Source organism: Aquarana catesbeiana, linkage group LG06, assembly GCF_042186555.1.
Source record: "Aquarana catesbeiana isolate 2022-GZ linkage group LG06, ASM4218655v1, whole genome shotgun sequence".
Classification (NCBI taxonomy): domain Eukaryota; kingdom Metazoa; phylum Chordata; class Amphibia; order Anura; family Ranidae; genus Aquarana; species Aquarana catesbeiana.
In genome coordinates, this window is record NC_133329.1 from 52,747,771 (window position 1) to 52,873,233 (window position 125,463).

The following is a 125,463-nucleotide window of genomic DNA, read 5'->3' on the forward strand; positions in this document are numbered from 1 at the left end:
AATAGATAGCAAAATACATATGTGAAAAGATAAAAAAAAGGAAAAAAAAAAGGAAATTTTATTGTTACGAACATACAGTATCAGATTCTAGAAGGAACATTGTTAAAAGCAATACATTATTCATTGCAAGCATGCATGTTCTCATAGAATAGTATTAGTGAGTGAGTAGTGTAAAAAAACCTGGAAGTTTGGCTGGTGGCTCGGGTCGCGGCCCTCGTGGGCGGGGGGAGGCTCAGGAGGAGAGAAGTTGGGCTGCTGGCCTGGCAATGAGCTGCAGGCAGTGGGAGTAGTCAGCCCCGGGACTGGCACTGGGCACAGGCTGCCGTGGTGGATCCTGGCTTACCAGCAGTGCCAGTGGGATGGACAGAGGGGCAGTGGGATGGACAGGGGGACTGTGGGATGGACAGGGGGACTGTGGGATGGACAGGGGAACTGTGGGATGGACAGGGGAACTGTGGGATGGACAGGGGAACTGTGGGATGGACAGGGGAACTGTGGGATGGACAGGGGAACTGTGGGATGGACAGGGGGACAGTGGAATGGACAGGGGGACTGTAGGATGGACAGGGGGACTGTGGGATGGACAGGGGGACTGTGGGATGGACAGGGGGACTGTGGGATGGACAGGGGGACTGTGGGATGGACAGGGGGACTGTGGGATGGACAGGGAGACAGTGGGATGGACAGGGAGACAGTGGGATGGACAGGGGGACAGAGGGGATGGACAGGGGGACAGAGGGGATGGACAGGGGGACAGAGGGATGGACAGGGGGACAGTGGGATGGACAGGGGGACTGTGGGATGGACAGGGGGACTGTGGGATGGACAGGGGGACAGAGGGATGGACAGGGGGACTGTGGGATGGACAGGGGGACAGTGGAATGGACAGGGGGACAGTGGAATGGACAGGGGGACAGAGGGATGGACAGGGGTACAGAGGGATGGACAGGGGGACAGTGGGATGGACAGGGGGACTGTGGGATGGACAGGGGGACTGTGGGATGGACAGGGGGACTGTGGGATGGACAGGGGGACTGTGGGATGGACAGAGGGACTGTGGGATGGACAGAGGGACAGTGGTATGGACAGAGGGACAGTGGGAAAGACAGAGGGACTGTGGGAAAGACAGGGGGACTGTGGGATGGACAGGGGGACTGTGGGATGGACAGGGGGACTGTGGGATGGACAGAGGGACCTTGGGATGGACAGAGGGACAGTGAGATGGACAGAGGGACCTTGGGATGGACAGGGGGACAGTGAGATGGACAGAGGGACCTTGGGATGGACAGGGGGACAGTGAGATGGACAGAGGGACCTTGGGATGGACAGGGGGACAGTGAGATGGACAGAGGGACCTTGGGATGGACAGGGGGACAGTGAGATGGACAGAGGGACCTTGGGATGGACAGGGGGACAGTGAGATGGACAGAGGGACCTTGGGATGGACAGGGGGACAGTGAGATGGACAGAGGGACCTTGGGATGGACAGGGGGACAGTGAGATGGACAGAGGGACCTTGGGATGGACAGGGGGACAGTGAGATGGACAGGGGGACAGTGAGATGGACAGGGGGACAGTGAGATGGACAGGGGGACAGTGAGATGGACAGGGGGACAGTGAGATGGACAGGGGGACCTTGGGATGGACAGAGGGACAGTGAGATGGACAGGGGGACAGTGGGACGGACAGGGGGACAGTGGGACGGACAGGGGGACAGTGGGACGGACAGGGGAACAGTGGGACGGACAGGGGAACAGTGGGACGGACAGGGGGACAGAGGGACGGACAGGGGGACAGAGGGATGGACAGAGGGACAGTGGGATGGACAGGGGGACTGTGGGATGGACAGGGGGCAGTGGGATGGACAGGGGGCAGTGGGATGGACAGGGGGACTGTGGGATGGACAGGGGGACTGTGGGATGGACAGGGGGACAGAGGGATGGACAGAGGGACAGTGGGATGGACAGGGGGACTGTGGGATGGACAGGGGGCAGTGGGATGGACAGGGGGACTGTGGGATGGACAGGGGGACAGTGGGACGGACAGGGGAACAGTGGGACGGACAGGGGGACTGTGGGATGGACAGGGGGACAGAGGGATGGACAGAGGGACAGTGGGATGGACAGGGGGACAGTGGGATGGACAGGGGACTGTGGGATGGACAGGGGACTGTGGGATGGACAGGGGGCAGTGGGATGGACAGGGGGACTGTGGGATGGACAGGGGGCAGTGGGATAGACAGAGGGACAGTGGGATGGACAGGGAGACAGTAATGGACATACCTGTCTCCTGCTGTCCCGTTCTGTAAGCTGTGGGTTGCACGTGCTCCCTGCACACTGGCTCCTTCTTCTTCTGGGCTCCTGCACGAGTTCTGCATTGACAGGGGCGATGGGGTCAGGGCGGCCGCTGCTTTGCTCTGCATGCAGGGAGAGGGAATGAGGGAGCCGGAATTCCTCAGACCTCAGTATCCCCCGCAGGCCAGGAACTCTGCCAGCAGCCGCCATACGCTCGTCTGCATCGAGCATCGCCCCTCCCCCTCACACACACGGGCTGCCTGTGGGCGGCACGTACCTGGGGAATCATGGGGGACAGGGCAGGCTGGACCACTGGAGTCCCTGCACGGGGGGGAGACCTGGGTGCTGAGGAGTGTCTGCCTCGTTGCTGGTGTATGGTGATTATAGGGGCTGGAGCCTGGAAGAAGTCACTTGGGCTGCCCACCCCCACGCTACACCACTGGGCTGGCCCGGCCGGATGACATCATTGACATTCGGCAGTCAATTGATAATTGCGAACGGCTGCATCATATTCATTCCGGGACACTGTATGGTCCCGGAATGGAGGTGCCCGGGACCCGGGACAGACCTGCTGATTGCGGGAATGTCCCGGGCAATCCGGGACACGTGGGCACCCTACTCCAGACCTAAACTCTATTGAGCATCTGTGGGGCATCCTCAAACAGAAGGTGGAGGAGCGCAAGGTCTCTAACATTCACCAGCTCTGTGATGTCATCATGGAGGAGTGGAAGAGGACTCCAGTGGCAACCTGTGAAACTCTGGTGAACTCCATGCCCAAGAGGGTTAAGACAGTGCTGGAAAATAATGGTGGCCACACAAAATATTGACATTTTGGGCCCAATTTGGACATTTTCACTTAGGGGTGTACTCATTTTTTTTTTGCTAGTGGTTTAGACATTAATGGCTGCGTGTTGAGTTATTTTGAGGGTACAGCAAATTTACACTGTTATACAAGCTGTACACTCACTACTTTACATTGTAGCAAAGTGTCATTTCTTCCTTAAACATGCCTCTAATGCCGCGTACACATGACCGGCCTTTCCGGCAGAAAAGGTCCGACGGAATCATTCCGTCGGACATTCCGATCATGTTTGGGCTTCATCTGACTTTTTCTTTCTAAAATTCTGACGGACCTAGAAATAGAACATGTTTCAAATCTTTCCAACTGAATCAGTTCCTATCGGGAAAACCGCTCGTCTGTATGCTAGTCCGATGGACCACAAACAACGCAAAGGCAGCTATTGGCTACTGGCTATTGAACCTTTTTCTAATCCCGTCGTACGTCATCACGTTCTAAACAATCGGACTTTGGTGTGATCGTATGTAGGCAAGTCCGTTTCAGCGGAACTCCGTCGGAAAGATCGTTGGAGTCTATTCTGACGGAAAGTCCGGTCGTGTGTACGCGGCATAAGAGATATTTTGAGGATAATGTATGGTAAGCTTCAGACATGGTTCAGGGCTGTGGATTCTCCAGATTGTCAACCAAAACACGATTATGTTTTTTCAAAGCCTCATAGAAAACATTATTCTGAGTATCATTCCAAACTCTGGCATAGTGATAGAGCCTCCTCATCTGGTCAAAAGATGTCCGCTCATTCATTATTGTTTCACATTCTTCATAGGTCAACAGACCAGCAGACATAAGACTATCCAGGATGGGAGCCACCAGAGTCACTCCATTTATCAGAGCCTCCCGAAGTTCATCCACAAAGTGCTTCTTGGGAATTGAGCTAGAAGCATTGAGATCTGCAATAGAAAAGAAAATCTTTTTTAGAAAAAGTTTTACATTAACAGTTTGTTCATTTATTAATACAATTCTATTCAATGAGTTCAGCCCTGCCAAAACACTTCCCCATTTCTCTAACATAGACTGTTAGGCCAGCAGATGAGAAATTGGGCACCACTTTAGATTTGTTAAGATGCCTCTGCTGCAATGAAGGAAAATTACAAGCTCATTGAATTTCTAGCAGGACCAAGAAGTATTAGTCTGTACTGTAGTGTTTTAAAGGAATAAACATGGAGAAATGTGCATGTTTTGGAGAGCTGTACCGAATACGTTGTTTTTTTGCCCTGAAATACATTTTAATGACCATTTATCCTTTCTAAAGTGATTTTTTTTTCCAGTAAACTCTATCATAAATGAAAAAGCAAGGAGAGATGACCCCAGGGCAGAATGAATGGACTATCTCGGTACCCATTAATAACACATTTGAAATTACATAAAAATTAATACGTTTATTAATACAAAAATGAAAGTTTTTTTTTAAATACATAATTAAAATTACACAATTTGACAAAAAATTATGTTTAAATACACACGTCACAGATAATGTAACACCCCTAGGGTGGTGGAAACCATTAGGGTGATGCTTGCTCTAACATAATATTTTGTCAATTTTTAATTGATTTTAATTGTGTATTCATGTACATGAAAAACACGCTGTTTTTGTATCAATAACCATATTAATTTTTTTTTTATGTTCAGAGATTTTTATTAGTATCTCTTTAACCACTTCAGCCCCAGAAGGTTTTACCCACATCCTGACCAGGCCATTTTTTGCGATATGGCACTGCGTCACTTTAACTGACAATTGCGCAGTCGGGTGCTGCTGTACCCAAATAAATTGATTTCCTTTCTTCCCACAAAGAGTTTTTTTTGGGTGGTATTTGATCACCTCTGCAGTTTTTATTCTTTGCGCTATAAACAAATAAAGACCAACAATTTTGAAAAAAAAACAATATTATTTACTTTCTGCTATAAAACATATCCAACAAAAAAAAATGTAAAAAAACGAAATTCCTTAATCAATTTAGACCAATATATATTCTGCTACATATTCTTGGTAAAAAAATCCCAATAAGCGTATATTGATTGGTTTGCGCAAAAGTTATAGCGTCTAAAAACTACAAGGTAGATTTAGGGACTTTTATTTATTTAGTTTTTTTTACTAGTAATGGCGGCAATCTGCGTTTTTTTTTTTTTGCAGGACTGCGACATTGTGGCGGACAAATCGTACACTATGGGGTTGATTTACTAAAAACAAATAGACTGTGCACTTTGCAAAGTGCATTTGCACTCTGCTAGAGCAGTTGCTCCAAAGCTTAGTAAATGAGGTAAAGATTTACTTTGCAAAGAATACCCAATCACATGCAAGGAAAATAGTAAAATACAGCATTTTTGCTGGCACATGATTGGATGATGTTAGTCAGCAGAGCTTCTGCTCATTTACTAAGCTTTGGAGCAATTGCTCTTGCAAAGTGCATAGTCTATTTGCCTTTAGTAAATCAACCCCTAAGTGACACTTTTTGGGGACCAGTGACACCAATACAGTGATCAGTGCTAAAAAAATGCACTGTCCACTGTATAAATGACACTGGCAGCGAAGGAGTTAACACTAGGGGGTGATCAAGGGGTTAAATGTGTTCCCTGGGAGGTGTTTCTAACTGTGTGGCAGGTGAGTGGATTCACTGGAGGAAAAGAGAGATCGTGATTCAGCTTAGCTGAAACACGATCGCTCACTTTTCCTCCCTGACAGATCTATGTTAAATGTTCTAACATTTAATGTTAAAACCAGTGTAAAAACAGGGGTGCCTGTAGCAATATTTTACACAATATGCTGAAGTAGATCAATTCAAATGAGAATCGTTGCAATGTGTGTAGCTATAAAAAAGAGAGGAAAGCCAGTAATTAACTTCTTAACTTTCTGATTGCTAGGTCTCTGTCTGCCCCCTACAGCCATAGATGCGGTGCAGCCTTGGTGGCCTCTTTTAGGGTGCCTTCTCCTGCTCGGCTCGCATTGGGATTGGGGAGGTACGTACATGGGTTGCGGGGTTGGGTCTCTCACATGGGTGGGTCTGTTACCATGCCATACATCCAATAGTAAATGGTCATCCTATTGTATCCAATGTAAAAAAGTTGCATTGTCATCTTATGTTTTTTCATTTTGTCTTTTACCTAGAACCTTCTAAATTTGGCACAGGCCTATATCATTTCCCTGAGGAAGCCAATGCCTTGGCGAAACATGTAGGAATTGATTACCTGTATCACTGGCCTATAACACCTAGGCTTGTCCTGTTCTATTTTTATATCATATGTACCGCATTAATTATATTTTTTGTATGTATGTATACTCTATGTGTATGTCTTTTTTCTATATATGTAAAAAAAATAAATTTTCATTTTTTAGTACTTATTGTTGACCTTTATCTATTGGCACTGCTACAGTCCCCTTCTACCTATATCTAACAAACTTTACACACTGTGTTTTACTCAGGGACTGTCAACAAGTTCCTGAGTAAACATTAGTAAATTATTATGCCCATGTGCAACTGGCCTTAACATGGTGTTTACATGCTTCACTATGTGTAGTACCTGCTGAAATGTCTACCAAGAGATCCCAGCAGTGGCTCTTCAACTGAGAGAACTCAGTGATTAGAGAAGAGGGGGAGTGGTGTTGTCCCCAAATTGCTTTGGCTGTGTATATATGAGTTTTACTACCCATGATTAAAACTTATCTTGGACTCTTTCATCCATTTTTGGTCTGATTCTCCACTCTATATTTCTTTGGTCACATGACTTGGACATCGACTTGGACTATGTTTCTATGTTTCTAAGTATGAGAATTATTTCTTTTTTTAAATCATATTTACCTAGGGGTATGCAGCATGGCTCTGATGCTGCATCTATCCCCCGCCGGCTCAAACAATGAGAACCAAGCGATCAAACACTGCTGATCGCTCGGTTCTCAGAGCTTCCTGAGCAGAGAGCTGGTGACTGTCAGACTTTTCCGAGTCACCCCTTTTCTCCGCCCCTACCCACCCCTGAGCACACACCCACGTCCCTTGGTTCCATCCCCTACCCACCTCCAAGTACCACCCCTTTTAGACAATACAGAACCAAGTATCATTTTGTGGTGCAGAGTAACTTGTATGGAATTTGGTAATGATATCAAGAAAAGCAGTAAACAAAGTACCACCCACAAAAAAATCCCCCCCCCCCCCAGCTACAATAGACTCCCAGCAGCATCAACAGATCTCCGCACAGCCAGCATTAATAGACTCTCTGGCAGCCATCAACAATAGACTCCTCCCCAGCAGTAGATCTCCTTCAGCAACAACTGACCCCCCAGCAACATAAGACCCATCCCTAGCAACAATAGGCCCCCCACCAGCAACAATAGACCTCCTCAGCAACAATAGACCCCCCTGCAAAAATAGATCCTCTCCAGCTAGAATAGATCCCCCAGCAGTGAGCATCAGTACCCTGTAGCACACCCCAGCACCCCTTGCCATTACATTCAGTCAGTCCTGGAGGTGCCGGAACTGCGTCCCCCGTGTTCCCGCTGAAAAAAAGCCCTGTGCATATATATACTGTACATTCAGTTATCTCCTGTTTGATATCTAGGATCAATGCGTTTCATGAATAAGTCGCTTCTTCAGGATCCACACCATTTACATATACAATGTATATGTATATGTTCCGTTTTCAATATCCAAAAACTGTATTCATGACAAAAACATTATCAGCAGGGCAAAATCAGGACTTCTCCAGAAGAAAAAGGGGGTGTCAGGGTATCTAATTGACCAGACCGTGTGGACTGCACAGAGGAGACCAGAAACACATGTAAGTGAAATAATGGTGTTTATTAAATAAGTGACAAGTAAAAGGAATATAAACAGTGCAAAACCAACACAACAAACCCACTACAAACAACAATATATACAAGTAAATGGAGATACCGGAATCGTAAACAAGCCAGGCCAAGGTCATACACAGGGAGGTCAGCAGATGGGCAAGGACGGGAAACCGAACAGGACAGGGAGAGGATGGATGGATGGGATACAGGGCAGGGATCCAAGGTAACCAGGAACAGAAGGGACTCAGGATAGGGATTGGATCAGATCGGGTCAGGACAAGGCAGATGCAGGCTCAAGGTCAAAATAACAGGCAGCAAGGTCAGAATGCAGGGAGAGAGATACCAAGGCAAGCCTATGAGGGCTTGCTGGGTATTTATAAGGCTGTGGTAATTGAACTCATGTCACAGCTGAGCGCAGTGTGTGCTGTTTGCTCCACACTGCCGGAGTGCACCCGCTGGTGGACACCGGTACTACGGCCCAGGGATGCAACAGTGCCACCAGCAGGAGAGACTTCTTACTGCAGGACCCAGGTGTTGGAAGATACCCGCTGGTGGACACTGGTACTGCGATCCAAGAGACCGATAGCGCCACCAACGGGTAAACCCTCTCATGACAGTACCCCCCCCTAAAGGAGCGGCCTCCGGACGCTCCAACAAGGTGCGATTGTCCAAAGTTCATGGCCTCCAACCGAACAGATGAGGGCACATCAGGCCGGGCATCGGGTACATCAAACTGGACAGTGGGTATGTCTAAGAAGACAGCAGGCACGTCTGAGAAGACAGCAGGCACATCCGAAAAGACAGCGGGCACATCCGAGAAGACAGCGGGCACATCCGAGAAGACAGCGGGCACATCCGAGAAGACAGCGGGCAGGAATACACCAAGCTGGGCAGCGGGCACTTCGAGCTGGGCATCAGGCTGGGCAGCAGGCACGAGCACTTTGAGCTTGGCAGCAGGCACGTTGAGCTGGGCAGCAGGCACATCAGGCTGGGCAGCGGGCATGGGCACTTCAAGCTGGGCAGCAGGCGCATCAGGCTGGGCAGCAGGCACGAGCACTTTGAGCTTGGCAGCAGGCATGTCGAGCTGGGCAGCAGGCACATCAGGCTGGGCAGCGGGCATGGGCACTTCAAGCTGGGCAGCAGGCACATCCGGCTGGGCAGCGGGCATGGGCACTTCGAGCTGGGCAGCAGGCACATCAGGCTGGGCAGCGGGCATGGGCACTTCGAGCTGGGCAGCAGGCACATCAGGCTGGGCAGCGGGCATGGGCACTTCGAGCTGGGCAGCAGGCACATCAGGCTGGGCAGCGGGCATGGGCACTTCGAGCTGGGCAGCAGGCACATCAGGCTGGGCAGCGGGCATGGGCACTTCGAGCTGGGCAGCAGGCACATCAGGCTGGGCAGCAGGCATGGGCACTTTGAGCTGGGCAGCAGGCACATCAGTCTGGGAAGCTGGCACGTCAGTCTGGGAAGCTGGCACGTCAGTCTGGGAAGCTGGCACGTCAGTCTGGGAAGCTGGCACTAAGACATCAGGCTGGAAGGCAGGCACTGGGACAATAGACTGGGAAGCTGGCACATCAGACTGGGAAGCTGGCACATCAAACTGGGAAGCTGGCACATCAAACTGGGAAGCTGGCACATCAAACTGGGAAGCTGGCACATCCGACTAAGAAGCTGGCACATCCGACTGAGAAGCTGGCACATCCGACTGAGAAGCTGGCACATCCGACTGGGAAGCTGGCACATCCGACTGGGAAGCTGGCACATCCGACTGGGAAGCTGGCACATCCGACTGGGAGGCAATCTTCGAGACATCAGGCTGGAAGGCAAGCTGCAAGACATCAGGCTGGGAAGCTGGTACAGCAAACTGGGAAGCTGGCACATCAAACTGGAAAGCTGGCACATCAATCTGGGATGCTGGCACATCAGAATGGGAAGATGGCACATCAGAATGGGAAGATGGCACATCAGACTGGGAAGCTGGCACATCCGACTGGGAAGCTGGCACATCCGACTGGGAAGCTGGCACATCCGACTGGGAAGCTGGCACATCCGACTGGGAAGCTGGCACATCCGACTGGGAGGCAATCTTCGAGACATCAGGCTGGAAGGCAAGCTGCAAGACATCAGGCTGGGAAGCTGGTACAGCAAACTGGGAAGCTGGCACATCAAACTGGGAAGCTGGCACATCAATCTGGGAAGCTGGCACATCAATCTGGGAAGCTGGCACATCAATCTGGGAAGCTGGCACATCAGACTGGGAAGCTGGCACATCAGACTGGTAGGTAGGCATCAAGACATCAGGCTGGAAGGCAAGCTGCAAGACATCAGGCTGGGAAGCTGGTACAGCAAACTGGGAAGCTGGCACATCAAACTGGGAAGCTGGCACATCAATCTGGGAAGCTGGCACATCAGACTGGGAAGCTGGCACATCAGACTGGTAGGTAGGCATCAAGACATCAGGCTGGAAGGCAAGCTTCAAGACATCAGGCTGGGAGGCTGGCACGTCAAACTGGGAAGCTGGCACGTCAAACTGGGAAGCTGGCACGTCAAACTGGGAAGCTGGCACGTCAGGCATCGAGACATCAGGCTGGGTAGCTGGCACATCAGACTGGGAAGCTGGAACATCAGACTGGGAAGCAGGAACATCAGACTGGGAAGCAGGAACATCAGACTGGGAAGCTGGAACATCAGACTGGGAAGCTGGAACATCAGACTGGGAAGCTGGAACATCAGACTGGGTAGCTGGAACATCAGACTGGGAAGCTGGAACATCAGACTGATAGGCAGGCATCAAGACGTCAGACTGGGAAGCCGGAACATCAGACTGGGAAGCCGGCACATCAGGCTGGGAAGCCGGCACGTCAGGCTGGGAAGCTGGCACGTCAGGCTGGGAAGCTGGCACATCAGGCTGGGAAGTGGGAGCAGGTTGGGTTACTGGCAGGATTGTATGAGTGGGGAAGAACTTCCGTTTCTTCTTTGGCTTAACTGCTGGAGATCTGTAGGTGGCTGTAGGACTGTAGACAGAGGGGTGAGGCATACTGAAAGGAAGGGCTGGGATATGGCAAGGAAGGGGGAACAGCAGCCAGAGGGAGTTCTTGTGGGGAAGTTGCAGGTATTAGAGAAGAGGAAGGTGGGTTAAAGGCAGGATAGGTACAGGAAGTAGAAACAGGGCATTGATACTTGGTGGGGAGCAGGGTATATTGGGCTGTAGCTGAGGTTGCCATGAGCGATGGGGGAATAGATTCTTGGGAAGGCAGGTGATTAATGGCAGGGCTGGGTTGTTGTGGCTTGGCTAAATTAAGGAGATCTGACCATGCCTGTAGCACAGGATGAACAAACATTGATTCACACACAGCTTGACTAACCAGCGATTGCACTGAATGGATGCAATCAGACAACACCTGCTGTGAACATGAGGCATAACGTTCCATGAAAAAGGCTGGATCATCCTCTAATAACCACACCAGAGACTCAAACTGATCAAAACTGAAGGGGGGAGAAAAATCATCCCTGCCCTCTGGGGTACTGGACAAGGCAAGCTCTGCACACAGCTGGATCAGAGGCTGAACATTTCCAAATAGCATACCGCCCTCATCCACCAGAGAATGGGCCAGACGGATACACTCTAATAGTTGATCCCTGGTCCACTCCTTCAATACCAGACGGCAATAACAATTATCCTCAGTTACCAATGAGGTAAGATAAACTACTATTTCTGCCTGCATTTTCAAAAAGGCTCCTCAGTGCAGTCACGTCTGGTAGGGATGGCCTTGGTATACTGTCAGGGTATCTAATTGACCAGACCATGTGGACTGCACAGAGGAGACCAGAAACACATGTAAGTGAAATAATGGTGTTTATTAAATAAGTGACAAGTAAAAGGAATATAAACAGTGCAAAACCAACACAACAAACCCACTACAAACAACAATATATACAAGTAAATGGAGATACCGGAATCGTAAACAAGCCAGGCCAAGGTCATACACAGGGAGGTCAGCAGATGGGCAAGGACGGGAAACCGAACAGGACAGGGAGAGGATGGATGGATGGGATACAGGGCAGGGATCCAAGGTAACCAGGAACAGAAGGGACTCAGGATAGGGATTGGATCAGATCGGGTCAGGACAAGGCAGATGCAGGCTCAAGGTCAAAATAACAGGCAGCAAGGTCAGAATGCAGGGAGAGAGATACCAAGGCAAGCCTATGAGGGCTTGCTGGGTATTTATAAGGCTGTGGTAATTGAACTCATGTCACAGCTGAGCGCAGTGTGTGCTGTTTGCTCCACACTGCCGGAGTGCACCCGCTGGTGGACACCGGTACTACGGCCCAGGGATGCAACAGTGCCACCAGCAGGAGAGACTTCTTACTGCAGGACCCAGGTGTTGGAAGATACCCGCTGGTGGACACTGGTACTGCGATCCAAGAGACCGATAGCGCCACCAACGGGTAAACCCTCTCATGACAGGGGGAAGGAGCCTCCCGCCAAATACAGATGTTTATCATCTGATCCCAACACCTTTATTTGTTTCTTTTTTTCAATTGTTTTTTTATTAAATTTTATAATACATACAAAATCTTCCATGTCATTCCAAGTACTAAACATTCAGAAAAAAATACATACACATATACAAGTACAAAACAAAAACAAAGAAAAATGGATCTATCCTTTAACATCACCTCTTAAATGGCCATACTTCTAAAAATTCATAATCCAATTTTTAAGCGAAGAAATAGAGATACTGCAACCTTAGCTCCTGATCCCTCCTCCAAACCCCCCAAAAAATTAAAATAAAAACCATATCTCCCCTCCCCCCTCCCCTCTCTCCCCTCCTTCCCTTCCCTCTCTATCCTCGCCCACCCCCCTTCACCTCTCCTTTAAATGTATAGTATGTATACACTCCACTTCTCCTCCCACCCAAACCCCTTATTCCTTACCGTGAAGTGCCTATCCCCCATTCCTCACTCTATTCTACTCTAATCAAATTATTAATTCAGTAAATACACTCCCCAACTCCTTCCACATTTATTAAATGCTCTTGGCAAATATCTCCTTTATATACATAAGTGAATCTGTGATCCTCCCATACCCTTTTCTTTTATTATTTATGAGGTGGAGAGAGTTTTATCTCTCAACAACCACTATATACCCCTAATACCATGTACACTTCGTGATAGGTAGAGAGAGAAGGGAAGAGAGAGAGAAGAAGGGGGCGTGGCCTGGCGCTCAGCAGGAATGGACGCTGACTAGAAGAGCTCCTCACACCCGCCGCTCTTAATCCCCATCCAGCCCGCTCATTTTGGATATGGGCAAGAAGGACAAGTACACTACAGGTCCCAGCCAGCAACGCTCGCTTTCAGTGCCCGAAAATCGCAGTATACCGGAGTGCTTCAGCTCACAAACCCCACGAACGAGAGGCTGAATCAAAAGATGGCAACGTTGCAACGCGAGGCAGACCCCAGTGAAGACTCCCTGTCAGCTGCGGAGGATCTGGTAAGGGACACAGATTACACAGATCACCCAGTACAGCTATCGGAGATGACACAGATAGCAGCTGACATAAAAAATACCTTCTCTTCAGCTATAACTGAACTGAAAGCTGACCTGCTCTCCCTTAATGAGCGGATGGACACACACAGAGAAAGCTGAAGCTAAAAGGGACAGGTCTATAGAGCATCTGGGATCTGTAGTACATGCCCATGCTAATCACTTTATTCAAGTAAACAGACATATAGAGGACCTTGACAATCGGGGGAGAAGACAAAATATTAGAGTCAGAGGGATCCCTGAAACCATAGATCTGCCCAGATAAAACTAGCACTACAAGTTGTTTATAATGAACTCATGGAAAGCCCCAAAGATACGGATATAGAATTTATCAGGGCTCACAGGGCACTGAATCCACGCCTTGGAAGATACAGCCCCTTCGAGAGACATTGTGTGCTGCTCACAAAGCTTCTCACTTAAGGAGGAAATTCTAAACAAATCCAGAAAGAATGATCACATCATCTTTAATGATCAGCCTATATCCTTATTCCAAGACCTTTCTCACATTACCCTCAAAAACAGGCGAGCACTGCGTCCTCTGCTGGAGGTATTAAGAGAGAAGTGTATTCCATATAGATGAATTCCTTTCGCCCTCAATGCCACATATCAAGGCAGACAATATTATCTGCGCTTAACCAGAAGGCATCAAGACATTCTGCGAGCAATTGCACTTACCATTGATTGACCTCCCTGAGTGGTATCAGGAATTCAGGATCCCATCGCATGGCTCAACACCGCCTCACTCCACACAGGCTTCACCGACAAAGCCACCATCTTCCAAAAAATCTAAATTTAACAAAGGCACGGGCCCAAATCACAGCAAGTTTTCGTATTCGGCCAAAGGATTCAGGTTCCAGGAAGAGACCTGAACAGAGTAAATATGCTTGAAAGTCCACTCCTGCAACGCTGCGGAGGCTATCTATGGATGCAGATATGCTCCTCTTGATTCACCCGTTCACTGATAAAATTACTTGTTGTTTTTGGATTCAGTTCTTTTTACGGTTAGATACTATTGATCTTATGACCATCAGATGAACATATCTCATATTTCCTCTTTATTTTGCTTTGCACTTATATTTGGAAACTGACATTATATAATGGATTCTGTTTATGCATTATAAATACTGGCAGTTATTCCTATTGGGATGTTCTATCCACGGTTGACACCTAGTAACACTTCTGGGTAATGCACTGGAAGCTCTTTAAGTACAGGAGTTTTTTCCTTTATTACAGCAAATGACTTTACTGCTTGACTGTTTGGAGAATAGCGCCACAGGAGATTGTCAGATGTTTAGCCAGGAAGAGATGCTTACTCATAAGCATGACAGGACGAACAATATAATATCATATAGAGGCATTTCAAGAATTCTCGTACTTTGCAGTTTTTCATTCAGAATCCTTGGGAAAGGATCAGAGGGGGGTTGCACGTTTGGAATCCAGATGTTCTGGGGGTAAAGGAAAATGCCCTCACTAACCCATTTTGTCGATATTATCTTGTTTCTTTTCACAGGGTGGTGCTTAAGGACTGAAATGCTTAGGTAAATCAACAATACTGTACTCAAGGAAAGAAGGTATGGGTTAGCTGTGAACATTACAGATAAGGTGTAATATTATATAACGTTACCCAGGGCCCAGGTACGAGATTATATGGACTCTGAGCTTGTGAGCTTGTGCTGGCTGAAATTTAAGTAATTGACATCCTTGTTGTCATGTTTTTTCATAATGTTTTTGTTTGCTATTTTTCAGTTATTATTACATTAAAGTGGGGACACTTGTCCGAATTATTGTTATTGCTACATTGAGGGCTGGAAGTGGTTCATTCGCCCCTTTAAGACACTTTTATATAATGGCCGCGGGAGATGTTTGGAGAATTTTTGGATATAGACACATATCATACTATACAAATTGATGTTAATTCACTCTCTTACATTTACCCTGTAGCACCTCCCACAGCCTCTACCAGAGGATTACATTCGGCAAATTAGCTGAGTGAGTAATCCCCTATTTCTCTCTTTAGGTTGCTAACCAGAGACGTATACTACCACTTGTTTCTTCTTCTCCTACTCTTACCGTATATACTCGAGTATAAGTCGTTCCGAGCATAAGTCGAGGACCTAATTTACCACAAAAAAATGGGAAAAACGTATTGACCCGAGTATAAGACGAGGGTGATTAATGCACAGCTACTGTAAGTGGAAAAGAGGGTCAACAATGCCCATTTGCAGCCTCACTGTGCCCATTTGCATGCCTCACTGTGCCCATTTGCAGCCATAGGTCCCCCGAACTTCAAACTCGGTAGTTAAGGGTTCCTAGATGCCCCCTAGCCGTAGCCAAAATTTGGGGTCTCTGAACCCAAAGGGTCCCAAAATGACATTGCTGCAGATGGACACAGTTGACTGATTTTGGGGCCCCGTATCTCGGGGCCACTTAGTGCTAGGAACCCCAAATTTGCAAACCCAGTGGAACTAGCACCATAAAATATCCAAAGCTGGGGTTTTTAGCACCAAGTGGCCCCGAGATACAGGGCCCCAAAAATCGGTTCAGAAAATGTCAAGCACTTTTCTGCAGCAGAGAATGACATTTTCCGAACCAATTTTGGGGCCCCGTATCTTGGGGCCACTTGGTGCTAGGAACTCCAGCTTTGGATATGCTGTGGACCCAGTTCCACTGGGTTAGCACACCGAATTTGGGGTTCCTGGAACCAAGTGGCCCTGAGATACGGGGCCCCAAATTTAGTTAGGAAAATGAAATTTTTTGCTGCAGAAAAGTGATTGACTCCAGTATAAGTCGAAGGGGGTACTTTCAGCACAAAAAAAGTGCTGAAAAACTCGACTTATACTCGAGTATATACGGTATTTCTCTTAATAGGAACTCAAGTTTTCGACTTTCTTTCTTTCTTTCACACCATCTACCTGAGATAGCTGGTTTTACCTTCATTCACGTACACTAGCATTGCTCAGGGCATTTGAGTTAGACTCAGATAAGCAACTATCAAATCTGTCATGGCCTACTCTATGCTGGATAAAAGACCGTTTCTGGCCTCTCATAATGTGAGAGGCCTAAACACACCCAAAAAGCATACCTCCATACTTAAAGAAATAAAGAAAAATCACTGGAAAGGTAGTTTTCTTGCAAGAAACGCATTTTAAATCAAGGACAATCCAAACAATTGGAAACAAGCATTATCCCCACGTTTTTCATGCTACAAATCCTGACTCTAAGTCCAAGGGGGTCTCCATCATGTTACATAAGTCTGGGATAGATATTTCACAACATTATGCAGACACACATGGGAGATTTCTGTTCCTCAAAGGCCACTGGGCAGGGATTCCCAGAACGCTGGTGAATGTGTATTTTCCGAATACGGCTCAAGTGTCGTTTTGCTAAAATATGATTGAGGAACTAAAGAGTTTTGCCCAGGGTTGTATTGTTTTGGGCGGGGACTTTAATCTACCATTAAATCCATCTCAAGACACGTCAGATGGCACATCCAATGTACCATATAAAATACTTAAGAAAATAAAATCGTTACTGTCTTCCCTCACCTTAGTAGACACATGGCGCACAGCAAATCCTACAGGCAGAGATTTCTCATACTTCTCAACCTCACACAATAAACACGTGTGCATAGACTATATTTTCTTATCACAAAGAGATCTTCTGTTATTACGATCAGCAAAGATCAGCATCAAATCCCTTTCAGATCACTCTACCATCTCTCTGTCTCTTCACTCCCCAACACATGGTACATATAAAAGTACATGGTGATTGAACCCATCTTTGTTCACTGACACGCAAGCTTATACAAAGGTGTCAGAGGCTATCAAAGCATATTTCAATGAAAACACTTCAGAGGAAATATCCCCATTAACCACTTGAGCAGCTCACAAGTGTGTGATTAGGAGGGAATTAATTAGATTGGGGGCTAAAAAGAAAAGTTAAGCAGAGAAATAATTAAATGGCCTAGTGACTAGGATAAGCAATTTAGAAGCCCAACATAAACAATCAATAGCCATGAATGTAGCTGTTGAGCTGTTGGAGCTACGTAAACAATTGCAATCTATATTAAACCTGAGAGCACAGAGAATTTCTTAAAAAATGCTTTTTTTAATGAACATGGTAAGAAAACAGGGAAATTTCTAGCAAGAACATTAAAAGAAACACAACTTTCTACAAACATAGCGGCAATTAAAAACAAAAACAATCAATTGATACATGAGACAGACAAGATAGCCCGAGTTTTTCACAATTATTACACAGAACTGTATAATCTACCACATCCACATAAGCCAGCTGAATTGATTGGAACGCGTTCACAATTAATCAAGCAATTCCTTGTAGAAAGTGGTTTACCAGTCCTAGAAGAACAGGATACACAACAGCTAGAACAACCAATTACGGAAGATGAATTACTACAGGCAGTTAAATCACTTAAGCCAGAAAAAAGCCCAGGCCCAGACGGTTTTACTGCACACTACTACAAAGCTTTTCTGTCGCTTTTGCTCCCACACCTCCTGAAAGCCCTGAATTATCTTAAAGATAACAGAAACACCCCTGATGATTTCTTAAGGGCTCATGTCACGTTATTGCCAAAACCTAATAAAGACCCATTAGAATGCTCCAACTATAGACCAATTTCGCTTCCCAACTTAGATTTGAAACTTTTCACAAAAGTACTAGCGAATCGCTTACGTCCGTTATTACATTTATTGATTGGCCCAGAGCAAGTAGGCTTCATGCCTGGGAGGGAAGCTAGGGATAATGTGACGAAAGCCTTAAATCTAATTCACAGGGCGCACTCCAATGGTGTCGAAGGTATGCTTCTCTCCACCGACTGACTCTCCCTGATCTCGGCCTGCATCAACCCCTGGCTTGGACTTGAGTACGCTCCTGTCTTCACCCCTGTACCTTCGCTTGTCTGCACGGTCTTGACCCCTGGCCTGGCTACTTCTTTTTTTGTTCAGCTCTTGGCTCTGGGTATACCGTGCACTCTTTGCATAAGGTTTGATGCAGCAACACAAGTTGGCCTTTGGATTCTACGTTGGAATGTCTTGGGAGATGATCGCCTGGCTGTTGATCACCTGTTGAATTCACAGACCAAGACCTGAGGCACCATATCGGATTGGCTTGACCCTCCTACGTGGAATACCTGAACATCTCCTGATCCATACTCCATTGGATCCCAAGCCTAAATGACCCCTCTGTCGTATGACATTTAGGGTCCACCACAGTTGGTAAGAGTATTTATTTACCTTTGAAGTGTCACAGAAATTGACTACAGACAAGCACTTTATTCAACTGAAGACACCCCCACAGGGAGAATCCACTTATTTACATTTCCGTGGACTTTATGTTACCCACATCTACTGTGTTGCACACAGCCCTATTTATTCATTGTGGCTTCACTTTAGTCATTTTTTTTGTTTTTTGTTTATTACATCTTTGTTACACCTTATTTTCTACCAGCGCTACACTGTACTTTTATTATTTATTGGAACCTTGTAAGTTTGAGTGTTGGCAGCTTTTGTTTAGCGCAATCTTTTCCCACTAATTTACTGACTCTGTTCCTGATTTACCTGTTGTACCTCTTCTCGGACTGCTCCTATGGTACATGACCCCTGGCCTGCCTTGACCCTGTTCCTGGTTTCTCCTCTGGAATCCTTCCATGCACGATTGCTCAACGCACCCCAGCAGCTCCCAGCTATCCAGCAATCATCATCCGGCAATCCGTGGACCTTTGGGCACCGTACTCCCTGTCTCACTCCCAGGGTTACGCTGCACTTAGCCATAAGGGGTGCCCTCTCAGCAATCCGGCCTCGCACCAAGGACTTGACAGTATAATCCAGCCATGACTGAGGCCGGCAGAGGTGCGTCCCCTGTTGAAGCCTTGTGCCAACAGACTTCTATTCTTGCTCAGGTAGTTCAGAAGCTACAGGAAGAATACCTGCATCTGGAGGGTAGGCTAAAACTATTAATGGAACCAGCTACCACTACGGTGATGATCCGGCCACCAGAACCACGAGTACCAACGCCTGAGCGATTTACTGGAGATCGACTAAAGTTCAGATCTTTTAAAAATGCCTGTTTGCTATATCTGGCTCTGCAGCCCCGGACATTCTCCATTGAAGCTACTAAAGTTGGGTTTATTATTTCCTTATTATCTGGTGATCCCCTGGCATGGGCCCACAGTTTATGGGAACAAGAAGACCACATTATCCGCACAGTGGACACCTTCTTCGCAACCATGTCTCAGCTCTACGAGGATTCTCAGCTTGCAGCCACCGCTGAAGCCGCCCTGCATTCCTTACGGCAGGGAAGGCGGCCGGTAGAGGACTACACCATAGACTTCCGTTGATGGTCTGCAGATACAGGCTGGAATGAGGCCGCTTTAAAGCATTAATTCTGTTTAGGACTGTCTGAATCCCTCAAGGATGAATTGGCCAGAAGTGGTATTCCTGCTACTCTAGAGGGTCTCATCCAAAGGGCCATCCAGTTGGATAGACGTCTATGGGAGCGACAGGCTGAACGGTCACAGACTCTCTGTATATCTACTCCAGAGACTGAAGCTATGCCCGCTAGTATGATGAGAGCTGCATTGATCCCTGGGGAGAAACAACGTCGGCGACAAGCCAACTTATGTCTTTATTGCGGAGGGGGTGGACACTTCCTGTGCCACTGTCCCATTAGGCCCTGCAAGCCACTCAAATACACCCCAGTATACTTCCAGGTCTCCGGAACTTCCGCTTCCCACTTTGTCCCCTCCATTATGCCGCAGTTGGCCGAAGAGAGCGCTCAGCTGCAGGCCATAGTTGATTCCGGGGCATGCAGCTGCTTCCTGGACCTGAACCTGGCAAGAAGACTTGGCCTATCTCTGCTCCCCAAGAAACATAGGCTGGAAGTTCTCCTGGCCGATGGTACTCTGCCCGGTTCTGGTCCCGTTACCCAAGAGACTTCTCCTCTCTTTGTCACTACTCCTGATGGCCATCAGGAGTTCATACGTTTTGATGTCCTGAGCTCACCCATGTTTCCAGTCATCCTGGGTACTCCTTGGCTCCAAACACACAACCTTCCGATCAATTGGGCTAAGAAAAAAATTGTTCACCTCTCCTTACTGCTTGCAGCATTGCCTGGCTCCTAGCCACAAGGACACTACCAGTTGTTTGTCAGTTCAGCCTGTCTCAGTCAGTTACCCAAATGTGCCATCAGCCTATCACAAATTTTCGGATGTCTTTGATAAAAAGAAAGTGGAGGTTCTACCCCCACATAGGCCATATGACTGTCAGATTGAATTACTCCCTGGAGCCGAAATTCCTTTTGGACGTATTTTTCCTGTCTCTGAGATGGAATTAGGAACCCTGCGTCAATATATTGACGAAAACTTAAAAAAAGGTTTAATCCGGCCCTCTTCCTCTTCTGCTGGTGCCGGAATCTTTTTAGTTGAAAAAAAGGACAAAACCCTAAGGCCTTGTGTGGATTACAGGGAACTCAACAAAATTACCATAAAAAAACGCTATCCTCTCACCCTTGTTCCTGAACTTTTCCAGAGATTTCGTACTGCCCGGGTGTTCACTAAACTTGACCTACGGGGGGGGGCTACAATCTCGTTCGCATCGGAGAGGGTGACGAATGTAAGACATCGTTCAGAACACGCTTCAGACATTTTGAGTACTTGGTAATGCCCTTTGGACTATGCAAGGCCTCAGCCACGTTTCAACATTTTATAAATGATATCTTCCGTGAATACCTAGATCTCTTCGTTATCATCTATCTGGACGATATTCTTATCTTTTCAACAACCCTGGAGCTTCACCGGACGCATGTAAAAACAGTACTACACACACTGAGAAAACACAGACTCTACGTGAAAGCAGAGAAGTGTGATTTTGAAAAAGCATCCATACAATTTCTGGGGGTTGATCATCTCAACAGGTGGTGTAGCCATGGATCCACAAAAAGTACAGGCAATCCTGGATTGGCCAACTCCATCAGACAGAAAGGGGGTGCAAAGATTTGTGGGCTTCGCAAATTTTTATAGAAGGTTCATTAAGAACTTCTCTTCTATCATCTCACCTATAACCCAAGTAACCCGTCTACATGCTTGGTTCCTGTGGTCTCCAGAAGCTCAATCTGCCTTTGACAAGCTGAAGTCTCTGTTTACCTCAGCCCCAATCCTTCAACACCCTGACCCCGCTCTGCCTTATATCCTGGAGGTTGACTGTATACCGTGGCCTTCTCTTCACGGAAAATTAGCCAGTCCGAGAAAAACTATGACGTGAGTGATCGAGAACTTTTGGCCATCAAGACTGCTCTGGAGGAGTGAAGATCTCCTCGAAGGTGCCTCTCACCCCATAATGATATTGACGGACCACAGGAACCTAGAGTACCTCCGCACTGCAAAGCGGTTAAGACCTCGACAGGCCCGGTGGGCTCGGTTCTTTGCCAGATTTAACTTTCACATAACCTTCCGCCCTGGATCTAAGAATGGGAAGGCAGATGCTCTGTCCCGAATGTTCTCTGACACTCCCGAAGAGGTGGCTCCCAGCCCCATCCTGTCACCACAGAACTTTCTTATGAACCAACCTGACCTAAGCTCCTCACTCAGACAGGCTTCCTCCCACTGCTCAGAACCAGAAGCCTCTTCCCTAAGAAACCTGAATGGATTTCTTCGTTACCAGGATAAAATCTTTGTCCTGCAGCAAACCAGAATCCAGGTTGTTTTTTATCACTCAGCCACATACATCACTACCTAACTTATGTAAAATTTTCACACATTACAACTAATTTTTGAATTTCAAAGTAAACTATAAGAAATCTGAAGCGCTAAACTTAACTTTATCAGGGAAAAATTTAGTTACCACACGGGACAATTGCACCTTTAAATGGGAAGACAAAGCCATTAAATATCTTGGCATATGGCTCACCTCGAAAACAGACTCAATATACGCAACAAATTTTAAACCCCTCTTACAGAATATTAATAAGGATCTGGAAAAATGGTCTATGAAATATTTTTCCTGGTTTAGCAGAGCTGCCATAATAAAAATGACAATTTTATCTAGAATTTTATATTTCTTTCAGACTCTACCAGTCCAGCTACCAGTGACCTTCTTCCAAGCATTGAACTCCATGACCAGGAGATTTCTTTGGGCGGCCAAACATCCGCGTATAAATTTTCAATTACTCACCAAAGCAAAACATGCCGGAGGGATGGGTTTTCTGAATTTTAAAAATTATTATTTAGCATCACATGTGAACCGTATAATTGATTGGCATTGTCATGTAGACAATAAGGACTGGGTGAGTCTGGAAGATGATACAGGGCCTATCCCGATTAAATATACACCTTGGATTGCATGGGCCGCATGCCCTACCAACTTAAAAATCACCCAATAATAGGTGCCACACTAAAAGCAGCGCAGAAAATCAGTAAAAAACACCAACCTGATCTCCTCACCGGGTCCATTGACCCCAATATATAACAACCCTGAGCTTCCTCCTGACCTAACGACACGAGCAGCACAGACAGATGGAGAAACAAAACCACTACTAGCTATTCATTGCTTTGAGAAGCATAAAGTGAAAACGTTAGAAGAACTTCAACAGGTTAACGGACAAGAAACGTTATCTTACTGGGAATATCGCCAAATTCACAGCTTTGTCTCAAACCCCACTAAACGCACTCACTGTATTAAGCCCTTATCTTCACTAGAGGAGGTTTGTTTAACAGCTGAAAAAATAGAGAAAACTATTTCTCTGGCATATACTTGGTTACAAGCTCCAGGACTCACCGAAACAAATAAACACAAAAGGTTCTGGGAGAATACGTTGAACACCACCTTTAGCGATGATCCATGGCTTCAAAGATGCTTGTGTGTTCGCACATAAATGCTCGATTAGCACACGACACCAAGAGACTTCCTACAAACTTTTGACAAACTGGTACAATACTCCATCTAAACTGCATAAATGGTTCCTCATGGTATCAGACCTATGCTGGAGATGCAATGGGGCAGAAGGTTCGATATATCATATATGGTGGGAATGCAACGTGATACGTCCATTTTGGCAAAAGGTTTGTGACCTAATTAAACATATCACTGAGACTTCAATTTCGCTAACGGCTGCTTACTGCCTATTAAATATTTCAAACGGTAAAATGAAAAGATACAAGAGATCTTTAACAAGGATTCCTTCTTACAGCTGCAAAAGCCCTGATTCCCACATACTGGAAGAACACAAAAATACCCTCTATTAGAGAGTGGCTGCTTAATATATGGCATGGAGGAATTGAGAGCCATAACACACGAAAACATAGAGAAATTCAACACTCTATGGAAAGTATGGGTGATCTATAAATATTCTGAAGATTATAAGACCCTTACGAATACCTGAGCAATGAGTGAAAACCTTATAATCTCATGGTACTCCTGAAATGCATCTTTCTTTACGATTTCTTTTCTTTGTTTCATTTCTATTTCTACATTTTCTTTACCAAACCTACAAGGTACTTTAATAGTACTTATGATAGGCATAACAGTATCTAATTGCAGCATACTTTCTCGTTCTTTTTTGTCCACTTTATGAACAAAATACAGAATGTGGGACACGGAACATGATTGAGTGACCCAACCGGGTTATTGTTTTACACATAAGATATGTATAATGAACAAAACTAAGTGATAGATGATAGACTTGCAAACATGTTCTATTACTTTGTAGTTGGTTTGGCATTATATTGTTGTAATACGATCATGGTTTTTCAATAAAACTTTATTGTGAAAAAAAAAAAAAGAAAGAGAGAAGAAAAAGAAAAAAAAAGGGGGGGGGGGGGCCCAGGTGCAGAACCTTGAAATACCACCTTCGTTTCCCATATATCTCATGTATACCGGAGATTGTGTAAATTACAACCATCCTTTCCAAATACTAGCAAATCTTAATTCAGAGTCATTTTGCAAGTGAATTACTTCTTCCATAAGCCTAATCTTATTTAGCCCCCTAAGCCACTCCTTCATTGTGCCTTCTTTGACCCCCATTGTTTGGGGATTAATGCCTTTGCTGCATTCAACAAATAGGGAGTGATTGCTGCTCTATATTTCTTCCTTGTGGAATCCATCGCATGGAACAAACATTGCCACGGATCCAACCCAATCTCGTTTCCACCGATTTTTTAAAAATTAAATCTAATATTTCCACCCAGTATGATTGGATCAGGTCCAGAAATCCAAACGGAGAAAGGGATACCACCGCTTCAGGCCGGTCAGCTGAAACACAGACTTCTCCTCTGGAATTGAAGAGCCCCAGATGCTGGCTAATGCGTATAGCATATGAAGATGAAGGGGAAAACTCTGGACAGCCGCACTCCACAAAAAATAACTTTTGCCTTTATTGAAAAATTGGGATCACACTATACAAGCCACAGCAAAGCGATACAGACAGGAGCTGACGTGATTCACACTACGGAGAGTACTTACTCATAGCTTTCAATAAAGGCAAAAGTTATTTTTTGTGGAGTGCAGCTGTCCAGAGTTTTTCTGTTCATCTTCATATGATTGGATCAGGTGGCACTGCCACCATATATGGGCATGGGTCCCAACCTCCCCAGATTCCCTCTAGCATAGAGGAGAGATGTGAGGGTTCATTTTATGCATTTTTCATGGCACATAGTACCATTTAACCAATATTTTTTAATTAATTTCTTTTGTCCGTGTGTCCATTGAAGTAGAGTTGACATAATCTAAGACTTTGTTTTTCATTGCTTCAGGTAATACCTGATTCAAGTCCATTTCCCATCTTCCAAATGGACACACGGATCCGTCATCCGAAGGATATATCAACAACCTATAAATATTCTAAATCCCCTTTCTGTTTATTCCCCCTTGATCAACAAATCTTTCCCACGAGTTTAACCTGGAAGCTGCGCAGAGAGGTCCTGGGAGAGACTCCACAAAGTGTTGGAGCTGTCTATATCTCCACACATCCCATGGAGTCATACCATACCTCTCTCGCAGCTCAATTAGTGAGCACAAGGCTATTATCTTTCCCCGGCGGGAAAAAGTCGTTGCCTGTCAAGGGGGTCAGAGGACTATTATGCTGCCATGATATACTTTTAAGTAGTTTATCCCATACTCTAAATGTTTCTATAGTAATTGGTGCTGTTTCTCCCGAGAGACCTCTATATTGCTTTGGAATCCAAATAATCTGGCCCAGAGAAGCTTTACTCACACTTTCCTCTAAGGACACCCACTTTTTATACTGTGAGTCATGGACCCAGTCCAAGATCCTCCGTAATACTGCTGCCTCGTGATATTTTCCAAAATCTGGAAGGAACACTCCCCCCTTCTCTCTTGGTCTCATAATTTTATAGGCAATACGATTGCCTCTATTATTCCATACAAATTTCAGCAGAATAAATCTAAGAATTTTAAAGTATGCTCCAGGGATATTAATCGGAAGGCTTTGGAAGATATACAAAGCTTTTGGAAGGATCATTATTTTAATCACATTTATCCTACCAAACCATGATAGTCTGTGTGCAAGGTACCCTTTCAACTCTTGTTTATTTTTATTCAATAAGGGAACATAATTGTCTTGGTATAAGTCTGTTGTTGATACTGTCAGGTATATTCCCAGATATTTTAATCCTTTTCTTTTCCACACAAAGGGAAAATGAGCTCTGAGGAGCCTACCTTCAGTTGGGGAAACAGAGATGTTTAATATCTCCGTTTTCTCCAAATTAAAGGGGTTGTAAAGGTTCGCGTTTTTTCACCCTATTGCATCCTATGTATTAAGGTGAATAAACATCCGACAATACCGGCCCTCCAGCTCCCTCGTTTTACTTACCTGAGCCCCTTCATCTGCTGTGCTTGTCCCCGATGTCCTCTTCACTGCTCAGCCTGGCCGTTGATTAGCTAGAGTGGATGGATTGAAAGCAGTGCAGTCATTTGCTTTGCGCTGTTGTCAATCACATCCAATGACGCAGCGTGCCGGGGGTGGGGCCGAGTGATACAGTGAGCGGCTATAGCTGCCGGCTGTATCACGGGAGCCCGCCCGCAAGAACTAACCACCATGCGAGGGAGCTCGCATGAAGCTGGTTATTTCTTGCAGGGAGGAGCTGAAACAGCCGCTGGGGAACCCCAGGAGACGAGGTTCAGGGCCACTCTGTGCAAAACGAGCTGCACAGTGGAGGTAAGTATAACATGTTTGTTATTTAAAAAAAAAATCGCCTTTACAACCCCTTTAATCCTTAAATTCGAAACATCCCCATAGCTACTCAATTCTCCCAAGATCTTTGGGAGTGTTTGTGAGGGATATGTTATATAGAACATCATCATCATCTGCGAAAGCAGATATCTTCTATTCTTGTCCCGCAATTTCTATACCTTTTACATTTCATAGTTGGCTCTTATAGAAGTTAAAAAGGGTTTCAAAGAAAATACAAAAAGTAAGGGGGAGAGTGGGCAGCCCTGACGTGTACCATTATAGAGCCTAAAGGGTTCTGATAAAGTTGCATCTACCTGAATTTGGGCCGTGGGTTCAGAGTACAAAACCTCTATCCACCTAAGCATACGTGGTCCTATGCCAAATGTATGCAGTGTCCCAAGCATGAAGTCCCAATCTAGTCTATCAAAAGCCTTTTCGGCATCTATTGATAGAAAAAGAACGTGTTTCTTGCTTTTTTTTGCTTCATGCATTAAAAGAATTGTTTTTAGAATATTATCCCTTGTTTCTCTCCCAGGGACAAACCCTGCTTGATCCTTTCCTATATATTCTGGCATATATAGCTTCAGTCTCTCAGCCAAAATCCTCACGTAAATTTTCATATCTTCATTAGAGAAAATTGAGTACTGTCCGTGATACTTTTTGATACGGCTACAATCAAATCAAGTATATCTTCATTAATAAGGGATATTGGCCTAAAGCTGGAGCAGAGTGTTGGATCCTTCCCTTCCTTTACCAAGAGTGTTATATAGGCCCCCAAGGCTTCTTCACGTATCTTTAACCCCGCCCCAATGGAATTCATGTATAAATGAAAATAAGGAGTCAGGATTCCCATAAACTTTTTAAAATATAATCATGTGTACTCATCTGGGCGTAGGCTCTTCCCAACCTTACTTTTTTTAATTGCCTGCTTTATTTCTTTCATTTTCTGAATAAAATTCAGCTTCCTTCTAGGTTTAATCACCTCTGCCAGTAGTCGCCCTGCTCTATTACCAGGATCCAACACTCTGCTCCAGCTTTAGGCCAATATCCCTTATTAATGAAGATATAAAAATTTACAAAATGGTGTTCTAATAAACACTCTTTTTGGTGTCCTGTTCCAATAAATCCCTCAACGCCTCCCTCTTTCTTGTTAATTCTATCATTACTTTATTATCCCTTGTCCTTTTATGTGTCTGTTCCAACTCCTGGATCTCTTGTATAAGGGACCTTTTTTGTGCGGTCCAGATTTTTTTCCTCTTGGCCCCCTCTGCTGTTAATCTCCCTCTCATGAATACTTTTTTGAGTCTCCCACAGAGTAGTTGGCACAATATTCTCTATGTTATTCTCCTTAAAAAACAGGTTCAAATCTTTTTCCAAATCTTCCAAAACATCATGATCCTGTAAAAGTGATTCATCCACCCCCCAGGACCTCTGCCTTTCCTCTAAATCCAAGCTTACCAGTACCGGGGCATGGTCCGAGAGGGTGATCGATTTCACCTCCGCCTTTAATAGACCTTCTAAAAGCTGGTGATATAGGAAGACATAATCAATTCTCGAATACGAAGAATGAACTTGAGAATAATAAGTGAAGTCCCTCCCCCTAGGATGCTTAATTCTCCATGCCTCTATTAATTGCTGCTGATATAATTTTTGTTTGACAGCTTTTAGATTTTCCCCTTTGAGCGCAAGGAGATAGGTTGAGTATCCAGGGCCGGGTCAAACACAAAATTAAAGTCTCCAGCCATAATAACTTTCCCCTTCCTAAAATTTTCTAACTTGTTCAATATCTTTCTTAAAAAGAGACAAGGCTGAATATTGGGGCAGTAGATATTAGTAAATGTGTACTCTTTGTTAAACAGGGATCCCTTACTAAATAGGTACCTTCCTTCGGAGTCAGACTCCATCGCTTTTAAAATAAATGGTGTATTCCTATCAAAACCTATTGCTATTCCTTTGGATCTCTTATTAGGAGAATAACTATGGAACCAAACTGGAAAACCCCTTAAACTCAATCCAACCTTAGAAGACCACTTAAGATGAGTCTCCTGCAAAAAAACAATGCTTGATGACCAACTTTTCAGTTCCTGCATTATTTGATATCTTTTATTAGGGCTGTTTAAACATATCACGTTATAGGGCATCCTCTTTCAGATATACGAATCAAAAAGCATCAAGAAGCAATTAACCATAAGAGAAAAACGTAATTCTTCCCCTTTCTTTAGGATGATCCATTTAACTAACAACAAAAAACGAAACAAAACCCACCAACACAGCCCCCCATCTATTTTACCCCATTCAGACTTCCTTATACCATTCCCCCCTCCTCCCTCCCAACCCCCACATTGAATATCAATGAAATAACCCTCCGGATTGTTGCCTAGATTATAGGTGCCTAACCCGACAGGGCCTCCCTTGGGGGGTTTATATGCCTGCGTGGGCCCCCAGTCCTCATTCTCTTACCGGAAATGGTTCTAAGGGCACAGGCAGGCATCGCCAAACCTCAGTGTACCCCTGAGCGAAGGTCCCTTCGTTACCGACCCTTACCCCCTAACCATATATTTTTCTCCTGTAGCTGAGTTATCAAGGGTTTCAACGCCCTCCCTCGTGCTAAAGTCTCTTGTGATAGGTCTGTAAAGATCGATATTTCAGCTCCATTGAATTCAAACGGTGCAGCACTTCTCATGCCATATGAGACTAATTGCTTTATTTCATAGTGGGAGAATCTTGCTATTACGTCTCTCGCGGTGTCTGTTGATGACTTAATTATTTATTGTATTCTGTGTACTCTTTCAAAGCATATAGGGGATGATGTTTCTTTTTTCAATATTTTATTAAAACACCTCGCGGACCATTTTTTCGCTATTTTTCACAGACTCTGGCAGGCCTCGAACTCTTAAGTTTTTTCATCTATTCCGATTTTCTTGGTCTTCGAGCCTGTATTGGATGTTCCTCATTTCCAACCAATCTAATTCTGCTCTCCCCCGTAGCTCCATAATCGCTTTTTTAGGATCCTCTAAATGAGCTTCAGATTCTTCTACCCTTTGTAATATGTTCTGTATATCCTTTCTTGTGGCATTCAATTCTCCTTTAATCATGCACTCCTTGTCTTCTATTGGACAAGGAGGACACATGCTCTTTCTCCTTTCCTTGATTTGCCAAGTATGGCAAGCGGGAGCGTGGCTACTTAAGTTACCATGCCAGCCTGCCCAGACCCGCGCAGTCAGAGCACATGGATGGATAGGGGAGGAGGTGCGCCGCTGTGTCACGCTGACTGCTGCGTCTGCTAAGGTGCCAGGAAGCCAGGACTCGGAGGAGGTTCGCCTCCTCCTGTTTACACTGCTGCCTCAGCCTGGGAGGGACCCCGAGGAGGAGAACTTGAAAGGTCCGGGGGAGCCCGAGGCTGGGACCACGGAACACTCGGCGCCACGTGGGGGGAGGGAGCGAGCGAGCAAGTCACTTACTTTACACAGACACGGTAAGTCAAAGTGCTCCCAGCTTCTGTTTGAGGAGAAAAATAAAATTCTCCCTCCCTTTTGGGGGGGTGGGGTTGGTACAGCGGGTTAGTGTGCTCTCTTAGGGGAAAATTGTGTCACCCATCGCCACTTCCCATCTACCCCCCCTATCAAGGCCATGCTCACTGTCGCTTCCTATCACACCCCCCCCCCAGATGTGAAAAAAAGAAAAAGGAGGGGGTCCACATTCAGCCAAAAAAAAAAAAAAAAACCCCATCAAGGCTGTGCTCACTGTCACTTCCTATCACACCCCCCCAAAACTGGAAAGAGATAAAGGAGGGGGTCCACCTTCAGCCAAAAAAACAAAAAAAACAAAAAGGCCACCCACTGCTGCGTCCTATTATTGCCCCCCACACCCTAGATTTTTATTTTATTTTTTAAATACACAAAAATCTAGGGGGTGGGGGGCGGTAATAGGAAGCGGCAGTGGGTGGCCTTTATGGGGTTGGATGGCTGAAGGTGGACCCCCTCCTTTTTCTTCTTTTTTTCACATTTTAGGTGGGTGTGATAGGAAGCGACAGTGATGCAGGTGTTCGGAGTATCTTTAGCTGCTGATTGTTAAACTCTGGATTACACATTTCTATTGTGGTGTAGGATCTGGGGCTGCTGTCCCTCCATCCCTCTCCCCCCCCAGTCCCGCTCCATCCCTCATTCATCTCACTCTAACCACACCCCCTTTGAACCATGCCCATTTAGGCCACGCCCACTATTCGCGTAAACCACGCCCATTTTTCGCTGCAGCTTTACTTTCCCATGCCGCACCTACTAACGCATGCCCCGCCCCCTGATTATAATGTGACTCCGCCTACAGCCAAAAAAGTGTCCCTAAAAATTGTTTTATAATGTTGGCAACTATGCTACAGATGCAAACTAATGAGCTGGAGCATGCCGAGGCAAGCTTCTTACTAGTTTAAGACAGTCCATTTTTTAAATATAGCCTCACCAACTGGCTGCCTGATTTATACTTTGCATTCGTTCTCTTTTTTTGCCACCTTTAATCCCTGCTGCCAAATATTCACTACCTGTTCCCTCCTGATCTTCAATCCTTCAGTCCAGCAGGATAGCTGATCCCACTAACCTAAAGAATTTAGATGACACAGTCTATCTTTCTCACCTCCGGATCCTCCACTTTATCTTTGAGGGACACCGCTCTCATTACTCCTTATGGACCACGATTCCCGGGAGCACCCCGATAGCCTTCAGGGTAGCCTACGGTAGTCTTTGCGAGGAGTCAAGGAGCAGACTGTCACACCAAGCTTACTCCTTCGTTAATCACTCCCCCACTCCGACCGTCAACGTCTCGGCATCTCCTCTGTCCGTCCTACTCTCGCCACTCACAGACGTTCTCTTCCTCACCTCTCACGTTGTTGACGAGCAGCTGCAGCTTCCAGCCCCTTTTCCACCTTACTCCTCACGTCAGCTCAGCCATATGAAGGCACGCTGCGGGTCGCTCTGCTCAGGGACCAGGGGGGGATGGTCAAGCGTCAGGGGTCCGGAATACCAGCGTTAAGCAGGCACTCAGCAGGGGGTGGCAAGTTGCCACAAACGGGATGCAAATCCAGGGGCAAAAGCCGGCTTCAACATAAGAGTTTTATCTCTCCTAACATGTTCGCCCAGGGGAACAGATCCCGGTATCTCTACCGGGGTCCAAAAGCAGCTACTTAGGCAACAAGAAGTCTACACCTGGGTATGTATCTTTAAAATTACAAAATTTATTTCATCCATATTGGAAACGTGCTACAAAAATCAATAAATGCATCTATTGTTAATGAAAACAGCTTCACACTGCAGGCTTCTCAAGGTGCTCCCACACGAGGTCACCCAAGGAAGCAAAATATAGTGAACACATTGAGAACAAAAAGGAAAAACACACACATAAACACATCATACAAAAACATGAAAACACCCACTATCTCCTATCTCATTTCAATTGAATCGGCTATCAGCAACTGTTGAAATAGTATGTGCCATAAACCAACGGCTTGACTGTCCAAATGGAAAGACTGCCACAAACGTTATTTGATTTGATGAGCGGAATTTTGTAGTAACAGCCCTTGGTGGTTACATAATTCCATTTTATTTTTTAGATACAACTATGCAAGCCTGCAGAATTGGATTTGAATATACTGTCAGCTATATGATTTGCAGGACTTTTGTGAACTAGCAGCAGTAATATAGCCGCAACTAGGGGATGCCTGGAGTGCATTACTGAAGGAACTTTCTAATAACTTGTTTATATATCAAGTGATGCAATACAATTTAAAGGCAAAATGAAAGGGAGTACTCCAGTCAAAGATGAACATCAACAATGAAGCTATTACTATTCATGTTTATAGCAGTGTCCCAATCATTCATGAGACAGCATTACTCTTAATTAACTCTTAATTAAGCATTAACCCTTTTCTGCACATAAATCCATCAGCCATTCGTTGATATTATGCTCTAGGAGTCCCCGGGGGGCCACTCACAGTGAAATTGGTAGAAATCCCTTCGGGGACAATTGAATCTGGGATTTTCTTTCTCGAACATCACGGGACACAGAGCCACAGTAATTACTGATGGGTTATATAGGGTATCACTGGTGATTGGACACTGGCACACCCTATCAGAAAGTTTAACCCCTATAAAATCCCTCCCCTTGCAGGGATACCTTTTTACGCCAGTGTCTTAGGTGATGGACGTGTAAAGATGTCCTGTGCTGAGCTCCAAAGGGAATATCCTATATCCTATACTGGGGCAAGCCAAGCAGACCGGATCCATTCAAAGTGTCCTTTGGCTGGTTGGTACCCGGGCCTCGTGTCCAAAGAAACGAGGTTTTACCTGTAAGGCTTCTCTTTTTAGAGAGCTGGACCCCGCATATTAGAAAATTGTTTTTCTAGCCTAATTTCTAGCCGGGTGCTTTACAGGCCCAGAACTATTCGTAGGGGGCCCCAGTCTCTGACAGTTTTTTAAAACGGAGCCCACCGTGAGAGGTGAAGATTGGGTCTGTACAACAGAACCCTGCGGCTGGATAAGGTAAGAGGAGATTCCACAGAATTTTTTAATTCTAGTAGGTTTTCACCTTTAAGGTAAATGCATGCTATGCCTATTGTGACCACCGGGGGCTGCCAAGAGCACATACCTTCTCATGCTGATGTCGGTCTCAGTGTTCTCACGCTGCACAGCGTCTCCGGCCGGCCCCAGGTAGGATGGGATGGGGGGATTTCTCCTTCACGACTGTTCCCCCCAGGCTAGGGGGAGGCCACAGGTGTCTGAAAAGCGGTTGTACACCACTCGCCGCTGCCATTGCCGTTACAGGTACAGGCCCATCACTACCAGCCTCTCTCCTTACTCCCCCTCCCCCAGCCTCCTCCATATTGTTTCCGGAGGGTCGTCCAGCGCGGGAAGCGCTCGTTTTTTCAAAATTTGAGGGGGGGGCGGTAGAGGGGGGGCGGGGCATCAGCACAGGTGCTTAGACGCCCACTCAGGCCAGCTGCAGGCTATTTAAAGCACTCTGTACAGGTGCACACAGCCTTTGGAGGGACACAGAGCTGACGGTCGCATGTAAGGTGGGATACAGGCATTCTCCTAGGCAGAATTTACTAATGTAACACCAGACTAGGCATTTGGTAGCAGGGCTTTAGCCGGACTACATCGCTCAGCAGTCAGTGTTCATTTTGTGATACCTCCACCTTGTTGCTTTGCACTATGGGTAGAAGAGGTTCAAACACCCCAAGAACCAGAGACTCTAGGGGATCTCGGTCGGGTTCTGAGGACCCCCTTTCTGCAGCATCTTCCCCCCCTGAGGGGCCAGGGACGGCTAGCCAGAGGGAGCCATTGGGGTCAGGAGCTATATCTGCCTTCGGCACGTCAGCCCCTGTATACATTACACAGGAGGTTTTTTCCTCAACCATTAGTGGTTTAGAGGAGAGATTAATGGCCGTGATTACATCTTCACTCAGTGGAAGAAAACGCACTAGGCCTTCCTCTGTTTCCCAAGACCCTCAGGAAGAGGAGCTCTGGGATAAAGGAGACGAATCCCTTTCAGAGGATCAGGAATGGACGGATGATTCCTCTTCGGAGGAATCAGGTGGAGAGGGACCCTCTGCAACTTCCCAAGAGGAGAAAGTCTTAGTGCAGATCCTTACTGGATTGGTCCGCTCCACATTTAAGTTGCCCGTATCGGAATCAGTTAAAGAACCCTCTTCTTCTTTGGGGTCACTGAAGCCTCCTCAAACAGCACATGCTTTTCCTGTTCATAATTTACTTGGAAAACTCATTTATTTTGAGTGGGATCACCCAGACAAACGTTTTTTTCCACCGAAAACGTTTTCAACGCTTTATCCGATGGAAGAAAAGTTTATTAAAATGTGGGGAATACCGGCCATTGATGCCGCCATTTCCTCCGTAAATAATAGTCTGACTTGTCCTGTAGACAATGCTCAGATGCTCAGGGATCCTGTAGATAAGAAGATGGAATCCCTATTGAAGGATGTTTTCTCCTTGGCAGGTTCAGTGGCTCAACCTGCAGTTGCAGCGATTGGAGTCTGTCAATACTTAAGAGACCATGTTAAGCAGGTTATCAAAGTATTACCTGAACAACAGGCCCAGGGGTTGGCTAACCTTCCTGTGGCCTTATGTTACGTTGTTGACGCCACCAGAGATTCTATCGTGCAAACCTCTCGTCTTTCTTTCTGGGGTTGGTGCATATACGTAGAATCCTATGGTTGAAAAATTGGTCAGCCGAAGCACCATGTAAGAAGCTGCTGGCTGGGTTTCCGTTTCGTGGTGCAAGGTTGTTTGGAGAAGACTTGGATGACTATATCAAGAAAATCTCTGGTGGGAAAAGTACTCTCTTACCTGTCAAGAAGAAGAGTAAGCGTCCCTCTTTCAAACGGACTCTTTCCCCAGCGCCAGGGGCTTCAGCCTTCAGGCAGTCTCGACGGCCTCCTCTGTCTGGGTTCAGAAGCAAGAGTCAACCCCAGGAACAAAAGAAGTCCTGGGGGAAGAAGCCTACTAGGCAAAACACTAAGACCTCTTCATGAAAAGGGGTGCCCCCGCTCGCTCGAGTGGGGGGGAAGACTGTGACAATTCTCAGAGCTCTGGCAGGAGGACTTCCAGGACAGATGGGTAATCTCCACAGTAACCTTAGGATACAGGCTGGAGTTTCGGGAATTTCCCTCTCCTCGGTTCCTCAGATCAGGTGTCCCCAGAGACCCAGAGAAGAAGCAGTCGCTCCTTCTAGCGTTAGAGTGACTTTTTTCGCAGGAGGTCATTATGATGGTTCCTGCAAAGGACCAGGGATTGGGCTTCTATTCCAACCTTTTTACGGTCCAGAAACCAAGTGGGGATGTCAGACCCATTCTGGATTTAAGGGATCTGAACCGATTCCTAAGGATTCAGTCCTTTCGCATGGAATCAATTCGGACAGTAGTCTCCAACCTGCAGGGAGGAGAATTTCTGGCATCGATAGACATCAGAGATACATATCTGCATGTGCCCATTTTTCCTGCTCATCAGAAGTTTCTGCGCTTCGAGATAGGAGGGCGCCATTTCCAGTTTGTGGCTCTGCCATTTGGGATAGCCACTGCACCTCGGTGTTCACAAAGGTCTTGGCCCCTCCTCTGGCCAGATTAGGGGCTCAGGGTATAGCTGTCATAGCATACCTAGACGACCTGCTACTGATAGACCGGTCGGTAGCCTCCTTCAACGGGAACTTGAGAACCACAGTCAAGTATCTGGAACACCTAGGTTGGATCCTCAACCTAGAAAAATCTTTCCTAAAACCAGTAAGAAGACTGGAGTATTTAGGTCTGATCATAGATACAAGCCAGGAGAAAGTATTTCTACCTCAGGCAAAGATCACTGCTTTAAGGGAGCTGATTCTGGTAGTCAGGACCAAGAAGGGTCCTTCTGTCCGCCTTTGTATGAGGCTGCTAGGGAAGATGGTGTCTTCATTCAAAGCAGTTCCTTATGCTAAGTTTCATTCAAGACTGCTGCAACACAGTATTCTGATAGCCTGGAACAAGAAGGTTCAGGCATTAGACTTTCCGATGCACCTGTCTCATGCGGTGCGTCAGAGCCTCAATTGGTGGCTCATTCCTGAAAACCTGCAGAGGGGGAAATCCTTTCTGCCGATTACCTGGACGGTGGTAACAACAGATGCCAGTCTGTCAGGTTCGGGAGCAGTTCTGGAACAGTCTGCGGTCCAAGGGGTATGGTCCAAGACAGAGAGGACCTTACCCATCAACATTCTGGAAATCCGTGCGGTATGTCTAGCCCTAAAGGCCTGGACTATCAGGCTACAGGGTTGCCCGGTCAGGATCCAGTCCGACAATGCCACAGCAGTGGCCTATGCCAATCATCAGGGAGGCACCAGGAGCCGAGCTGCTCAAAAAGAGGTGAACCAGATCTTAGTCTGGGCAGAGAGGCATGTGCCATGCATATCGGCAGTTTTCATTCCAGGGATGGAGAACTGGCAGGCGGACTATTTAAGTCGCCAGAAGTTACTTCCAGGGAATGGTCTCTACATCCCGACGTCTTTTGGAACATATGCCAAAGATGGGGGGTCCCAGATGTAGATCTCTTTGCATCCCGATTCAACAAAAAGATAGACAGTTTTGTGGCAAGAACAAGAGATCCTCTTGCATGCGGGACGGATGCATTGGTGACTACGTGGCATCGGTTCTCACTGATTTATGCATTCCTGCCTATTCTGCTACTGCCGCGACTTCTTCGCAGGGTCAGGCAGGAAAGGAAGTCAGTACTTCTGGTGGCCCCCGCTTGGCCCAGACGGACGTGGTATGCGGAAATAGTAAGGATGACGGTGGGTTCCCTGTGGACACTACCGGTACGACCAGACCTGTTATCTCAAGGTCCAGTGTTCCATCCTGCCATACAAACGCTAAATTTGACGGTTTGGCTGTTGAGACCCACGTTCTGAAGAGTCGTGGGCTTTCAGGTTCTGTGATATCTACCTTGATCAATGCAAGGAAGCCAGCTTCCAGAATGATTTATCATAGAGTCTGGAAAGCTTATGTATCCTGGTGTAAATCCAGGGGTTGGCATCCCAGAAAATATGTGATAGGTAGAATTCTTGATTTTCTACAATTGGGTTTAGAGATGAAGCTGGCCTTGAGTACCATCAAGGGCCAGGTCTCGGCCTTATTAGTATTATTTCAACGGCCACTTGCTTCGCATTCTTTGGTCCGAAACTTTATACAGGGGGTGACGCGTCTTAATCCTCCGGTTAGGGCGCCCCTAAACCCCTGGGACTTGAACTTGGTTCTGGCTGTGTTACAGAAACAGCCTTTTGAACCAATAATTCAGATTCCTTTGGTCTTGTTGACAAGGAAGTTAATTGTTCTGGTAGCCATTTCTTCTACTAGAAGAGTATCAGAATTAGCAGCCCTTTCCTGTAGGGAGCCTTATTTGATTGTACACAAGTCCTTGAGTGACCTCGTGTGGGAGCACCCTGAGAAGCCTGCAGTGTGAAGCTGTTTTTTATTTAACAATAGATGCATTTAATGATTTTTGTAGCACGTTTCCAATATGGATGAAATAAATTTTGTAATTTTATAGATACATACCCAGGTGTAGACTTCTTGTTGCCTAAGTAGCCGCTTTTGGACCCCGGTAGAGATACCGGGATCTGTTCTCTCTTATATGCTTAGTTCTTTGGCTACAGCAACAATGCCATATTTAGATAAGCCTTATTAGGGTATATGTAGATTACCCGTTACCATGGGTTATGTTTCAGTAGGATTCGGTTTTCCTTTTTTCTTCTTTTAGTTGATCGCCCAGGGGAACACCTGGAGCTCGCAGCTACACGCTGCTACTTGGCGTCATGTTGTAACTCCGCCCCCCTTAGCGCTGGTTCTTGAAGAAAGCACTTTACTTATCAGGACCACCACTCCCCTGGTAACCTGCACCCTCCTCTACTTCCCTACATTCTGCCTGTGGACTCCCAACACCTTCATTATATAAATCCTCAAATAGGCATGTGAATTCCCATTTTATTAAAAAACCCCATATACTTCAGAATTCCGATGGCAAAACTGGTCGTGTGTACGCGGCATAAGAAAGGAAATAAGACCGAAAACAGACAGTTATGCCCTGTGCACATGGTCGGACATTGATCGGACATTCCGACAACAAAATCCTAGGATTTTTTCCGATGGATGTTGGCTCAAACTTGTCTTGCATACAAATGGTCACACAGAGTTGTCGGAAAATCCGATCGTTTTGAACGCGGTGACGTAAAACACGTATGTCGGGACTATAAACGGGGCAGTAGCCAATAGCTTTCATCTCTTAATTTATTCTGAACATGCGTGGCACTTTGTGCGTCGGATTTGTGTACACGCGATCTGAATTTCCGACAACGGATTTTGTTGTCGGAAAATTTTATAGCAAGCTCTCAAACTTTGTGTGTCAGAAATTCCTATGGAAAATGTGTGATGGAGCCCACACACGGTCGGAATTTCCGACAACAAGGTACTATCACACATTTTCCATCGGAAAATCCTATTGTGTGTACAGGGCATAAGTCTCTTTATCCCTTGATTTTATCTTACTGCAGTAGTTCTAATCTGAGCACAGGGATACTGGCAGGAAAAGGCTAGAGAACAAACCATGATATGGGAGTTGTGTACTGTAGACTTGGAGGATCCTCTGGTACACACAACACACTTTGCATTGCTCTGGGAGTATAAGCTGGGGACTTTATGTTGAGTGTGAAAGACAATCTTGTTACTGGACAGTGCAATAAATACTGAGGCATAATAGGAACAATCAGGGCAGTCTTACTGAGCGGACACCCCTGGGCACTGCCCAGGGGCCCCAGGTGAACCTGGGGCCCCATCAGAGCCAGACAAATAGAAGAAGCAGTGGGGCAAGGGAGTCAGGCTTAGCAGGCACAGGCAGTCCGGCGGGCAGGGCTGCCTGCCATCAGGGGGTTACAGCCCATACACTAAGGGCCCGAGCATCTAAAAGGACCCGGCTGTCTGGCGGGGATGGGAGAAGGCAGGGGTGGGTGCAGGAGAGCTCCGTGCCTGCGCTGGATTTAGGAATGTGTGTGAGAGACATTGAGCTGACATCGGGCTCTTTGCTACCCTGTCTGGTAAATCCGGCATGTGCACCCTTCGTGTGTCCTGCACAAGAGCTGGGACAAGGAACACCACCTAACAAGTAAGGGGGGGGGGGGTTGTGTGTGTCTGTGTACATGTGTGTTTGTCTGTGTACATGTGGGTGTGCCTGTGTACATGTATGTGTGGGTGTGCCTGTGTACATGTGTGTGTAGCAATAACTCTCGGTGGAGCTGCTGGTTTATAGCGGGCTTTTACCGTCACCTTCGTTACCTCAATTTCACCAGAACCGGGTCTAGGGTCCCGTTGAGTTTAATACCTGACAATGTAGGCACCGGACACTTGAGTATCTTTTCCAATGCTTTAATAATTGTGATTAAAGGAAGTAGCAGGAAAGAGGCAGAAGAAGAGTTGCAGGGAAGTTCAAATACCTTTTTTTAGTGGATCATTATAACTTGGAATCTTGTAGTCGAATGTGCTCTCACTTTAGAGTTGAATCTTTGCCCACCTGGATAGGTTTCTCTCACTAACCTAGCAGCCAGTACGCAGCACGAACAAAAGTCTCTGCCACAGACTTGAATGAACTAGAAACCCGTACAATCCTTTGCCACAGGATGTAATGGTTTACGATGAACAGCAAACACAGCACTAGAACCTTTAAGCCGACCCGGCAGTACTATGCGATAGGTTAACTTTAGGATGCGTCCTCCAACTGAGTCACCAGGCCCCTCTCCAGACCAGCACTCTGCATAATCCTTCCATGACGGGTCCTCCCCTGGGATCTTCTCAGTTGTCCAGCTTCTTCTCGTAGGACAGACAGCCCAGGACCATTCCCTTGCCACTGTGGTAGGCCCCAGACAGGCTTCTGGGCCCACCCACACGCTGCAGCAACGTGGGCCTCCCGATCGGAGGACCACGAGGTAGTACTCCTAGCACATACCTGTCGGCCAGGAGAGCCAGCAGGTGGAACGAAAGACCCCTAAACATGGCGTCTGTCCCATAAATACCCTCTCCCAGAATGCAACTCGGAGGACCACCTCCACCGAGCTATCTCCTGGACAGAGGAGCACCCATACACTTCAACGTGTTGCCTTTCCAACACCGGCCCATAGTAACTACGACACCCACAGGCACAGTGCGAAATTACAGGCAATTCAGCTGAGCTGGAACAGAGGCAAATCTGACTATGTATGATCAGATAACCCACTAAATTTACCTATCAGCAGTAGATTAAAAATCTACCAGCACTACATACTCCCCCCACTACAATAGACGTTGTCCTCAACGTCTGTCAAAATAACTCCCAAGCCTGAGAGTAGGTATTTGAACTTAAAAAAAAAACTTGGATGAAGAGGAAGAAAGGGCAGTATAGAAATATTACAGTTTTAACATTTATAGAATAACACATTCACATCCGTGAAAGAAATCACATTTAGAACTGTTACAAGCCCCACTATCTATCTAGCTGAAAAGCCTAACAGCTTGATAGGAGGTCCAGTTGTTCCTAAAAAAAAAGTTAGACACACGCTAAATATGTACAATGTCTTCACTAAACAGTTTAGGAGCAAAGCCTCATTCCAAAAGAAGAATGACACTCTCTTCCCATAGATTTTCCTTTTAATAGAAACAAACTAGAGTAACTTAAAAAGCCCATCCCTACCTTTGAAGAAAATCCAGTTAGCAAAGAGTCTTTGGATGTGGAAACGCTGGGATAAATATCATTTCTTGCCCACGAAGATCTCTATATACTGACACTCTCTAACTATATACCCCAAAGTTCTGCTTCATAATCACCAATAAAAACGGGGATCTGGCAATGTCAGTTTATTTCCCAGTTTATCCACTGTAGTGATAAAGTACACAACATCATCTTTTCCAGGTCTGCAAATGACCACTTTGTCAGCATAGATGTGCCGACCATAGTTCCAATGTAAGAAACATCCACTGAAACGTTCATCCATGGCAACAGAACACCCAATTCTCAGGAAAGGTTTTAGCACAGACAAATAGTCCCAAACAGCTTCACTGTACCACTGTTCCTGGTTGGCCTCAATTTCCTGCATAATTTCCTGAGTAACATAGAGAAATTCCAGACCATATTTTGTGGCAACTTGTTTAGTGAGCATTCTCTGCAAACAGGCAAGTTTAAGCAAAGGTCTATTTTTCCCCAAACCAGGAGACAAACAAGAGTTCGGTGATTTTCTCACCATAGACCCGACGGGTGTCGGAAGCAAACTAGCAACTTTAGACAATGTCTCCTTGGTAGTACTGTGCGGCTCCACACAAGGTGATGTCTTCCCAGAATCCAGGGCTTTCCACTCTGAGAAAGTTAAGGCAGAAGCAACATCTTTACCCTGGGCCCACAATAGTTCCTGTGACATAGTCTCAAACAAGCGATAGGTTAACTTTAGGATGCGTCCTCCAACTGAGTCACCAGGCCCCTCTCCAGACCAGCACTCTGCATGATCCTTCCATGACGGGTCCTCCCCTGGGATCTTCTCAGTTGTCCAGCTTCTTCCTGTAGGACAGACAGCCCAGGACCATTCCCGTGCCGCTGTGGTAGGCCCCAGACAGGCTTCTGGGCCCACCCACACGCTGCAGCAACGTGGGCCTCCCGATCGGAAGACCACGAGGTAGTACTCCTAACACACACCTGTCGGCCAGGAGGGCCAGCAGGTGGAACGAAAGACCCCTAAAACATGGCGTCTGTCCCATGAATACCCTTTCCCAGAATGCAACTCGGAGGACCACCTCCACCGAGCTTGTCTCCGGGACAGAAGAGCACTCATATGCTTCAACGTGTTGCTTTTCCAACACCGGCCCATAGTAACAACGACACCCACAGGCACAGTGCGAAATTACATGCAACTCAGCTGAGCTGGAACAGAGGCAAATCTGACTATGTATGAACAGATAACCCACTAAATTTACCTATCAACAGTAGATTAAAAATCTACCACCGCTACATGTGTGTACATGTGTGTCTGTTTACATGTTTACGCCTGTGTACATGTGTGTGTGTGTGTGTCTGTGTACATGTTTAGGCCTGTGTACATGTGTGTGTGTGCCTGTGTACATGTGTGTGTGAGTGTCTGTGTACACCTGTGTACATGTGTGTGTGTCTGTGTACGTGTGTATCTGTATACATGTATGTCATATATACACATGTGAGGAGGGCTGCGAGCGTACAGGTGTGAGGGGGCTGAGAGCGTACAGGTGTGAGGGGGCTGAGAGCGTACAGGTGTGAGGGGGGGCTGAGAGCATACAGGTGTAAGGGGGGGCTGCGAGCGTACAGGTGTGAGGGGGGGCTGCGAGCGTACAGGTGTGAGGGGGGGGCTGCGAGCATACAGGTGTGAGGGGGGCTGAGAGTGCATAGGTGTGAGGGGGGCTGAGAGCGTACAGGTGGGAGGGGGGGCTGAGATCGTACAGGTGGGAGGGGGGGCTCAGAGCATACAGGTGTGAGGGGGGCTCAGAGCATACAGGTGTGAGGGGGGGCTGAGAGCGTACAGGTGGGAGCGGGTCTGAGAGCATACAGGTGTGAGGGGGGCTGAGAGCGCACAGGTGTGAGGGGGGCTGAGAGCGTACAGGTGTGAGGGGGGCTGAGAGTGCACAGGTGTGAGGGGGGCTGAGAGCGTACTGGTGTGAGGTGCATAAATTGGGCAGGCTTGTAGGGGCCCCATAGCATTACTTTGCCCAGGGGCCCATGATGTTATTAAGATGGCCCTGTTACCCACTACCTATCCAAGTTCTAAAATAAAGCATCAGAAAAAGCATACCCCTGGACTGGTTATTGAGCCTAAGTAATTGTTGATCTGTGTGTTGTACTGCAAGGGAACAATTGGGAAAAGGATCCAGACAAACTTAGCGGCTCCTATGGAGATAGGTAGGTAGAGAGTTAGTCTCTGGATTTTTTTTATAACTTGGATATGCCAAAAATAAGATCTCCCTTTCATAATTCCTGACTATTTCCCTATCCACCTGGGAGTTTTGAGTGTCCCTGTCCACCTTTTAGTGTTCCAGCTCCTCAACAGCGATAGTTGGAGTCCCTCAATGGGAACAGTAGGTCTGCAGGGCTGGGAACTCAGAACAGGGAGGGTGGGAACCCCTCATAATGGGCACAGCAGTTGCACAGATTCAAGAACTCAGCACAGGGATGGTGATATTTCCTCATAATCGGCACAGCAGGTGTACAAACATGGGAACTCAGCACAGGGATGGTGGGAATCCCCCATAATGGGCACAGCAATTTTACAGACCCAGGAACTCAGCACAGGGATGGTAAGGGATGGTGGGAACCCCCCATAATGGGCACAGCAATTTACAGACCCAGGAACTCAGCACAGGCATGGTAAGAACCTCTCATAATGGGCACAACAGGTGTACAGACATGAGAACTCGGCACAAGGATGGTAGGAACCCCTCATAATGGGCAAAGCAGGTGTACAGACCCAGGGACTCAGCATAGGGATGGTGGGAGCAAATCACAATGGGCACAAAAGGTCTACAGACCCAGGAGCCCAGCACAGGGATGGTGAAACCCCTTATAATGGGTACAGTAAATGTACAGACTTAGGAACTCAGCACAAGGATGTTGAGAAGCCCTCATAATGGGCAAAGCAGGTGTACAGACCCGGGAACTTGTTGCAGGGATGATGAGAGCCCCTCGTAATAGGTGGAGCTGGGAACAGAACTGTGAGGAGATTGCATATACCAGATGCTAAAATATTATTTTTTGATGGACTGACAGAGTACCTGATCTCATCTTCAACTGTCTTCCTGTAACAGATCTTGGAAGTGATCCTGAGTGCTTCCAGTTACTGCAGGAGGAGGTCAATAAATAATAGGCTCAGCTCACTACATGAGAATGAGGTTTTTATGAATTTTGCTTGGCCCGGTAGACATAACATAACATGCTTGCAGTCAGTCATGTGTGGTGTGACATGGGTGACCTAAGACTCCTGTATAGAGCTTCAGCTATTGCAGTCATGAGCTCTCCTTTGCTGCGATGTGTCTCATATGTCATTGGTCACCTAGTAGAGGAACAGCCATATACTATAGGATACATCATTTTAGTTAAACAGTTAATGTTGTAGGGGTGGCCTGCCCAGCTGACCCAAAAATCTCCATACAGACTTTGCTTGTGAAAGGGATTCCAAAGTGTGCCTAGGCCACCCCCCAGATCAATGCACTTCTACAAATCCTGGGGGAGCCTCCCAAGGGCCATCCATAAAGATTTCTTATCCACTTTAAATGACAGATTTAAAAGGACCCTGGATCTGCTCCAAGGTACCTACAGACCACCTCACTCCTCGCCTTAGCAAAGGGAGTAGTCCCAGCAATCCTGCTGTCTAACCTCCTTGTAGCAACTAGCAAGACTGTATTCAGACATCCTGGTGCCTAGGCAATCTGACCAATGACACCCCTTTTGTAAAAGCTCCTCCCCTTGCACCATGCAATTATTTCTAGTAAAACTACACATAGAATGTTCTATTGGAGGCAGAATTGGGTCTGTTTTACATATGTAGAACTACTTTTTCATACCTCCCAACTTTTTGAGATGAGAATGAGGGACACCTATCAGGAAAAGCATGCAGGCATAGGACACACCACTTGCCACGCCCCCCCTTAAAGGAGAATTGTACAAAAAAACAAGATTGGTTAAACCCACAAGTGCTTTTTTACCATTACTATTCCTTTATATTGGCTTTTGGAAATTACAAATGCAGCAATTTAGAAATCAGATGAAAGGTTTAGTGCTGGAAAACCCTTTTGATAAAACATGCATTTTATATACATCTATATAGATCAGACCAAAATGAGGGACAAATGAGGAGGAATGAGGGACATTGGTCCAAATCAGGGACAGTCCTTCCAAATCAGGGACAGTTGGGAGCTATGCTTTTACACTAAACAGGCCTCCAAACAAGGAAGGAGTCTTACGAGTCCTCTGCACATACTCGTCAACACAGTTCTCTGCTGAATTATGCTACAGATGTCCAGAGATGCATGGAAGATGGAAGCAAAATAGGAAAAAGGTTATCATTTTAATAATTTTGAGGTTTTGTGCAGCCCCATCTAACCTTGCTGCCCATAGCATTGACCCTCAGATGTAAATTTTGGTAAATAAAATACAGGCCACTAATACTCCTGATGTCATTCTGATCATTACTAATAACACATGACCACGGATAATGGAACGATGTAGGCTAACGGGTAAACGGCAAGTTTGTTCCAATATGTCAGCTCACAGTTCTGGATCGCAAACCAGTAGAGACTACAGACTTCTCTAAATTAATTAGATACAGTATATATATATATATATATATATATATATATATATATATATATATATATATATATATATATATATATATATATTAGAAAAAAGTCTATATGTAATACCTTTGGGCGTTGTATAATTCGGCACCCGTGCATGCAATTCTTCAACTTCTCCTACAAAAAAGAAACCAGTTACATTAGTGTTTTTTTGCTTATCTGTACAATTAAATATTTAATATTTATAGAAACTTACAAGCAATGCCCAGCACTAGATACACACAAATAGTACTGTATCTACTGGGACATGTACTGTACTGTACTATAAACTGTATACAGTGGGACATAGCTTCTACCATATATACTGGGACATATCTTGTACTATATATACTGGGACATATCTTGAACTTTTTTGTGGAAATTAAGTTAAACTGTAAAATATTTGCAAACATTTTGCATAAAATCTAGATTTAAGTCTAGTGATGTGTGAAATAATTTCTCATGTTAAGCATATTGGTAAATAGGAGAATTGCAAATTGTTTCATTTCCTAGATTTGTTCATCCTGCAGAGAATTATAGAATCATCATTTCCTGTATTTGGATATTGTGTGATTCTCCACAGATCAGACAAGTTTTAATAAAAATCTATTCAGGAAAATTATAAACTAATGAAGTTGGTGACTCTCTTGATTTTTTTTAAAGCCAGGTGCTTATTTGGCCAGAAGGAACAACTATAAAGAAACTGTGCTGCACCTGCTTTGAGTGCCTATACAAGACACTTATGCTGTCTTTCAATGCTGTTCAGCATCCATCCAGCAGATGGAGCCGGTGGGCATGAAGGAGTTGAGAGACTGAGGTAGGCCACTCTGAACAGTGAGAAATGTAGTCTGGGAAGAGGATCCTGCATAAGAGTAAATGGAGTGGTGGACTAGAGAAGAAAACTTCCCCCTGTTGGAGAGGACTGCAGAGTACACATATCCGCTGTTGTGTGTGTGTACTGATCGACAGTAGCTTGAGGCCTGAGAACCAGAGTGCTAAAGACCGGACTTGCCCTGATTCCAGAGCCAGAAGGACTGCTGACAGTCAGCGTCCACATCGGAGTTCGCAAAATATATGTATAGTTTATACTACAAAACAAAATTGCTGTGCGCTGCTAAAGTGTTCGGGTTTGACTTAAAGGAAAAGTGCCAACCCTACTTAAATCACTGGATGCAGAGCTATAAAGGGATTGTACTTATTTACACCACCTTAAAGACTGGGCCCCACCCATTAGCTGGTTTGGGATTGAAATTCAGGAGCCATATACTTACCAAATGCTCCACAGGGAACCTGTCAGGACTGGGCTCAGCCCTTCCTTCTCAAAGCTGGCTGCTTAGCTGTTGGCTAATTGCCAGCTCCTATCTCTCCACAGTGACTCACCTGTTGATTACATGCTGCTCGTCAGTCCTGCCTACTTAAGCCGTCCAGTCCAGATGATCTCTGCCTTCGCCTTGGTCACATCTCTAGAAACGCTCTCCTGTGTTCCTGTTAAAGACTTGCTTCGCTGACATTCCTTCTGGCTCCAGATCCTGCTTGCTGTTCTACTACGCTCATCTCTGGCTCCCTGACATTTTGGCTTGTCTGACTATCCGTTCCGGTTCCTGAACTCTGGCTATGTTTTGACTACGTTTACTCTGTTTACCCTTTTTTATTATTATTAAACAAGTGTGATTTAACTGTACTTCTGTCTAAGTCTGATTCATGGTTTATGACGGAACCTGAACTGAGCTACTAATAGTCAGAGGTACCTCTCCTGGGTTATGTGGGATAGACAGTATATATATTAGTGACTTCTGACAGCAGAGGAACTACTATTGGATTATTCATCACTGTTGATACTGTTCATTGCTGGTGCTCGTCATTACTGATGCTGTTTATTGCTAGGTTAATCCTGCTTTAGTAACACAATGGTTTAGACTAGACTCCTATAACCTAGTAATTACATGATTTAGCTTACTGTGAGCAAACAGTTTATTCTACCTGCTCATTGATATGTGTGTGTTGCTATTTGCTCTTAATTTGTGACAATATACATACTTTACTGAGTAGTCTGGTGCTTTTTTCCTGACACTCCAATATAGTTCTGTGTAGGATACTGAAACTAGTGCTCACATACGTAGGTATTTGCAGTGATCTATACTTAACCAGGTGTGTCAGAGGGGAGGAGGCTGTTTACAGAGTCAAGGAATAAGAACAGAGAACCTGATATATCAAGTGGCTCCTCCTGAGTAAGCGCTACATTACTATTAGTAACTGAGCTCTTAATCAAGTTAGATGTCATTGCTGAGCCAAAAAAGCATCGGGTCACATCACAGAGTCAGTAGATCTTACCTCTGGACATACGACAACCCCAGATCTCCTCCTCGCGACCTTCTTGTACCAGAGATAAGTCAATCACATTTACTGCAGCATCCATGGTGATATCTGTGTAGCTCTCTAATGGGGAGACACACTGCACATCCAACCCCTAAATCATTTGTAAATAAAAATGTATATGATTATGTGTACACTACTTATAGCTAAAGGCAACATAAACATGAGTATAATGCCCTGTACACACGGTCGGATTTTCCGACGGAAAAAGTGCGATCAGATTGTGTTGTCGGAAATTCCGATTGTGTGTGGGCTCCATAGGACTTTTTCCATCGGAGTTTCCGACACACAAAGTTTGAGAGCAGGCTATAAAATTTTCCGACAACAAAATCCTATCGGTTAAATTCTGATCGTGTGTACACAAATCCAACGCACAAAGTGCCACGCATGCTCAGAATAAATTAAGAGACGAAAGCTATTGGCTATTGCCCCGTTTATAGTCCCAACGTACGTGTTTTACGTCACCGCGTTCAGAACGATCAGATTTTCCAACAACTTTGTGCGACCGCGTGTATGCAAGAAAAGTTTGAGTCAACATCCGTCAGAAAAAATCAATGGATTTTGTTGTCGGAATGTCCGATCAATGTCCGATCGTGTGTACAGGGCATTAGTCTATCTGTAACCTCACTGTAGCAAAACATATGATGAGATATTAAGCATTTCAAAATGATTAGCAGGTCCATATATGCTGTATATACTGTACATATATATATACTGTATATGCAGCTGAAGTTATATGCTAATTTATTCCTTTCCCTTGAGCCTTTAGCTAGCCCTACCACCACCATTAAGCCTTTTAAAGCTTACCTTCACCTTCTGCCCCCATTTTAACCCCTACCCCCCTCCTTTAATTTCTCCCCTATCCCCCTCCTCTCTGACTTTTTTTTAATACTAATTTTTTAAATTAACTTCTTCATGGAGCCCTTACCTTACCTCCTGGATATTCGCCTAAGCAAGAGGGATGTATGCAACAACCCACAGGGGTACTCTACTGCACATGGTCTGTGGTGCATCATCAGGGGCCATCTGTCTCTTCCTGGTTCTTGCAGCTAGCCGCCTGATGAAGGGCCAAGGCACGTCATCGATGGGCCAGCTACATAACTCAGAAGAGACCACTGGCTTCCTGATGATGTCAGAGAAAAAGATAGCGGGACCAGGTGTAAAACAACAGAGCATCAGATATCTAGAGAAAAAAGCTGGATAGCTGGATGTGAATTTTTTTTGTGGATAAACCAGAAAAAAAGTAAGGGGGAAGGGGCCGTATAGTATGTGGTAAAGTACCTTTTTTAAATGGGAACTGTGGTCCCACTGACCAATAAGGAGGTTTGAGGGAATAGGAGGACAGGCTCAAGGTCACAGTATAGCTACATGTGTATGTATGTGTTTATTTATCCTACCGTGGGTTGTATATGGGCATTCCCTGGTCCCTTCACAATGTAGCTTTTCTTGGTGTAGATGGTTTTAGTTCTGGGGGGTTTATCAATCTTCACAAATCCATTACTAGTCTTTTCTTGTAAAAAATCCTGGAAATGATAAAAGGACTTTTAGCACAATATCTGTACAGTACACGTGTTTTGTCTTTGAATATTTCTTTATCTTAAGATTTTTTTTCATAAAGTGAATAAATATCCTAGGACAGCTATGTGGTGATAAGTGGAGTGGACATGGGGTTAATTGCCTAGTGTCATTCAACCTGGAAGACATTCTGTGAGTTCAGAGGGTCATGGACAGACCATCTGAGGAGGTCTCGCCGTGGCACATTGCCTTCACATACAATGATGCAGATGTCATCACTGCATCATTGAGGACCTCCCACCACTGGGAGAGCATCTGAAGAAGACCCAGTGTATCACATGACTGAAAACTTCTGATAAAGGTAAAAAATTTAAAAAATAATAATAAAATACAAATCTGCGGCTTCCATGGGGGTGGGGGGCATGACTAAATGCTTGGAGGATGAGTCCCAACTTGAGATTTAAGTTAAGGCCAAGTGTTAAGGCTTACTTAGTATTTAGGAAATTGGGTTTAGTTTTAGGGATAAGTGTTAGGTTAAAACGTCAGGGTTAGGGTCAGGTTAAGTATAGAGTATTAGGAGGTTAAGGGCTAGTTTTATGGGTTTAGAATGCTTTCATGTAGGGAAGGGGCTGACTGAAGTCTAGGAGGATTAGTCACAAATTGGGCTTTAAGTCATAGCCGATCTTTACCCTCCAGCTCACGATCCTTCCTCTCCACCCCTCCTCTCATCCACTTTAAGAATAAGGGCTGTTTTATTTTCTTTGTTTTTAAATAAGAGGTCCACCACCACCCCCTTTGCATGTCATTCACCTAGGCGAACGACATGCACTCTCCTCCCATTGCCTTCTGGGATATACATGTCACATATCCCAGGGGGCATAGCCTTTCAATGAGGAAAGAAGGAGAGGGTGGGCCTGCCCACTTGTCATTGGGAGGCACAGCGGCTGAACCTGAAACAGCTGGCAGCCAATAGATGACATCACAGGGAAATATGGTGGCGTGGGACCAAGCGTTACCAGAAGAGAAGAGGTGCTCAGCTGCACAATGCCCGATCCACTGAGTAGGTGAGTATCTAAGCTTAGCAGAACTCACCACCAGGTAGGAAGGGGTTTAGAACAAAAAAAAAAAAAACTGGGAGTGGAGGGTGAAAATTCTCTTTAAAATTAAATCTTACCATAGTTTTTAGGGAGCTAGGTTAAGTTTTAGGGTTAAGTGTTGGGTTAAGAGGTCAGTGTTAGGGGCAGGTTAAATGTAAAGTGTTAGAGAGAGGTTACAGGTTAATTTTTAGTTGTTTGGAATGTTTTAGAATTTAGACACTAGTCAATCTAAAGATGAGGTTAAGATTTGGGATCAAGACAAGTGTGAGAGTTTGTTTTGGCCTTGAAAATGCCATGCTGAAACATACAAACACCAGACCATGTTGAGTGTTTCAGACTACAGTAGCTGCCTAGACCTCCAATGTACCTCCATTGCCAAACAAAGCTTGTCTGTGAGATTTGTTTTTCCCATATGTTCACTATAAAAATCATTCCTGGCCCCCATAGTGTCCATTGACTATTTTCATTTACCTTGTTCACTGGGGCAAACGCAGGCAATAGGTACAGGTGAATCTTATACTCCACACATTTCATTCCAGCTTTTTTGAAGTACAGGTGCACTTTGCCATGTATTGGGATATACTTGGCTGCTGCTTTTGGTATTAAATTCCAGAAGAAAACCCCAAGTGAGGAAAATGAAGGATTTTCTAGAATGACATGAAATGGTAGGACTTCTGTTGGTGTTTCCACACTCAGTTTTCCATCTTTGTAATGAGCACATTTAATCCAAGACAGGTCTCCACTCAGTTCTGTAAAACAAGATGCCAAAGTATACACATATAAGTCATACAGACATGCATATATATAGCATTTCTATCATAATATTATTGTAAATGTAACAATATTAGTGTATTGCAACCTATTTGAAGCAGATCCCTAAATTAATATTTTAAAGTAAAGTTTCCAAAGTACTTTTCATCCTTTCCACACTCCAGCACTGCCCTCCATGGTCTCCTCAGCTGCTGGCCACCGCTGGTCTTCCAGGTGTCATGATGTCTAGCGTCATTCAACCCACTTCCTGCAAGCCCAGGTTGGCATTGATATGCTCCTCCAAGCTCACAGAAAAGTGCTGCAGAGAACAACTGTTAGGAAAATCATTCCGGTCATCAGGAAGATTGTGCCTGTGCAAATCACAGTGCACATGAACATATAGGCTCAACCAGCACAGAAACTGGTGCCTAGCAGGCTAATTAAATCTAGTTTTGCATAGAATCATTGCTGAATGGTTTTTTATTCTTTATTCCTGATCCTGAACCTTATGTTTGACTGTGTTATTGACCCAGATTTTATCTGACTTGCCTCTGAATTATCCTTGTCTGCCTATCTTTGCTGTTCATCTCCATTACTGACCTTTAGCTGGACTTCTGATCAAGATTTTGCCTATCAACTTGGTAACTCGCTGCCTGCACGTTGCCTACTTCTGCTTGTTCCTGACCTTGATTCTGCCTATGATTTGGTGCCTTCCCACTCAGCTGTTACCGAACGTAGGAGGGCTTGTGACCTGACTCTACTCCTAACTGAACTTGGTGTTTCCTGGGTGCTCTACTAACTGTACTTTTGCTTGTCTGATACCAGCACTTCCAAGTTCCAGTCTTTATTTGCAGTCCCCTGGCACTTTTCCTTAAAGACTGGAATCGTGCAAGAGGCCACTCTTGACTCCTCATACATGTACTGTAAAAGAGGTGCATAACAACAATGCTGAAGTCACATGACTGTCTATAGGAAACCAAGACTGAAGCATCACACCTGAAATTTCAATGTTCAGATACAGCTCTTTTTCTAAGGGGATTGTCATCTAGCCACCGCGTTTCAGCATTAAACATCCCTTTTTTAGGGCTTAAGATTGATTAAAATTGTTTACTGGGTGGGAAACTACACTTCTTATGGATGTAAGGTTTTAACCAGATTGTAAAAGGAGCTTACAGTCTCTCAGCAACTGGTTCAAAAGGCAGCTCAAACCAACTAAAATAACTCAAAGGCAGCTCAAACCAACTGTTGATAGATTGAAGGGGGTGTTGTGTGACACCCAAAACACGTTGGCTTTGTGCTAATTCCTTTGTATTTGAAACTGGAATAAAGCTGTATGTGGATGGGGAAATGTCCAGTGTGGCACTTAACTCTTGATTTCCTTCCTTTAAGCCAGGGGAATAGAGGAGATCCTGTGTCGTGTTTAAGCAGCATACCCACAATTCAGATAACCTGACCTAGCAACCACTTTTGAACAATTCTAAGACCTCTGCACTACCACTCCATTTTCTCCTAATATGACCATCTGAAAAACTGTGGCGTATTGGTGTGAAGGCCAGCAGAAGAAATCAGTAAGAGTTGTGGGGGATCCAGGAACACCCCTGGACATTTTGGTTTCCCTCTAGACTTCACATGAAGATTTCCCAGGATTGTAGTGGTGTTTTGCAGTGTAGGCAGCAGGAAGGGCAAGTGTTCATAGTTTCCTTTTACAGGTATGACTTGATTTGAAAAATTTAGTTCAGAAAAATGGTCATTTTAATGTTAGGTTGTTCTGCTCTTGTAATGACGTGATATATAATCAAACTTGAGTGCAAATTATGTGTACCTTTGACTTACCTTTCAAGCACAGATAATGTGGAAGGTACACTGCAGACACTATATTTGGCTCTATCAGTGTCTTAATATTGAACAGAGGTCCCAGGACCCCAGATTTTTGGAGCTGTAGAGTGTCCATGTATTTAGACCAGGAATCCAGTTCATACTCAATAGTTATCGGACGGGTCACCTGGAATTTAATCCCGGTCTCTAAACAGCAGAAGCGTCCGGCACATCCAAGTTCCAACCTGAAATAGTGAGAAATAGAAATTAGTAGCTGAAGTCCATCATGAAGAAGCATGATAGAGCTGTTTAAAGCTGAGATTGTTTCAGCTATGGCATGAAAAAGTCTTACAGGGTCTGTAAAGTGGATGTAAACGCTAAATGAATGACTTTTGGTTTGTGAAAGTTCTAAGTATCATGAACTATTCTCATGTTTTTGTTTTTAAATAAAATGCTGTTTTTTTCCTTTTTCATCCTTTGTGGCATATCAGAGTTGATGATCTTCGCCCGCTTCCTGTCTACATACACTCTAGAGTCGGCTGCACAGCTATTCTCAGGGTAGGCAAGCTCATAGTGACAACAGTGGGCCATGTCTGCGCAATGTGTGTCATCACGACCATTTGAAGTCTCCATTCGAAAAGCATGCGACAAAGCAACAATGCAGAACAATTGGGACATAGTTGTCACCCTATTACAGAAAGGGCCTGAACAAACCTTATGGTAGGGCAACCAAGTTTTATTTTAAAGAATGCTGCATATTTAAGTCACTTGAACATGTTAAAGCTTTTATGGGATTTTGATAATTGAGTTTGCATATACTTTAGGCTTCTTAAAATTCTAAATCTGGTGTGGTTCACCCCTTACTCCTTTGGAAGGAACTGCGTTGGGAGAGGGGAAGCTACATACTAAAAGCTACCTAGGTAACCAAGTCAAAAAAATTTGTTACATATTTAAAAAAATTGTCTATAGTAAATTCTATTCCAAATCAAGATACTGTACGCCTCTTGAATATGTAGTATAATTAGATGATATTGCCTACTATATTGTGCACGCTTCAAATAATTTAACTTATATGTGTTTAAATGAGTCTCCTGCAGGCAAATAATATACAGAGAAAATTGTTTCAATGTAGTAGACATAACTTGTCTCTTTACTGGCATTTTTTATAATACTGAAAAATGTTAATGCAACATAAAAGCAAAATGAATCCGAATAAATTTGGATCATTTTTTATGTTGTTACGTTATTTTGGATGCTTCAAACACTAACAAAAGGCCCAAACTATTGCATTCTGTTATCCGAATTAAACAAATAAGTCCATTGTTTCATTATAATTTTTTTTGGATTACCGTATATACTCGAGTATAAGTCGTTCCGAGTATAAGTCGAGGCCCTAATTTACTACAAAAAAAATGGGAAAAACTTATTGACCCGAGTATAAGGCGAGGGTAAGAAATGCACAGCTACTGTAAGTGGAAAAGAGGGTCAACAATGCCCATTTGCAGCATCACTGTGCCCATTTGCATGCCTCACTGTGCCCATTTGCAGCCATAGGTCCCCTGAACTTCAAACTCAGTAGTTAAGGGTTCCTAGATGCCCCCTAGCTGCAGCCAAAATTTGGGGTCTCTGAACCCAAAGGGTCCTGAAATGACATTGCTGCAGATGGACACAGTTGACCGAATTTGGGGCCCTATATCTCGGGGCCACTTGGTGCTAGGAACCCCAAATTTGGTGTGCAAACCCAGTGGAACTGGCACCATAGAATTTCCAAAGCTGGGGTTTCTAGCACCAAGTGGCCCCGAGATACAGGGCCCCAAAAATCAGTTCAGAAAATGTCAAGCACTTTTCTGCAGCAGAGAATGACATTTTCTCAACCGGGTTTGGGGCCCCGTATCTCAGGGCCACTTAGTGCTAGGAACCCCAGCTTTGGATATGTTATGGTACCAGTTTCAATGGGTTTGCACACCAAATTTGGGGTTCCTAGCACCAAGTGCCCCTGAGATATGGGGCCCCAAATTCGGTTCAGAAAATGTCAAGCACTTTTCTTCAACAGAAAATGACATTTTCCGAACCGATTTTGGGGCCCCGTATCTCGGGGCCACTTAGTGCTAGGAACTTCCTCTTTGGATATGTTATGGTTCCACTGGGTTTGCATACCAAATTTGGGGTTCCTAGCACCAAGTGGCCCTGAGATACGGGGCCCCAAAGTTGGTTCGGAAAATGAAATTTTTTGCTGCAGAAAAGTGCTTGACTCAAGTATAAGTCGAGGGGGGCACTTTCAGCACAAAAAAATGTGCTGAAAAATTCGACTTATACTCGAGTATATACGGTAGTTGAATTTCATGACTTTTGTGATTTGTAGATACAGATCCAACCGAATCTCCGAATAACGAAAATTTCTTACGAATTTCAATTCGTAACAAAACAAATTGCACATGTCTACTAAATACTGATCTATTACTATATCTGTTACTTTTAGGACAACAACCACACAATATAGTCACAGTTTGTGGAACCGGACCTTCCCATCTTTATAAGCTTGTTGGACATCCCATTCGAAAATCATGGGTAGTGGTATCAGGGTCTTGCCCTTTGTGGCTATACCAGGGTCAATTTGTCTGGAAAGGCTTTCCACAATATGAGAGAGTCTGTGAGAGGTTGTGCTCATTCAGGAGATCAGGTATGGATGTGGGATGAGAAAACCTAGCTTAAAAACCCAGAGGTATTTAATAGAGTTGAGGTCGGCGCAGGCAAGTTGAATTCCTCCACACCAGAATCATCAAACCATGTCTTTTTGGAGCTGTCTTTGGGAAACAGTCATCCTGGAACAGAAAATGGCCTTCACCATTGGAAGACAGCACATTTGTCTAAAATGTATTTGTATGTTGTAGGATTGATGCCGCGTACACACGGTCGGAATTTCCGACAAAAACAAATGTTCGATGTGAGCTTTTTTTTGGAAAATCGGACTGTGTGTAGGCTCCATCGGACATTTGCTATCGGAATTTCCGACAACAAATGTTTGAGAGCTGGTTCTCAAATTTTCTGACAACAAAACAAAAATTCTGAGCGTGTGTACACAATTCCGACGCACAAAACTGCACGCATGCTCGGAATCAAGCAGAAGAGCCACACTGGCTATTGAACTTCATTTTTCTCGGGTCGACGTACGTCTTGTACGCCACCACGTTCTCGACGTTCAGAATTTCCAACATTTGTGTGACCGTGTGTATGCAAGACAAGTTTGAGCCAACATCTGTCGGAAAAAAATCCACATTTATGTTGTCGGAATGTCCGATCGTTTGTACGCGGCATAACAGTACCCGTCGCTGGAAATATATAAGTGAATCATTTGAAGAGTTGTCCACATACATTTGGCTATAAAATGCATAAAACAATAATAACGACTAGACTGTTACTCTTACCTGTATGTATTTCCACTTATATTTGGCATAACTGGAATATCAGCGGGGTCATGATTCTAAGATAAAGTAGAAAGTGTAATATGAAAAGCAAAATAGGTTTAAAAAAATTGTGACATTTCTTCTAGGAATTTATAATAGTATTAGTTTGACTTGAAAGCAACAAATTATTTTTTTATATCAGCTGAATTAGTTATATAATTATCAGCTAATTAGAAAATGTGAGTTATGCCCCGTACACACGGTCGGATTTTCCGATGGAAAATGTCCGATCGGAGCGTGTTGTCGGAAATTCCGACCGTGTGTGGGCTCCATCGGACATTTTCCATTGGATTTTCCACACAAGTTTGAGAGCAGGCTATAAAATTTTCCGACAACAAAATCCGTTGTCGGAAATTCCGATCGTATGTACACAAATCCGACGGACAAAGTGCCACGTATGCTCAGAATAAATAAAGAGATGAAAGCTATTGGCCACTGCCCCGTTTATAGTCCCGACGTACGTGTTTTACGTCACCGCTTTCAGAACGATCGGATTTTCCGACAACTTTGTGTGACCGTGTGTATGCAAGACAAGTTTGAGCCAACATCCGTCGGAAAAAATCCATGGATTTTGTTGTCGGAATGTCCAAACAAAGTCCGACCGTGTGTACGGGGCATAACTGTATATTATGTAATACATAGCAAATATCGGTACTGTTCATATGAGTCAGGTTGTTACAGCTCTGGCTCTTGAAGGCTACTATCCTATAAAAGTTTAACCATTTCTGTAGCTAACAGCCAGTGGTGTATTAGCTCAGCTATCCCCAACACTAGACTTTATATGATCCTCGAAGTCAGGAAAATGTACAACCTAGTCATTAGCACAGTCTGGAAAGAAAAATCTTTTAAACTTCTTCTTAAGCTTGTAGATACTTTAATTTATCTTCATGGTATCTTCATAGGATTCTGTTGATGATGATGAGAGGTTATGAGATCATGAAAGGTTCCCACCATCCCTGCTGGATGATTTATTTATTTTATATTATGGCGATTTGTAAAAGTAAAAGATGAAACACATAAAAGTGAGCAGCAACACCAAAAACTCCCAAGTAGACATGAGTCTGGAGTTAGGAAAGGGAGATCTCACCGTTGGAGAATACAAGTACAGTGCTCACCCCTAAAAGGGCCCGCCAATTTGCTCCAGGTTCCTTTCCCAGGTTAGTGCAGTGGCAGCCAGGCACATGGCAACAGTCACTCTTTCTGGCTTAATGAACAGTCTAGGGGTGTCTTTTTGATGCTTTATTGCAAATTGAACTTGGACAAGGTGCAGAAGCTGTGGGATACTCCATTAACAGTGCAAGTAACAAGAGGACACTTTTCACTTAGTCAAAGCTTCTTAGGGAAGGCACTAAGACATTATACGATATGTCCCAGTCCAAGCAAGCACTAGATTTGATGCAGAAGAGATAGCAGAAGCAGACAGTCACTTGAAACCTAGAGGTCTGCATTCACAGTGTCCCTGGATACTTGGATGCTTCTTTCCAATATCAGCCAGACTTTCACCCGTGAGCTCTTTAGACCAGACTCCTAGTGAGACCCTTTAATTAGCTTCATATTCTCTCAGAAAATTAGGCCTTCCCAGGTCTAGCTTAGCTGGGATCTCGATGAGCAACTGTAAGAACTTTAGCTGAACTGCCAGAAGGGCTGGTAACTTCTCCTCCTGAACAAGAACAGGGCTGTCTTAGGCCCCAGACTGTGTATTTACTCCCCAGCCACCTACTGAGCATCCTCCCCCAGGGATTGGCTAAGATAACAAATATTCCGGCTGTTGATTTGCCTCTTCCAACCCACTACACTCTAGAATCCTCCAGAAGGCAGGGGAAGCAGTCAAACCTGCAGCCAGTAAAACATAGAACAGCTCAAAGCAATCACATACTGCTTCACTCACTACAGAAGAACTAAATGTATGTAACCAACCTATAAATCTATCTAGAAGGGTGCTACACCAGTATGAATTAGCCCACCAGGCGCCAACTTCAACTGAACCATCACCTTAGGTGGTCTGACCATTTAGCCTGATGAAGGGAAGGGCCATACTTAAATGCTGGCCAAGCACTTGGTACATTTTCTAGCGATTTTAACCAGTGTTCGATCTCAAAGGGACCTAATGGATTATGGCAACCTTTTATCAAAAGTCTTAAAAAAACACCGTAAAATGATTACAACTGTTGGTTTTATGTTGGAAAGGGATGTTATCGTTGAGTCAGAGAATTTTACTGCATTTTCAAAAATCTAAAAAAGAAAAAAAAATATAATGAAGTCTTACCATCCCACAGACGTCACAGTCCCTCTCATCTTTATGGGAAGAAGAAAAAGAGGATGAACTTGATGGTAATAAATAGTATTCCTCAGATGGAGCTAGAAGAGAAGATATATTAATATTACAACATTGTGAGTGAATTGTGGTGACTGTAGTGATTCTTTCTTTGTGTGATATGTAGCGTGTGTGATATTCCACACTTCCTGGAGGGACCAATAGTCTTCCCAGTGAAGATGCTGGGAAAATGGAAAACCTCACAGGAGCTCTATGCCTATCCCGCAGTATTCAAATCTAGAATAAAACTTTAGCAGGAGTTCCAGTCTTATCAGTACCAGTTCTACTACCAATACCCCCTCTGCTACCAGAACCAGTGCTGCTACCAGTACCATTTCTACTACCAGTACCAGCTCTGCTATCAGAACCAGTCCTGCTACCAGTCGAACCTGCTACCAGCATATTCTTATTACCAATACAGCCCACTACTAATTCCACTTCTGCTATCAGGATTTTCTGCTACCGGTCCGGCCTGCTACCAGTCCTGCTACCAGTACAAGTCTGCTACCAGTCCTTCTTGCTCTGTCGGCCTGCTAACAGAGCAACTTTGCCACTAGTGCTTCTAGCTACTGCACACAGCAGTTCCACACTGCCACCAGTCACTTTCTGAGGATCTACACTCTTCAGCATCTATAAGCACACTTTGATTGACCTGGGGGTAGCTTCCAGCTATATCTAACCTCGCATGGAGGGAACCCTGGTTAAACGGCAGCTATGCCTTAAGGCTGGTACACACAGGCCAAAAATTGGCCAAAAATGGTCAGTTCGTCAGGAACCAGACAACTTTTGACATGTGTGTACAATTACTCTTTCAACAGAAGCTGGTCTCATGACCGGCTTCTGTCGAGCAAGCATGCTGGAAATCCAGCGTTTGACCAGCACGGACTGCAAGAGCGCAACTTTTGCGCAAACCAATCAATATAAGCTTATCGCGATTTATTTTTACAAAAAATATGTAGCAGAATACATATTGGCCTAAATTGATGAATACATTTATTTTTTTATATATTTTTTTGGATATGTTTTATAGTAGAAAGTAGAAAATATTGGGGTTTTTTTTCAAAATTGTCAGTCTTATTTTGTTTATAGCGCAAAAAATAAAAACCGCAGAGGTGATCAAATACCACCAAAAGAAAGATCTATTTGTGGGGAAAAAAGTACATCAATTTTGTTTGGGTACAGCGTCGCATGACCGCGCAATTGTCAGTTAAAGTGACACAGTGCCATAAAAAAAAAATGGCCTGGTCATTAAGGTGGTAAATTCTTCCGATCCTTAAGTGGTTAAAAACTGAAATTGAAAGGCTTGACTGGAATTATGTAAGAGTAGACCCTAGTATGAGAACAGGTACCATGGCTGGATTTAAAAGGCTTGAATGAATTAATAAAAGAGAAGAACCTAATATGAATGGTAAGAACAGGTACCAGAACTGGATTTAGGAGGCTTGAATGAAATAAAGGAAGAGAAGAACCTAGTAGGAAAGGTAAGAACAAGCAGTGGCGTAGCGTGGGTTGCCAGCACCCGAGGCAAGGCAAATAATTTGCGCCCCCTAACCTGCGGACTTTTAGCTCTCCCTGAGTCCCTTCAAATACAATAATACTGACCTACCCGATACCTATACAATACACTAACCTACTTGATTTCATCACTGACCAACCTGATTCCTTTACTGACCATTACACACTACACTGACCACTATACTGTTCACTACACTGAGAACTACACTGACCACTATACTGACCACTATACTGACCACTACACTGTGCACTATACTGTCCACTACACTGACCACCATACTATACTGTCCACTAAACTATACTGTCCACTACACTATACTGTCCACTACACTATACTGACGACTACACTGACCCCTACACTACACTGTCCACGACAGACCACTATACTGTCCACTACACTGAGAACTACACTGACCACTATACTGTCCACCATACTATACTGTCCACTACACTATACTGACCACTACACTGAGAACTACACTGACCACCATACTACACTAACTGACCACAATACTACACTGACCGCTAGACTATACTGTCCACTACACTGAGAACTACACTGACCACTATACTATACTGTCCACTACACTATACTGACCACCATACTACACTACACTGACCACTATACTACACTGTCCACTACAATGACCACCATACTATCCACTATACTACACTGTCCACTACACTAACCACCATACTTCACTAACTGACCCACCATACTACTCTAACTGACCCACCATACTACACTAACTGAACGCCATACTACACTAACTGACCCACCATACTACACTAACTGACCCACCATACTACACTAACTGACCCACCATACTACACTAACTGACCACCATACTACACTAACTGACCCACCATTCTACACTAACTGACCACCATACTACACTAACTGACCCACCATACTACACTAACTGACCCACCATACTACACTAACTGACCCACCATGCTACACTAATTGACCGCCATGCTACACTAACTGACCGCCACACTACACTAACTGACCGCCACACTACACTAACTGACCGCCATACTACACTAACTGACCGCCATACTACACTAACTGACCACCATACTACACTAACTGACCCACCATACTACACTAACTGACCCACCATACTACACTAACTGACCACCATACTACACTAACTGACCACCATACTACACTAACTGACCACCATACTACACTAACTGACCCACCATTCTACACTAACTGACCGCCATACTACACTAACTGACCGCCATACTACACTAACTGACCGCCATGCTACACTAACTGACCCACCATACTACACTAACTGACCTTCTCTCTCTCTCTATCCCCCCCCCCCGGGGCCAGTAACACGACTCTCACGAGGGAGTCTCACTCACCTTTGTGTCTGGCTGGCCTGCATCAGCCTGGAGGAGGAGGAGGAGGAGAAGAAGGAGAAGACAACGGCAGCTCGGCGGCTGACATTGCTTCTCTCCCCCGCGCTGTAGCTGCCATATTCAGTGTCCGGCGCAGTGCACTGTGATTGGGCGTTATGGGGGTCATGTGCGGAGGCGGGACTTCAGGAGTGATCGAGGACAGGCCAGCTCTACACCTCACATGACCCCCATACGCCCAATCACAGGGCGCCGGACACTGACCATGGCGGCCGAAACCCGGGGACACAGGAATTTAATATTAGGAGGCAGCCAGTCGCGCCAATGTCGCGCCAGGGGCCACGGCACCCCCCACTCTACGCCACTGAGAACAAGTATGAGGGCTGGATTTAAAATGCTTGAATTAACTCATGAAATAGAAAAACCTAAAATGAATGGTAGGACCAGGTACCAGGACTGAATTTTAAAGGCTTGAATGGAATAACGAAAGAGAAGAATATAGTATGAATGGTACGAATGGGTACCAGGGCCAAATTTAAGAGGCTTGAATGAACTAAAGAAAGGGAAGAACCTAGTAGGAATGGTGAGATCAGGTACCAGGGCCAGATTTAAAATTCTTGAATGAAACAATGAAAAAGAACCTAATGAGAATGGTAAGGGCAAGGGCCAATAGGTGACAGACAAATAGACAGCTTCTCCCTGCGTAATTATTGGCCACACATGTTTTCAACCTCAGTAGGAATAACTACCTCAAATACATTTATTCACATAAAAAAAGACTTATGCCGTGTACACGGTCGGACATTGATCGGACATTCCGACAACAAAATCCATGGATTTTTTCCGACGGATGTTGGCTCAAACTTGTCTTGCATACACACGGTCACACAAAGTTGTTGGAAAATCCGATCGTTCTGAACGCGGTGACGTAAAACACGTACGTCGGGACTATAAACGGGGCAGTAGCCAATAGCTTTCATCTCTTAATTTATTCTGAGCATGCGTGGCACTTTGTGCTTCGGATTTGTGTACACACGGATTTTGTTGTCGGAAAATTTTATATCCTGCTCTCAAACTTTGTGTGTCGGAAATTCCTATGGAAAATGTGTGATGGAGCCCACACGCGGTCGGAATTTCCGAAAACAAGGTCCTATCACACATTTTCTATCGTAAAATCCTATCGTGTGTACAGGGCATTACTCCTGCGCTTGTGAGGGTGTGATTGGTGTGGATACGTAGTACTGTTAAAATGGCCAAACTGAAGAAGGTGGTCATGTGTGTCCCGCTGCCTAAACTGACCAGGGGTGGTCTGCAGAAGATAGTGTGGGAAGGATGGATGGAAGGCGCGTGATCAAACACTTGCATCAAATCATACAGTTTATTCATGAGCAATGGAATGCATACATGTAAGAAATAAAAACATACTACGTTTCGTAAAATAGGGTTACAAAATATGCACTTGTAGATTTACAAGTGGGACATGCCCAAACAGGGGCAAATGCTAAAAAGTAGGCTATTGAGACAAACAGACCTGCTAAAATGCTAAAAGCCGCTGAACACTAAAGGCAAATATATAAACCCTTTTAAGCTTGACAATAACAGACAGTGCAGCACTGAAAAGATAATCTAAAAACTACAAATAATGGTATAAGTGTCCATATGAAATCATGTGAGGAAAACAACATAAATGTAATAAGAAAGCAAAAACATCTGCGGTGATAAAGGGTGCTTCATGCAAATTCTGAAGTGCTCCTTATTCCGTGCTCACACCACTTGCTAGCCAAACAGCTCACCTTACAAAATGGACCCCTGAGCTAACAAGTGGGTCACACAGGCATTCGTCACCAATGGTGGTTAAGGTTAAGATCTTGGATGGAAAGCCGGGCACCTCTTTCAAACAGTCCGCACTCAGTAGCTTTAAATATTTGTAAAAAAATATAAAAAAATAATATAGTGCTCTCTGTATAGCTAAAAACGTATTCCTTTATTCTAAAAGACAGGTACTCACATAGGAGGCACTATAGGCTGTAGGGTGACGCATTTCGAGGATAACCTCTTCATCAGAGCTTTGAGAGAAGGAACACAGTCTGTATAAACAAATGGACCAGCCCGTGTGCACATGGGAAGGAGTGGCTAATAAAGAGACCTATCATGTGAAGGATAGTTAGTTCTCCTTAGCTCCATGTAAGTCCTCATCAGAGCACTCAGCTCCAATCACCCCTACAGGGGTATCTCGCATGTAGGACAGCCTTAGTGCCCAGATGGTGTTTCCTCTTGAGGTTATCCTCGAAACGCGTCAGCCTACTCTTTAGCACTTGCCCCTGTTTGGGCATGTCCCACTTGTAATTCTACAAGTGCATATTTTGTAACCCTATTTTACAAAATGCAGTATGTTTTTATTTCCTACATGTATGTATTCCATTGCTCATGAATAAACTGTATGATTTGATGCAAGTGTTTGATCACGCGCCTTCCATCCATCCTTCCCACACATTTATTCACATAATGTCACAATATTCTCTACCTGGATAGCACCTGTTTTAAAGAGGTGATCGTACAGAGTGGTGTCACTTAGAAAGTGGAATGTTTTACATCTAAAGGCTCCAGTGATGAAAACTGATACACAATGTATGGCAGAGACTTACCGCTTTCCTCTGCTGGCATACTATCCCTCCTCTGCATGTCTGCTATAAGCATTCTGTTGTGTTTCTTCAGGATCTCCAAGAAGATGTCCTTGTCCTCCGTTTCCCAGGACAAGACATATTGATAGAGCTGCCTCATCTTATTCTGGGAGGTCTGTTCACTGCAAATGTTTCTGTATTGTCCATCGGACAGCAGTTCCTCTTCCAGGAGCTTATGCAGAATGGTATCTACATTATCAGTCTCATTTATCAGGGCCTCCTCATGTTTATGCACAAAGTGCTGCCTTCCTGAAAAATTCAGAATCACCAACATAACCATCAATGTTACATTGCCAGACATGCAGGGAAATAACGGTTTTAAATTGAATCTGCCAGGATCAGAAAGCTGGAGCTGCCACTGCAACCTGTTTTTAAAGAGGAACTGTCATTTTGCCCACTCGAGGAAAGTGACTCCCCTTGCTAACATTCTCTTGTAGCTCCTGCTTCAGTCATAGCTGATGCCAGTGCCTGGTTCTTCTTCCAATAACTGGTGATTCAGTCATGTGTTCCCCATTCCAGCACCAGGTCTTCGCCTCTGTACAAGGCTGTCAACACGTAGGGAGGCGCAGTCTAGTTTTTCCACTGCAGGTGGTGCTCCTTCACAGTGGCACTGGAGCTGGAGAGGAAGTCAAGAGGAACTCAGTTCCTCTATGGTTTCCTGGGTTACTGAGGAAGCACCCAATTGGATACCTTTGACTCTGGTGGCCATCTTGGTCAGGCAGAGCCTATTTAAAGTGGTTGTACAGGCTGAAGGTTTTTTACCTTCATACATTCTATGCATGAAGGTAAAACACCTTCTCTGTGCAGCAGCCCCCCTAATACTTATCTGAGCCCTATCGCGATCCAGCGATGTGCACAAGAGCCTCGGCTGCTTGGGGACTCTCCCTCCTCATTGGATGAACCAGCAGTTGGAGCCATTGGCTCCTGCTGCTATCAATCACAGCCAATGAGCCAATGAGGAGAGAGAGGGGGTGGGGCCGAGCCATGGTTCTGTGTGTTAATGAAAATGCAGAGCAGTGGCTCAGGAGCGAGCCTGCTCTGGTAATCCCATTGCAAGTTACTTGCTCTTGCTTTTTGAGAGTTGGCAGTGTATGGAAGGAAAGGGACAGTACTATCGGAAGGGAAAGTTTCCTAATGGGGAGAGAATGCGTAGGGACACAACTCCTTTGGACATCTTCCTGCTTGGGTGCTAGATAGTCAGGCCCAGTGGCGGAAGTATAGGGGTCGCTATGGTGACCGGGCCCCATGCTACAGGGGGCCCTTGAGGGCCCCCTATATATCTCGATAGGAGGAGCGGCAAGGGCAGCTGAGACCGAGCTCCCCGATCCTCAGCCGAACTGTAATCGGCACTGCAGGGAGCTGGTCACACTGATCACATCTAAAGTGAAAGCACAGTGTGTGCTGTGGTCTTTGTCTCCCCCTACATTGCAGTACCCATCAGGAAGGGGTAAGGTAAAGCTTATCTGTATGTATGTATGTATGTATGTATGTATGTATGTATGTTTATATGTGTGTGTGTGTAGGTGTGTGCATGTATGTGTGTATGTGCATGTGTATGTATGTATGTACGTATATATGTGTGTGTGCATGTGTTTATATGTGTGTGCATATGTGCATTTATATATATGTGTGTGTGTGTTTATATATGTGTGTGTTTACATGTATGTATGCACATTTTATGTATGCGCGTTTAATCCTGACCCACTATATGTGTACAATCAGAGCTGATTTTTTTTTTTGCTTGTTCATAGTACCAGCAAAAAAATGCTGTTCTTCTGAAAAGTGACCCATGCTCAGATCGCTTTTCAGAGGCATTTGACAACTGGTAAATAGGCAATATGTTGCTTCCTGACCGCCTGTTTTAACCCTTTAAATGCATCATCACTATGCTGCAACTGCATGCAATGCACACAGTTGCAGGGTGGTTGCAGTGCAGCCCCATTCACCTAGGGGTATACTTCAAGGGTGCCCTGACTGCAAGAAGATTTAGAAACATCGACATAGAGGAACTCATCTCTCCATTTTCCTCCTGCAGCTGTTAAATGCCTGCGCGAGGGAGAGGAGGAGAAGCTGGGGGAAATCGGTTCCTTTATGTGCAGCCACCCACTTGCGACCAGGCCCTGTTGTTCCGCCACTGGGCTCAGAGGAAAGGGCCCTGTCCGGGGGTCAGGGGGGCCCTTCATGGTTTCTTGCATCGGGGCCCTGAAGGTTCTAGTTACGCCACTGGTTAGGCTGCACTTTGCCCTCTTAACAGACACTATCAACCCGGATGATACTTCATATTCACATCGTTGTAAACCGTAAGTGCACCTGGTTGGGCAGGTGTCCCTCTGGGTTATTGTAAAATGTTGCTGCACTACTTCAATATGGTTTTTACTTGCACCTTGGCTGAGTGATAAATTGCCGCTGCACACACTGCACCCCAACTAAAACATGCATCACCATGCTAGTTGCTGAGTCCCCTGTGCTTCCTGGTTTCTACCTAAGCCTATCTCCATACTCCTTTGCACTTCCAGTGATTTCAAGTTTTCCTGGCTTCAAGCACTCTATGTGGCCCCTGTGTAGGGTTGCCACCTCATCCTTTAAAAAACAAACACATAATAATTACACAGGTTCTGTGGCTGATTAAGGTGCTAATTAAACTCACTTGATGCCATATCTGCATTAAATTAGCATCAGAACCTGTGTATTTCATATGTGTTCGAGTTTAAAGGGATGAGGTGGCAACCCTACCCCTGTGTGTTCCAAGTGTCTCCAGCATTCCCAGTTCCTAACATCCCCTGTAAACCCTGTGCATCCCCATGACTCCTAGCACATCCAGCAACAATTCTGTCAGGGCTGGCCCAAGACATTGTACTGCCTGGGTCCAAAAATGAAATGCTGCCCCCCCCCCCCAAAAAAAAATGAATTGCTGCCAATGCCACCTCATCAGTGGCCATCAGTGCAGCTTATCAGTGCTCACCAGTGCAACCCATCAGTGTCCATCAGTGCCACCTCATCAATGCCCCCAGTGCAGCCTATCAGTGTCCATCAGTGCCACCTCATCAGTGCCCCCAGTGCAGCCTATCAGTGTCCATCAGTGCCACCTCATCAGTGCGGACCAGTCCAGCCTATCAGTGCCCATTAGGGATGAGCCCATTTCCTGAATTTAAACATTATGGGGCTTTCGCGGGAAATTTGAGTGCCCGTGGAACGGCCCATAATGAACGGCAAGACCGTCAATGCACTGCGAGATCGCAGTGCATTGACGGCTGCTGATTGGTCAAAGCATGCATCTGACCTGCATGCTTTGGCCAATCACAGCACGCTCTGCTGTGAGAGCCATAATTGGCCAAAGGCAGGGTGCTTTTGGCCAATCATGGCTCAGGGGGCTGAGTCCACACCCCACACTATGTTAGGCTGCTTACATAGTGGCCGTACATAGTTGAATGAGAGCAGAAAAATTACCCTTGTAAAGGAAAAATTTTAAATTAAAACTGCTCAAGGCACATCAGGGCACATAGCACATCAGGGCACATCAGAGCACATCCCAGCAATATAGATAAAAATCTGAAAAAAATGGCATGGGTTCCCCCCCCCAGTCCATTACCAGGCCCTTTGGGTCTGGTATGGATATTAAGGGAAACCCTGCACCAAAATTTAAAAAAAAAAATGGCGTGGGGGTCCCACGGTACATCAAGGCACAGCACATCAGGGTACAGGGCACAGCACATCAGGGTACACAGCCCAGCACATCAGCGTACAGGGCACATCAGGGCACAACATATCAGGGTACAGGACATCAGGGTACAGAGCCCAGCACATCAGCGTACAGGGCACAACACATCAGGGTACAGTGCACAGCACATCAGCGTACAGGGCACAACACATCAGGGTACAAGGCACAGCACATCAGGGTACAAGGCACAGCACATCAGGGTACAGGGCACAGCACATCAGGGTACAGCACATCAGGGTACAGGACATCATGGCACAGGTAACAGTACATCAGGGCACAGGTCACAGTACATCAGGGCACAGCATATCTGGGTACAGAGCCCAGCACATCAGCGTACAGGGCACAACACATCAGGGTACAGGGCACAGTACATCAGGGTATAGCACATCAGGACACAGCACATCGGGGTACAGGACATCAGGGCACAGGTCACAGTACATCAGGTCACAGCACATCAGGGCACACGGCATTGATGCACAGCACACCGGGGCACAGGACATCATGGCACAGGACATCAGGGCACAGCACATAGGGGCACATCAGGGCACGGGGCACATCAGGGCACATCGGGGCTTAGCACATCGGGGCACAAGGCACATCAGGTCATGGGGCACATCAGGACTTAGGACATCGGGGCACAGCACATCAGGGCTCATAGCACACCAGGGCACGTCAGGGCACATCGGGTCACATCAGGGCACATAGCACATCAGGGCACGGGGCACATAGCACATCAGGGCACATGGCACATCAGGGCACGGGGCACATCAAACCACATGGCACATCAGGGCACGGGGCACATCAGGCAACATGGCACATCAGGGCACATTATGGGGCACATCAGGGCACATAGCACATTAGAGCATGGGGCACATCAGGCCACATGGCACATTAGGGCATGGGGCACATGGCACATCAGGGCACGGGGCACATTGGGGCATGGAGCACATCGGGGCTCGGGGCACATCAGGGCACATTATGGGGCACATTATGGGGCAGATCATCAGGGCACATTATGGGGCACATGGCACATTATGGGATCTTACTAGCCAGCAGAGTAGCGCAGGAAGCGTCTGTACTAGTAAGTTCTCTCTCTCGTGTCATCACACTGCTCCCCGGGGGGCCCCCCCTCTCTTCTCGTCTATCCCCATTGGCTTGTAAGATCATCTGGAATAGACGAGAAGAGAGGAGGGGCCGCCGAGAGAGAACTTACTAGTACAGATGCTTCCTGCGCTACTCTGCATGCTGGCTAAATCTCGATCTACCCATCAGGTGCCAGCTGTTGGCGGTTAACGGGTATATCGCCGCGCACCGCAGCTGAAACCGGCCCACACTGAGCCATTGGCCCAACGTAAAACTCCTGGTAGTCCCGATGGCCAGTCCATCCCTGGTACCTGTGCAAATTCACCAAAAAGTGTCAAAAAAGTAAAAATGACAGGAGACAATTTGGAACAAGTCCTTTATTAAAAAAAAAAATGTCCTGCGATGTCCATCCATCTTCGATCACAGTGCTGAGGGACCCGAGAAAAAAAAACGGAAATACTCCGCCTCAATGGGAGGCGTCCCCACAATTGCAGCCTTTTTGCTTTTGATAGCTGTTATATAGCTGAGGACGGGGCCACCCAGTGATGTAAACGGGTGACCCCACCCCCTCTGACGTTACATAATGTCACATGATGTCAGAAGGGGGCGGGGTCACCTGCTTACGTCACCGGGTGGACCCGCCCTCAGCTATATAACAGCCGTCAAAAGCAAAAAGGCTGCAATCGCGGGGTGCCTCCCATCGAGGAGGAGTTTTTCCGTTCTTTTTTTTTTCTCGGGTCATCAGCGCTGTGATTGAAGAAGAATGAACATCGTGGGACATTTTTTGTTTTGTTTTTTTAGTAAAGGAATTGTCCCAAACTGTCTACTGTCATTTTTTACTTTTTTTACACTTTTTTGGGTGAATGTGTAGGGGTACAATGTACCCAATACCCATTCACATAGGGAGGGGGCCGGGATCTGGGGGTCCCCTTGTTAAAGGGGGCTTCCACATTTCTATAAGCCCCCCGCCCGCAGACCCCCACAACCACCGGGCAAGAGTTGTGGGAAAGAGGCCCTTGTCCCCCTCCAAAAATCCATACCAGATCCTTATTAAAGAAAACAGCATGGCTGGTCAGACGAGGGTGAGATGAGCGTATGGCCTTTTGCCTCTTGAGCCATACCAGGCCACATGCCCTCGACAAAGCACCATCTCCTTATCTTGATTGGCCCAAGGGCCTCTTCCCCACAACTCTGGCCCGGTGCTAATGGCTTCCTAAAAACTGGTTTTAGTGGGAATACTTCTGCTAAATATATCACTTCCTGCTGCAGCTGGAGGTTTGACATGGCTAGACACTAATTTGTTTTTGCTTTTTGTCAAATCTCTGAACAAGCAAAATTCGATCTGAATTGCCAGCTTATCACTAGTCCAGAGCTGTATCCCCTCCACCCACACTGCAGTACATGATTTCCACCACTAGATGTCTTCAGTCCTCCAGGTTATATGACAGCCAGCATCATTCAACCTGCTTCTTCAGAGCCCAGGTCATCCTGGACCCACCCCAAGCCTGTGACTGGACAGTGAAAGGAGAAGCAGCACAGTGATGAGCTCATATCTCCATCACTCTGCACTCTCCACCTGTCAGCATGCTCATTGTCCATGTCTTAACTTAGTGGCACCTTGTGTTTCTTCCTCTCCAAGTCTAAGCTCTGCTGTACATGGACTGCAAGAGGCTGATATCAGGTCAAATTATAATAATTACACTGCTTGTAGGGATTTGAAAAAAGCCATCCTTGCAGTGGGGCCCCCCATACTGCAAGGGCTAAGTGCTTGTTATGTCTATGAGTGCTGCAATAAGGAGTAAACATTTACCTCAATATCCCTAAATTGTATGTGATGACACAGGGCTCCGCCAACAGAAGGAGGAGAGTGCCAGAGTGTGGGTGTAAGGTACATATTCCTACCTATACTATACCCTTTTGACATAGTGAGCATTTATAAAAGGTGGGGAGGGGGTGGGATTTAACCACTTCAATACTGGGCACTTTTACCCCCTTCCTGCCCAGGCCAATTTTCAGCTTTCGGCGCAGCTGCATTTTTAATGACAATTGTGCGGTCATGCAACACTGTACCCAAACTAAATTTTTATCTTTTTTTTTCACAGAAATAGAGCTTTCTTTTGGTAGTATTTATTCACCACTGGGTTTTTTATTTTTTGCGAAATAAACGTAAAAAAACCAAGTTTTTCTTAGTTTCTGTTATAACATTTTGCAAGTAAATATTTTGTCTTCATACATTTTGGCCAAACTGTATTCTGCTCCATTTCTTTGGTGAAAATAACCCAAATCAGTGTATATTATTTAGTCTGTAGGAAAGTTATAGAGCCCACAAACTATGGGATATATCTGAAAATTGATCACACTTGATGTACTGACGGCCAATCTCATTTCTTGAGGCCTGAAAATGCCAGGACAGTAAAAATATCCCTCAAATGACCCCTTTTTGGAAAGTGGACAGTCCAAGGTATTTAGTAAGAGGCATGGCAGGTTTTTTAAAGAGGGAGTCCCACGAAAAAAAAAAAAAATAAAAGTCAGCAGCTACAAATACTGCAGCTGCTGACTTTTAAAATAAGGACACTCACCTGTCCCAGGGTCCAGCGATGTCGGCAAACGAGACCGAATCGTCCCTCGGTCCTCGGGTGCTGCCGCCGCCATTCTCTGTAAGGAAATCAGGAAGTGAAGCGCTGCGGCTTTACTTCCCGGTTCCCTACTGCGCATGCGCGAGTCGCGCTGCGCTTCCTAACTGGTCCCCGCTGTCTCTGGGCCCCGTGTGTGTCCCAGCAGACAGCGCGGTGGGGACGGGAAGAGGCATAGACTCCCGTGGGAGTCTATGCCGGAAGTGGGTGCAAATATCTGCACCCCCCTCCCCCCTGAAAGTTGCCAAATGTGACACCGGGGGGGGGGAGGGTTCCGAAAAGCGGAGGTTCAATTTTTGTGTGAACCTCCGCTTTAAAGTTGTAATTTTTTGTCACAATATTTTGGAAAATAAAGAAATTAAAAAGAAAGAAGTTTTCACAATTTTCCTTTTTACATACTGTCACCAGTGCAGTACAGTGTCATCATGTAACTGGTGTGGCGGTGATCAGGGAAATGTTATATAAATTTTTTTTTTATTACAATAATTTTTTTTTTTTTAACACACTGTGACCAGAGCAATATAGTGTTACCATAGTAAGAATGTACTACTCTGTGGAAGTGATCAGGATTTTTGTTTGCTTATAGCGGTGCATTACATTGCTATAAGAAAGCATTTTACTGAATAAAAAATTGATTCATTCAGTCGGCTTGGTTGTGATTAGCTGTGATTGGTCAAAGCTAATCACATGGTACAGATGGGCTGTGATTGGCCCTGTCTGTACCATGTGATCAAATTGACCAATCACAGCTAGCAACACAATTGTACACATTGGATGGCTTGAAAGGAAGCCATCCATTGTGTACCACTGTCATGTGACTTGCTGTGATTCGCCACGGCAGCCACATGGTACCGGCAGTGAGCCGGTACCCTGATCAGTCCCGTGGACACAACTGGTGACAGATCGTGCTTGGTGCATCCTGACTTGACGTCATATGGTGCCCAGTCAGGATGGGAAAGCACCCGCCCGGCCGTCATTGGTCTATAGGCTGTGTGGGGAGTGGTTAATGATTACAGAGTTGTGGCTTTTATATCTGCTTTCAGCCTCAGCTTTTGGAGCATTTTACCGCATAGTCCATGTATTATTAACACAAATTTTTTGATGAACCGATTCAGGTCTTTGCATTTCATGTAAAATAGTGTGAAATTACCCCTCTAGTAAAAGACACTGTAAGGGCCCCATACAAATTTGCTGCACACATTTTGACGGCAAATTCTAGAATAGATTCATTCCTATAATCATCATCGCCATCCAGTGGCCAAAATGCGGTATTTCTTACTATTGGGGTATGCTAGAAAACAATATCACATTTTGGCCACTAGATGGCGCTGACGATCATAGGAATTAATCTATTACAGAAACTACGGGCACAATTTCTGCAGCCTGCACAAGGGTGTGTGATTTTCATCTTGCAAATGTTTTATAAGTAGAACCCAAAGTGATCAACTATAGACACTCACTTGAGTAAAGACAAGTAGGCTGCGCACCCCACATGATGCATAGAAATTATACCAAAAACCCCTACCGGGGCTTTAAAGCAGCCAGTGAACACAATGTAGGTGGTCAAAAAAATTGTTTTTATTGGTACAAAAAGTCGTATAAAATAAGTGAGTTCTGACCTCTAGAGTCAGGACATGAACTGGAATACAATGTTAAAAATTTCAACGGACATCACCCATAATTCGGGAACAGTGTACAGTACAAAGTATTAGGGACAACGAGATCATAAGTACTAGATAAATCCTGACAACAAGATCATAAGTGTTAAAATTCCGACGCGTTTCGACCCTCACTGGGTCTTCTTCAGAGGATAGTTGTCAGCTGTAGGGATGTAAGCATATGTCAAAACACTGCATAAAGCTCAACACTGGTAAGCCTATGTATATAAGACATGCCATGCTGACAACTATCCTCTGAAGAAGACCCAGTGAGGGTCGAAATGCGTCAGAATTTTAACACTTATGAAGTTGTTGTCAGGATTTATCTAGTACTTATGATCTTGTTGTCCCTAATACTTTGTACTGTACACTGTTCCCGAATTATGGGTGATGTCCGTTGAAATTTTTAACATTGTATTCCAGTTCATGTCCTGACTCTAGAGGTCAGAACTCACTTATTTTATACGACTTTTTGTACTAATAAAAACAATTTTTTTGACCATCTACATTGTGTTCACTGGCTGCTTTAAAGCCCCGGTAGGGGGTTTTCGTATAATTTCTATAAGTAGAACCCTTAGGGAGGATCACACTATTGTTACACAGCTGAATTTATTCAATGCTGACATAGTAGAAGTCTGGTGATACCAGGTATTGGCTACCTAAATAGATTGCTGTGCAAGTTTTTGAGATAATAAAGCAATGCAATGAAGATAACACTCACTGCCAACTGGTTTGTCCCTTTCCGCGTCTATCATCTGGTAAATTGGAGAATCATCTAAGACTCTAAGACTGTCTGCAGAAAATAGAAGAGAAGACAATGTCATAAAAACTGTGTTACATTTTACATAATCTCTTTAGATCAGTGACTCTCAACCACCAGGCTGTGATCCACTGCTGGACCATGTCCTCCCTTCTCCCAGGCCTACAGCCAGCTGCAGATCTCTTAATCTCTTACAGTGCCTCCCAACTCTCTATAGTAGCCGACAGTGTCCCCAGGCCCTCTGAGAGCCCTCAGCATCCACAGTGACCCCCCCCAACCTCACACAGTGCCTCCTGAGAGCTCTCAGTCTCTACAGTGCTGCTCAGACTCACACAGTGCCCCCAGGCCCTCCTGTAAGTCCTTAGTCTACATTTTGCCCCCCCCCAACCTCCTATGGTGCTGCCCATCCTCCCAGTTTATATATAGGGTCTCGGACTCGTGGTGGGACGGGGCAAAATACAGGCCCAAGCTGTTCCCTTCCCCTCCTCTTCCCTCCCTCTCTCCACCCTCCCTCTTTATACATGTATGGTGGGTTGGGCGGGATCAGGGAAATGGAGGGGCAGCGAATGGCCACGACTGCACTTCCTGCCATTACCGCACATGCACGAATATTCGGCGAATGCGCGGTGCACGGCTGGCCGGCGCATCCGTAGTAGCACATTCTGCCGTCCAGGCCACGTATTATGATGCCAGGGCAGGGGGCGATGTTGGCATACATGCGTTTTGGTGCGAGTTTTACCATATTTAAAGTGAATATCACACATACTCCTCCAGGTGGAGGCATATATCTATGGCCCTCGTGGTACCTCCGAGTGACTGTTCTCCTCAGCTGCAGGTATTTTGTGTCCAGCTCTGGGATGACTTACATGGCATAATTAGGGGGGCCCTATGGATGGGTATTGACCCCCTGCCTGTGTCTTTGTAGACCTCTCTCTGGGATTTCTGTTTGCCTACTGGTAAACTTGTGGATTAAGTATGTGCTGTGTAAGCAGATAGGAGGTACGTGTTAATAGATGTTTGTATGTTTGCTTAGCAGAGCCTTGATAGCTGTTTCTCGCACCCGTGTCCTGTTGGATCTTTTCAGTCTAAATTTCCTTTCTTGAGTTGTATTTTACCAATATACAGGATTAAAGAGACAGACATTTAGTTATGTTTTGTCCTTTGTTTTATTTTATTTCCAACTAGCATCACTCTCTGGCTCTGATTTAGCAACTCTACATTTCCCGGCATCCGCTTCCCATTCCTGGGGTTGGTTTTGGTGGCCTGGGGGTAGGGCCCCCCTCTTTTGACTGGGTCCGTTCGTCCGCATCTGCACACTTTCTAGAATTCCTGACTGGGTCGGAGTGAATATTACGTGCATCCCTCTGATGAGTTCGCTGTTCTCATACCAATTATGAGTCAGTGGTTGAATAATCAAAATTAATTAAATATAAACTAAAATGTTTATTATTTATGGACTGTATATTATATATGTGTTTTTGTATTTTTCTAGTTGTTTGAACCATATATTTCCCCCAAACCCTTGAAGAAGCCGACACAGGTGAAACACGTCGGACTTGCTCTTTCCTGCTTTAATACATGTTGTATGCAAAATTAATTATTACCTGAACGTTATGCTATAAATATATATATGTATGACACTACATGTGGGAAAGAAACTCTACCTTTGAGGGTGTTTTTCTTGGTCTGAACAATATGTGTAGGAACAAATCTATGCTTTTATACTAAAAACTTTTTTACTCTTATATATGTAGTGATATTTTTTTCTGAGAGGAGGTTCCCATTCTTTGCATTGCATTTTCTTCAGTTACTATAGGGATGTGGTGCTGATTTTTCAGGGAGGCTCATTTTTGTTATATTTCTACTTTTTTGGGGGGGAAAACACCCTCTGGTTGAGACCTGACTCAGAATTAAAAATAATGACATGTTATTACTAAAGACTAGATTGGTTTAGTATATTTAGAAAAAGATTTATTGATTATTAGGTTATAATGACACATTTTTGTGGACAGGATTGGGAGGGCTTTACCTGCAGGATAAGATCTGAAGCAATAGGCACAACTGAGGGCCAACAGGACTTTGATTCTTTGGAACCATGTGTCTAACAGCTACCTTTTAAAAAGTCGTCCCTGTATTGGCACAAAAAATACTTTAATCTTTATATAGAGTGAAAATGTATGCCCTTTGGCCTCCGTATTCAAATTTTTCCCACTATACCTTTAGTGAACACTGAGATGAAAAGGATGTGGGAAGATAATCTCCAAACCTGCTTGATACGCATGATGGAGATTTTAAATTATCATTATGAAAGGGAGATCAGGGGGATAGCTGATTAAATACAGAAACTAAGCACTGACAACCAACAGTTATTGTTAAATGCAGCCTATGCAGAGAAACAAAAAGGTTAAATGAATTAATGGAAAACTTTAATAAAAAGATAGTGTTGAATAAAAATAAAAAATTAATGCGAGACATCCTGCCATACGATACAAACAAGGCCTACAAATGTCAGCAAACTCATAGGGGGAAGCCTAACCGCCACCCCCACGTTCTTCTGCACAACAGGATAAATCATGTGATGCACCTATTATTGATGATAATACTGATTTACCTTCCTCATTTTCTTCATGTTCTCTTACGTTACAGCAGGTTGTTTCAGCCTCATTAGATACTCCTTAACGAGTGAAAAACCAAGAAATTTAAATTTGGTGGACGGGGCACTCTTAATGCACCAACCAAAAGACAGAACACCAGCAAGAGTAACTTCTCTACTACACAGAGAACCCAAACTTACCACCTCCTAACTTTTCTTTTTCTCAATTCAAACCTTCTACCCTCACTCATCTGCCTCTTGGTGGTGGTACTACTACACAAACACATTTGGGTGGTGCGGGATTTGGCTCCTTGGGAGAGAATACAAACCCAAGTAAGCAAATTCTTAACACCAACTCCAAACCTATAGTCCCTTCCCAAACTTGCCCATCCCCTTTGGAGGACTCCAAGCAGCTGGGCAATCTGGGACCGTACCTAGTAAAACAGACCTAACTAGGGACGATCTACAAGTTATCAATTTATCCTCATACAAATTTACGGATGATGAAAAATCACTACTATGTTTTTATCTTAGTTTTTGTCCCATCCAAGGCGTAGATAGATTTGAGGTGGCAAAAGATGTTATATTATTTGCCAGAAAATTGACATTCCATGTAATTCATGATAAAACTCTTACCCCTTAAGCCCAAAAAGCTTGTGATTTGGAGTTTGGAAAGATTTTACCATAAATGATTTTCGGGCCCTTGGGGACCTTATGCAGTTATGGAAGGAAAGCAATCCAGGGGGCTCAGATAGCCTTGAGATGTCCCCCGGGGGAGTCTCAGCATTGAATAAAGTACTGATACCAGAGTATAAAAAACAAATCACAACCTTCCCCCCCCTCTTCAGCGCAATTTGCACATCTGGTCTTTTATTCAAAAAAGTACTTCATGATATCAAATCCTTATCAAATATGTCTATGAATGGTGAAAATCTAACAGAATGCTTTACAAAACCTAAAATTATAATATCATAAAACCTTCAGATAAAGGGGGGAATGTGGTGATTATGGATCAATAAAAATACAATAAAATGTGTATGACCATCCTGAACAATTCGGCTTGGTATAGACGGATTCCAGAAGCTCAAATCATTAAAGTGATTGTAAAGGCTTGTTTTTTTTTGTTTTTTTTTAAATAACAAACATGTTATACTTACCTCCTCTGTGCAGTTGGTTTTGCACAGAGCAGCCCGGATCCTCCTCTTCTCGGGTCCCTCTTTGCTGCTCCTAGCCCCCCCTCCTTTGAGTGCCCCTCAGCCAGCAGCTTGCTACAGGGGGCACCCAAGCCGAGTCAGAGCTCCGTGCATCCATTCAGACATGGAGCCCGACATGGCCCCGCCCCTCTCTCCCCTGATTGGCTGACTGACTTTGATTGACAGCCAATGGTGCTGCTGCTCTGTCTCAGAAAAATCAGGAGGAGTGTACTTGATGGCTGAGGGGATCGTGGACATTGCTGGAGAGAGAAGGAGCTCAGGTAGGTAATTGGGGGGTGCTGGGGAGGCTGCTACACACAGAAGGTTTTTTATCTTAATGCATAGAATGCATTAAGATAAAAAACCTTCTACCTTTACAACAACTTTAAATTCCATATGGAATTTAGGGATATCATTGCAAGAGCATTCACAGAAGGTATTATAAATAGAAACACTTAGAAATTTCTAAATTCCCAGTCACACCAACCTTCTATTCCTTGCTGAAAGTACACAAAAATGCTGGGACTCCCCCGGGCTGTCTGATTATATCGGGAATTGGCTGCATTTCTGAAAAGGCTAGCCAGCTAATCAATGATTATTTGGACCATCTGTAATATCCTTACCCTTATATGTACACGATACCAGAGATCTATTAAAAATCTTGGAGAGCATCATAGTACCAACCAATGTTTGGTTAGTGATGATAGATGTTGAGGCGCTATATTGCTCAATACCCCACAACAAGGTGGTAGCAATGATTGCGGAATTCTTGAGGGAACAAGATAGATCCTTGTGGAAATATAACACCTTTGTTTTGGAATTACTTTAATATATCCTATCAGGGAATGTATTAATGTTTAACAGCTCCCACTACCTCCAGGTGTAGAGGGTTGCAATGGGGACTAAATGTGCTCCATCTTATGCAAACCTGTACCTGTGGGGGTGGGAGCATTCGGTTTTCTTTGGTAAGGATTCATCTATGTACCTATGCCACATCTTGTCTTGGCACAGGTACATAGATGATATATTCATGATCTGGACGGGCGAGCAGACAGAGTTGAATAATTTTATGAAATGGATTTGCACAAAATATGATTCACTTGAAGTTTACCATGGAATGTGACCAATCCAAGGTCACCTTTTTGGATATCCAGATTCTGAAAGGTCTAAATGGTAGCCTAACCACGGATCTGTATCGCAAGCCATTGGCAGCGAATATTATCCTCCATGCTTCAAGTGCCCATCCGAAAACCCTAAAAAAACAGCATACTTTATGGCCAATATCTTAGCCTAAAAAGAAATTGCAGTAACAGGGAGAACTTTCTTGCACAAGCTAAGCAGTTACAAAATCGCCTCTTGAGAAGAGGCTTCAGAAAAAAAATGCCTTAAGAGGGAAAAAGAGCCAACTCACATCATTACTCGTTTTTCTCAGAACCATACCCAAATAAAAACAAATCTTCAACAACACTGTCACCTATTACTGGATGATGGAATAGTAGCCAAATATATTGGTGAGAGACTCCCAGTAACTTATCACCGGGCAAAATCCTTGCGTGATCACCTCACGCATAGTCATCTAAAAAATAGACTTCCCATAATCCCATGGAGTAATAAACAGAGGGGGACCCAAAGTTATGGTAAATGCAATTATTGTAGCTGGATATGGAAAAGCAAAACAGTTCATCTACCAAATGAACAATTATGGACCCCTAAGGATTTGATAAACTGTCAAATGAGAGGGGTAGTATACCACATGGAGTGCCAATTTAAGGCAATCTATGTAGGGAAAACCAAAAGACCCTTTCAAAAACGAATCCGAGATTATGTATATGAAATAAAAAAATGGTCAAATGGTTTCGGGTATTAGCCGTTACATTGGCCTTTACCATAGTTCTGAACTAAGGTCTATGATGTTTTTTGCACTCCAATATGTGAAAGGGTCCCCAAGGGGTGGAGACATAGACAAATGTCTCTTACAATTGGAGACCAAATGGATTTTCCAGTTATAGGGCGTACAAACGGTCGGACTTTGTTCGGACATTCCGACAACAAAATCCTAGGATTTTTTCCAACGGATATTGGCTCAAACTTGTTTTGTCTACACACGGTCGCACAAAGTTGTTGGAAAATCCGATCGTTCTAAACGCGGTGACGTAAAACACGTACGTCGGGACTATAAACGGGGCAATGGCCAATAGCTTTCATCTCTTTATTTATTCTGAGCATGCGTGGCACTTTTGTCCGTCAGATTTGTGTACACACGATCGGAATTTCCGACAACAGATTTTGTTGTCGGAAAATTTTATCTCCTGCTCTCCAACTTTGTGTGTCGGAAAATCCGATGGAAAATGTCCGATGGAGCCCACACACGGTCGGAATTTCCGACAACACGCTCCGATCGGACATTTTCCATCGGAAAATCCGACCGTGTGTACAGGGCATTAGAGGCGACAAAGCCCCCAGGAAAAAAAGGAACACCTCAGCTTTAAGCCTTTCCTATAACAACACTAGAGCTGTCCCTAAAATGAGTCTTATTTATCAGATGTGTCATTGTGATCAAATTATTGTTTACATTTCACTATGAGTATGTATAAAAGAATATATTAAAACTGTAACTAATAACTGTTGTGGGAGATGTACGTGTATTGTCTTCAATGCAGTTGGTGTGTGGTGTTGGACGATCGGTGGAGTCTGAGGTAGGCCCACTGAGATGTTTGACTGAATAATTAAACTATGGTGATTTTTCCTTAGTATTAGGGATACATGTCACTATTGAATGTGTTGTGGAAAGTTTATTAAGATGTATATGTATTATCACAGTGTCTCCCAGTGTTAGTTCTCCTGCAGCCCGCTGTCATGGTTATGCAATAGAGTTTGTTTGTCAGCTTACCTGTCTCCATGTGTTCATCTCTAAAGACCAGCTGTCTCTCACCTGACTGCTTTTATTAACTCACCTCTAGCATGGCTCCACCCCAGCTCCTATCAGAGAACTCTATATTAACCTCTGCACTGCAGGCCAGCCCTGCTGATCAACCTTTGTGTGTTTGGCTTCCTGTTCCTGCCTGCCGTGTGCTCTACGTTTGTTTCTGTTACCAACCTTGGCGTGTTCTCTACTATTCCTGTCTGCTCGTGACCCTGACCTTTGGCGTGTCCCCGACTATCCCTGTTTTGCCTGTGACCCTGAACCTTGGTGTGTACTCTGTTGTCCTTGTCTGCTTGTGGCCCTGACCTTGGCTTATTCCTTTACTATCCCTATCCTCCTGTTGCCTACTGTGGGTGTGAGCTGGGGGACCCTGGGGGTCACGACCTGGAGCCAGTTGCAGCCCAGTCCATCCTCACCACTAGAGGCTCTGGTGAACACCTGCTGGCTCTTAGACTCCGCACCCCAGGGAATCCTACGCTCTAACCCCGGTGGGATCCGTGTTGGTGTTCCAGCGGCCCTGCCTTCTTTACACCTGGACTCCCATCCGCAGCAGTCAGCCGTAGGGTCCACTACCTTGCGGTGCACTCCTGATGCCAACGGTGTGCATCTGTCACCTAGCCTCAAGGTGACCTGACAGTTTGATCAGCCATGGACCCGGCTGATGTGCCGCTTCCTGCAGCCGATCCATTGCAGGGTATAGTTCGCAGACTCGAGACCCAGGAATCTAATCAGATTCAGGTGATGCTATTCCTTAAGGATCTGGCTTCCCGCTTTGAGCAGCTCCAGGCCTCCTTGGGAAACCCAAACCTGCAGCCTCAAGTACAATCAGCAGCTGCACCTATCGCACCAGTCGCAGCCACACATTCATATTTACTGCCAGCTCTGTCCCGTTTCTCTGGGGACTCCAAGGCCTGCAGGGGCTTCCTCAGCCGATGCACCATTCATTTTGAGCTCCAGCCTCAAAACTTTCTGTCTGATCGGGCTAAGGTAGCCTATATCATTTCCCTCCTCTCTGCTGAAGCTTTAGCTTGGGCTGCCTCCCTGTGGGAGAAGAATGACCCGGTGGTTTCCAGCCCGTCCGACTTCTTGAAGCTTTTTCGTAATATCTTCGAGGAACCAGCTCGGGTTTCTTAAGTGGCTAGTGCACTTTTACGCCTTCGCCAAGAATCTTGTTCAGTGGGACAATATGCGCTTCAGTTCCGTATCCTCACAGCTGAATTGAGCTGGAACAATGAGGCCCTGGTCGCAACCTTTTTGCATGGCCTCTCTGACCGAGTGAAGGACGAATTAGCAGGAAGAGCCATCCCCGCCGGTCTGGAAAATGTAATTTCCTTGTGCAATCACATTGACATTCGTTTCCAGGAGAGGTCCCTAGAAAAAGACGCCAGCACCCCCTAGGTCCTAGTCAGCCAGAACTCTTCCCCCGTCGCTCTGTGGAGCATCCTCTGCCTGCTGAGGAACCTAAGCAGCTGGGCCGGACCAGACTAACCCCCAAAGAATGTGCTAGATGCAGAACTCTGGGCTTGTGTCATTTTCGTGACTCCTGCTCGCTTCGTCCGGGAAACGTTCGGGTCTAATACATTTGGAAGGTGGAGTATTAGACCCAGAAACATAACCTTCTCGTCTTCTTCTTCCGGTGTTCCTCCATGTAGGCCCTTCTCCCCAATCGGTCCTAGCATATCTGGACTCCAAGGGTTGCCGGCAATTTTATGGACTGGAGAACTGCTTCTTCTATGAAGCTTACCCTTTCTCCTCTCACTACACCACTGGTAGTCTCGGCAATTGATGCCACTGTGCTCCCAGGGGGCCCTATATGTTTCCAGACGCTACCTATTAGGATGTCGGTAGGGATACTCCACCAGGAGTTGATTTCCTTCCTCATTCTACCCAAGGCCTCTACCCCCATTGTATTGGGCCTTCCTTGGCTACAGCTATACTCTCCACATGTGGACTGGGTCTCTGGGCAGATCCTGGCTTGGGGTCCTTCGTGTTTCTCCTCCTGTCTTCTCAAGGTGGTCCCCGAGGAGAGACTTCCCATTGCTACCACATCTGTATCTTCTGATCTTCCCGCGGCATACAGCGATTACAGGGATGTGTTCTGTAAGAAGTCTGCTGAGGTGCTTCCTCCCCACAGATCTTTTGACTGTGCCATTGACCTTGTCCCTGGAGAAACTCTGCCCAGGGGTCGTACCTACCCTCTGTCCATTCCAGAGACCCAGGCCATGTCTGAGTATGTCGCTGAGAATCTGGAGAGAGGTTTCATCCGGAAATCCTCATCGCCTGCAGGAGCAGGGTTCTTTTTTGTTGCTAAAAAGGATGGTACCCTCAGACCCTGCATCGACTATCGAGGGTTAAACGCAGTGACCATCAAAAACCGACACCCCTTACCTCTATTATCTGAGCTATTCGACAGGTTGGAGGGGGCTTCCATTTTCACCAAGTTGGATCTCAGAGGTGCATACAATCTCATTAGAATACGGGAAGGTGACGAATGGAAGACTGCGTTTAACACTAGGGACGGGCATTACGAATACCTGGTTATGCCTTTTGGTTTGTGTAATGCTCCAGCTGTGTTCCAGAACTTTGTCAATGAAATCTTCAGGGATCTACTGTATCAGTTTGTTGTCATCTATCTGGATGACATTCTCATCTTTTCCGAAAATCTGCTTGCTCACAGAAACCATGTCTGCACCGTTCTTCAGTGCCTTAGAGAGAATAATCTCTATGCCAAGCTGGAGAAATGTTCCTTTGAATGTCCTGAGGTCCTGTTTCTGGGATGTTTTGTTTCTAGTTTGGGTCTTCGCATGGATCCCGGAAAGGTCTCGGCCATTACCAACTGGCCCCTTCCTACTAGCCTCAAGGCCACACAGCACTTTATTGGCTTCACAAATTAATATAGGCAGTTCATAAGGAATTACTCTTCCATTGCCGCGCCTATTATCGCTTTAACCAAGAAGGGTGCGAATGCCAACGACTGGCCTTCCGAGGCTGTCTCTGCTTTTCACGATCTGAAACAGGCCTTTGTTTCTGGACCTCTCTTGAGGAGACCACATCCTGGGGACCCATTTTTTATTGAAGTAGACGCTTCTTCAATGGGGGTGGGAGCTGTGCTTCTTCAGTTCTTTGAGAAGAGACGTCAACCATGTGCGTTCTTCTCCAAAAAAATTTCTCAGGCAGAGAGAAATGTCATTGGTGATCGGGAACTTCTCGCAATTAAATTGACGTTGGAAGAGTGGCGTCATCTCTTGGAGGGTTCCCCTCACTCCATTACGATCTTTACTGATCACAAGAATCTACAATATCTACAGAATGCTAAACGTCTGAACCCCAGGCAGGCCAGGTGGAGTCTCTTCTTTTCTCGTTTTAAATTCACGATTACGTACAAACCTGGTTCCTGCAACGGTCGGGCTGATGTGCTCTCTAGGTCATTTGACACTTTGGACGAGGAGTCCACCCCTGATCCTGAGCCGATCATTCCGACCTCATGCATTGTTGCCCATTCTACCACCCTGGAATCAGAAATTCCTCCTGGCAAGACCTTTGTTCCCACGGAGCTAAGAGCGAAGATCCTTCGTTGGGGACATGATTCCAAGGTGGCAGGTCATGCTGGGTTCCTCTGATCCTTCCTGCTCATCAGTCGTCTCTACTGGTGGCCTAACCTCCGCTCGGATGTTAAAGATTACTTTAAGGCTTGTCATGTCTGTGCTCAGTCTAAATCTTCCACACAAGCCCCTGCTGGTTTTCTCATGCCCTTGCCCATTCCCAAGGAGCCCTGGTCTCACATCGTCATGGATTTTATCACCGATCTTCCACTGTCAAAGAATAATACAGCCATTTGGGTGGTAATCGATCGGTTCTCCAAGATGGCTCATTTTGTTCCTCTTCCTGGTCTCCCTTCTGCCTCTGCCTTGGTTCCCATTTTTGTACGAGAGATTTTCCGCCTTCATGGTGTTCCTTCCCATGTCGTTTCGGACAGGGGTGTTCAGTTTACGTCCCGTTTTTGGAGAGCCTTTTGCAAATCCCTCAACATTACCTTGGATTTTACCTCTTCTTACCATCCCAATCCAATGGCCAGACTGAGAGGGTTAATCAGGAGTTGGAGGTCTTTCTCCGTACCTTGGTCTCGGCTCATCACGATGATTGGGCATCACTACTCCTGTGGGCAGAGTTCTCCCACAATAATCATGTCAACTTCAGTTCTCAGAAAACACCCTTTATCACTGTGTATGGAAGACATCCTCAACTCCCTCTTCCTATGACCTGTTCTTCCGACATTCCAGCCTTGGCTACTGTTCAGGAATCGTTCAATTCCATGTGGGCTGACGTTCATGATTCCCTCCAGAAAGCTGCCAACAAATTCAAGAGTTTTGCTGACCGTCGCAGGCGTAAGCCGCCTTCTCTTCAGCCAGGATTCAGTTTAGAAGTTATGGTGTACGGACCAATGAATCTTGGGGCAAATTTGAGAGAAGGAACCCGAAGCTCTCTACCAGGAACATCAAACTCCGGGTTCCTTCTCTCATATTTGCCCCAAGATTCATTAGTCCGTACACCATAACTTCTAAACTGAATCTGGTTTGTTTCAAGCTCCAGATTCCCAAAAGCCTCAAAATCTCTAACTCTTTCCATGTTGCCCTTCTGAAGCCTTTAGTCCTCAATAAGTTCTCTCGTCCTCTCTCTACCGCAGCACCGGTCTCTGAGGATAATCAGGAGTACGAGGTTAGCCAAATTTTGGATTCCCGACTCTGTAGAGGCATTCTCCAGTACCTCGTGCATTGGAAGGGGTTTGGTCCTGAGGAGAGGTCTTGGATCAAGGCTTCTGAGGTCTTTGCACCTCATCTGTTGAGGAAGTTTCATTTGAGTTTCCCCTCTAAACCTGGTCCCAGGCGGGGAAGGGGGAGGCCTCGTAAGAGGGGGGGGAGGGGGGGTACTGTCATGGTTATGCAATAGAGTTTGTTTGTCAGCTTACCTGTCTCCATGTGTTCATCTCTAAAGACCAGCTGTCTCTCACCTGACTGCTTTTATTAACTCTCCTCTAGCATGGCTCCACCCCAGCTCCTATCAGAGAACTCTATATTAACCTCTGCACTGCAGGCCAGCCCTGCTGATCAACCTTTGTGTGTTTGGCTTCCTGTTCCTGCCTGCCGTGTGCTCTACGTTTGTTTCTGTTACCGACCTTGGCGTGTTCACTACTATTCCTGTCTGCTCGTGACCCTGACCTTTGGCGTGTCCCCGACCATCCCTGTTTGCCTGTGACCCTGAACCTTGGCGTGTACTCTGTTGTCCTTGTCTGCTTGTGGCCCTGACCTTGGATTATTCCTTTACTATCCCTATCCTCCTGTTGCCTACTGTGGGTGGGAGCTGGGGGACCCTGGGGGTCGGGACCTGGAGCCAGTTGCAGCCCAGTCCATCCTCACCACTAGAGGCTCTGGTGAACACCTGCTGGCTCTTAGACTCCGCGCCCCAGGGAATCCTACGCTCTAACCCCGGTGGGATCCGTGTTGGTGTTCCAGCAGCCCTGCCTACCTTACACCCGGACTCCCATCCGCAGCAGTCAGCCGTAGGGTCCACTACCTTGCGGTGCACTCCTGATCCCAACGGTGTGCATCTGTCACCTAGCCTCAAGGTGACCTGACACCCGCTCTAAAGAGCAGACTGGGGCAGACTGACACCAGTTGAGACCCGTCTGGTAATGGAAAGCTTCCTGAGGTTGCAGAGAAGTGTTTGCAGAGTGGGGATATGTCCGCCAGCTGGGGGGGGGGGGTTCACTCTGCATGCCCATAAACTACCCTAGTCATTGTTCATTGGCTGAGATTTGTATAACTCCTCCTGTTTACCTGTGCTTTATTGGCTGATTATGAAGCAACCAAGCTCTGTTGTTTTATGAAAAAACACCACGCACTTGGTCAGGGGTTCATCGAGATGTGGAGCTAAGAATGTGAGGATGGTGGTTATGTCTGTTTACTTGGGAAGATACAGGAGGCAGGGTTGTACTAAGATCTATTATACCAAAAGGCTAAAAGGGCGCTTTATTAGCGCAGGAGACATGGATTACGCGTAGCATATAGTGGAATTTCCACGACAATGAGCTGACAGGGTTTTTCAGGATACTGCGAACTAAATATATAAAATTGAGCTATTTATGGGTAAATTAATATGCAATAGATAAGTAATACTGATGGATATAAGTTTAGCCCCATCTAGGTCTAAAGAATTTGTACGGCTCGGTTATTTGAGGTCTTTACTGAGCTGAGACATTTGTTTCTCCCCACTAGATGGCAGTGTGGCTTAAGCAATATCCTTGACTGTTTTGGTATTTACCTGTATACATCCATAGTTTGATATTTTTCACCCCTAGTCTGGCGATTTTTGCAATCTTAGCTGCTGTTTTGTTAATTTGATGTTGCAAATATTTCTATATAGAGTCTCAAGCTCGTGGTGGGATGGGGCGGAATATAGGCCCAAGCTGTCCCCTTCTCCTCATCTTCTCTCTGTATACATGTATGGTGGCCTGGTCGGGATCAGGCAGATGGAGGAGCGACAAACAGCCATGACCGCACATCCTGCCATTACCGCGCATGCGCCGAATATTCATGCACGCACGGTAGCACATTCTGCCATCCTGGCCACATATTATGACACCAGGGCGGGGGGGGGGGGGGGGGGGCATTGTTGGCGCAAGTTTTACCCTATTTAAAGTGAGTATCACACATACTCCTCCAGGTGATCTACATGGAGGCAGGTATCTCTGGCCCTTGTGGTAGTGTGGGAAATCAGAGTGACTGTTCTCTTCAGCTGCAGGTATTTTGTGTCCAGCTCTGGGATGACTTACATGGCATAATTCGGGGGGCCCCTATGGATGGGTATTGACCCCCTGCCTGTGTCTTTGTAGACCTCACTCTGGGATTTCTGTTTGCCTACTGGGAGACTTGTGGATTAAGTATGTGCTGTGTAAGCAGATAGGAGGTACATGTTAATGGATGTTTGTATGTTTGCTTAGCAGAGCCTTGACAACTGTTTCTCGCTACCCGTGTCCCGTTAGATCTTTTCAGTTTAAATTTCCTTTCTTGAGTTGTATTTTACCGATATACAGGATTAAAGAGACAGACATTTAGTTATGTTTTGTCCTTTTTTTTTTAAATTTACTTCCCACTAGCATCACTCTCTGGCTCTGATTTAGCAACTCTACATTCCCCGGAATCCTCTCCCCATTCCTAGGGTTGGTTTTTGTGGCCTGGGGGTAGGGCCCCCCTCCTTTGACTTGGTCCGTTCGTCCGCAACTGCACACTTTCTAGCATTCCTGACTGGGTCAGAGTGAATATTGCGTGCATCTCTCCTAATATTGATGAGTTCTCTGTTCTCATATCAATTGTGAGTCAGTGGTTGAATAATCAAAATTAATGAAATATAAACAAAAATGTTTATTATTTATGGACTGTATATTATATATGTGTTTTTGTATTTTTCTAGTTGTTTGAACCATATATATCCCCCGAACCCTTAAAGAAGTCGACACAGGTGAAACGCGTTGGTATGATTTTCTCTTTCCCGCTTTAATACATGTTGTATACAAAATGAACTATTACCTGAGATTTATGCTATAAATATATATATATATATATATATATATATATATATATATATATGTATGACACTACATGTGGGAAAGAAACTGTACCTTCAGGGAGTTTTTCTTGGTCTGTACAATATGTGTAGGAACAAATCTATGCTTTTAAGGGGTATTACCCCCAGTATATCTTTTTTACTAATTTGTAATAAAACCTTTTTTTTACTCTTACAGGTAGTCCCCGAGTTACGAACGGGTTAGGGACTGCCGGTTTGTTCTTAAGTCGGATATGTTCGTAAGTCGGAAGCGCATGCGCAGAATGGTAGAGACGTCGCTTTCCGATGTTTTTTGATGTTCTGTCAAGTAGCTGCGCATTCACAGACGTCGTTTTCCGATGTTTTCCGAGGTGCCCGCCGTCAAAAAGTGGCCACGCATGCGCAGAACGTCACGCCACCTCCCGTTTGTAAGTAGGAGTCGTTCGCAAGTTGGAGGTTCGTAACTCGGGGACTGCCTGTATATATTTAGTGATAATTTTTCGAAGCAGAGGTTCCCAGCACTTCTAAAGTCCCATTCTTTGCATTGCATTTACTTCTAGGCCTTGTAAATGGTGCACCGTGTTCTGGGTGGTGCTCTGAGGATCTGAGGCCTGTAATACACACAGTGCTCTGGATGGTGGTCTGATGAAACCTGTAATGCACACACTGTTCTGGATGGTGGTCTGAGGAGGCCTGTAATGCACACAGTGCTCTGGAAGGTGGTCTTAGGAGGCCTGTAATGCACAGAGTGCTCTGGATGGTGGTCTGAGGAAACCTGCAATGCACGCAGTGCTCTGGATGGTGATCTGAGGAGACCTGTAGTGCACACAGTGCTCTAGACGGTGGTCTTAATAGGCCTGTAATGCACACAGTGCTCTGGACGGTGGTCTGAGAAGGCCTGTAATGCACACAGTGCTCTGGATGGTGATCTGAAGAAACCTGTAATGCACACAGTGCTCTGGATGGTGATCTGAGGAAACCTGTAATGCACACAGTGCTCTGGCTGGTGGTCTGAGGAGGCTTGTAATGCACACAGTGCTCTGGATGGTGGTCTGAGGAGGCCTGTAATGCACACAGTGCTCTGGATGGTGATCTGAGGAGGCCTGTAATGCATACAGTGCTCTGGATGGTGATCTGAGGAGGCCTGTAATGCACACAGTGCTCTGGATGGTGGTCTGAAGAGGCCTGTAATGCACACATTGCTCTGGGTGGTGATCTGAGGAGGCCTGTAATGCACACAGTGCTTTGGATGGTGGTCTGAGGAGACCTGTAATGCACACAGTGCTATGGATGGTGGTCAGAGGAGACCTGTAATGCACACAGTGCTCTGGATGGTGATCTGAGGAGGCCTGTAATGCACACAGTGCTTTGAATGGTGGTCTGAGGAGACATGTAATGCACACAGTGCTATGGATGGTGGTCTGAGGAGACCTGTAATGCACACAGTGCTCTGGATGGTGATCTGAGGAGGCCTGTAATGCACACAGTGCTCTAGACAGTCTGTGGAGGCCGGTAATGAAGCACAGTGCTAAGCATGCCACACCACTAAGCTTGCTACGGTCGCTACCTTGTTTGCTCAGGGGGGAAACATTCACAGGCTTTACAGGTAGACTCCAGGGAAACCAGAAGTTCACATGGGTAAACGTCCCTCGCTCACATTTTTATTCATTTACGAAAATTGGAATTGATTTTCATCATAGTTTTTGTCAATTGAAGAAAATTTGGGGTCATTTCTGTTTAGTTTTTGTAACTGGAAACATGCCACTGAGGAAAATTATGATGAAAATATTTTCGTCTACGAAATTAACACTGCATGGCAGTGGTTTGCCTTTCCTGGCAATGGAACTGTTCATATATTTTTTTCAAAAGATTTTATTGTCAAAGAAGCAAAGTGAAAAGTGAAGTGTCACCTGGGATTGTTCTTTTTTCATACATTGAGTATTGTTTACTGCTAAAAAATGCTATACAATACAAGAAAAGGCTGCATCAGCCTACTTCAAGCTGCATTCCTATTGGATTGTACAGAAGAGAAGCAGTTCTTATGTAAAAAAATTGTGCCTGAGCTGTATCCAGAAAAAAAATCAACATTTTGTTTGGAATTCCTCCAGAAAAGTAGCAATGCACTTCCTGGTATGTGAGGGTGCCTAGGCACTCCCATTCTGTATCTTCAAAGCTGTATACTCACAGTGTGAAAGTTCAGGCGCTGCTGCCCCTGACTTCTAGTCTCAGCAGATCTGGAATGTGATTAGGTGATGTACCTATAGGGCTGCTCACTGTTCTCTTTCCTGGAGGCTCCAACAAGAGGAAGCAAAGCCCTGCCTATAGCAAGATGGTGACCTCCACACAGAGACAATGAAGAACAAACATGGTCACTAATGGGAAAAAGACCAGCTGTATAGAGACCACAGCAGGGACGTGCAGTCAGGGGAGGCAGGTTCACTTGCCATGAACATATAATAATAATAAAATAAAAAATAATAAGGCCGAGCTTCGAGGGTCGTAGCTCAGGGACCTTGGGTCACAGAGACCCCAAATTTAGGGAATAGGTAACCAAAGTCCTACCCCACCACTGGGGTCCTGCTACTTATAGTTCTGGAGATACGGGGCTCCTTGCGCAGCCTGTCAGAAGCTAAATACAGAGCAGCCAGTTTAAAACCACCTGGCACACTCTGTGACTGAGAGGATGAGCTCACAGTGCCTCTCACTTCCTGTCAGAGGCACTGAGCTCAATAGACAGCTTGGAGTCTTGGACCAATAGTAAAGCGCCATTGGAACAAGCTGTCCAATAAAAATGCTGCAGTGGAGGCACGCCTCTCACTGCAGTATAATAGAAGGGCGCATGTGTCTCAAAGACAAATACTCCCTTCCAGCCCAGCCCTCTTATCTACAATGAAAAAAACATTTGTTTATGGGTATAAGATTTACCCACAATCCCATGTTTTTCTCACACAGTTAAGAGGGAGAATGAGAATCTGCAGCTGCTGAAAAGGTACAAGCTAAATCATATATTATTATGCTATATGTTATAAGATAATAATTTGTCTGTTAAGCCACCTGCTTGAGTACAGTTTTTGAAAATATAGTAAATTACCTTAAAAACAATATATAATAATTATTTGTATATTACTTACTAATGGTAATTAACTCCTTGCCACCCAGGCCAATTCTGACACTTCTCTCCTACATATAAAAATCATAATTTTTTTGCTAGAAAATTACTCAGAACCCCCAAACATTTTATATATATATAATATATATATATATATATATATATATATATATATATATATATATATATATATATATATATATATATATATATATATATATATATGGTGAGTACATGGATTGAAAACTGGCTAAAAGGGCGAGTTCAGAGGGTGGTGATAAATGGGGAGTACTTAGAATGGTCAGGGGTGGGTAGTGGGGTCCCCCAGGGTTCTGTGCTGGGACCAATCCTATTTAAATTTGTTCATAAACGACCTGGAGGGTGGGATAAACAGTTCAATCTCTGTATTTGCAGACGATACTAAGCTAAGCAGGGCAATAACTTCTCCGCAGGATGTGGAAATCTTGCAAAAAGATCTGAACAAATTAATGGGGTGGGCAACTACATGGCAAATGAGGTTTAACCACTTGCTTACTGGGCACCTAAACCCCCTTCTGCCCAGACCAATTTTCAGCTTTTAGCGCTGTCACTCTTTGAATGACAATTGCGCAGTCATACAACACTGTACCCAAATGAAATTTTTATCATTTTTTTTACCACAAATAGAGCTTTCTTTTGGTGGTATTTGATCACTTCTGGGTTTTTTATTTTTTGTTAAAATGAAAAAAGACCAAATAAAAAAAAAAATACAAAACCGTTTTATATTTTGTTAATAAATTTTGCAAACAGGTAATTTTTATCCTTCATTGATGTACGCTGATGAGGCTACACTGATGGGCACTGATAGGCTGCATTGATGAGCACTGATAAGGCGACACTGATGGGCACTAATAGGCGGAACTGGTGGGCGCTGATGAGGTGGAACTGGTGGGCACTGAGATGTGGCACTGATGGGCGGCACTGATAGGTGGCACTGATAGGGGGCAGTGATGGGCACTGATGGGTGGCAGTGATGGGCACTGATCGGCACTGGCAGGAGACACTGATAGGCAGCACTGCTAGGTGGCACTGATTGGCACCACTGGTGGGCATTGATAGGTGGCCCTCGTGGGTATTGATAGGTGGCACTGATGTACTGGTGGACACTGATTGGTGGGCACTGATTTGTGGGCACATATGAGGCAGCTTCGCCTCTCCCTGCTCGGGACCGATGTCCCTTCAACAGAAGCCGGTGATCGGCTTTTTTTTCTCCTCACACTGTCAGGTGAAAAGAAAAAAAGAACGATTACCAATCCTCTGTTTACATCACATGATCAGCTGTCATTGGCTGACAGCTGATCACGTGGTAAGGTGTCGGGATCGACCCCTTACTCCGATCTGTGATCACCCGAATCTCATTGACTTGGGTGATCACAGCACCTGCTGCGCGCGCCCTGCAGGGGGCGTGGCCAGATTGCAAAGGGGAGGACGTCTATTGAGGCCCTCCCAGCAATGCAGATCCAGCCGTCATTCGGCTATAGCGCGGATCTGAAGAAGTTAATGTAAAAAAATGTAAAATAATGCATTTGAGTGGCAAAAATCTGAATGCAATCTATACACTGGGGGGAGAACCTCTGGGGGAATCTAGGATGGAAAAGGACCTGGGGGTCCTAGTGGATGATAGGCTCAGCAATGGCATGCAATGCCAAGCTGCTGCTAACAAAGCAAACAGAATATTGGCATTAAAAAGGGGAATAACTCCAGAGATAAAACGATAATTCTCCCACTCTACAAGACTCTGGTCCGGCCGCACCTGGAGTAATCTGTCCAGTTCTGGGCACCAGTCCTCAGGAAGGATGTACTGGAAATGGAGCGAGTACAAAGAAGGGTAACAAAGCTAATAAAGGGTCTGGAGGATCTTAGTTATGAGGAAAGGTTGTGAGCACTGAACTTATTCTTTCTGGAGAAGAGACGCTTGAGAGGGGATTTGATTTCAATTTACAATTACTGTACTGGTGACCCCACAATAGGGATAAAACTTATTTGCGGAAGGGAGTTTAATAAGACACGTGGTCACTCATTAAAATTAGAAGAAAAGAGGTTTAACCTTAAACTACGTAGAGGGTTCTTTACTGTAAGAGCGGCAAGGTTGTGGAATTCCCTTCCACAGGCGGTGGTCTCAGCGGGGAGCATCGATTGTTTTAAGAAACTATTAGATAAGCACCTGAAAGGCCGCAACATACAGGGATATACAATGTAATACTGACACATAATCACACATAGGTTGTACTTGATGGTCTTTTTTCAACCTCACCTACTATGTAACTATGTAAAACAAGTCCTTATGCTGGTTAAATGAATAACTTGTGAAAATTGTAACCTGTATGTTTCTGGCTCTGATACTAGCCAGTGCCTCACCAGCCACTGACCTCACCGCACATCCCTGGACCACAGGCAACACTGGTGACTAGTCCTTTGCCCTCTGCTCGCTGCACAGCTTCCAGAGTTCAGTTCCTCTTTAGGGCTGCACGCACACTGGGTATCAGGCCTGGACTGGGACAAAAAATAGGCCCGGGCGTTTTAGACTGAGCAGCCAACTTTTACGGGGGGAGAGACGTCAGTAGACATTCGTGGGGGTGCCTGGTGTCGGTCCTCCACACTGTAATGTGCAGGGACACTATGATATAAAGGGGACTGCGCTGTAAAGGGGCACTGTAATGATTAAAGTGCCCCTTTACAGTGCAGTGCCCTTTATATTACAGTGTCCCAATCCTATTGTGGCCATACAATGCTAGTACTGTCTGTCTCCTATTGTGCCCACACTGCCCAGTGACACTGACTTGCTCTCTCTGGTGGTCCTGGACAGCATTGCGCTCTCTTTCTGGTCGTGTGGTACAGTGTGGCTCTCTCTGGTGGTGCGGTACAGCGTGGCTCTCTCTGGTGGTACGGTACAGTGTGGCTCTCTGATGGTGCGGGTACAGTGTAGCTCTCTCTCTCCGGTGGTGCGGTGCAGCATTGCTCCCTCTCTCTGGTGGTGCAGTACAGCGTGGCTCGCTCTCTGGTGGTGCGGTGCAGCGTGGCTCTCTCTTTGGTGGTGCGGTGCAGCGTGGCTCTCTCTCTGTGGTGGTGCGGTACAACGTGGCTCTCTCTCTGGTGGTGTGGGTACAGCGTGGCTCTTATGGCTTTCTGGTGGTGTGGGTACAGCGTGGCTCTCATGGCTCTCTGGTGGTTCGGGTACAGTGTGGCACTCTGGTGGTGCAGGTACAGCGTGGCTCTCATGGCTCTATGGAGGGGCGGATACACCGTGGTGCTCTCTCTCTCTGGTGGTGTGGGTACAGCGTGGCTCTAGTGGTGTGGGTACAGCGTGGCTCTATCTAGTGGTGTGGGTACAGCGTGGCTCCATCTGGTGGTGCTGGGGCTATTAGTTCCCCCAGCACAGTCCTCTTTCTTTTTCCATGTCTCCTGTAGTACCTGCTTGTTTCCAGGATTTCTCTTTTCCCCCCAGCAGAGTGCATGCTGGGGAATGTAGCCATCTCCCTGCTGAGATCAATTGGGCCTCATATCTCTGGGACTACATTTCCCATGATGCCCCACTAGTTTTTTCTGATTGGCCCTTCGCTGTGGCCAATTGGGAGGGAAGAACAAGCAGGAAGCTTTCTTCTCTCCCGTCCCATGCTGCCCACAAGCCCGACATGAGAAAGGGGGAGAGGGGGGGGGCATCCTGACAGTGGCCCAGAGAAGGAGCAGCAGTCCGTAGGGGCCGAGAGCGGAACTGTCAGCGCGGCTCTGTGTAGGGTTGCCACCTTTTCTTCAAGCCAAACCCGAACACTTTAGCGATGCATGGCAAATTTTTTTGTAGTATACACCATAGGATTGTAAAGACCTGGGACACCTTTGGGTGCACTAAGGAGAGCAATAATGCGGCACGCTTTATTGGACAGTGTTACCTCCTATAACACAAGGGTCATTGTCACCCCCCTTCATAAAATACGGGTCAGTGTTACCCCCTCCATAATTTAGGGGTCCCCCATAGAGGACCCCCATTAGGTCCCCTTATATCAGCACCCCCCTTAGAGACCTCTATAAGATCAGGGAACCCCCCCCCCATCAGTGTCCCCTGCCCCTAAAGACCCACATTAGACTGCCTTACCCAGAGCCGTTTAGAGCCAGGAAATGTGTAAGCTGGAGTTTGGGGGCGGAGCGAAGCTGCTCTACTGTAGTGCTATTTTCTTTCTTTCCTTCTATTGTGTGGGGGGGCTTTAAGAGAAGGCAAAGTAGAGGCAGGTGCTGCATCGCTGTGCCCAGTGTGTCGGGAGGACACAGGAATCAAAACATCCGAACTTGTGCACTCACTCTCAGGGCCGCTGTTAGGAATCATGGGGCGCTCGCCCGCTGAGGGGGGAGAAGAGGTGGGGGAGGGAGGTGAGAAAGGGTGAGAGGAGGAGGTAAGGGGGTGAGGAGGCAAAAGAGAGAGGGGGAGGGGATTGGGGGTGTGAGGGGGAGTGGGGTGAGAGAGAGAGAGGAGGGGTGGGCGAGAGAAGGGGGCTGAGAGGGAGGAGGGGTGAGAGAGAAAGGTGGTAAGAGAGGGGGTGGCCTGATAGAGAAGGGGAATAGCTGACAGAGAAGGGGAATAGCTGACAGAGAGGGGGAATAGCTGACAGAGAGGGGGAATAGCTGACAGAGAGGGGAGTAGCTGACAGAGAGGGGAGTAGCTGACAGAGGGTGGGAGAGAGAAGGGGGGTGAGAGGGGGGGGAGAGAGAAAGGTGGTAAGAGAGAGGGTGGCCTGACAGAGAGGGGGGTAGAGGGGGGGGTAGCTGACAGGGGAGGGAAGCTGAAGGAGGGGGGTAGCTGACAGAGGGGTAGCTGACAGAGGGGAGTGGCTTACAGAGGGGGGAGTGGCTTACAGAGGGGGGAGTGGCTGACAGAGGGGGGAGTGGCTGACAGAGAGCGGCAGGCTGACAGAGGGGGGTGAGAGGGCAGATGAGAAAGTTACCTCAGTGAAGACTTGAGGAGACACAGCAGAGCACACGCCAGGCAAGGAGGCGGGACTCTGGAAGGCCACGATCACCCACAGTCCAGCCCCGCCTCCACATGTGACCCTCGTGTCCACCGCCCGCACATGACCTATTCAGCCAATCACAGGCTGAATAGGTACGCCTGCTGACCATCGCTGAGCTCGGCTTGGAGGCGGAGCGCACAGGCACTAATATATGTGTAACACTGATGGCGGGCGCGGGAATTGGGATGCGCCGCTCTAGGTTGAACTGCTGCTATATGTGCCCAGGTTTCAGGCGGCTTGAAAACCGGGCACATGTGTCCAAACCCGGACTGTCCGGGTCAAAACCGGACAGGTGGCAACCCTAGCTCTGAGGCTGAGCTGTGTGTGAGAGACACACAGTTCAGCCCATGCAGCCGCTAGTTCCGCCGGAGAAGGCACAGGCACGGCCGCATAGCAGTAGGCGAGTGGCGGCCGTGACCTGTGTTAACCCTGTCCAGGCCGCGGTCGCCGCTTACCTTCCCGCTGTGTGGCCTGAACATCAACAGGCCACGGAACGGGCGGCCCCGGCCCACCGGGCAAATGCCTGGTCTGCCCTATGGCCAGTCAACAGGGGTATTTACCCCTGTGTGTCCCATGGCTTGTGTATTTGTGTTCAATGAATATCTGATTGTACAATCTACTATAGATTATAAAAGAATTCATATTTCACAGGTTTTCTTTAATCCTGTCTTTGCATTTTTTTGTATTTATATTTACAGATTGTATTTATGTTTAAAAAAGAATCTTTTAGACCTGAAGATTGCTGGAAGAGATTTTAAGTGCTTGGGTGTAACTTACATTTTTTACCATCACATAGGAGACAAAAATTCCCCTATATGATAGAATGTTTGGTGACAGGCTCTCTTTAATGATACAGCAGGGATCTAACAGGCCAAATTAAATTCTATTCTGCTGCTGCAGATTAATTTATAAGTAACTGTTTTTTTTTTTTTAGCCTGCAAAATATGTGTGAAATATGTAATCCGGCACCTTGAAATAAAATGTTTGGACACCCCTGGTCCAGCATAGTGTAGGGGAGAATAGGCTGCACGGACCGGTCTAGCAGATTGTAGGGGAGAAGAGGCTGCAGGGACCGGTCTAGCAGATTGTAGGGGAGAAGAGGCTGCAGGGACCGGTCTAGCAGATTGTAGGGGAGAAGAGGCTGCAGGAACCGGTCTAGCAGACTGTAGGGCAGTCCAGGTTTACAAGATAACTGGAATACATCACAGGTGATATAATTTGCTGCTTAGTGATTGCAGTATTCTAGTCTGCATCTCCCCAAGGTAATACTTCAAATCTGGCCTGTTCGTGGGTCCTGAGGACAGGAGTTGGGTACCACTGCTGTAGGGGAAAAGAGGATAATACAAGTAAAAAGGCGCAAAGCACAGTTACCTTGAAAGTAAAACCGATTAGTCCAGAAACTGAAAACTGTAAAAATGCATGTGTAAGTTCATGCATATATACTGGGAGTATATACAAGAGGTCAGTCAGGGCGGCCACCAAAGGAACCAAAAGCAGGGTCCAGCAAGCTAAAACAACAACAAGGAGAGGGGCGCCTCTGAGTATAAATCATAAATACATTTTATTAAAACAACAATATCCACTCACATGGAAGTTGGAGAAGTTGCATTAGAGGGTCAGTTGGCTGGGCTGGAGAGATGCGGTGGAACTACAGGTCACAGCGGTTCCTGCAGGGCATGCCAGGTCCAAAGAGGATTAGTTCTTGCAGCCGGGTTCAGTCTCTTGCAGCGAGCAGTCCAACACAAATCCTGCTGGGTTGGGAGCCAGGTTATGTCCCAGATGCACAGATAGGGGTTCCAGGGAAGGAAGGGAGAGATGTGTAGGACGCCAGAGCATCCGTTCAGCCGTGCTGCTGCTCACTGATAGAATGGTGTGAAGCCTCTAGGAAGGGAAAAGGCCGGCCGAGCCGAAGATCTCAAACGAGGCTTGGAGAGCAAGTACAGCGTGGCGCCCGGTGATGACGTCACACGCATGCGACGCGTTTCAGAATAGGCTTGCCATTGGTGGACGAATGGCCGCATTCCTTTGACAAAGGAATGCGGCCATTCGTCCACCAATGGCAAGCCTATTCTGAAACGCGTCGCATGCGTGTGATGTCATCACCGGGCGCCACGCTGTACTTGCTCTCCAAGCCTCGTTTGAGATCTTCGGCTCGGCCGGCCTTTTCCCTTCCTAGAGGCTTCACACCATTCTATCAGTGAGCAGCAGCACGGCTGAACGGATGCTCTGGCGTCCTACACATCTCTCCCTTCCTTCCCTGGAACCCCTATCTGTGCATCTGGGACATAACCTGGCTCCCAACCCAGCAGGATTTGTGTTGGACTGTTCGCTGCAAGAGACTGAACCCGGCTGCAAGAACTAATCCTCTTTGGACCTGGCATGCCCTGCAGGAACCGCTGTGACCTGTAGTTCCACCGCATCTCTCCAGCCCAGCCAACTGACCCTAATGCAACTTCTCCAACTTCCATGTGAGTGGATATTGTTGTTTTAATAAAATGTATTTATGATTTATACTCAGAGGCGCCCCTCTCCTTGTTGTTGTAGGGGAAAAGAGGCTGCAAGGACAGATCTAGCAGAGTGTAGGGGAGAAGAGGCTGCAGGGACTGGTCTAGCAGAATGTAGGGGAGAAGAGGCTGCAGGGACTGGTCTAGCAGAGTGTAGGGGAGAAGAGGCTGCAGGGACTGGTCTAGCAGAATGTAGGGGAGAAGAGGCTGCAGGGACTGGTCTAGCAGAGTGTAGGGGAGAAGAGGCTGCAGGGACTGGTCTAGCAGAATGTAGGGGAGAAGAGGCTGCAGGGACTGGTCTAGCAGAGTGTAGGGGAGAAGAGGCTGCAGGGACTGGTCTAGCAGAGTGTAGGGGAGAAGAGGCTACAGGGACTGATCTAGCAGAGTGTAGGGGGGGAAGAGGCTGCAGGGACTGGTGTAGAAGAATGTAGGGGAGAAGAGGCTGCAGGGACTGGTCTAGCAAAGTGTAGAGGAGAAGAGGCTCCAGGGACTGGTGTAGAAGAATGTAGGGGAGAAGAGGCTGCAGGGACTGGTCTAGCAGAGTGTAGAGGAGAAGAGGCTCCAGGGACTGGTGTAGAAGAATGTAGAGGATAGGAGGCTTAAGGGACCAGTCTAGCAGGGTGTAGGGGAGAAGAGGCTGCAGGGACTGGTCTAGCAGAGTGTAGGGGAGAAGAGCCCGCAGAGATCGGTATAGCAGAGTGTAGATGAGAAGAGGCTGCAGGGACTGGTCCAGCCAAGTGTAGGGGAGAAGAAGCTGCAGGGACTGGTCTAGTAGAGTGTAGGGGAGAAGAGGCTGAAGGGACTGGTCTAGTAGAGTGTAGGGGAGAAGAGGCTGCAGGGATTGGTGTAGTAGAGTGTAGGGGAGAAGAGGCTTCAGGGACCAGTCTAGCAGAGTGTAGGGGAGAAGAGCCTGCAGGGACTGGTCTAGCCAAGTGTAGGGGAGAAGAGGCTGCAGGGACTGGTCTAGTAGAGTGTAGGGGAGAAGAGGCTGAAGGGACTGGTCTAGTAGAGTGTAGGGGAGAAGAGGCTGCAGGGACTGGTGTAGTAGAGTGTAGGGGAGAAGAGGCTGCAGGGACCAGTCTAGCAGAGTGTAGGACAGAAGAGGCTGCAGGTACTGGTCTAGCAGAGTGTAGGGGAGAAGAGGCTGCAGGGACTGGTCTAGTAGAGTGTAGGGGAGAAGAGGCTGAAGGGACTGGTCTAGTAGAGTGTAGGGGAGAAGAGGCTGCAGGGACTGGTGTAGTAGAGTGTAGGGGAGAAGAGGCTTCAGGGACCGGTCTAGCAGAGTGTAGGGGAGAAGAGACTGCAGGGACTGGTCTAGCCAAGTGTAGGGGAGAAGAGGCTGCAGGGACTGGTCTAGTAGAGTGTAGGGGAGAAGAGTCTGCAGGGACTGGTCTAGTAGAGTGTAGGGGAGAAGAGGCTGCAGGGACTGGTCTAGTAGAGTGTAGGGGAGAAGAGGCTGCAGGGACCAGTCTAGCAGAGTGTAGGACAGAAGAGGCTGCAGGGACTGGTCTAGTAGAGTGTAGGGGAGAAGAGGCTGAAGGGACTGGTCTAGCAGAGTGTAGGGGAGAAGAGGCTGCAGGGACTGGTCTAGCAGAGTGTAGGGGAGAAGAGGCTACAGGGACTGATCTAGCAGAGTGTAGGGGGGGAAGAGGCTGCAGGGACTGGTGTAGAAGAATGTAGGGGAGAAGAGGCTGCAGGGACTGGTCTAGCAAAGTGTAGAGGAGAAGAGGCTCCAGGGACTGGTGTAGAAGAATGTAGGGGAGAAGAGGCTGCAGGGACTGGTCTAGCAGAGTGTAGAGGAGAAGAGGCTCCAGGGACTGGTGTAGAAGAATGTAGGGGAGAAGAGGCTTCAGGGACCAGTCTAGCAGGGTGTAGGGGAGAAGAGGCTGCAGGGACTGGTCTAGCAGAGTGTAGGGGAGAAGAGCCTGCAGAGATCGGTATAGCAGAGTGTAGATGAGAAGAGGCTGCAGGGACTGGTCCAGCCAAGTGTAGGGGAGAAGAGGCTGCAGGGACTGGTCTAGTAGAGTGTAGGGGAGAAGAGGCTGAAGGGACTGGTCTAGTAGAGTGTAGGGGAGAAGAGGCTGCAGGGATTGGTGTAGTAGAGTGTAGGGGAGAAGAGGCTTCAGGGACCAGTCTAGCAGAGTGTAGGGGAGAAGAGGCTGCAGGGACTGGTCTAGCCAAGTGTAGGGGAGAAGAGGCTGCAGGGACTGGTCTAGTAGAGTGTAGGGGAGAAGAGGCTGAAGGGACTGGTCTAGTAGAGTGTAGGGGAGAAGAGGCTGCAGGGACTGGTGTAGTAGAGTGTAGGGGAGAAGAGGCTGCAGGGACCAGTCTAGCAGAGTGTAGGACAGAAGAGGCTGCAGGTACTGGTCTAGCAGAGTGTAGGGGAGAAGAGGCTGCAGGGACTGGTCTAGTAGAGTGTAGGGGAGAAGAGGCTGAAGGGACTGGTCTAGTAGAGTGTAGGGGAGAAGAGGCTGCAGGGACTGGTGTAGTAGAGTGTAGGGGAGAAGAGGCTTCAGGGACCGGTCTAGCAGAGTGTAGGGGAGAAGAGACTGCAGGGACTGGTCTAGCCAAGTGTAGGGGAGAAGAGGCTGCAGGGACTGGTCTAGTAGAGTGTAGGGGAGAAGAGTCTGCAGGGACTGGTCTAGTAGAGTGTAGGGGAGAAGAGGCTGCAGGGACTGGTCTAGTAGAGTGTAGGGGAGAAGAGGCTGCAGGGACCAGTCTAGCAGAGTGTAGGACAGAAGAGGCTGCAGGGACTGGTCTAGTAGAGTGTAGGGGAGAAGAGGCTGAAGGGACTGGTCTAGTAGAGTGTAAGGGAGAAGAGGCTGAAGGGACTGGTCTAGCAGAGTGTAGGGGAGAAGAGGCTGCATGGACTGGTCTAGTAGAGCATATGGGTGAAGAGGCTGCATGGACTGGTCTAGCAGAGTGTAGGGGAGAAGAGGCTGCAGGGACTGGTCTAGTAGAGTGTAGGGGAGAAGAGGCTGAAGGGACTGGTCTAGCCAAGTGTAGGGGGGAATAGGTTTCAGGGCTAGTCTAGCAGAGTACAAGGGAGATGAGGCCCCATTTTAATTAGAAAACATGGAGAAGAACCATCCCTGAGACTGAATGTTTCTGAGGCCCCATTCTCACATAAGTGTACTTGGGACGTTCCTAGCTGTAAATGATATTTTAGCCCGTGTAGTACGAGGGCTGCCCCACTGCACCGGTGGATTTTTACTTCTTCATTTTCAGAAGGAGATCAGAAATCATAGGAGTTTTCTGTAAGGCGGCTGCAGATCCTAGATGCGAACACTTTCAGTTATGTTCAAGAGATAAAAGAAACGTTATATATATATATATATATATATATAATATATGAGGAGAAATGCAGAAGCAGCACATTCAAATACGACACATACGTGTCGGACTCCGTGTACAGACGCACGCACATACAAACACCTCTTTTGTTCCTGCTAAAGAAAAATAAGTTGTTATTTCTGAACTTACTATTATGAGCCATATTTGTGAAGACGGGCGAGATCACCTGCGGTGGGATGTCGGAGGGGTGGGGTGGAGGTGTGCACTCTCTCACTGCTGTGTGCAGATGTTGAAGAAACAAATTCTCAGAAAATGGACGTATAGTGTATGAGCCGGCCTATTTGTCTCCCTCTCACTGGCTCTGTAATCTCTCGCCAGACACAAACTGTTGAAATAAGATAAAAATGATGACTGTGGAAATAAAAAAAAAAATAGAGACAGCTCAACTCACAAAGCGAACTCAGTGGGATAATGGTCGGTTCACACCGGCATGACTTTGCAGCCGACCTGCACAGCACCACTTCATCACGGCTTGCATACAACTTCTTTAACAGAAGTCAATGCAAGTCATGCTGAAGTCACCCCTAAGTAGCGCAGGAACCTTTTACTAAGTCTGAGTGTCTTGAGTCGCACCGATTCATTTTTGTGCTGCCCTAGGCAAGACTAAAATTGGTCTCCCCCATCTAAATTTATCCTACCCTTTTCTTCTCAAATGGCTATTTAGGGTCTCTGGTGGCTATGTGGAGGTCTCTGATGGACTGTGGGGTAGTAACATGCAGTCTCTGGTATTACTGGTGAGAGGGGGGGGGGGGGTGAGAGAGAGAAAGAGAGAGAGAGAGAGAGAGAGAGAGAGAGAGAGAGAGGAGGATGAAAGAATGAGGGGGAAAGGGTGGGGGAGCGAGAGGGGAGTGAGACAGAGAGGGGAAGGGGGTGAGAGAGGGGGGGGCTCCCCTATCCCCCCATACTACACCAGGAGACTCTCCCATCCCCCCCCAAAAATAAACTACACCAGACTCTCACCTTCCAGCAGCCCGCTGGCTCCTTTTTACAAGCTTTGTGTAGAGAGTCTGCCGAGCCATGATCACAGCCTGGTCCTCACCCCCTGCACCCCCGTAACGATGCCACTGCGTCTCTGCAGTCCTCATAGTGTCCCTTCTGCCTGAGGGCGACACTGCCCCCCTGAAAAATGCCACCCAAGGCAAACACCTTTAGGGCGCCCGGGCACCTAAACTCCATTAGGGGCGCCCGGGTGCCGCCCCCTTTCTCCTCTCCACCCCCTATATGCAGTGGATAGATTAATGCAAAGCATGAATCTGTTTTCGGCCACCGCTGCCACCCCCCATTCATATGTCCGGCCCCTTTTGGGTCACCGGGCACATGAATTACAGCGGCCAGGGGTTTTTTTAAGCACCTGATTAGAGCCAGAGGCTCTAATAGGCTTCAAAATAGCATGGGCTCAGGACACTGAGGATGCGTCCTAAAACCCACCCAGGTGTGTTGCAACAGTGAATGAATATTCGCTGTTGCAACACTGATCCTCCTCCTGGCCAATCAGGAAGCAGGCATGAAACCCGTTTCCCTATGGGCCAAAACGGCAGGCAGTCCTATTGGATGCCTAGCGCTGGGAGGAGCAGAGAGGAGAGAGCTCCAGGAGAGGACACCAGAGCCCGCCAGGCTGGGAGATGGCCACAGCAGTTTAGACCGCTGCTCTCACCGCCCCCATTCACAGCAAGGACAGCGGGTGGTGGAGGGGGGTGTTAGTGCCATGCGGGGGGAGGATAAGCTGGCAGTTGTGCGAGTGCTGCTACACCGGCGGGGGGGGGATTGCTTGCCTCCCCCCCCAAAAAAAATCCACCAGCCGCCACTGCCTCACGGTAGATACACCCCTGTGTGTATGGCCAGCTTGAGGGTAGGAAAAAGTCAGCCGCACTCCAATTATTTTTAATAGCCAAAGCATTGACTGCATACAGTGATGTCTTCAACCAAAAACCAGCCTTTGTTGACGCGTTTCACCACTCGTGGCTTGCTCACAAGGATAGGGGAAGTCTTCCCATATTGGATTGTGCTATAGCTTTGTAAATGAAGCCTACAATTCTTGAAGCTTATTTTTATTCAAGTTTATACATTCAGGCTTATTATTATTATTATTATTATTATTATTATTATGTCTATTTTATATAGCGATGAATAAATGTAAAAAGCCTTTGCGCTACTAAGATGTGTTCAAATGGTAAAAGGTGTATAATACTAATAAATGAAAACAACTATCATAAATATGTGAAAAATCAAAGTGCGTAAGTGCAATCAAATAGATATATTAAATGCTGTTTGCAGCAAGATCTAACAGTGTTCACATCACACTCATAAAAGCAAAATAATCAATTAATGATCCCGCGCTCCAGTTTATGACGTAACGCGTAGGGAGTGGTCGGAGGCTGACTAAGATAATGGAAGTGACGTGAGAACGGCGCTCAGACGCCACGAGATTTGATTTTATTCCTTGTTTTTGTTTAATCCAATGTATGAGTCCAGTTTATTGATTTAATAAAAGCATTTTATATTTAACAATACTACACTATTGGGATAGTCTTTTTCCTCCATTCCTTCCTTGTTCTCTCCCCCCCCCCCCCCCCCGCCCCCTGTGGAGTACAAGAACATTATAAGGATGTGGATTTAAAGCTTCCATTCAGAGGGTACCATTCCCTCTGTTGACACCATCAATGGGGCACAATTCCTCCTAATAAAACCAATAATGGGGCGGTAATGCCGAGGCATTTTCTACTCCCACCGGCCACAGTCTGTCCCCCTTTAGCCTGAATGACAGTAAACTGACCCTTTGCTTAGAAAGTTTGGAGACCCCTGGACTATACAATCTCCTAGAAAAGGATCTCCATCTGAAGAAGTTAACTAATGGCCCCAAGGCTAATAGATAAAGATGCTGGTATCTATACCTATTAGCATTTGTGCCATTGCACACATCTGTTTTGATGGATATACCTTCTGCGGAATATCCTAGTCCATCTGCAATCTGTGGACAATCATGTAATTTAGGATTCCAGACAATCCAGATTGATAAATCATCTGATCCTCTGCAAATTGGACCATGCTTGTGCTCTGCTTTGAAAGTTTCAGTTCTTGTTGCCTTTAGTGGTGACCTTCAGCTGTACTCCCAAGTTATTCTTCTGTCTTTACCTTTAGAACAATCACCCAGCTGCATAGAACTCCTGGCCTGACCTTCACTAGGAACTGGACATGCAATATTTTGCGTGGGTTGTACTTTGGGATTGTCTGCCAATTCAAATTACACCATCAGAAGCTCTAGTGAAGATCAGGTGACAGCAGATAACCATCTTGCTGGTGTTTTCGACCAGTTGGCCTTGACAATTCTAATTAACCTGCATGGATCCCACCATCTAGGGATCTGTGCATCCAGGGATGTCACCCATCTGGGATCACTACACATACCTTGCAATTTTGCTAAAAATACTGTACTTATAATATTATGCCTTTATGCTTTCCAGGTCTATCCTCCTTAAACCATCCCAATCATGTTTTCTTGTTAATTTGATACGTCCTGTTAAAACCTCAAAAAGCTGTTTTCACTTCCTCTTTGGTTTGCTGTGGGATATCTTGTAAGAACCCTAGGATGAGATGTTTCCACCGTCTGAAAAGAATCAGTGGGGGTTTACTTCTCATAGGGGGTTATTTACTAAAGGAAAATCCACTTTGCACTGCAAGTGCACTTGGCAGTAAAGTCGCTGTAGATCCGAGGGGGACATGCAAGGATAATAAAAGACAGCATTTTAGCTTGCACATGATTGGATGATAAAATCAGCAGAGCTTCCACTCATTTCAGATCTACCCCTTAGATTTAGAGCGATTGCACTTCCAAGTGCACTTTCAGTGCAAAGTGGAGTTGCCTTTCTTTGCAAACATTCTGTAAGTCTACTGAAAGTTCTGGTTCAGTTATGTTGTGCAATTGTCCTCCCACCGCAAGAGGTCACTGTGGCTGAATTTTCATGCTGTGCACTTGCCGAGCTCTTGCTGTAGACTCATCAATGCAACTTTGCTCTTGCTAGAGACTTGCCACACAAATTCGCTACAAATTGGAAAAGTGTCAACTAGAACTTGTGCTTCAAGTGCTCTGCAAGTGTACAACTTACCAGTAAAAAATGGGCAACAAGTTAAGAAGACTTACAAATCAACACTGCCACAAATTCAACACTGTGACAAAAAGTCACACTATGGGCTTGATTTACTAAAACCAGAGAGTGCAAAATCTGGTGCACTTGTGCATGGTAGCCAATCAGCTTTTAACTTCAGTTTGTTCAGTTAAAGTGGAACTATAGGGGAGACTCTCTATTTTTTTTTTTTTTGGATAGAGTAAGGCCCCATACACACTATTAGATTTTCTGCAGATTTTTGTCTACAGATTTACCAAAAATGTGTAGTGCAAGGGCCTGCCTGATTGCATACAAATTGAAACTCTTAAGGTTTGACCTTATATTATATTGTTTTGGTAAATCTGAAGACAAAAATCTGCAGAAAATCCTAATAGTGTGTATGGGGTCCAAGTGAGGGCCACAACCCTTGTACGGTTAATTTTTGCCATCTTTGTCCCATTGGGGAGATTTCCCTTCACTTCCTGTCCCATTGCCAAACAGGAAGTGAAAGGAAATCCTTGCAAATTAAGGGAATCTCTAGGGTAACCCAAGGTTACCAGGTCTAATGTCCCCCATTGGAAGATTTCCCCTCTATTACTTTTCTGTGGACAACCCAAAATTTGGTGATTTTCTTTTACTTTCACTTTCAATGATAATGGTAAACAGGACAAATAAGAGAGGGTGACTCCACCAATCGGGGACACAGACAGCAATAAAAACTGACAGGTGTTCTAATCCATCTCCACTCTATCCAAAACGAAAAAAAAAAAATAAAAAATGTGCCTTTAGTTATACTTTAAGCTTTGACAATAAAAATCTGGAAGCTGATTGGTTTCTGTGCGCAGCTACACCAGATTTTGCTCTCTACAGTTTTAATAATTAACCCCTTATATATTTTGGGGTCCAATCACGATGCACACAATGTGTGTGCACAGGTTAGCTATTGTTTTTCAGTGGTGCTAGTTCACATTTGTGATGAGCTGATGTGGGTTATCATACATAATACAGCCTATTGATAAAAATGGCAGCATATGAAAATGCACGACTGTTGATAATTAACGTAAAAATGTATGAAATGATGCACATACTAGTATAAAGTCCAGCTCTTAGTGCACAGTCACTGCTTCACTTACCTTATGGTATAATGAAAGGTCCTCTTTAGAAGTACTTCCATGTATGTGTTATGGCACATCACCCAAGAACATATACGTCTCAACTATGGGCATTATATAGACTTTTGACTCCCATTCCTGTACATATATAGATAACGTACTCGTGTTGGGTCCTGACTGCGCACATATCAAAGTTCAGTTTCTGAGAGATATTGAGGGACAGCCTACCTGTCTAGATTTTACATATCCGAGTTCTGCATGCTACACAGAGCCAGATCAAAACAGAAACCCGCAGTAATTCTGTACATAGGGCCACACCTGTCTCTTACCTCTCTCAAGCAGCTTCCCTCTGTGATCCAGACCCAATCCAGCCCATAGTCGTGCCCACAGGGTGTGCCAGGTGTGCCTGGGCACACCCTAATCACCACGTGTGCTGCAGATTCCCCCTGTTTAGACCCCTAATATTTCACCAAACCCCCTTACGGGGCTCCTAAAGAAATGATCAAAAAAATCATCAAAAAATAAAATTGTAAAAAATAATAAAAAATAAAATAATGAAAACTACTGACTCCAAACTCTGCCCTACTGACACCGTCCACTGCTCCACTGACACCGCCCACTGCTCCACTGACACTGCCCACTGCTCCACTGACACCGTCCACTGCTCTACTGACCCCGTCCACTGCTCCACTGACACCGTCCACTGCTCCACTGACACCGTCCACTGCTCCACTGACACCGTCCACTGCCCTTCTGACACCGTCCACTGCCCTTCTGACACCGTCCACTGCTCTACTGACACCGTCCACTGCTCTACTGACACCGTCCACTGCTCCACTGACACCGTCCACTGCCCTTCTGACACCGTCCACTGCCCTTCTGACACCGTCCACTGCTCTACTGACACCGTCCACTGCTCTACTGACACCGCCCACTGCTCTACTGACACCGTCCACTGCTCTACTGACACCGTCCACTGCTCCACTGACACCGTCCACTGCTCCACTGACACCGTCCACTGCTCCACTGACACCGTCCACTGCTCTACTGACACTGTCCACTGCCCTTCTGACACCGTCCACTGCCCTTCTGACACCGTCCACTGCTCTACTGACACCGTCCACTGCTCTACTGACACCGCCCACTGCTCTACTGACACCGCCCACTGCTCTACTGACACCGCCCTCTGCTCTACTGACACCGTCCACTGCTCTACTGACACCGTCCACTGCTCTACTGACACCGTCCACTGCTCTACTGACACCATCCACTGCCCTTATGACACCGTCCACTGCCCTTATGACACCGTCCACTGCCCTTATGACACCGTCCACTGCTCTACTGACACCGTCCACTGCTCTACTGACACCGCCCTCTGCTCTACTGACACCGTACACTGCTCTACTGACACCGTCCACTGCTCTACTGACACCGTCCACTGCTCTACTGACACCGTCCACTGCTCTACTGACACCGTCCACTGCTCTACTGACACCGTCTACTGCCCTTCTGACACCGTCCACTGCCCTTCTGACACCGTCCACTGCTCTACTGACACCGTCCACTGCCCTTCTGACACCGTCCACTGCCCTTCTGACACCGTCCACTGCTCTACTGACACCGTTCACTGCCCTACTAACACCGTCCACTGCCCTACTGACACCGTTCACTGCTCTACTGACACCGTTCACTGCTGTACTGACACCGTCCACTGCTCTACTGACACCGTCCACTGCTCTACTGAAACCGTCCACTGCTCTACTGACACTGGCAGTATATATACACATGTACACATATATGTGTTTGAGCTTTGCGGTGCACACCCTAATGCAATAGGCTGCGCACACCTATGATCCAGCCATATCGTTTTTTTTGAGGCTTGAGTGGAATAATCTCTGGACCAAATTCTAATGGAATCTTTAGACATTTATTAAAGTATACCCAATTCAACCTTTCATGGTAAGGGATTGTTTGCCTCTAGGCCTTCCTTGAGATCTCTTGCTGAGCCTTTCGAGGGGGGTTTAACCACTTTAGCCCAGGGGCGGATCCAGAGTCTAGTCTCGGGAGGGGCACTGCCAGAAAATAAGGCACTGCTTACAGAACTATATATATTTTTTTTTTTTAACAACAAGGTTGGTCTTTATTTGAAAAGATGGAAAAATTACATAATTTGGTGCGAAACAATTGTTTGAGTAGTACATACATATACTCAGAGTCATACAGAGATATAACCATACAAGGGTAGTAGCACAGAATAGTAGGCAACATGTGTAGCCCAGTAGTCACTCAATAATTCCCTTAGTTCCTAGTGAAAATAAAAAATAGGGAAGCGGTATGGAGGGGGGAAGGGGGAAAGGGTAATAGGGGGGGGGAAGGGGGAAGATGGGGGGGGGGGCACACCAACCATTTCCTGAGAATGACTACTACAATTGCAAGCCTCATCAGCTGGGGTCTATGCTATATGTGGGATCCGTCCATGGCCTCCAAATCCGCTCGTACTTCAAAGAGCACCCTCTGCTCATGTATGTTAACTTATATAACAGAAAAATTGCATTCACAGAGTCCTCCCACGATCGTATCGTGGGGGCAAATGCGAAGTCCATTTCAGCAAAATTTCTTTTTTGGCGTAGAAAAACAGTAATGAGATCAATATTTTAGTATATCTTGGCCTCTGCTCATCATCCTGAATACCCAGTAGGGCCAATTCCGGTGTCACAGCAACAGACAATTGAAGATGAATATTAATTGCCTCACCCACCTCTGCCCAGTATCTCGATAATCGAGGGCAGGTCCAAAACATGTGAAAAAAGGTACTGTCTGTTGAATGACACCTTGGACAGTTTGGGGAGCGTAGAGGATATATTCTGTGCAGTCTCTGGAGCGTGCCGTATACCCTATGTAAAAACTTAGTTTGGATCAACCTGTCCCTAGATGAGATGACTAATTTAGAGCTTTCCTCAAAGCATTCCTCCCAGGCCTCTCTATCTAAGTCAGGTAAGTCTGCATTCCATTTATTCCACAGAGCCTCCATTTTGGGCGACTCCTTTTGAATAAGGGTGAAGTACAGTGTAGACATAATCTTATCGAGGGATTCCTACAGAACTATATTTAACGTATCATACAGTCCTAACCCTGTTTAAAACAGTGACACGTTTATCATTCCAGGTATTTGGGACCTCACATAAACCGGTGGCCCATATGTGAACGTGCAGCAGATTTCTGCACGTGCGCACAAACACTGCCAGCTTCTCTCAGATGGCTATCATGCCACCTACATAGGGTTGCCACCTGTCCGGTATTCACCTGCACAGTCCGGTTTTTGAGACATGTGTCCGGGTCCATGCCTGCCTGTAACCCGGACAGTGCCTCACCTGACCCGTGTCTCACTATGTCTGTGCCGCCATGTCCGCAGTGATTTCTGCTCCTGCCATGCCAGGGTTTCTCCCTCCCCATTTACCCCCTGCACTCAGCGCCTCCATCTGCTCAATGTGCTTCAGACGGGACACGGAGGGGGAGGCGGAGCCTCCATGTTGCCTTGGGCATGGCTGGCTGGAGAAAGCACACAGAGATGGAGTTGCAGGCGGAGCCTCCGTGTTACCTGTTGCTCTCTTCTCTTGAGAACTGTACGTGCAGAGATCATGCTGGGAGACTTGTACAGCAAGTTTTTGGTGTATTGGAGTAAGTCAGGAATTCAACAAATGGTTCTCACCACTCCCTCCTAAAAAATCTATTCATACAGTCCTCACCCCCCTGTACAACATCCATATATACAGCCCTCACCACCCCTTTATAACATCCATATATACAGTCCTTTCCCCCCCTGTACAACATCCATATATACAGTCCTCACCCCCTCCTGTACAACATCCATATATACAGTCCTTTCCCCCCCTGTACAACATCCATATATACAGTCCTCACCCCCTCCTGTACAACATCCATATATACAGTCCTCACCCCCCCCCCGTACAACATCCATATATACAGCCCTCACCACCCCTTTATAACAAGGTGGGTTCTGGCGTGCGTTGTGTACAGGAAGGTGGGTTCTGGTGTATGTTATGTACAGGAAGGTGGGTTCTGGTGTATGTTATGTACAGGAAGGTAGGTTCTGGTGTATGTTATGTACAGGAAGGTGGGTTCTGGTGTATGTTATGTACAGGAAGGTGGGTTCTGGTGTATGTTATGTACAGGAAGGTGGGTTCTGGTGTATGTTATGTACAGGAAGGTAGGTTCTGGTGTATGTTATGTACAGGAAGGTAGGTTCTGGTGTATGTTATGTACAGGAAGGTGGGTTCTAGCGTGCGTTATGTACAGGAAGGTGGGTTCTGGTGTATGTTATGTACAGGAAGGTAGGTTCTGGTGTATGTTATGTACAGGAAGGTGGGTTCTAGCGTGCGTTATGTACAGGAAGGTGGGTTCTGGTGTATGTTATGTACAGGAAGGTGGGTTCTGGTGTATGTTATGTACAGGAAGGTAGGTTCTGGTGTATGTTATGTACAGGAAGGTGGGTTCTGGTGTATGTTATGTACAGGAAGGTGGGTTCTGGTGTATGTTATGTACAGGAAGGTGTGTTCTGGTGTATGTTATGTACAGGAAGGTGGGTTCTGGTGTATGTTATGTACAGGAAGGTGGGTTCTGGTGTATGTTATGTACAGGAAGGTGGGTTCTGGTGTATGTTATGTACAGGAAGGTAGGTTCTGGTGTATGTTATGTACAGGAAGGTGTGTTCTGGTGTATGTTATGTACAGGAAGGTGGGTTCTAGCGTGCGTTATGTACAGGAAGGTGGGTTCTGGTGTATGTTATGTACAGGAAGGTGTGTTCTGGTGTATGTTATGTACAGGAAGGTGGGTTCTGGTGTATGTTATGTACAGGAAGGTAGGTTCTGGTGTATGTTATGTACAGGAAGGTAGGTTCTGGTGTATGTTATGTACAGGAAGGTGGGTTCTAGCGTGCGTTATGTACAGGAAGGTGGGTTCTGGTGTATGTTATGTACAGGAAGGTAGGTTCTGGTGTATGTTATGTACAGGAAGGTGGGTTCTAGCGTGCGTTATGTACAGGAAGGTGGGTTCTGGTGTATGTTATGTACAGGAAGGTGGGTTCTGGTGTATGTTATGTACAGGAAGGTAGGTTCTGGTGTATGTTATGTACAGGAAGGTAGGTTCTGGTGTATGTTATGTACAGGAAGGTGGGTTCTAGCGTGCATTATGTACAGGAAGGTGGGTTCTGGTGTATGTTATGTACAGGAAGGTAGGTTCTGGTGTATGTTATGTACAGGAAGGTGGGTTCTAGCGTGCGTTATGTACAGGAAGGTGGGTTCTGGTGTATGTTATGTACAGGAAGGTGGGTTCTGGTGTATGTTATGTACAGGAAGGTAGGTTCTGGTGTATGTTATGTACAGGAAGGTAGGTTCTGGTGTATGTTATGTACAGGAAGGTGGGTTCTAGCGTGCATTATGTACAGGAAGGTGGGTTCTGGTGTATGTTATGTACAGGAAGGTGGGTTCTGGTGTATGTTATGTACAGGAAGGTGGGTTCTGGTGTATGTTATGTACAGGAAGGTGGGTTCTGGTGTATGTTATGTACAGGAAGGTGGGTTCTGGTGTATGTTATGTACAGGAAGGTGGGTTCTGGTGTATGTTATGTACAGGAAGGTGGGTTCTGGTGTATGTTATGTACAGGAAGGTGGGTTCTGGTGTATGTTATGTACAGGAAGGTGGGTTCTGGTGTATGTTATGTACAGGAAGGTGGGTTCTGGTGTATGTTATGTACAGGAAGGTGGGTTCTGGTATATGTTATGTACAGGAAGGTGGGTTCTGGTGTATGTTATGTACAGGAAGGTGGGTTCTGGTGTATGTTATGTACAAGAAGGTAGGTTCTGGTGTATGTTATGTACAGGAAGGTGGGTTCTGGTGTATGTTATGTACAGGAAGGTGGGTTCTGGTGTATGTTATGTACAGGAAGGTGGGTTCTGGTGTATGTTATGTACAGGAAGGTGGGTTCTGGTGTATGTTATGTACAGGAAGGTGGGTTCTGGTGTATGTTATGTACAGGAAGGTGGGTTCTGGTGTATGTTATGTACAAGAAGGTAGGTTCTGGTGTATGTTATGTACAGGAAGGTGGGTTCTGGTGTATGTTATGTACAGGAAGGTGGGTTCTGGTGTATGTTATGTACAGGAAGGTGGGTTCTGGTGTATGTTATGTACAGGAAGGTGGGTTCTGGCGTGCGGTGTGTACAGGAAGGTGGGTTCTGGTGTATGTTATGTACAGGAAGGTGGGTTCTGGTGTATGTTATGTACAGGAAGGTGGGTTCTGGTGTATGTTATGTACAGGAAGGTGGGTTCTGGTGTATGTTATGTACAGGAAGGTGGGTTCTGGTGTATGTTATGTACAGGAAGGTGGGTTCTGGTGTATGTTATGTACAGGAAGGTGGGTTCTGGTGTATGTTATGTACAGGAAGGTGGGTTCTGGTGTATGTTATGTACAGGAAGGTGGGTTCTGGTGTATGTTATGTACAGGAAGGTGGGTTCTGGTGTATGTTATGTACAGGAAGGTGGGTTCTGGTATATGTTATGTACAGGAAGGTGGGTTCTGGTGTATGTTATGTACAGGAAGGTGGGTTCTGGTGTATGTTATGTACAAGAAGGTAGGTTCTGGTGTATGTTATGTACAGGAAGGTGGGTTCTGGTGTATGTTATGTACAGGAAGGTGGGTTCTGGTGTATGTTATGTACAGGAAGGTGGGTTCTGGTGTATGTTATGTACAGGAAGGTGGGTTCTGGTGTATGTTATGTACAGGAAGGTGGGTTCTGGTGTATGTTATGTACAGGAAGGTGGGTTCTGGTGTATGTTATGTACAAGAAGGTAGGTTCTGGTGTATGTTATGTACAGGAAGGTGGGTTCTGGTGTATGTTATGTACAGGAAGGTGGGTTCTGGTGTATGTTATGTACAGGAAGGTGGGTTCTGGTGTATGTTATGTACAGGAAGGTGGGTTCTGGCGTGCGGTGTGTACAGGAAGGTGGGTTCTGGTGTATGTTATGTACAGGAAGGTGGGTTCTGGTGTATGTTATGTACAGGAAGGTGGGTTCTGGTGTATGTTATGTACAGGAAGGTGGGTTCTGGTGTATGTTATGTACAGGAAGGTGGGTTCTGGTGTATGTTATGTACAGGAAGGTGGGTTCTGGTGTATGTTATGTACAGGAAGGTGGGTTCTGGTGTATGTTATGTACAGGAAGGTGGGTTCTGGTGTATGTTATGTACAGGAAGGTGGGTTCTGGTATATGTTATGTACAGGAAGGTGGGTTCTGGTGTATGTTATGTACAGGAAGGTGGGTTCTGGTGTATGTTATGTACAAGAAGGTAGGTTCTGGTGTATGTTATGTACAGGAAGGTGGGTTCTGGTGTATGTTATGTACAGGAAGGTGGGTTCTGGTGTATGTTATGTACAGGAAGGTGGGTTCTGGTGTATGTTATGTACAGGAAGGTGGGTTCTGGTGTATGTTATGTACAGGAAGGTGGGTTCTGGTGTATGTTATGTACAGGAAGGTGGGTTCTGGTGTATGTTATGTACAAGAAGGTAGGTTCTGGTGTATGTTATGTACAGGAAGGTGGGTTCTGGTGTATGTTATGTACAGGAAGGTGGGTTCTGGTGTATGTTATGTACAGGAAGGTGGGTTCTGGTGTATGTTATGTACAGGAAGGTGGGTTCTGGCGTGCGGTGTGTACAGGAAGGTGGGTTCTGGTGTATGTTATGTACAGGAAGGTGGGTTCTGGTGTATGTTATGTACAGGAAGGTGGGTTCTGGTGTATGTTATGTACAGGAAGGTGGGTTCTGGTGTATGTTATGTACAGGAAGGTGGGTTCTGGTGTATGTTATGTACAGGAAGGTGGGTTCTGGTGTATGTTATGTACAGGAAGGTGGGTTCTGGTGTATGTTATGTACAGGAAGGTGGGTTCTGGTGTATGTTATGTACAGGAAGGTGGGTTCTGGTGTATGTTATGTACAGGAAGGTGGGTTCTGGTATATGTTATGTACAGGAAGGTGGGTTCTGGTGTATGTTATGTACAGGAAGGTGGGTTCTGGTGTATGTTATGTACAAGAAGGTAGGTTCTGGTGTATGTTATGTACAGGAAGGTGGGTTCTGGTGTATGTTATGTACAGGAAGGTGGGTTCTGGTGTATGTTATGTACAGGAAGGTGGGTTCTGGTGTATGTTATGTACAGGAAGGTGGGTTCTGGTGTATGTTATGTACAGGAAGGTGGGTTCTGGTGTATGTTATGTACAGGAAGGTGGGTTCTGGTGTATGTTATGTACAAGAAGGTAGGTTCTGGTGTATGTTATGTACAGGAAGGTGGGTTCTGGTGTATGTTATGTACAGGAAGGTGGGTTCTGGTGTATGTTATGTACAGGAAGGTGGGTTCTGGTGTATGTTATGTACAGGAAGGTGGGTTCTGGCGTGCGGTGTGTACAGGAAGGTGGGTTCTGGTGTATGTTATGTACAGGAAGGTGGGTTCTGGTGTATGTTATGTACAGGAAGGTGGGTTCTGGTGTATGTTATGTACAGGAAGGTGGGTTCTGGTGTATGTTATGTACAGGAAGGTGGGTTCTGGCGTGCGGTGTGTGCAGGAAGGTGGGTTCTGGTGTATGTTATGTACAGGAAGGTGGGTTCTGGTGTATGTTATGTACAGGAAAGGGGGGTTCTGGTGTATGTTATGTACAGGAAGGTGGGTTCTGGTGTATGTTATGTACAGGAAGGTGGGTTCTGGTGTATTTTATGTACAGGAAGGTGGGTTCTGGTGTATGTTATGTACAGGAAGGTGGGTTCTGGTGTATGTTATGTACAGGGTTCAAGAGAACACTAGGTACAGAGTCCATCCATCTATGTACATCCCAATACTGCACCTCTCCTCCACTGCTAATAACTTCTGCAATACACTCACCTCTCCTCTCCCCTCATCTTCCCATCCCCCAAAGCTCCACCATCCTCCACATGATTACCTTTGTAAAAGAACTTTTCTGTAAACTCCTTTTCAGCTTCTGAATGGCCTGACCAGATAGGAGATAAGGATCGTGGAGGCTGTTGAAGGAGCTGTGGGAGAGCTGCTCTACCCCCATTTTCAATTAATGCAGAAAGTGAAAGCTGAAAATACCTGCCTTGGTACCTTTTCCCCAGCCAGCAATGTAGGAATGCCTCCTCCCATATACACTGGTTGCTTGACAAAGGGGGCGGGTATGAGTAGTAGTCCCAGCCATACCCAACATCACAGCTCTCATCTGACAGGTGAAGTCTCTAGTCCACGCTGCACAGTAGACATCCAGATGGCTTTCTCGTCCATCCCATTCCCTGGCTGTGCTGGATGTTATACCAGCAACAGAATGTGTATGCTCCCCTCTCCCTCTCTATAGCAGGCCCCGGAGGGGGGAAGGGGGGGCCGGCCAGGCGGGCCCCTTGGGACGATCGGGCCCCTTACAGGAGTACTGCCTCTAGCGGCCCTGCTGAGGTCACTCGTTGCTAGACGCCAGGCGGCCCTGGCGTTAGCAACGAGTGCAGGGAAGAGGCTCCACCCGCCTCCTCCTCCTCCTGGTATCCTGCTCAGCCGCAGTCAGTGCGAGTCTCTCTCAGTGCCGCCGATCGGCTGATGTGAGAGAGAGACTCGGTCAGAGGCAGCGCCGCAGCGGCACCTGTGACAAATCAATCAACATGTCAGTGGCAGTGCTACTATTTCGGGGGTGGCAATTGCCCTGTTGCCCCCCCCCCTGGATCCGCCCCTGCTTCAGCCCCGGAAGGATTTGCCCCCTTCCTGACCAGGCTATTTTTTGCGATACGGCACTGCGTCGCTTTAACTGACAATTGCACGGTCGTGTGTCGCTGTACCCAGACAAAAGTGACATCCTTTTTTTTTCCCACAAATAGAGCTTTCTTTTGGTGGTATTTGATCACCTCTGCTGTTTTTATTTTTTGCGCTATAAACAAAAAAGTACCGACAATTTTGCAAAAAAAAAAAAAAATGTTACTTTCTGCTATAATACATATCCCCCCCAAAAATATATATAAAAAAACGAATTTATTCAACAGTTTAGACCGATATATATTCTTCTACATATTTTTGGTAAGAAAAACCAACGCAATAGGTGTAAATTGATTGGTTTGCGCAAAGGTTATCATGTCTACAAACTAGGATAGATTTAGTGACGCAGGAAAAGGCGGATTTTTAAAGTGTTATAGGGCGTACACACGGTCGGACTTTGTTCGGACATTCCGACAACAAAATCCTAGGATTTTTTCCGACGGATGTTGGCTCAAACTTGTCTTGCATACACACATTCACACAAAGTTGTCGGAAAATCCGATCGTTCTGAGCGCGGTGACGTAAAACAAGTACGTCGGGACTATAAACGGGGCAGTGGCCAATAGCTTTCATCTCTTTATTTATTCTGAGCATGCGTGGCACTTTGTCCGTCGGATTTGTGTACACACGATCGAAATAAAATTTTATCTCCTGCTCTCCAATTTTGTGTGTCGGAAAATCCGATGGAAAATGTCCGATGGAGCCCACACACGGTCGGAATTTCCGACAACACGCTCCGATCGGACATTTTCCATCGGAAAATCCGACCGTGTGTACGGGGCATAAGTGTTTTGATTATCTTCGTTGCCATCACAACGGTGGCGGGCACTTCCAATGCCCGTTGTGATGGCAAAGTGAGAAGTTTACGGCGCTGCGAGCCTGTCGTACTGCGCATGCGCAAGAATGGGCGGTGCATGCTGGTCACTCAGCTGCACCGCATCCCGGAACAGTATGCTTGTGGGCTTCACATGCCCACAAGCAATATGAGAAAGGCCAGGACTCCATAATATGAGTTTATTTTTTCTATTAAAGCGGACATCAGGGGATGAAATTTGCAAAACACGTGACTGTTATGTGTTAATGTTATGACCTAAAGAAATGTTAAAAAAAAAAAAAAAATTATTAGATGTCGTTGAATTTCCGCTTCGAGGTGAAAAACCTCCTGTCATGTACCAGCCCCCCCAGAGCCCCCTTATACTTACCTGAACCCGGTCTTTCTCCGGCCAGAAACAAGCACACCAGCTCTGGCTGGGGTTTCGTGTCCTGATTGGATAGATTGATAGCAGCGCAGCCATTGGCTCCCGCTACTATCAATCAAATCCAACTACGCAGGCGCCGGGGGGTGGGGCCCAGTCCTGCTGTCTGCAGGGCCAGTGTCTTGCCGAAAAAGGTCCCCCCAGCGGATAATGCCCTCCCTGTACTGCGCAGGTGCAGCGCTTGCGCAGTACCAACAACTACGGAGCCACCGACAGTTTCCAAAGATGAACAGCTGATCGTCAGCTCTACACGGCGCCTGCGCACTACATTCTGCCCTGAGTCCAGGTTCAAGCCCCACCATCCAAGCGGACATAGAGATAGAATATAAATATGCCGAGCGAAGCGAGCCCGTGAGGGGCCCTGTTACAAAGTGGTGTTTTACAACAGTGTTGGAAAGTAGGCGCCATGTACAGCTGACTCACAGGTGTTCAGCTATGGCTTTTTTCGGTGGCTCCGTTGTGGTTCGTACTGCACAAGCGCTGCACCTGTGCGGTACAGGGGGGTCATTATCCGCCGGGGGGACCTTTCTCAGGCAGAACACCGGTGCTACCACTTGGTGGAATAGGCAGCTGCCTAGGGCGCACTCCACCTAGGGGCACTGCTGACCCTTGCCTCACCTCTTCCTCCTCATTGTCGCTCCCCAGGCTCCCATGCAGGGCCGTTGATAGAGGGGCCCCGGACAGCAAAGCGCTCAGTGCGGCGGGCGGGTGTTATTAATTGCAGAGTGGTCTGCAGCTTCCCCCCTCTCCCTCCCACGGCTTTCACATGCTGGAGGGAGAGGGACAGACCAGTGTGTCAGGCAGCCAATAGCGCTGCTCTTCTGAGTTGGAGGGCGTGACTGCTAAGTTGCTCCGCCTCCCACCACCCCCTTAGCCAATCAGATTGCCCAGCCCGCCACATTTGATCAGAAGATGCTAGTGACCAGAGCAGGACGGGATGCAGAGGATCCGACATACCTGAGAATGAAGAAGGTCTGATCATGTCACACACTCACTGGTAATGCAGAAGTCTAATAATGGTGTGTTCTCCTGTCCTGTGTGTAGATTAGACAATGATGGAGGGAAGACTTCCCCTCAGTCTCCTCACACTGCTTCTTATCTGTGTTTGTATTTATACTAGGGCTGAAGCGATTAATCGATATTATTGATAATAATCGATAATGAAAATCGTTGTCAACGATTTTCATTATCGATTTGTTGGTCCGCACCTTCCTCCTGTCCGTCCGTTAAATAAATTCTCCCTCCTGTGTCCTCGGCGCTGCCGTCTGTGACCGGGCACGTCCGCGCCGCCGCACGTCCACAGTGTGCCTCTCCTCCTCGCTGACGTCATCCCCACTGATCTTTTCAGCCCCGCCCGCTGCCTTGAGGGAACAGAGAGGCGAGGGCGAGAAGCCGCGAGGAGAGCCGAGCTGCACATTCATTGTAAAAGGTAGCGGCTAATAACACAGTAAAAACAGTACAATTTTTATGACCAGTGCCCCATCCTAACAGTATTCCTGGGGGGAGTGCCCCATCATTGGTGTTCCAGGGGGTGGCTGCCTGGAATAGTAGTGCCCCATCATTGGTTTTCCTGGGAGGGAGGGGTGGAATAGTCATAGTGTCCCATTGGTGTTCCTTGGAGGGGGAGGGGGGAATAGTGCCCCATTGGTGTTCCTTGGAGGAGGAGGGGGGAATAGTGCCCCATTGGTGTTCCTTGGAGGGGGAGGGCGGCAATAGTGCCCCATTGGTGTTCCTTGGAGGGGTAGGGGGGGGATAGTGCCCCATTGGTGTTCCTGGGGTGGGGGGGATAGTGCTCCATCATTGGTGTTTCCGGGAGGAAAAGCGCCCCGTCATTGGTGTCCCCGGAAGGAATAGCGCCCCATCATTGGTCTTCCCGGGAGGAATAGCACCCCATCATTGGTGTCCCTGGGAGGAATAGCACCCCATCATTGGTGTCCCTGGGAGGAATAGCTCCCCGTCATTGGTGTCCCTGGGAGGAATAGCACCCCATCATTGGTGTCCCTGGGAGGAATAGCACCCCATCATTGGTGTCCCTGGGAGGAATAGCTCCCCGTCATTGGTGTCCCTGGGAGGAATAGCACCCCATCATTGGTGTCCCCTGGAGGAATAGCACCCCATCATTGGTGTCCCCTGGAGGAATAGCACCCCATCATTGGTGTCCCCGGGAGGAAACGAAAAAATGGCACATTACATTTTTTTTAATGATTTTATCCGATTAATCAATTATGAAAATAATCGTTAGTTGCAGCCCTAATTTACACAGCACGGTGATTGATGATTAGACTTCTGCATGACGCTTCAAACTTAAGCTGTTTCCATAGAGCTATTTGTGCCCGAGTTGGTGTCAGCCATCCCTGATTTATCTCACTTTCCTTCTTGTCTTTGAAGGAATTAGCTGGTCAGGCTGGGAGGAGCTTCACACACCTGTTAACCATTTACTGTCTGCCTGTGCTTGAGAAATGACTGTTAGAAAATACGTTTTGTTTTTTTTGGCACTTATGGTTGTATCTTGTAAACTCCTGTTTGCAGTGATCAATGTTTTTCCACACTGGTCACTGCTAGGACACACTTGTACAATGTCCCCAGTCTCTGACCCTCTCCTGTGTTATATCTCCAGTCTCTGACCCTCTCCTGTGTTATATCTCCAGTCTCTGACCCTCTCCTGTGTTATATCTCCAGTCTCTGACCCTCTCCTGTGTTATATCTCCAGTCTCTGACCCTCTCCTGTGTTATATTTCCAGTCTCTGACCATCTCCTGTGTTATATCTCCAGTCTCTGACCATCTCCTGTGTTATATCTCCAGTCTCTGACCCTCTCCTGTGTTATATTTCCAGTCTCTGACCATCTCCTGTGTTATATCTCCAGTCTCTGACCCTCTCCTGTGTTATATCTCCAGTCTCTGACCCTCTCCTGTGTTATATCTCCAGTCTCTGACCCTCTCCTGTGTTATATCTCCAGTCTCTGACCCTCTCCTGTGTTATGTCTCCAGTCTCTGACCCTCTCCTGTGTTATGTCTGCAGTCTCTGACCCTCTCCTGTACTATGAACACAAAAAGCAGCAAAAAACACTCACAGGATACCAAACACTAAGCCAGTGTAAGATGATACTCTCACAGCCACACAGGTGCCGGCTCTGCACGATAAGTAGATAATGAATCAAAGAGCTCCGGATGGCCGCACTGCCGTGAAAAAAAAGCACCTTTATTTCATTAAAATGTTGCAGGTCACATCAAAGTGGATATATAGGACAAAAAGCAGCTAACGCGTTTCACATCAATGGATGCTTACTCATAGCTAAGGGACAGTCATCACAACTGAGGTATATAAGGGGAGGTGATTAATCAAAGGCATGTATAACACCTGGAGATAAAACACTTTGCCAAGCAGATGAAAACCACACCTCTCAGAATACATGCAAGCTGTGATGGCCTGTGAATGCCCAATTGCAATGACAATCAAACAAAAAATAAACAAAAAATTGGTTGAACATAAAAGAAAAATAAGTTTTTTAAAAAACACAATACATACGTAAATTTTCATGAAATGAAATAACATGAAATACAATCATGCAAAACTGAGCAGTCATGAAATAATGACACAATGTAGCAAAAAATGAAAAACAAATGATAAAAGTAAAAAACTAAACATATAAATTGCTATGTTTATGGTAAATGGTGTCATTGTAGCGGATATGATCTAAACTCCTGTAAATATAGAAGAGTAAAGTCTTTTGAAAGTACGTCCGTCAAATGAAACACCATTAAATGTCATGACATCAGACATGCTAGGTGGTATTATTCCTTATGAACCCAAACACCATACACCAGACAAGTATCCAGAAACCCTGAATAGTCTGGAGCTAACACTGGAGCATAACAGAACGGAATTGCCAGAGATCATCGGAAGACCGATAAAATCTGTGGCAATCATTCCTAAATCAATTGTCCAAAAACCATCATTAAACTATGTCTCAATTAAACTGAGGGATAAAAAGAAATCGAACAAATAACCATTATGCGCTCTGATATTTTAAAAGACAAAAACAAATAAATGTACAAGTAAATGCCTAGAGCAGGGATATGCAATTAGCGGACCTCCAGCTGTTGCAGAACTACAAGTCCCATGAGGCATAGCAAGACCCTGACAGCCACAAGCATGACACACAGAGGCAGAGGCATGATGGGACTTGTAGTTTTGCAACAGCTGGAGGTCCGCCAATTGCATATCCCTGGCCTAGAGTATCTTAATACACCATATCAGGAATACATATGTGTGAAAAAATGCCGCTGAAGAGAGGCTTTGATTATACAGAAAAAAATCAGTGCCTAACAGGCTTAAATCAAAACGAACCTGATTCCTAAGGTGTCTCTATAGTGCCATGTATGTAAAAAACACTACGAACTTTGCTTTAGAAGGCCAGATTGCAGCATTACGACGGGGAGTCTCACTTCGCATGCTGCACGCTTCAAAGGCAGAGAAAAAACTAATACCTGGCAGGCTTAAATTGCAAACTAAGGAGTATGAATTAGAAAATCAAACCGCAGAATTACAGAGTGGGAAGTCTCACCTCGCATGCTGCAGGCTTCAATTGCAAAGAAAAAATCAACGCCTGACAGGCTTAGATCAAAATGAGCCTGATTCCTAAAGTGTCTCTATAATGCTGTGTATGTAAAAATCCCGTGTATGTAAAAAATATTACTAAAAAAAACCACAGACTGTGTATTAGAAAGCCAGATTGCAGCATTACGGAGCGGGGAGTCTCACTCCGCATGCTGCAGGTTTCAGATGCAGAGAAAAATCCAATACCTGGCAGGCTTAAATTACAAACATACCTAAAGTCCAAGGTGTCTTTACTGTTATGCACCGTGGCCGGAATCCATGTATGTGAAAAATTCTGCCAAAAAGACTTATGCCCCATACACACGGTCGGACTTTCTTCGGACATTCCGACAACAAAATCCTAGGATTTTTTCCGACGGATGTTGGCTCAAACTTGTCTTGCATACACACGGTCACACAAAGTTGTCGGAAAATCCGATCATTCTGAATGCGGTGACGTAAAACACGTACGTCGGGACTAAAAATGGGGCAGTGGCCAATAGCTTTCATCTCTTTATTTATCCTGAGCATGCGTGGCACTTTGTCCGTCGGATTTGTGTACACACGATCGGAATTTCCGACAACGGATTTTGTTGTCGGAAAATTTTATATCCTGCTCTCAAACTTTGTGTGTCGGAAAATCCGATGGAAAATGTCCGATGGAGCCTACACATGGTCGGAATTTCCGACAACACGCTCCGATCGGACATTTTCCATCGGAAAATCCGACCGTGTGTATGGGGCATAAGACTGACTGAAAAAAACAGACTGCAGTATTGTGGAGCTAGAAATCTCGCCTCACATGCTGCAGGTTTTGATTATAGAAAAAAAACCATATCTGGGAAGGTCTCTATCGTTATGCACCATAGCTAGGATGGTGTTTCATTTGACGGACGTACTTTCAAAAGACTTTACTCTTCTATATTTACAGGAGTTTAGATCATATCCGCTACAATGACACCATTTACCATAAACATAGCAATTTATATGTTTAGTTTTTTACTTTTATCATTTGTTTTTCATTTTTTGCTACATTGTGTCATTATTTCATGACTGCTCAGTTTTGCATGATTGTATTTCATGTTATTTCATTTCATGAAAATTTACGTATGTATTGTGTTTTTTAAAAAACTTATTTTTCTTTTATGTTCAACCAATTTTTTGTTTATTTTTTGTTTGATTGTCATTGCAATTGGGCATTCACAGGCCATCACAGCTTGCATGTATTCTGAGAAGTGTGGTTTTCATCTGCTTGGCAAAGTGTTTTATCTCCAGGTGTTATACATGCCTTTGATTAATCACCTCCCCTTATATACCTCAGTTGTGATGACTGTCCCTTAGCTATGAGTAAGCATCCATTGATGTGAAACGCGTTAGCTGCTTTTTGTCCTATATATCCACTTTGATGTGACCTGCAACATTTTAATGAAATAAAGGTGCTTTTTTTTCACGGCAGTGCGGCCATCCGGAGCTTTTTGATTCATTATCTACTTATCGTGCAGAGCCGGCACCTGTGTGGCTGTGGGAGTATCATCTTACACTGGCTTAGTGTTTGGTATGCTGTGAGCGGTTTTTGCTGCTTTTTGTGTTCATAGTACAGGAGATGGTCAGAGACTGCAGACATAACACAGGAGAGGGTCAGAGACTGCAGACATAACACAGGAGAGGGTCAGAGACTGCAGACATAACACAGGAGAGGGTCAGAGACTGGAGATATAACACAGGAGAGGGTCAGAGACTGCAGACATAACACAGGAGAGGGTCAGAGACTGCAGACATAACACAGGAGAGGGTCAGAGACTGGAGACATAACACAGGAGAGGGTCAGAGACTGGAGATATAACACAGGAGAGGGTCAGAGACTGGAGATATAACACAGGAGATGGTCAGAGACTGGGGACATTGTACAAG

The 125,463-nt window shown here is 46.0% G+C and overlaps 1 protein-coding gene across 1 annotated transcript; it reads right to left on the reverse strand.

Moving 5' to 3' along the window:
* Positions 1 to 3,209: 3,209 nt before the first annotated feature.
* On the reverse strand, positions 3,210 to 108,186 carry LOC141148409 (NACHT, LRR and PYD domains-containing protein 1b allele 3-like). Its single transcript, XM_073635884.1, has 12 exons — positions 107,871 to 108,186; positions 102,764 to 102,959; positions 74,282 to 74,353; positions 64,433 to 64,717; positions 58,851 to 58,942; positions 56,546 to 56,601; positions 53,139 to 53,365; positions 51,027 to 51,304; positions 49,341 to 49,466; positions 47,902 to 48,037; positions 45,658 to 45,708; positions 3,210 to 4,040 (listed from the first exon to the last, which is right to left on the reverse strand). Exons 2-12 carry the CDS (start codon positions 102,774 to 102,776, stop codon positions 3,748 to 3,750), a joined length of 1,629 nt encoding a protein of 542 aa, XP_073491985.1. The 5' UTR covers positions 102,777 to 102,959; positions 107,871 to 108,186; the 3' UTR covers positions 3,210 to 3,747.
* Positions 108,187 to 125,463: the final 17,277 nt, after the last annotated feature.

What these genes read in the sequence shown, in the direction of transcription:
- LOC141148409 (XM_073635884.1), bottom strand. An exon ending in AAGGGACAAACCAGTTGGCA is followed by an intron (nt 64,718 to 74,281) that starts GTGAGTGTTATC and finishes TGAATTTTTCAG; the next exon opens with GAAGGCAGCACTTTGTGCAT. An exon ending in GAATTATACAACGCCCAAAG is followed by an intron (nt 4,041 to 45,657) that starts GTATTACATATA and finishes TTTCTATTGCAG; the next exon opens with ATCTCAATGCTTCTAGCTCA.